This window comes from Ovis aries, chromosome 14, assembly GCF_016772045.2.
Source record: "Ovis aries strain OAR_USU_Benz2616 breed Rambouillet chromosome 14, ARS-UI_Ramb_v3.0, whole genome shotgun sequence".
In the NCBI taxonomy this organism is placed as follows: Eukaryota; Metazoa; Chordata; class Mammalia; order Artiodactyla; family Bovidae; genus Ovis; species Ovis aries.
Window position 1 is genome coordinate 61,802,984 of NC_056067.1, and position 138,628 is coordinate 61,941,611.

Genomic DNA, 138,628 nt, shown 5'->3' on the forward strand with positions numbered 1-138,628 from the left:
GCTTTCCTCCATGTCGGGTGGGACCCGGCCAGATATATCACGGCTCTTGTCTTCCTGTATGCTCTTTTATAGAGGTCAGTGTCAAAGCTTCTCCCGGTCTACTGTGAGATTCTCAGACAGTCTTTCCACTGGCACTGAGAGACAAGAGGGCAAGACACAACACCCGGCGTAGACTAGGGGGCAGAAGCCCGGGTCTGTCCTGCCTCTCCGCGTCCGCACAATGTCTCCATATTCTCTTCCAGCCTCCTGGGCGCCATGTCTCAGGTGATCTATGACATGGCAGAGGACGGACGGCTTTTCCGGGACTTACCCGGATCCACGCCCACACAAAGACCCCCGTCATTACCAGTGTGGCTTTTGGAACTCTGGCAGGTAAATAAACAAAAACTCACTCCTTCTTTGATCAAGTTCCTTAGCTTGGCTATTTCCTCCAGCCTCTCACTCCCTTCTCCATCTTGTCTGTGCCCTCATTCTAGGGGTCTTGGCATTACTCTTCGACCTCCTTGATATCGTGGAACCTATGTTAATTGGGGTCCTGCTTGCTTATATCCTCGGGACGTTTTCTGTTCTCGTTCTTAGGTGAGACTCCTTCACAACACCTTGGTTGAGAGCTCTCGGACTCGGGAGAATTGATGGGGAGGTCTTCTGCCCTCAAGCTGTGTTTTCTAAATGTCCTGTTAGGCTGAAGTCAGGACAGTTATGGATTAGGCTGTGTGATGTTAAATGAGGATGGCCTGCTGTACATATTGCCTGGACACTTCTAGAGCAGGTACCAGCCAGATCAGGATTTCAGGAAGGAGAAAACAGAGGAAGAAACTGAGATGGAGCCTGAAATCAAAGAAAATCAGTTCTTTGGAAACTGAACCTAAAGCAGGAACCTCAAACATTCTGAAGAGTCTATGGTTCCCTCCCAGCACCGCCCCCACCCGGAAATCTGGCCAGATTGTCTATGGATGTGCCTCGCTGCTTGGTGAGCAGTGGGATTTCCCTTTAGTCATATTCTGAAACTGACAGGATAGGGTAGGAGTGTGTATTTTGTCAGTTGAGGAGTCTTAGAGATACAATGTCCCTTCCTGACATGGGCAGCCTGGGGAGAGGTGTGACCCGAGGTCCTGATGTCTTTGGCTTCTGGAGTCCAGCCTGTTCTCCTCCACCTTGACCCTTGCAGTTCTCCTGCTGAGCATCCTGAGCCTGATCCTGGCCCAGTGGCCCAGATCCTGGAGACCCCTTGCTCACAACAGTGGCTGTGCTGCTGCTGCTGCTGCTCATCACTGGGGTCACGGTCATCATCTGGAGGCAGCCCCAGAGCCCCAGTCCTCTTCACTTCAAGGTAGGTGACCTTACATGCCCAGAGTGTCCACCTTGAGTAAATGAAGTCATGTGCTTTGAGGTCTAAACATCTTTCTCTCAACCAGGAAAGAGGGGGAATTGCTGAAACCCTGATCTACACTCAATGCTTTGCATACACTGTCTGAGTAGACACTGAACGCCCAGCTGGAATAGGACTGGAGTCTCTCTGCCCACATGTGTGTCAAGGGATGAACTGACTCTGCCCACACGTCCCTGCTCTGCCTGTCTTCCCACTGGTGAGCATCTTTGTGAATGTTTACCTGATGACACAGATAACCTCTCAGACATGGGCCCAATTTAGTGTCTGGAATGCCACTGGTAAGTAACTTTCTGGGATAAAGAGGCCTCTTGAGTGACTGAATCCAACCCTCTTCCTACCACCTCTCCCCATCACTGTGTCAGATGCCCTAATGGAGGCCTGTTGGGCATTTGCAAGTGAGCAGAGTGCCTGCTTTTCCTCCTCACTGTCTCATTTCCCTACTAGGACTTGCCATATACTTTGGATACGGGATCCGACCAGCTTGGAGGAGAACAATGAGCCACAGCCACCAGCCTCCGCCTCCCAGACTCTTGACAAAAACACCCCTAGTGATGAATGGTCTTAACCACAGGAAACAGCTGCTCTGTGGAGTCCCTCCCTGCACTGGAGGACCTGCAGGTTCACAGGGCACTTTGAGCTTCTGTGAGGTGTGAAGGTGAAATGCATTTAGGGACCTATATTTATTGCCAGTGGACAAACAACCTTAAAGTTGTCTCATTTTTAAGTACTCTTTTCAAAGTGTAACATTCATAGAAAATAGCGCCTGCTTCGTTAAGTGTGCAGCAAGATGACATTTCACAAAGAATGCACAGCAAAGTAGTCAGCAACTGGAGGAAGAAATAAAATATCCACCTGCATCCAAGAAGCTCTTCCTCGGGACTCCCCTGGGAGCCCAGGGGTTGGGAATTGGCCTGCCAGCGCAGAGGATACTGGGTCGATCTGTGGTTCAGGAGAATTCCACGTGCCGCGGGCAGCTGGGCCCGCGCACCGCAGCTCCTGAGCCCACGAAGCCCACGGCCCAGGTTCCGCAACAAGAGAAGCTGCCTCACTGAGCAGCCCGTGCCCGCAGCCAGAGCGGCGCCCAGGTGCAGCGGCGAAGACCTGGCATAACCGACCATAAACAAATGTTAAAGAGGCTCTTCCTTGGGGCTCTCTCCAGCAAACACACAAATATCGCCACAGGGGAAGGAAAGGCAGGTAACTACATATTGTCTCCAGTGCTGCACTTGAAATACTAGGACACAAACAAGTCGGAAGTAAAGGGAAGGGAACAGATACCCTTTGCAAACAGTGGTACAAGGAACCCCGGGCAGCTATGTTACTATCAAATGAAGCAGACTTTAGGAAGAGGAGAAAAACAGCAGATAAAGTGTCTCATTTCATCATGATGGAAAGAAATGATCAATTTTCCTTTTCCCCCCAGATTTATTGGGACATAGTGTAACTTTGGGGAAATGATTGTTTTCCTTCAATTTTCTGTTACAAACTCTTAGAGTTACATACTAGAGTTGATGAAGCAAATTTCTCAATTTAAAAAGAAAAAAACCTGATTGTCAGAGGTGTGGGAAATAAGTGGTAAGTAATGGTTGGTTGACAAATTGTTACAGTTGAGTGTAACTGAAAGATAGGAGGCAAAACTGGATAGACATGATAGTTATTGCAGAACAGGGTGCTTGAAATTGAGATTATGGACCTTCAGGATATTGACAATAATGAAGTAGAGTCTTGTTTGTGGGAATGAACAACTGCAGTAGAGTGAAGGAGGGAGGGAGGTCAAGAAACTGAGAAACAAGTTATTAGATGAATTAAAATACAGATGGAGTAGGATGAAGAGGTTTCCGTATAACTTTTGAAACATTTCCTTGCACACAAAGGTGGTTACCTTTTTAATTTTAGTCATTTTAATTACATGTATTAATCAGAATTCTTAGCCCTTAGAAACTTTCAGTTCAGTTCAATTCAGTCGCTCAGTCATGTCCGACTCTTTGCAACCCCATGAATTGCGGCACGCCAGGCCTCCCTGTTCATCACTAACTCCCAGAGTTTACTCAAACTCGTGTCCATCAAGTTGGCGATGCCATTCAGCTATCTCATCCTCTGTCATCCCCTTCTCCTCCTGCCCCCAATCCCTCCCAGCTTCAGAGTCTTTTCCAATGAGTCAACACTTCGCATGAGGTGGCTAAAGTACTGGAGCTTCAGCTTTAGCATCATTCCTTCCAAAAGAACACCCAGGGCTGATCTCCTTCAGAATGGACTGGTTGGATCTCCTTGCAGTCCAAGGGACCCTCAAGAGTCTTCTCCAACACCACAGTTCAAAAGCATCAATTCTTCGGCACTCAGCTTTCTTCACAGTCCAACTCTCACACCCATTCATGACCACTGGAAAAACCATAGCCTTGACTAGACGGACCTTTGTTGGCAAAGTAATGTCTCTGCTTTTCAATATGCTATCTAGGTTGGTCATAATTTTCCTTCCAAGGAGTAAGTGTCTTAATTTCATGGCTGCAATCACCATCTGCAGTGATTTTGGAGCCTCCCAAAATAAAGTCTGACACTGTTTCCAATGTTTCCCTATCTACTTCCCATAAAGTGATGGGACCAGATGCCATGATCTTCATTTTCTGAATGTTGACCTTTAAGCCAACCTTTTTGCTCTCCTCTTTCACTTTCATCAAGAGGCTCTTTAGCTCCTCTTCACTTTCTGCCATAAGGGTGGTGTCATCTGCATATCTGAGGTGATTGATATTTCTCCCAGCAATCTTGATTCCAGCTTGTGCTTCTTCCAGCCCAGCATTTCTCATGATGTACTCTGCATAGAAGTTAAACAAGCAGGGTGACAATATACCGCCTTGACATACTCCTTTTCCTATTTGGAACCAGTCTGTTGTTCCATGTCCAATTCCAACCGTTGCTTCCTGACCTGCATACAGATTTCTCAAGAGGCAGGTCAGGTGGTCTGTATTCCCATCTCTTTCAGAATTTTCCACAGTTTATTGTGATCCACACAGTTAAAAACAAAAAGTAAACAATTGTAAACTATGTTACACCAGTATTTTTAAAAATTGAATTATATTCAATTAAAAATAAATAAATTTGTAGAAATTGCTATCAACTTAAAAAAAATTGAAGTAGCGTTGATTTACAATATAACACTAGTTTCAAATATACAGCACAGTGATTTGCTATTTTACAGATAATACTCCAGGGAAAGTTATTACAGAAAATGGCTATAATTCCTTGTGCTCCACAACATATCCTTACTGATTATGTACTTTATATACAGTAATTTGTATCTCTTAATCCCATACCCCCACTTTGTCCCTTCCCCCTTCCCTCTCTTCACAGATTGCCACTAGTTAGTTAGGTGAAGTTAGTTAGGTGAGGCTGTTTCTATTTTGCTATATACATTCATTAGTATTATTTTCTGAGATTCCACATATAATATTACAGCATCTGTAAAAATACCAAATCACTATGGAGTGTACCTAAAAGTAATATTATAAATCAAGTCTATCTCAATAAATCAAGAAACAATGAGTTGGACATCCACTCAGGAGGAAAACCACCTCTGTGGGTGTGGGGGACATAGCTCCATCCGCCCAAGGAGCCCAAGGAGCCTCTTGTCCATCTGTGCGTCGGGTCACAGGCTGACAGACCTCGCTATGGGCTGCAGAACCTGCAGAGCCAGGGAACCTGCCCGGACCCCTCTGACGGTGATGCTGCCAGCGGTGGCGGTGGCCGTGGCGATGGTGGTGGTGGGAACCCAGATACTAACCTAGAGATTCCATGCAAGGGAGGGGATTTGGAGAAGGTCAGCCTTCACTAGAGGCTTCCCTCCGTCGCTCAGCGGTAGAGAACCCGCCTGTCAATGCAGGAGACACAGGAGTCACGGGTTCGATCCCTGGGTTGGAAAGATCCCCTGGAGGAGGACATGGCAACCCACTCCAGGATTCTTGCCTGGAGAATCCCCATTGTCAGAGGAGCCTGGTGGGCTAGGGTCCATGGGGTTGCAAAGAGTCGGACAGGACTGAAGAGACAATGCATGGGGCCTTCACTTGGGGGGAGGAGGGGAGTAGGATGCTGGCGAGAAAAAAAGGAGTCTGATGAGGCTTATGAGGCTTACGTAGACGGGGCTGATCTCCCACAGAAAAAGCTGCCCTAGTTCTGCAGACATCCCTGGGGACACCTGTTTCTCGACAGCAGCACCGGAGACCTGAGGGGGGACCCCCATGATGAAGGAGAGGAAGGGTTTTGGTAAAGAGGTACTGTAAACTTCTTACCTTTGAAAGACAAACATTTCAAAGAGTGACTGCCCTCAACACAGGAGCCTCTGGGCAAACCACACCCAGGAATCTCCCTACTGCGGGCACGGGCACGTGCTGCGGGCTAAGTCACCTCAGTCGTCCGACTCTTTGCGACCCCACGGACTGTAGCCCGCCAGGCTCCTCTGTCCGTGGGATTCTTCAGGCAGGAAAACTGAAGTGGGTTGCCATGCCCTCCTCCATGGATCTTCCCAACGCAGAGATCCAACCTGTCTCTTATCTCTCCTGCGTTGGCAGGGCGTTCCTTACCACTAGCGCCACCTGTTTGTTCCACAGGCACCCTCAGTGCCCCGAGTGCTGGACCCACACCTCCCCGGCTCTCCGGGGGCTCCTTGTGGGGCCCTCCCCCTGCAGCGTCCAAAGGAATGCAACAGACAAGAAGCCATCTCAGAAAACCGCCCCGACTCTGGGCGAGGGCGCCCACAGACTGGAGCCCTAGCGCCACCTTCTGGGAATCCAGAGACAGGTTTCCAGGAGGCACCCTGGTGAGTTGTCAGAGCAGCTGTCTGTTTTTCTAACTCGTGTTCAACCATTTGCAACCCCATGGACTGCAGCCCGCCAGGCTTCCTCGTCCTTCACTATCACCTGGAGTTTGTTCAAATTCACATCCATTGATTGAGTCCGTGATGCCATCCAATCGTCTCATTCTCGGCCGTTCCCTTCTTTTGTCCCCAGTCTTTCCCAGCATCAGGATCTTTTCCCATGAACTGGCTCTTTGCATACAGTAGCCAAAGTGTAAGACGAGAGAAGAGAGAAAAGATGAAGAATTTTCCCACCAGAGAGAGTATGAAGAGTGGGGCAGGTGTACTTTCAGAAGATTTTATGAGCCCCAATTCTTGCCTCCTCTCGTACCTAGTAAAACACGGACATCACTAATGGCGACATCTGCTGTGGCCATTAAGGAGAAAACTACCATTAAAAGTCAAAATGGAGCAGCTGTGGTTCAGACAATGTGATTTCAGGCAAGTCCTTGTGTTGCTGAAAATTTGAGTTTTCTGAGCTGGGTCAGACCTGAACAGTATCTTCTGGCAGCTGGCAACTGCAAACTTACCTTTTAAAGGTCTCCTCATGTCACTAGAACATTTTTAGACCATGAAATTGCTTTGGATCACACATCAACAAAAAGAAGAGACATGTATGGTAACCAATAGCACCTGTTGTCTGTGTTAAAAGTGAAAGTGTTAGTCGCTTAGTCTTGTCTGACTCTTTGCAGCCCCATGGACTGTAGCCCACCAGTCTCCTCTGTCCATGGAGTTCTCCAGGCAAGAATACTGGAGTGGGTCACCATTCCCTTCTCCAGGGGATCCCTAACCCATCTTCTCAACCCAGGGATCAAACCCGGGTCTCCTGCATTGCAGGCAGTTTTTTTTTTTTTTTTAACCATCTGAGCCACCAGGGAATGTGGTACCTATGTGTTAATACCACATTAAAAGTTAAAACGTACTTAGATAAAACTAGACAGTCAGCTGCCTGGCTACAAGTCTCTGCAAAGCACTAGGTCCAGACTGGGTTTCAGGCTTCTTCTCCTGAAAAGAAATGAGGTCTCCCTTGCCTATTATGAGGTTGTCACCCCTCCCACTCCTGCTATCTGGGTCGTCACACCTGCATTAACAGGAAGTGATGCTGAAAGCTCAGCCTCTCTGAACACCAGTGTGGGGTCCACCTCAGAGGCAGTTTTGTGTGGAGGAGAAAAGAACAGCGTTATTGCTTTGCCAGTCCAGGAACACAGAGCTTGCTCCTGCCATTGAAACTATGTCCCTACCTGGGTGAGTTCGGTGAGTTTTACGGCAAAGGTTCCAGGAAGGGGCTGCTGACAAGATTAGGGTGTGTGCAGGGTCTCATGCTGTCGGCCCCTAATCTTATGACTGTCTGGTCCCTTTCATCTTGCCTTAGATGGTTTCTCAGCTGCTCCTTCCATGATTCTTGTTATTCAGTCGCTCAGTCACGCTGGACGCTTTACCACCCCATGGACTGTAGCACGCCAGGCTTCCCTGTCCTTCACCAACTCCTGGAGCTTGCTCAAACTTATGTTCATCCAGTTGGTGATATCATCCAACCATCTCATCCCCTGTCGACTGCTTCTCCTCTTGCCTTCAATCTTTCCCAGCATCAGTGTCTTTTCCAATGAATCAGTTCTTCACATCAGGTGGCCGGAGTATTGGAGCTTCAGCTTCAGCATCAGTCCTTCCAATGAATCTTCAGGACTGAGGTCCTTTAGAATTGACTGGTTGGATCTCCTTGCAGTCCAAGGGACTCTCAAGAGTCTTCTCCAACGCCACTTTTCAAAGGCATCAATTCTTTGGCACTCACATCCATACATGACTACTGGACAAAAACCATAGCTTTGACTATATGGACCTTTGTTGGCAAAGTAACGTCTCTGCTTTTTGATATGCTGTCTAGGTTGGTCATAGCTTTTCTTCCAAGGAGCTTTTAATTTCACGGCTGAAGTCACCATCTGCAGTGATTTTGGGGCCCAAGAGAATAAAGTCTATCACTGTTTCCATTGTTTCCCCCGTCTATTTGCCACGAAGTGATGGGACTGAATATCATGATCTTCATTTTTTTAATGTTGAGTTTTAACCCAACTTTTTCACTCTCCTCTTTCACCTTCATCAAGAGGCTCTTTAGTTTTTCTCCGCTTTCTGCCATTAGGGTGGTGTCATCTGCAAATCTGAGATTATTGATATTTCTCCCAGCAATCTTGATTCCAGCTTGTGCTTCATCCAGCCTGGCATTTCACGTGATGTACTCTGCATAGAAGTTAAATAAGCAGGGTGACAATACACACAGCCTTGATGTACTCCTTCCCCAATTTGGAACCAGTCCGTTGTTCCATGTCCGGTTCTAACTGTTGCTTCTTGACCTGCATACAGGTTTCTCAGGAGGCAAGGTGGTCTGGTATTCATTCCCATCCATGGAATGGGAACACCCATTCAAGCAGTTGCTTATCATTTCTTCTGTGATTAGCAACTGCTTGAAGCTGCACTTTGGAACTCAGGGAACGTCATGGAGGCTGGAGTCATGCCTACAAGAAACACAGGGACAGAAATATGCCTCTGTGCCCAGGAGCCCCATGCGGTCCTGAGGTAGGATCTAGGTAAGCTCTAGACTGGACATTTAGATTTAGACTCCTGTTTACATTTCCTAAGGAAAGAGGCAAGTGGGCTCTAGGCTGGATATTTACAGCCAGCCTCCTGTCGGCCCTTCAAGAGGGAACTAACAGGATCAGAGTAAGTAGCGGACTTTGTTCCTGTGGACACTTAAGATGACAATCACAGCAGGGCTTATCTCCATTTGATTAAAAGATCAAGAGGTCACATATTTCCCACCCTTAGGACTGGGGAGATGCTGCACATGCCCAGAAAGTCTCCTTGAAGGTTGAAAAGAAGAGGATGCCCTGCCAAAATAGGTGATGCCAAGGACCCGCTCACAGGGCTCTGGACTAGAATCCATCTTGGAAAAAAGTTTCATATGCTTGTTGGTGAGGATCCTTAGGGCAGGTCAGGCGTGGAAAAAGAAACCAGATAACTGGCCAAAGGTAAACAAGTCTGGAAGAACTGTCCTCCTGATTGATTTTCCTGCCTTCTATGGGGCTCCTCCTCCTGGGAGGACGCCCGCACTCCTTCTCTCCAGCGTGTATCTCTGCCTCGCTTCTGTCTTAACTGAGCAGTTTCTCTGTGTGCTCTCTCATCTGTTGTGCTGTGTCTCTAATAGTACACTTTGTACCTGTTTGCTTCGTTTACAATTTTTGCCTTCTTGAGGAATGCATTTTTCAGTGGGGGCAAGAGCCAGGAAAACCTTGTCTCTAGCGTCTAGCCCCTGGTGGATGAGCAGCTAAACTCCTGATTTTCATCCAGGCCACTCAGGGCCGATCCCTGGGTAGAAAACTAAGACCTCGCTTCAGGCCACCCCTCATGGCCTTCTGTCTGCAAGAATGGGATTTCAAGGTCAACTGCAGGTCCAGTTCCCGGGCTGAGAACTAAGCCACCGCTCACGGCTGACTCTCCCAAGATCACTGATGCTGAAACCCGGGATTTCAAGGTAAACTGCTGTTCTCCCTGAACTGCTGGTGGGAGACTCCTGGCTTTCAGTCTCTACCGTGAGAACTCACTTGCTCTCGGTCTCTGCCTTGTTCTCTTTCCTGGATCCACAGGGCTGAATCTGGGTCCACTCAATGAAGGAGCCCTCTCTCCCTCTTCTTCCCTCCTCTCCCCCTCTTCCTCCCTCCTCTCCCCCTCTTCCTCCCTCCTCTCCCCCTCTTCCTCCCTCCTCTCCCCCTCTTCCTCCCTCCTCTCCCCCTCTTCCTCCCTCCTCTCCCCCTCTTCCTCCCTCCTCTCCCCCTCTTCCTCCCTCCTCGCTCCCTCTTCCTCCCTCCTCTCTCCCTCTTCCTTCTCTCTCCTTTCTCCCTGAGCTACAACCCCCAGGAGGTCTTCCACTCAAGCAGTGCTTTCTCTTTGACTTCGCAAGCAGCACACTGGAAGCTGTAGCTCAGCACCTCCAACAAATCACTCCCTGCTACACCCACACTTTACCCCCTGGGCCCCACTGTCTTTTAATGTTTCTCCCGGAGTGCCCTGCTACCGCAAACACCACATTCCTCTTTTTTTTCCCCGTGATTTTCTTTCCTGCATTACTCATGAAGCAAGGTGGTTGGTCTGCTCCCTCCGCCCCCCACAAGCCTTAAGTCTCCTTCATGTTTACCTTAGATGCCAAACAAACAGGGCAATAGACCTAGGGTACTTCTGCTGTTTAATGTCCCACCTTATTCCGTGTCCAGGAATCCCCGAGGGGAATACTCCCAGCTCTCAGCCTCAGGTCCTGACCCCCACAGCATTCTGCTTTGCAGTCAACTCCAGTGACTCCAGCAGTCCGCCCCCCGCCCCGCCAGCCCCAGGCTCTGACAGTCCACATGCTGCCGTGGACAGCCTACTGGGCTGGCTATTTTGAACCATACCACAAAGCAGCAACAGACGTCACTTAAAGAGACCCCTGGTGATGGACCGATACTGGTTCAAATACCCACACGCCCCTGGACCCCTGGCACAAGGACGGGATTGACCAGAGGTGTCTGGTGGAGGATGCTCGAAATTCAGAGGACACTCTGGGTCTCCCTCAGGGGTCCCCGAGTAATGCTTCTGGGAGGCTGGGCTTCATTTCTAGGAGCGCTGTTCTTGGTTGCAGGTTGCTCAGCGTGGGAGGATCCTCTTTCTAAGCCAGATGGGCTGAGAAAGGGAAAACAGATTCTGCTGTAACATGACCCGAACTTTATTCAGCTTGGGGGATGGAAAGCGACCTAGAGATTGGGGTCTCTAGACTGTAATACTATCTTACAATCAGATCTCTATCACCACGGGATTGGAAAATCAGCTGAGATAAACTCTCTTGAACTTCTAAACAGTCTTCGTCAGCCTCTCCCAACTCGCAGGGTGGGGTAACAAGCTTCCCCAAATCCTGCAGTTTCCTCTACTTCTTCAGATTCTTCTGATCAAACTAAGATCCCACCTCTCCAGAGGGGAAGTCCCTGCTGGGGCAACATTTTATCACCCATTTATCTGCTCCTATTTTTAGGACCAATTTGAGCACTGGTCTAATTTTAGCTACGAAACTATGACTAGAGAAAAGAAAGATGATATTTCATTATGACATGGTGTGGCCACAATATTCTCTGCACTTCAGAGAAAATTAAGAAAAAAATCTGAAATTGGAAAAAAAAACACACTTTTTTTTTTTTGCACGTACAGTTAGAGAAAGCCAGCTTTTACACTTTTTCTTTCAGAATTCTGACCCTGAGAAAACTCCTACTAAGAGAATGTGGCTTTCTCTCCCTGTACTTTGACACCAGGGCTCCCAGGAACACTTATAGCCCTTAATAATCTCTAATTCCTGAGACTGGATGAAAAAATGAGGACAAAGCCTTTTAAAATTTTACTCATCCCAACTGTTATTTATAAACCAGTGAGGTTTGTATCGTAATGCCTGATTCATGACTAAGTATAGAAAATGAAATTATGAGATTGCTGTCTGGATATACATGTGTGTTTACACTCTGATACCTTTGTAAAAGTGCTCCCTCTTCCAGATTTGTAGAGTGGACTTTCTAAGATTCAATTGAAATGAATTAGGTAAATAAATGTTGTTAGTAACGGTGAGCCAGTGCCAGACAGAAGTCTGGTTTTCTCTCTCTGTGAAGAGAACACAGTTTTCTTGGAACACTGCCTTTGACGACACACCATGGGAACTCCCTTGCCTTTAAGTCATTTATGTTCACTTTGGAAATCTTCCCGTTACTTTGGTTGAGTGAATAAGTATTATTTCACGATGATCTCTGAAGATTACGGCACGTGTAGGCACAGTTCATTCTGCTTCTACAAAACTCAGCTCCTTGTTGTCAGACTTTTGCCCATCCTGATGCCTTTGTACCATGGCAATGGTCTACTCTTAGGTTAGGGAAGTTAAAGTGGGTGAGCAACAGCTGTCAGCTAAAGTCACACTGATGGGAAATCCAAGATGACCATTTAGCTTTTCCCAGCTCCTTGGCAAATTTCATGGGTTAAAGCCTTTCCTGACTACCTGGCTTTGTTGCCCTCACGATGGAAAGAAAATGGTTAAAACATATGTTCCATGTGGGATATACCTTCTACAGTCTCTAGTGATCAAAGTACCCCCTTCACTGTACAGATCATACAAACCTTCCCTTAAAACCTCTGAACTTCTTGAAACTATCGCTGTCACTAATCCTCAATCATTAGGCAAGATCAACAGAGCTAATGGGAAAAAATTGGACTCAAAAAGAACAAACATTAATTACAGGAGATTAAATGAATCACTAAAGACATGTGTGTGTGCGTGCTAAGTCGCTTCAGTCCTGTCTGACTCCTTGCGACACTGTGGACTGTATGCAGCCCCCCAGGATCCTCTGTTGGTGGGATTCTCCAGGCAAGAATACTGGAGTGGGTTGCCATGCCCTCCTCCAGGGGATCTTCCTGACCCAGGGATCGAACCTGTGTCTCTTACATCTACCTGCATTGGCAGGTAGCACCACTTGGGAAGCCCCCCAAAACTGCTAAGTATGATTATAATGTTTATGACTTTTTTTCTGACATATTATTAGCTTCTAATCTGGTTTTCAGGTATTAAAAAAGCTATCCTCAAGCTGCTGATGATTTACAACATTTTGGTAACTGACATCCACAGATAAAATTAAAACATTTTTCTTTTCTCTCTGCTTGGTCCCTCCAGAAAATGAGGATCTTTGGGCTCTGAACAGTCTCATTGGGTTAAAAAGACACATGCAGGAAACTCAAGTTTGGGGCAGACCTCTGTGAGACAGAAATCCACCTAGGCAAAATCTGGTGATAGACCTTTGGCACGGCCTTCTTGGCCTTCAGGGGCCTTTTGGAAATTTTAGTCAGAGATTGCTTCTGAAGGATTACACCAGGGTCACTCTTCCCTGGTGGCTCAGATGGTAATGAATCCTCCCACAATGCGGGAGACCTGGGTTTAATCTCTGGGTCAGGAGGATCCCCTGGAGAAGAGAATGTCCACCCAGTCCAGTCTTCTTGCCTGGAGAATCCCATGGACAGAGGAGCCTGGCAGGCCACAGTCCATGGGGTCACAGAATTGGACACGACTGAACGACTAACTCTTTCACTTTTACTATGGAGGAACCTATGTGGTCATAGGTCAATGGACCTAAGATCAGCTAGATGTGCTGATTCAAATCTGGGTTGACTACATATTGACTTGTCTGACTTTGCCAGAGCTGCATACCACTCTCTGTCCTCCTTTCCTGCGTGATACAGACAAACCAATTATGTCTGGGGCTTGCCTGGTGGCTCAGTGGTAAAGAAGCTGCCTGCCAATGCAGGAGATGCAGGTTCAGTCCCTGGTTATGGAAGATCCCTCAAAGTAAACGGCAACCTGCTCCCATATTCTTGCCTGGGAAGTCCCATGGACGGAGGAGCCTGGCAGGCTACAGTCCACGGGGTCACAAAACAGTCGGTTACCACTTAGCAACTACACAACAATGACAAAACCTTGTCTGGGTAAAAGATCAAGAGGTCACGTATTTCCCATCTTTAGGGCAAAGGAGACGCTCCACATACATAGGAAGGCTTCTGCAGGCCCCCAAAAGAGGGAGTGCCATCCCATAATAGGTGATGCCAAGGGCCCCTCAGGCCTCTGGGCTGAAATCCATCTTGGAAGAGAGCTGCACATATGTGTTGGGGAGGATTGTCAGGCAGGTCAGGTGTGAAAAAAGAAACCAGATAATTGGCCAAAGGTGAGCAAAGATGTGAAGAACTGCCCGGTATGAAGGGTTTTCCTGCCTCTGTCCGGGGCTCCTTCTCATGAGGGGAGACGCCCACACTCTCTCCCTCCAGGTGTGTGACTCGGCCTCGCTTCTGTCTTAACTAAACAGGCTGCTCCTCTGTGCGCTCTCCCGCTTGTGCCGTGTCTCTAATAATACACTTCGTACCTGTTTGGTTTTTTTTTTTAACAGTTTTTTCCTCCTTGAGAAATGCGGTTTTCAGTGGGGACAAGAGCCAGGGGCACCTTGTCTCTAGCCTCTAGCCCCTGGTGGATGAGAGGCTGGGATTCCTGGTTTTCATCCAGGCCTCCCAGGTCCAATTCCTGAGCAGAGAACTAAGACCTCCTTTCAACCCACTGCTTGAGGCTGTCTCTCGCTCTCTCGCTCTGAGATCAACCCCACTCGGTTTCAGAAAATGGGAAGAGCAAATGATTGGTTAACAAACGTTTGCCCCTCTGCACAGACAAGTCTTTCAAAGACCAAAAGTTCTCCCTGGTAATAGCTCTCTTCCTGGCGTAGGCACTTAATCTAAATTATTTTGAGCCATGAAAGGAGAGGCAAAAGGCTTTCCTTCAGGCTGCAACGTCTCAGCTGCCTTCAGCTGAAGAGTCCACAAGCCAAAGTGGCATGTTTTAGAGTGACGCGTTCTCTTTCCCCTCACTTCTCTTCAGCCACCCTTCCAGCAACGCTGAAACATATTCAAGTTTTCACGCCTCAGATACCAAATCTCAGAGCTGGAGAACCTGCCCAGTGCATCCTTCCCCACCTGCTCCCATCACTCCTATGCTCTGTGGAATTGGACTCCCAGGACCCAGGCCAGATGGACACTCTTGACGGCTTGCTGTGTTGTTTTCTCAGCAGATCTGAGCCTCCTCAACTGTGCCTAGGATGCTGCGTCAGTATGTTCACCAATTTGGTCAGAAGCTGGTCCGCAGGCGGCGGCTGGGGCCCAGGGAGGCGTCTGACAGGTGCACGGCTCGTCGTCTGAACACCCTCGACCTGATCGCCTTGGGTGTGGGCGGCACCCTAGGAAATGGCATGTACATCTTGGTTGGAGAAGTGTCTGCGTATGAGGCTGGACCAGCGATCGTCATCTGCTACTTGCTGGCCTGTCTGTCTACTCTTTTATCCGGGCTCTGCTATGCAGAGTTGGCAGCCCGGGTACCATGCTCCGGCTCTGCGTATCTCTACAGCTACGTCACCATGGGTCAGCTGTGCGCCTTCATCACTGGCTGGAACCTCATCCTGTCCTATGTCATGGGTGAGACGATGGGGTGGGGAAAGGTGTGGGGCTTCAGATCAGAAACTCAGAGGAGGTACTGGAGTCTTATTAATTTGGGAAAACTTTGTTGTCAATGTTGTGGGCTGAAGTGGGTTATTGTGGCAGGAAAACCCCCACAAGTTCTTTCTACTTAGATCAACCCCGCTTCCTTTAAATGATGGACCAGGAGCTGAGGGAAAGGGAACTGTTGGGGGGTGGGTAAGAAGGGGGCGTGGCCCACAGGCTCATCCCTTCACCTCTCTGAAGTCTCTGCTCAGCTGCTGCCTTTGCGGGAGTTCTCTAACACCCATTTTTTTTTAATTTCTTTATTTATCGGGTCACGCCATCTTTGGTGCTGGGCATGGGCTGCTCTTCTAGTTCTGGTGTGAGGCCTGCTCATCGCCACTGCTCCTCTTGTTATGGCACATGGGCTAAGTTGCCCTGGGACATGCAGAATCTTTCTGGACCAGGGATCAAACCCTGCATGTCCCCTGCATTAGCAGGCGAATTCTTAACCACTGCACCACCAGAGAAATCCTGCAACTCAGTTTAAAATTTTACCCTCAGGACTTCCCTGGTGGTCCAGTGGCTAAGGCTCCGAGCTCACAAAGCAGGGGGCCCAGGTTCAATCCCTGGTCAGGGAACTATATCCCGCATGCCACAGAGTTTGCATGCAGCAACTAAGACCCGGTACAGCTAAACAAATATATATTTTTTTAAACAGGGGGACTTTCCTGGTGGTCCAGTGTTTAAGAATCTGCCTGCCAATGCAGGTGACACGGGTTCAGTCCCTGATGCAAGAAGATTCCACATGCCGTGGGGTCACTAAGCTTATGTGCCACAGCCACTGAGCCCACACGGCCTAGAGCCCATGCTTCACAAGAAGAGAAGCCACAACAATGAGAAGCCCGTGCCCTGCAACTAGGGAGCAGCCCCCACTCCCCGCATCTAGAGAAAAGCCTGCGTGCAGCAGTGAAGACCCAGTGCGGCCAAGAGTAAATGAATCGATAAACAAAATCTTTAAAAAATAAAGAAAAGGAAATAAACTTTCACCCTCATCTTCCAACCTTCATTTTTTAATTAATTAATTTTAATTGGAGGCTGATTACTTTACAATATTGTAGTGATTTTTGCCCTACATTCTTCCAACCTTCTTGATCCCACCTTCCAGTTATATTTTTTCTGGCCTCACGTTAATCTCCTGCTAACGTATTAAATGGACAGACGAGCCTGGCTGGCTGCAGTCCAAGGGGTCGCAAAGAGTGGGACATGACTGAGTGACTAAACACAGCACACAGCAATATATTAAATAGTTGAGCTATTTTGTGAATCATCTGGGTCTACGCTCTTCGGTCTATGCATAGAAACTTCTTGAGCTTAAGTGATTTGTTGGCTTCTTTCCCCCATGCTTCCCATGACATGGCAGGAGTTCAGTTCACGTCTGTTGATGAACGTTTCTTCCTCTGCAGGCACCGCCTGTGTGTCCAGGGCCTGGAGCACCGCCTTTGACAGCCTGATTGGGAACCACATCTCTCAGGCGTTCCAGGGAACTCTCTCTCTGAACGTGCCCTACTTCCAGGCCACATATGCAGACTTTTTTGCACTGGGCCTGGTGTTGCTTCTTACAGGTGAGACACGGTTCAGTGATGGAACGGGCAGAGTAGAGTATGGAAGAGGAGAGCTGGGGTGCAGAAGGCTAGGGGCTCCAGAATGGTGGGCCAATTAAGCCTGGAATGAAGTGTCTGGGACAAGAGGGACAGGAAGGCAAGACAGACATAGACCATGGTTTTCCACCCTTGGCACTATTGACATTCTGCGTAAAATCATTCTTTGGTGTGTCTGTGGGGAGTACTGCCCTATTCATTGTAGGTTTTATTTTGAATCACTGTAAAATATTGAGTAGCACTCCTGGTTTTTCCAGGGGTAAAACAGTCAGTAGCTCAGTCAGTAAAGAATCTGCCTGTAGTGCAGGAGACCCAGGTTCGATCCCTGGGTCAGGAAGATCCCCTGGAGAAGGAAATGGCAACCCACTCCAGTATTCTTGCCTGGAGAATCCCATGGATAGAGGAGCCTGGTGGGCCACAGTCCATGGGGTCAAAAGAGTCAGACACGATTCGCGACTAAACCACCACCACCCTGGTTTGTACTCACTACAAAATAGTGAAGCCCACCTCCTGAATTACAGCAATCAGAATGTCTCCAGACTTTACCAAGAGTCTCTTGAGAGATAAAAATCCTCCCCACCTGATAATCATTTACTTAGACTTAGAAGTTTCTTCCGTGTACTGAGACTGAAGATGTTTGAGAGGAAATTCACAGGAAATTAAACTTTTTCTTTTTTTACTATATCGCCCCAGATTTATTGGGATATAATTGAGATTGCAATATTATATAATTTTAAGATATGCAAAGTGTGATTTGATCGATTGGTTTATTGTGAGATGGTTGCCACAGTAAGAAATTAACCATCTTCAAAGTGGACAATTCAGTGGCACTGAGTACCTTCAAGACCCTGGTTCAATTCCTGGGTCAGGAAGATGCACTGGAGAAGGGATAGGCTACCCGCTCCAGTATTCTTGGGCTTCCCTTGTGGCTCAGCTGGTAAAGAATCCACCTGCAATGTGGGAGACCTGGGTTTGATCCCTGGGTTGGGAAGATCCCCTGGAGAAGGGAAAGGCTACCCACTCCAGTATTCTGTCCTAGAGAATTAATTCCATGCACTAAGTCCATGGGGTCGCAAAGAGTCAGACACGACTGAGCGACTTTCACTTTCACCTTCACACTGTTGTACAACCATTTCCTGCTTCTAGTTCCAAATGTTTTCATCGCAAGAAAAGGGAAACCTGTACACACCGAGCGATCACTGTCTACCTTCCACTCACCCGCAAACACCAGCCTCTGACAACTGCTCGTCTGTTCTCTGTCTCTGTGGATTTAGTTATTTTGGATGTCTCTTATTCCATCTTCCTCCACAGGACTACTGTTTCTGGGAGCTCGTGAGTCTACCCTGGTTAACAAAGTGTTCACTGGCGTGAACCTTTTGGTTCTCAGCTTCACCATCCTCTCTGGCTTCATTAAGGGAGACCTGCACAACTGGAAGCTTACGGAAGAGGACTACAGATTAGCTACATCTGGATCCAGTGACGCCTATAGGTCAGGACGGTGATCTTGGTCGCAGTAATGCCTGTGTGTCTGATGCAGAGCTGGGAATAAGCTGAGGACTAACGACTTTGGGGCTGATGGATCTAGATGATACGAATCCTGGGGCCCAGGGCTTGCGAAGTTAACTGAGGAGCCCAGTGGACTCCTGTGAACACACCTCACCCACGTTCTTTCTTGCTCCTTCTCTCAACACAGCTTGGGCCCTCTGGGTTCTGGAGGGTTTCTGCCTTTTGGCTTTGAAGGGATTCTCCAGGGAGCAGCAACGTGCGTCTATGCCTTTGTTGGCTTTGACGTCATTGCTACTACAGGTAACACGGTCGCTGGGTGTCTTACTGAGGGTCTGGGCAGGGGTTGGGAGAAGGTTAGACTGTGTTTGGAGGTGCAAGGGGAAATCGGATTCTGTGCTTTCATTCCAGTGTGTGTACTGACCCTGTACTCCACTCATCTTGCAGGGAAAGAGGCCCAAGATCCTCGTCGCTCCATCCCCTTGGGCATCGTGATCACTATCTTTATCGGCTTTTTGGCGTATTTTGGTGTCTCAGCGGCACTCACCCTCATGGTGCCCTACTACCAAATTCAACCCCAGAGCCCCTTGCTTCAGGCTTTCCTCCATGTCGGGTGGAACCCTGCCCGATATGTCGTGGCTGTTGGCACCCTCTGTGCTCTTACATCCAGGTCAGTGTCACAGGGTTTTAATCCACCCTCTGTGGGATTATCACGGATCATAGTCCTTGGATTGAGAAACAACAAGAAAAGACATCTGACCCCAGGAAGACAGGGAACAGAAGCTCTGGCCTCTCCTGCTTCTCCACATCCTCACATGTTTCCATTTCCTGTCCCAGCCTCCTGGGAACCATGTTCACCATGCCTCGGTTGATCTACGCAATGGCAGAGGATGGTCTCCTTTTCCGAGGACTTGCCCAACTCCATGGCCGCAGAGGAACCCCCATCTGGGCCATCTTGGTTTCTGGAATGCTTGCAGGTATATAAACAAAATCCACTCCGTCTTTGATCAATTTTCTTGACTTGTATGTATCTACAGTCTCACTCTCTTCTCCCACCTTGTTTGTGCCCTGATTTTAGCGGTCTTGGCTCTACTCTTGGAGCTGATCGATCTTGTGTACCTTGTGTCAATTGGGACCCTGCTTGTTTACTCCCTGGTGGCCTTTTCAGTCCTTGTCCTCAGGTAAGACTTCTCTACACCTTGGCTGGGGGTCTTTGACTCACGGGGACTGATGCAAAGGTTATTCTCTTCTTCCTTCCTGCTACCTTCTAAATGTCCTGGGAAATGACGGATTAGTCTGGGTAATGTTGGATGAGTAGGGGCTACCATTAATACTGCCTTGATATTTCTAATTCAGGTATCAACCAGAACAGAATCTCAGCAAGAATGAGAAAATAGATGATGAAATTGATATTTCACAATGGGAAGCAAGTCCTTGGGAACCTGCATCAGAAGCAGGAACGTCAAGGACTCTAAAGACTCTGTGGTTCCCTACCGGTACCACCCCGACTCTGAAATCTGGCCACATTGTCTATGGATGTGCCTCCCTGCTTGGTGAGCAGTGGGACTTCTCTTTGGCTGTATTCTGGAATTGGCAGCATGGAGAAGGCAGTGTGTTTTGAGCAATTGAGGAGGAGTCTTGGAGATACAGTGGCCCTTCCTGATGTGGGCAGCGTGGGGGGGAGGCTGTGACCCGAGGTCCTGGCGTCTTTGGCTTCTGGGTCCAGCCTGTTCTCCTCCACCTTGACCCTTGCAGTTCTCCTGCTGATCATCCTGAGCCTGGTCCTGGCCCAGTGGCCCAGCCAGGTGTTCTCTGGAGACCCTGTGCTCACAACAGTGGCTGTGCTGCTGCTGCTGCTCATCACTGGGGTCACGGTCATCATCTGGAGGCAGCCCCAGGACCCCACTGCTCTTCACTTCAAGGTAGGTGACCTCATGTGCCCACAGTGTCCACCTTGAGTGAAGGAGGTCTGCATGCTTTGAGGTCTAAGTGTCCTTCACTGGACCAGGAATGACAGGGGTTGCTAAAACCGCTGGACTCTTCCCTGATCCACACTCAGTGCTTTACATACACAATGTCAGTAGGCACTGAACACACAGCCTGAGTGGAATGGGAGTCTTCTGGCACACGGGTTGCAGTCTCCCTCTCAGACATCTGGGGTGTGTCCAGGGATGAGCTGACTCTGCCCACAGGTGCCTGCTCTGCCTGTCCTCCCGCTGGTGAGCATCTTTGTGAACATCTACTTGTTGATGCAGATGAACACTGGGACCTGGGTCCTATTTGGCGTCTGGATGGCGGTTGGTAAGTGCCTTCCCTGGAAAATGAGTGACTGAACCCAAGTGTCTTCCTACTACCTCTCCCAGAAACTGTGTCAGACAGCATAATAAGAGGGCTAATGGGATTTTTAAGTGAGGAGAGCACCGACTTTTCTTTGTCATCATCTCATTTCCCTCCTAGGATTTGCCATATACTTGGGATATGGGATCCGACACAGCCTGGAGGAGAACAATGATCAACAGTTACCAGCCTCCACCTCCCAAATGCTGGACCAAAACATGCCCAATAATGAATCAGGTTAACCATAAGAAACTGATACTGTGTGGAATCCTTTCACGCACTGGAGGTATCTTCCCATTCAAGGGTGGCTTTGAGCCTCTATGGAGTCTGAAGTTGAAATGCAGTGACAGCCGTGTACTTATTGCCACCAGATAGAATGACATTACTGTTGAATAATTTTTAAGTAAACTTTCAAAACATAATATGTATACAGAAAAGCACACGACTCATAAGTGGGCAGCAAGATCAATTTTCACAAAGAAAGTACAACTATTAACTATTAACTAAAAGTGGAAGTGATGCTTAAAAGATGCCTACTCCTTGGAAGAAAAGTTATGACCAAACCAGACAGCATATTGAAAAGCAGAGACATTACTTTGCCAACAAAGGTCCGTCTAGTCAAGGCTATGGTTTTTCCTGTGGTCATGTGTGGATGTGAGAGTTGGACTGTGAAGAAAGCTGAGCACCGAAGAATTGATGCTTTTGAACTGTGGTGTTGGAGAAGACTCTTGAGAGTCCCTTGGACTGCAAGGAGATCCAATCAGTCCATTCTGAAGGAGATCAGCCCTGGGATTTCTTTGGAAGGAATGATGCTAAAGCTGAAACTCCAGTTCTTTGGCCACCTCATGGGAAGAGTTGACTCATTGGAAAAGGCTCTGATGCTGGGAGGGATTGAGGGCAGGAGGAGAAGGGGACGGCAGAGGATGAGATGGCTGCATGGCATCTCTGACTCGATGGACACAAGTTTGGGTGAACTCCAGGAGTTGGTGATGGACAGGGAGGCCTGGCGTGCTGTGATTCATGGGGTCGCCAAGAGTCGGACACGACTGAGCGACTGAACTGAACTGAACTGAAAAGTGAAAATGAAGTCTCTCAATCCTGTCCGACTCTGCGATTTTCCAGGCAAGAATACTGGAGTGGGTTGCCATTTCCTTCTCCAGGAGATCTTCCCAACCCAGGGCTTGAACCCGCATTGTAGGCAGACGCTTTACCATCTGAGCCATCAGGGAAGTCCTAACTATTAGATAAAGGGAATAATAAAATATCAACGGGCATATAAGAGGCGCCTTCTTATGCCTATTTCCAGTGAAACACAGAGAGTGTGACCTGGAGAGAAATACAGGCAACCATACTTTGTGTCTAGAGTTGTGGGAATGACCAACTAGAATAGAGTGAAATGTCTGAAATACCATGTGTTCAGTTACAGGAGGTGAGACACATAATCAAATAATCGCATGTATATGCAATGTTTTATGTGCCCCAAGAGGCATAAAATTTTCTTTAGCAGATGTTATCACACTGAATGTACAGTATTTATATCGGGAAAAAAAATTTTGCTCAACTAATTAAAATAGAAAATTGGACTTTAAAGCCATGTCTGATCTATGAGTGGCACATACTATATCATGTTGCAGGAGAAAGTAAATACAGAGAGAAATTGGGGAGAGAAGAGAGAAGGCGGGGAGGTGGTGAAGGGGCTCCCTGCATTGGATCTCACTTTCAAATGAAAATCATGAAGTGATGGATGTAGGTGGGCATCTCATGGAAAGCTGTGAAGGATTTTTTAAATGATTATTCTTGGTGTAGATCGGCTAGGAGGATAAAACAGTTGCTTGAAGCAGGGCAGGAGACAAAGCAAATCATTAACAGGTTATTCTGCTAATATTCAAGAAAATTAGAGATACCAAGGGAACATTTCATGCAAAGATGGGCTCAAAAAAGGACAGAAATGGTATCTACTGAACAGAAGCAGAAAATATTAAGAAGAGGTGGCAAGAATACACAGAAGAACTGTACAAAAAAGATCTTCACAACCCAGATAATCATGATGGTGTGATCACTTACCTAGAGTCAGACATCCTTGAATGTGAAGTCAAATGGAACTTAGAAAGCATCACTATGAACAAAGCAAGGGGAGGTGATGGAATTCCAGTTAAGCTATTTCAAATCCTGAAAGATGATGCTCTGAAACTGCTGCACTCAATATGTCAGCAAATTTGGAAAACTCAGCAGTGGCCACAGGACTGAAAAGGTCAGTTTTCATTTCAATTCCAAAGAAAGGCAATGCCAAAGAATGCTCAAACTACCGCACAATTGCACTCATCTCACAAGCTAATAAAATAATGCTCAAAATTCTCCAAGGCAGCCTTCAGCAATACGTGAACCGTGAACTTCCAGATATACAAGCTGGTTTTAGAAAAGGCAGAGGAACCAGAGATCAAATTGCCAACGTCTGCTGGATCGTCAAAAAAGCAAGAGAGTTCCAGAAAAACATCTATTTCTGCTTTATTGACTATGCCAAAGCCTTTGACTGTGTGGATCACAATCAACTGTAGAAAATTCTGAAAGAGATGGGAATACCAGACCACCTGACCTGCCAATTGAGAAACCTGTATGCAGGTCAGGAAGCAGCAGTTAGAACTGGACATGGAACAACAGACTGGTTCCAAACAGGAAAAGGAGGACGTCAAGGCGGTATATGGTCATCCTGCTTATTTAACTTCTATGCAGAGTACATCATGAGAAATGCTGGGCTGGAAGAAGCACAAGCTGGAATCAAGATTGCCGGGAAAAATATCAATAACCTCAGATATGCATATGACACCACCCTTATGGCAGAGAGTGAAGAGGAACTAAAAGCCTCTTGATGAAAGTGAAAGAGGAGAATGAAAAGGTTTGCTTAAAGCTCAACATTCAGAAAACTCAGTTCATGGCATCTGGTCCCATCACTTCATGGCGGATAGATGGGGAAACAGTAGAAACAGTGTCAGACTTTATTTTGGGGGCTCCAAAATCACTGCAGATGCTGATTGCAGCCATGAAATTAAGAGACACTTACTCCTTGGAAGGAAAGTTATGACCGACATGGATAGCATATTGAAAAGCAGAGACATTACTTTGCCGACTAAGGTCCGTCTAGTCAAGGCTATGGTTTTTCCTGTGGTCATGTATGGATGTGAGAGTTAGACTGTGAAGAAAGCTGAGCACCGAAGAATTGATGCTTTTGAACTGTGGTGTTGGAGAAGACTCTTGAGAGTCCCTTGGACTGCAAGGAGATCCAACCACTCCATTCTGAAGGAGATCAGCCCTGGGATTTCTTTGGAAGGAATGATGCTAAAGCTGAAACTCCAGTACTTTGGCCACCTCATGGAAAAGACTCTGATGCTGGGAGGGATTGAGAGCAGGAGGAGAAGGGGACGACCGAGGATGAGATGGCTGGATGGCATCACCAACTTGATGGACACAAGTTTGAGTAAACTCCGGGGGTTAGTGATGAACAGGGAGGCCTGGCGTGCTGCGATTCATGGGGTCGCAAAGACTCGGACACGACTGAGCGACTGAACTGAAGTGAACTGAACTGATTCATGAAATGGGTGGTTCCCACAGGGCAGGGAGTCAGTGAGTGGCTGTGAGCAGGGCAACAAGATGAGGAAGGGGTTTGGGAGATGACTGAGGGTCTGCTGTCTTTCCAGGGACAGGGGTACAATGTGGACACCCTCCAGGCTTCACATATGCCTCTCCCACACCACATGCCTCCCCACTTTACTGCCCATGTGAGCCTTGAAAAGTCACCTAACCTTCCCTTTAACCCTCTAAAGGCTTAGCAAAGAAGTGGAGAAATAAGACACAGGATGGCTCCTTACATAACCTATGTAAGGTTGGAATTTCAGAGCTGAGGTGTTTGTCTCTGTTGATGGAAAATTAAATAACAACCATGGTAAGGAAAAAGAAAAGAGAATTTTGGTTATTTCCATAACACAGAATTTTAAGATAATATATTTAATTTTAAGATAACTTATGACTGATAACAATTTACTAGGATATATTAAATCACTGTGGACTGTGACCGCACCCATGAAATTAAAAGATGCTTGCTCCTTGGAAGAAGGGCTATGACAAACCTAGAGAGTGCATTAAAAAACAGAGATATTACTTTGCCGACAAAGGTCTGTCTAGTCAAAGCTATGCTCGGCAAAGAAGTAGAGAGATAAAGCACAGGATGAGTCCTTACATAACCTATGTAAGATGGGAAATCCAGAGGTGAAGTGTTTGGCTCTGTAGATGGAAAATTAAATGGCAATTGAGGTAAGTAAAAGGAGAGTTTTTACTATTTCCATAACATTTAATATTTCAAGATAATAATTAGAATTATGACTGATAACAATATGCTGGGACATAGTAGGCTTTTTACAATTTCATATAGTTTTTTAGAAAAAAATATTGATAACATTTATCCTTCCAATATCACCTTAGAAGGTTCATCATCACTTACTTGACTCTGATAGCTATTAATAATATTTGCCAATTTTCCTAATTATAATGGGTTCAATATCTTTCTCTGAGATGTTGTAGGGGCTCACTGAAAAATCCCCAAATTAGCTAGAGGTCAAGAAAATATTTCACTTATAGTATTATTTGGGAGTGACTTCCCTGGTGGTCCAATGCCTAAGAGTCCATGCTCCCAAAGCATGGGGTTCAAGTTTGATCCCTGGTTAGGAAATTAGATCCCACATCATAACGTAGATAAGATTTACCATGGCCAAATAATTTGTGTGTGTGTGTGTGTGTGTGTGTGTGTGTGTGTGTGTGTGGTAAAGGAATTTGATTTGGGAAGATTTTCAAAGATAGCACAACTTCTTCTTTTTTTTTTTTTTTTTTTTGAACCTTGTCTGCAGCTTGCAGAATCTTAGTTCCCAGACCAGGGATGTATAACCCAGGCCCCCCTGCCATGAACCCCTGGACCACCAGGGAAATCCCCCACAAGTTTTCTATAACTTCCTTTATTACACTCAGATTTTCAGGGTTCTGCTTCTCCCCTCCCCCACTTTAATGTCACTTTAGGACAAAATTTCTTCCCTTCCCTTTAACAAAATACACGTTCATCCTTATAACTTTAAAAAATTTTCCTTGAACGCAAATATATTTTCCTTATTAATTTCAGTAGTTTTAATGACACATGTTAATCAGACTCCTTAACATTTGTGCTTAGTTGCTCAGTCGTGTTTGATTGTTTGCAACCCCATGGACGGTAGCCCGCCAGGCTCCTCTGTCCATGGGATTTCCCAGGCAAGAGTACTGGAGTGGGCTGCCATTTCCTTACCCAGGGGATCATTCTCAGCTCAGGGATCAAACCCCCATCTCCTGTATCTCCTGCACTGCAGGCAGATTCCTTACACAGTGAGCCATTGGTAAAACCCCATAGCAATTCTAATTACTAGAATTAGAATTGTATTTCTTTTTAATTGAAGTAGACTTGTTGTACAGTATTATATTATTAATAGTTTCAGGTGTACAGCATAGCTACTGAGTAGTTTCACCAATTACACTCCATCAAAAGTTATTACATGATAAGGGTGACAATTCCATGTACTCTACAATCTATCCTTGCTGCCTATCTATTGTATACGTGGTATAAACTCTGAATACCATATCCCTAATTTGATCCTGCCTCCTTCCCTCTCTTTGGCCACCTGATGTGAAGAGCTGACTCATTGGAAAAGACCCTGATGCTGGGAAAGATTGAGGGCAAAAGGAGAAGGGGGTGACAGAGGATAAGATGGTTAGATAGCATCACCAACTCAAAGGACATGAATTTGAGCAAACTCCAGGAAATAGTGGAGGGCAAAGGAGCCTGGTTTGTAGTCCATGGGGTTGCAAAGAGTCAGACGTGACTTAGTGACTGAGCAAAAACAACCTTCCCTTGCACCGCCGGTAACCGCTAGTTTGTTTTCTGGATCTGTGAGTCTGTTTCTCCTTTGATACATTTACTTGTATTTTTTTTTTTATATTCCACATGCAAATGATATCATACAGTAACTGGAAGAATATTGAATCACTATGCTATACACCTGAAACTAATATTATAAACCAACTATATTTCAATAAACAAAGAACAAATAGACATCCATTCAGGAGGGAAAGCACCTTTTGAAAAAGTTGGGGTAATTTTTCTGCCATACAAAGAAGTGAAGCAGCTATGTGTATGCATGTGTCCCCTCCGCCTTGAACTCCCCTCCCTCCCCGCCCCCATCCCACCCTCTAGGTCATCACAGAGCCCTGAGCCAAGCTCCCTGAGCTGGACAGCAGCTTCCCACTAGCTACCAGCCTTACACACACTAGTGTATATACGTCAATGCTACTCTCTCAGTTCGTCTCACCCTCCCCGTCCCCACCTGGTTCACATGTCTGTTCTCTCTCCTGGCGTCTCTGTTCCTGCCCTGCATACAGGCTCATCTGTACCGTTTTTCTTGATTCCATCCATATACATTAATGTATGCTATTTGTCTTTCTCTTTCTCACTTCACGCTGTATGGCAGACTCTAGGTCCATCCATATCTCTACAAATAACCCAGTCTCGTTTCTTTTCGTGGTGAGTGATAGTCCACCGTGCCTGTGTACCACGTCTTCTCTGCCCATCACGGTTAGGTTGCTTCCATGTGCTGGCGACCGCAAATAGCACTGGAATAAACACTGGGTACTCGTGTCTTTCTGAATTGTTTTCCTCGTGTTATATGCTCAGTAGTGGGATTCTGGATCATGCGGAAGTTCTGTTTTTTACGGAATCTCCGTGCTGTTCTCCGTCGTGGCTGAATCAGTTTACATTCCCACCAACAGCGCAAGAGGGTTGCCTTTTCTCCACACCCTCTCCAGCATTTACTGTTTGCAGACTTCTGATGATGGCCATTCTGATCGGTGGGAGGTGATACCTCGCTGTCGTGTTGATTCCCATGTCTCTGATAATGAGCGATGTTGAGCATCTTTTTCTTCATGCATTTGTTGGCCATCTGTGTGTATTCTTTGGAGAAATGTCTGTTTAGGTCTTCTGCCCATTTTCTGGATTGGGTTGGAAAAGCACCCCTGTGAGTGTGGCAGGACTTAGCTCCATGTGCCCAAGGAACCCTGGGGGAGTGTTGTCTGTCTGTGCATCTGGGTCACAGGCTGGCAGACCTCACTATGGGCTGCAGAACCTGCAGAGCCAGGGAACCTGCCCGGACCCCTCTGGGGGCGCAGGTGTCACCTGGAGAACAGTGACCTGGGCAGATTCACATGCACAGGAGAAAATTCGCAGGTCAGCCTTCACTAGGGAAGAGTCTGGCACTCCAAAAAAGGATCAAAGCGAAAGTAGCAGAAACTACCCCCCAACCCCCCAAACACACACACACACACACACACACACACACAGGGAAACATCTCACAGGGCTGATCTCCCATCACAGAAAAGGAAAGAGCTCAGGGAGTGTCCAGTTAGCCTAGTTCTGCAGGACACTGCTGCAGAACACAGGACACCGCTGTGTCTCTACAGCAGCCTCCACAGTGCTGAGACGGGACCTCCATGAGGAGGGAGAGAAAGGGTACTGGCAAAGAGGCCGATCAACATTTCAAAGGGCGTGAAAGGGATTGCTCTCAACAGGGAACCCAACCACATGCCTCCTTGAGCACCACAGCCAGGAATTTACCTCCTGCGTCCACGGGCACCCTCTGTGCCCCAAGTCCTTGACCCACACTTCCCCCGCTCTCCAGGGGCTCCTTGTGGGACCCTCCCCCTGCAGTGCCCAGGGGAGCCCGGGCTCAGAAAACCGGCTCCCGCTCTGGGCGAAGGCGCCCGCAAACTGGAGCCCTAGCACCACTTTCCAGAAATCCAGAGACAGCTTTCCAGGAGGCAGCCTGGTGGGTTGTCAGAGCAGAGAGACAGAAAAGCTAAGAATTCTCCCACAAGAGGGAGCAAGAAAAGTGGAGTAGGTGTAGGCATAGAAAGAGAAAGATCCAGATAATACACCGCCATCGTTAAAACAGGATACAGGATGCTTGGGGCTGGTGCATGGGGATGATCCAGAGAGATGATATGGGGTGGGAGGTGGGAGGGGATTCAGGATTGGGAGCTCGTATACACCCGTGGTGGATTCATGTCAATGTATGGCAAAACCAATACACTACTGTAAAGTAAAATAAAGTAAAAATAAATTTTTTTAAAAAAGAAAAAAAAAAAAGAATACCCCAGCTGAAGGTAACCAGCAAAGATTGAAGATGTCTGCTACTTCAAATGGGAGAGCGCCAATGGAAAACTACCAAAAAAGCATGAAACATTCAAGAAACACGCCATCACAAAAAGAATATAACCTGTTTCCAATAAGCTACAACATGGATGAACCTGCGGACATGTTACTAGGTGAAACAAGCCTGATAGAAAATGACAAATGCTGAACGGCTCCCCTAAACTACCTACAGTGGTCAGAGCGATAGAGACAGGAAGTAGAGTGGTGATTGCCAGCAACTGTGCAGGAGAAAGGGGAGCTTTTGTCCAATGTGTACAGTTTCGGTTTTGCGAGATGAAAAAAAGTTCTGGAGTTTGGTTGCCCAAAATGTGAATGTTCTTAACGCTTCTGAACTGGACACTTAAAATGGTTACAATGCTAAATGATACATTATGTGTAATTTACTATAATAAACACCATCTGGGAACCACCGCCTGGGGGTAACCTCAGAAGAGTCAAGGGCTGATAACAACACTGCAGGTGTTTCCCAGCCCACCCCCACCCCAGCAGCCCAGGGGTGAGGACTGTCTTCTGTGCTCAGGACTCCCGGCTTTGGTTCTTGGAGAAGTCCCGGCTCCAGCCCTGCATGGCTTATCCTCAGCCTCCCTGACTGACCCAGGTCTCCAGGCTCTGCTCCAAGGATCCAGTAAGTCTCGGGTCAGCCTCTTCTGTGGGAGACTGGGCGCTGAGTTCACATCCTCCCAAAGAGACCTCTGCAACCCCAGAGTGCAGGGAGTCAGCCCAGCTCCAGCCTGAAGGTGGAGAGACCTGTTTTACAGATGAAAGCAGGAGCTGGTGTCTGTGCTGTGTGTGTGTGTGTAAGGAAGGGTGGAGGGAGATTGGATCAGTGCCTTGAGGCTCTAAGACAATTTTCCTGTTGTTCATATGATATTAGAGATCACCCTTATATAAGGTTTATGATGTAGGGTTGGTGATCATGCCCTAGTATAGATTTTATGATTTTAATCTCTTTTTACTGTGGGCCCTTCGAATCTATGGGTTCTTCCTCTTCTGCAGATATTGGGGTAACTGTAAGGGACTTCAACACCCACAGATTTAGGTATATGTAAAGAATAAATGCATGATGACTTACATTCAGTTACTTTTCAGTTTGCTGTGCCCAAGTTTTATTATTTATCATGGGCAGTAATTTTTTTTAATAGTGGTAAAATACACAGAGGGCTTCCCAGGTGGCTCAGTGCTAAAGAATCTGCCTGCCAACGCAGGGGAGGCAGGTTCAAGATCCTTGGTCTGGGAACTAAGGTCCTACATGCCCGCGGCTCCTGAGCCCACAGGGCCTGGAGCCTGCAGGCCACCACTGAAGGGAAGCCCGCAGGGAGCCTGCCACAAACAGTCCGCACGCTGCAATTAGGATCAGGGCTTGCGTGCTAACTCGCAGCAGTAATGTCGGACTCTGTGACCCTGTGAACTCCAACTCTCCAGGCTCCTCTGTTCATGGGATTCTCCAGGCAAGAATACTGAGCAGATCTTCCCCACCCAGGTATCAAACCTGGGTCTCCCGCATTGCAGGCGGGTTCTTTACTGACTGTGCCACCGGGGAAGCCCCTAGGCTCAGAGACAGTCTGGCAATTGAGGCTCAGATGCTCCCCTGAGCTAAGGAGAAGGAGGTAGGGATCTGAGGCCTCAAGGGGGAGGAAGACAACTTACAAGAGGTCAGTGAACAGCTGCTTGCTCCTCTAGGCAGGCAAGTCCTTTTGAGATTAAAAGCTGTTCTCTGGTAATAGCTCTCTTCCTGGAGTAGGTCCCCTAATATAATTATTTTGAGCAGTTAAAGGAGAGACAAAGAACTCCTGAGTCCGCTGGGTCTGGATCGCCTTCAGCTCAAAACAACCCATATCCAAAGTGGGACATTTTGGGGAGATATATTCTCCTCCTCTTCACGTCTCTTCAAGTAACTCTCCCAGTAACTTTGAAATATGTTTGAAATATGTTTGAAATATGTTTAATGTGTGAAGAAACCAAAGTTCAGAGATGGACGACTTGCCCAGTGTGTCCTTATATCACCTGCTCCCCCTCATTCTGTTGCTTCATGGAATTGGACTCCCAAGGCCAAGGGCAGATGGATATATTTTTTTTCTTTTATTGAAGTAAAGTTGATGTCTAATGTTGTATTAATTTCAGCTGTACAGCAAAGTGATTCAGTTATGAATACAGTTTTCATATTTTCAAAAATGTTTATTTGTCTGAGCCAACGCTTAGCTGTGGTATATGGAATCTAGTTCTCTGACCCGGGATGGGACCTGGGCCCCTTGATTTGGAGCGTGGAGTCTTAGCTCCTGGCCCACCAGGGAAGTCCCTCTTTTTCATATTCTTTTCCTATGGTTTATCGCAGGATATTGAGTAGAGTTTCCTGGTCTCCACAGTAGGACTGTGTTGTTTAGGATAACTTTCCTGAGGACTTTGTGTCTCGCCTTCTCAGCAGATCGTACCCTCCTCAGCTGTGTCTAGGATGCTGCGTCCATACGTTCACCAGTTTGTTCAGAAGCTGGTCACGGGCGGCCGCTGGAGCCCATAGAGAAGTCTGACAGTCCCATGGCTCATCTGAACACTCCACATTTTCAATACAGGATCCCACACAGCTCGGAGAACAATGAGAGGGCTGGTGCCTTATGGATGGTGCCAGTAAATAATTTCTCTGAGAGATAAGGACTGATACAGAATGGATTGAGTCAGACGACCTGAAATCTACTGGAATTAAGTTCTCAGCTTAATTCTCACTTATGATCTTACGAATACTGCCGGCTTTGTTATTTGTGTTTCTCCTGGTTCGCAAAATTGTTGTTTCTTCCACAACTGGCCTCTGATAAAATGATGACGTGTAGTTTCATATGAGAACAGTGCCGGTAACCGTGTAACTCTAGATGTTGGGAGAAGCAACAAGAGAGTATTTTCCTGGACCATAGTGGTCATGAATTGCCACCCAACCCGTGGTTGAATTTATGACCGTACCGGAGCCCTGCAGACTGGAAACTGGCACCTGCCATCTACCTCTACAAGGATTAAGTCCGGAGCTGCTGCAGCTGCTGACGTTCAACACCCGCTGAGAGGAGTTTAGGGTGGAGATCAGGAATGAAGCAGTCTGTGCACTGGGGAAACTGGCAGAACAGGCCGTCAGAGAGTTAGAACTTTCAGAAGACTTTTTAAAATTTATTTTCAGTCGCAAGATTGCTTCTTTACAATGTTCTGTTGGTTTCTGCCGTACAACAACGTGCATCAGCCGTAGGTATACATGTGTCCCCTCCCTCTTGAACCTCCCTCTCACCCACCCCCCCCGTCCCACCCCTCTAGGTTGGTTGTCACAGAGCACTGGGTTGAGCTCCCTGTGTTACACAGCAACTTCCCGTTAGCTGTCCATTTTGCACGTGGTAATGTATACGTTTGGGGGCTTACCTGGGGGCTCAGATGGTAAAGAATGCAAGAGACCCAGGTTTGATCCCTGGGTCTGGAAGATCCCCTGGAGAAGAGAATGGCAATCCACTCCAGTCTTCTTGCCTGGAGAATCCCATGAACGAATGAGCCTGGAGGGCTACAGTCCACGGGGTCACAAAGAGTTGGACATGACTGAAGTGACTTAGCACACACAGCGTTTATGTTTCAATGCTATTCTACCAATTTGTCCCACCCGCTCCTTCCTCCACTGTGTCCACAAGTCAGGAGAAGATCTTATGAGCCCCGATTCTTTCATCTTTGCATACGTAGACAAACACTGACATCACTAATGGTGGCACCTGCTTTGGCTGTTGAGGAGAAAACTACAGGTAAAAGTCAAAATGAAGTAGCTGCGGTGCAGACATCCGAGGAAATAGCTAGGTGACGCAGGGTGTGATCTCAGACAAGTGCTTGCATTGCCAAAAACGAGTTTTCTGAGTTGCATCGGACTAGGATGCCACATCCATTCACAGAACAATATCTGCTGGCAGCTAGTAACTGCAACCTTACTTTTTAAAGGTCTCTTTTTGTAGGTAGAACATTTTTAGACAATGAAATTGCTTTGGCCCCTTTAATTTTGTCTCAGGTGGTTTCTCGGAAGCTCTGTGATTAGCAAACTGCTTGAAGCTGCCCTTTGGAACTCAGGGAAGGTCCTGGAGGCTGGAGTCTGCCTACAAGAAACAAGGGACAGAAATAACGCCTAGGAGCCCCATATGGCCCTGAGGCAGGATCTAGGTAAGGCAGAATCCAGGCTGGGCATTTAGAATTTGACTCCTGTTTACATATCCTGAGGAAGGAGGCAGGTGGGCTCTAGGCTAGACATTTACAGCCAGCCTCCTGTTGGCACCTCGAGATAGAAATGACAAGAAGATCGTAAGTAGCTGGACTTTGTCTCCTGTGGACTCTTAAGATAACAATTACAGCAGAGCTAAACTCTATTTGATTCAAAGATCAAGAGGTCACATATTTCCCACCCTTGGGACTGGGGAGACACTGCACATGCCCAGAAAGCCTCCTTGGAGGTGAAAAAGAAGGGGGCACCATCCTGTAATAGGTGATGCCAAGGACACCCTCACAGGGCTCTGGACTAAAATCCATCTTGGAAAGAAGTTGTACATGTGTTTTGGGGAGGATCCTAGGGCAGGGCAGGTGTGGAAAAAGAAACCAGACAATTGGCCAAAGGTGAACAAATCTGGAAGAAGCGCCCTGTGTGAATGACTTAACTGCCCTTTTATGGGGCTCCTCCTCCTCAAGGGAAGGCCCACATCTCTTCTCTCCGGGTGTGCAATTCTGCCTCCCTTTGGTCTGAACTGAACAAGCAATTTCTCTGTGCCTCTGGCTTGTTGGGCTGTGTCTCTAATATACTTTGTACACTTTTTCTTTCTTTGTGTGTGTGTGTGTGTGTTTTTACAGCTTTTGACTCCTTGAGAAACGAATGTATCAACGGGGACGAGAGCCAGAGGAACCTTGTCTCTAACCTGTGGCCCCTGGTGGACCAGCGGCTAGGATTCCTGGTTTTCCCCCAGAAATTGGACCCTGGATTCCTGAGCAGAGAACTAAGCCACCACACACGCCTGACTCTATCCAAGAATGTCTGATGCTGAGACCCAGGATTTCAAGGTAAACTGCAGGTCTCCACAGACTGCTGGCTGGAGACCTCTGAGTTTCTCTCTCTCCCATGAGCACTTGCTTGCTCCCACTCTCTGCTTTGTTCTCCTTCCAAGATCCGCAGGGCTACAGGTGCGCTCAGTGAAGGAGCCCAAGTCATGTTCTTCTCTCTCCTCTCTCCGTCTTTCACTGGCTCTGCAGGAACTACAACTCCCAGCATGCCCTGTGCCCATCCTCTTCAACACTGAGAGCAACGCAAGGGGGATCATAGCTTGGCACCTGCCACTGCCTCCAACAAATTGCTCCCTGCTACACACTGCACTTTTATCTCCCAGGAGTAGAAAAATTACAACCCCCAGCCCCCACAGTCAGTCTTCCCTGTCGTTCTCCCCAAGCAACCCACCAGCAGGCAAATTCTTCTTGTCCTGTGATCTTCTTTACTTGAGAAGTAAAGAATTTACTTGATTTTACTAATTTACTAATTAGAATTTACTCATTTACTTGAGAAGCAAGGTTTCTTTTTCACCTAAGCCTTATGTCCCCTTCAGTTTTACCTTAGACACCAAACAAATGGGGTGATAGACCTGGGGCTATTTCTGCTGTTTTCTCTCCCACTGTGCTCCGTGTGCACAAATCCGCTGTGAGACTGCTCTCAGCACTTGGCCCTCAGGTCCTGAGCCCTGTGGCCTTCTCCCTCGTAGCCACCTCCAGTTCTGCCAGCAGCTCTCCGCCACTCCAGGCTGCGACAGCGCATGCACAGCAAGGGGCACAGCCTACTGAGCTGACCTCACCGCTATGGCAGACGCTCCTCAAGGGGCACCCCGGTGACACTGGCACCGGTTCAAATGTTCCCTCGACACCCCCACTCCACCCCCGCACCTGGGAACCCCTCATGGGAGGGACTGGGTCAACTACAGACTTCTGGTCAGTGAGCAATGGGAGAGTAGAGGACTCTCAAAATTCCACCACGCACAGGATTCGAAGGAAATTCAGAGGGCAGTCTGGGTCTCCCTCAGGGGCCCCCGAGTCGTGTTTCTGGGAGGCTGGGCTTCATTTCTAGGAGTGCTATTCTTGGTTGCCAGTTGTTCAACCTGGGACATTGTCCTTTTTAAGCCAGATGGGCCAAGAAAGGGGAAACTTAGATTTGTTTTCATGATCACTGGTCTTTATTTAAGTTGAAGGATGGAAAATGACCTAAAAAATTAGGTCTCTGGATTATAATATTCTACTATCTTATATAGTTTCTTACAATTAAATCTTTGTTGCCATGGATGGGAAAATAAGCTGATATTAAATGTCCTATTCATTCTAAATGATCCCCTTCTAGTTTTTCCCAGCTCTCGGAGGGGAACCAAGCTTCCCCAAACCTGCAAGTTCCCCTACTGCTTCAGACTCTTTGGATTAAAATTAGACCCCCTTCTTTCCAGAGAAACAGTCTTTGCTGGTACAACATTTTATCAGCCACTTTCCCCCTGTTATCAGGGCCAATTTGAGAACTCTCTGGTCTAAAATTTACCTACGAAACTATGGCTACAGAAAAGAAAGAAGATATTTTATTCTAACAGTGTGTGGCCACAATATTCTCTGGACTCTGGAGAAATGACCCTTAAAGAACAACTCCTGCTAGGAGAACATGATTTTTTCTGCCTATGCCTTGAGACCAGGGCTTTTAGGAACACTTATCTAAGCCATGTCTAAGTTCTGAGACTGAGGATAAAACATGGAAGAATCATTTAAAATTTTTACTTATTACTTATTTTAAAACTTTATAAAAATTTTACATAAATATATTTATTTAAAGAGTAACTGTATTTTACTGTTACTAGTGAGTTTACAAACTAGTGAGTTTCATATTGCAATAGCTGACTCATGGCTAAGTTTAGAAAATGAAACCGTGAGGTCTCTGTCTGGATTGACGTACGTCTCAGCCTTTGCTTTTGGATAGTGTTGCTGATTTGTAAAGGAGCGCTATTAAGTTGGCTTAAAGAAAGCAAATAATTCTAAACACAAGAATGAAGCTAAATACAGGTTCACACACTCTGGGAAATATTCAGCGTTAAACTGATATCTGACCTTAAAGTCTGTTTAAGTTTGTTAATATAGACATATCTTCAGAGTCATCAATATTAAGCATAATAATTTTACTATAGCTGGGTTGCCTGAAAGTCACTAAATTTATGTTACAGCATTTGTTAGCAAGAAAATTGGCTTGGTATAGGATAAAAGTTTTTGAATGAACACTTTCGAAATAATTATGTTTTAGCTTTGCTAGGTTTTAAGAGTTGAGGGTTCTATCTGAAATATATAGGTAAAGCTGCTAGAAACAATAACGGAAGCATTTTAATATGCAACAGGAAAGTAGGATGTGTATTTTCAGTAAAGAAGAGACGAGGAATAAAATCACACTTCATTAAGAGAAGTGCTCCCCCTCGCTTCTCTTCAAGCAACTCTTTCCGTAACTTTGAAACATCTTAAAAGATTCACTTAGGTTTAAGGAACCATATCTCAGAGATAGAGAACTCCCTCCATCTGCCCTCTTACCACCTGTTCCCATCACTCTGTCACTCCATGGAACTGGACTCCCGGGGCCAAGGGCAGATGGACCTTCTTGATGGCTTGCTATGCTGTTTTCTCAGCAGATCTGAGCCTCCTCGATTCTCTAGGATGTTGTGTCAGGATGTTCACCAGTTTGGTCAGAAGCTGGTCCGTAGGCGGCGGCTGGAGCCCAGGGAGGAGTCTGAGAGGGGCAGGGCCCACTGTCTGAACACCATAGACCTGACAGCTCTGGGTGTGAGCGGTACCCTAGGAGCTGGCGTGTACATCGTGGTTGGAGAAGTGGCTGTGTACGAAGCGGGACCAGCAATCGTCATCTGCTTCTTGCTGGCTGGCCTGTCAACTCTTTTGTCCGGGCTCTGCTACGCAGAGTTGGTGGCCCGGGTACCACGCTCCGGTTCTGCGTATCTCTATAGCTACGTCACCATGGGAGAACTGTGTGCCTTCATCATTGGCTGGAACCTCATCCTGTCCTTTGTCATCGGTGAGACGGTGGGGTGGGGGAAGGTGTGGGGCTTAAGATCAGGAAATTCAGAGCGGGTAGTTGAGTCCTCACTGATTCATGAGAACTTCATTAATCCACCTTGGGGGGGGCTTGGGTAACGTGGCAGGAAACCCTTATAACTGTATTCTAGTTAGGTCAGCTCTGCTCTCCTTAAATGACTGAACCAAGAACTGAGCAGGAAAAGGAACTGAAAGGAGTGGGTGATAAGGAGGCATGTCCCCCAGGCCCTTCCCCTCACCATACTGAAGTCTCTGCTCCGCTGTTTCCTTTGTGGGATTTTTGTTTACAATTCGACTTAAATTGTCACCCTCACTTCCCGGTCCTCTAGGTCCCACTTCCCTGTTATAGTTTTTAGCCTCATATTAATCTCCTCCTAACATATTAAATAGTTGACCTGTTTTGTGAATCATCTGAGTCTACTCTGAGCGCCAGGTTGCTTGAGTAACATCCAACTCTTTGCGATCCCATGGACTGTAGCCCACCAGGCTCCTCTGTCCATGGGATTCTCCAGGCAAGAACACTGAAGTGGGTTGCCATTTCCTACCACTGGGGATCTCCCCAACCCAGGGATTGAACCTGCATCTCTTACGTGTCCTGCATTGGCAAGCAGCTTCTTCACCATTAGTGCCGCTTGCGAAGGGTGTATCCTCTCCACTCTATAAAAGAGAACTTTGTAAGATTAGGTATTTTGTCTGTTTTTCACCTCCACCCCCGCCCCCCAGAACATCCCATGGTACGTGATAAGGGTTCAATTTCTCTTTGTCAGTGAGTGTTCTCTTGCTGCTGCAGGCACCGCCAGTGAGGCCAAGGCCTGGAGCATCGCCTTTGACAGTCTCATTGGGAACCACATCTCTCAGGCATTCCAGGGAACTTTCTCTCCATATATGCCCTACTTCCTGGCCAGGCATCCAGACTTTTTTGCCCTGCTCCTGGTGCTGCTGCTCACAGGTGAGACAGGGCTCAGGACAGAATGGAAAGAGTGGGATGTGGAGGGGGAGTTGAGGTGAAGAAAGCTTGGAGTTCCAGAATGGTGGGATAATTCAGTTCAGTCGCTCAGTCGTGTCCAGCTCTTTGCGACCCCATGAAACGCAGCACGCCAGGCCTCCCTATTCATCACCAATTCCCAGAGTTTGCCCAAACTCATGTCCATTGAGTCGGTGATGCCATCCAGCCATCTCATCCTCTGTCATCCCCTTCTCATCCTGCCCTCCATCTTTCCCAGCATCAGGGTCTTTTCCAATGAGTCAGCTCTTCACATCAGGTAGGACTGGAGTGAACTGAGATAGGAGAGACAAGAAGCCAAGATACAAACCATTGGTTTTCACCCTTGGCACTACTGACATTCTGGGCACTACATCATTCTTCAATGTCAGGGAGCTGTCTTATTCATTGTGAATTTTCTTTTCAGTCATTGTCAACTGTTGATTAGCACCCTCAGTCTTTACTTACTAGATAACAGCAATGCCCACCAGCCAAATTATGACAATCGGAATGCCTCAAGATATTGCCAAGTCTCTTCAGAGACAAAATCATTCCCACCTGATAATCATTTACTTTAGGCCTACAAGTTTCGTCCCTGTACTGAGACTGAAGATATTTGTTTATTTGAGCGGAAATTCCCACAAAATAAAATTAATCATTTACCATATCCCCCGGATTTTTTTGCGATATAATTGAGATTGTTATAACAATAACAATCTGTCGCTAAGTCACATCTTTGCGACCCCATGAATTGAGGTACAGCAGGCTTCCCTGCCCTTCACTATCTCCCCGAGTTTGCTCAAACTCATGTCCATTGAGTTGATGATGCCATCCTACCATCTCTGTCATCCCCTTCTCCTCCTGCCTTCAGTCTTTCCCAGCATTAGCATCTTTTCCAATGAGTTGGTTCTTCATATCAGGTGGCCAAACTATTAGAGCTTCAGCTTCAACATCAGTCCTTCCGATGAATATTCAGGGCTGATTTCCTTTAGGACTGACTGGCTTGATCTCGTTGCTGTCCAGGGAGCTCTCAAGAGTCTTCTCCAGCAGCACAGTTTGAAAGCATCAACTCTTTGGTGCTTGGGCTTCTTTATGGTTCAACTCTCACTTTTATACATAACTACTGGAAAAACTGCAACTTTGTTTACAGACCTTTGTTGGCAAAGTGATGTCTCTGCTTTTTAAGGTTCTGTCTAGGCTTGTCGTAGCTTGTCTTAATTGAGATACAATATTACATAATTTTAAGATGTATAAAGTGATGTTGATCGATGCGTTTATTGTGAGACAATCGCCACAATAAGAAATTAGCCATCTTTTGGTAACGATAACCCTGTATGTGAGATGGCAAAAGAGACACAGATGTATAAAACAGACTTTTGGATTCTGTGGAAGAGGGAGAGGGTGGGATGGTTTGGGAGAATGGCATTGAAACATGTATAATATCATGTAAGAAACGAATTGCCAGTCTAGGTACGATGCAGGATACAGGATGCTTGGGGCTGGTGCACTGGGATGACCCAGAGAGATGGTACGGGGAGGGAGGTGGGGGCGGGGAGGAGGTTCAGGATTGGGAACTCATGTACACCCGTGGTGGATTCATGTTGATGTATGGCAAAACCAATACAGTATTGTAAAGTAAAATTTTAAAAAAAAGAAATTAGCCATCTTAATGTGTACCATCCAGTGGCACTTAGTAAACTCACAGTGTCGTGCAAACATCTCCTCCATGCAGCTCCAAACATCTTCATCACTACAGAAGGAACCCCTGTGCCCGCTGAGCAGTCACTGTCTACCTTTCACCCATCCATAAACCCCAGTCTATGACAACCACTAGTTTTCTTTGTATGTCTGCGGATTTAGTTATTGTGGATGCCTCATATTCCATCTTTCCACAGGACTACTGGTTCTGGGACTTCAAGAATCAGTCATGCTTAACAAAGTGTTTGCATTCTTGAACCTTGCTATTCTCATCTTCATCATCGTCTCTGGCTTCATTAAGGGAGACCTGCACAACTGGAACCTCACAGACCAGGACTACACGTTGAACACATCTGCATCCACTGACACCTCGAGGTTAGGGGAGTCCTCTTGGCTGAATAATGTCTATGTGTGTGATACGCACAGCTGGGAACGTGGTGGGGACCAAAGGTATTGGGGCTGATGAATCCCATGGTGGAGTCATGGAGTCCAGGAGTTGTGATAGTAACTGAGGGAAGAAGTAGAGATGGCTGAACTCACCTCACCCATGTTCTTCCTCATTCATTCTCTCATCACAGCTTGGGTCCTCTGGGTGCTGGAGGGTTTACACCTTTTGGCATTGAAGGGATTCTCCATGGAATAGCAACATGCATCTATGCTTTTGATGGCTTTGATGTCATTGCTACTACAGGTAACGTGGTCACTGTGTTTCTTATCAAGGGTCTGGGCAGGTTGGGCTGCCCTTGGGCATAGCGGTTGGAAGAAGTCTAGACTGCGTTTGGAGGTGAAAGGTAATTGGATTTTGTGGTTTCATTCCAGTGTGTTTACTGACCTAATACTCCACCCATCTCGCAGGAGTAGAAGCCAGAAATCCTCGGCTTTCCATCCCCATTAGCATCGTGGTCACGATCTTCATCTGCTTTTTGGTGTATGTTGGTGGCTCAGCAGCACTCACCCTCATGGTGCCCTACTACCAGATTCATCCTGAGAGCCTCCTGCCGCAGGCTTTCCTCGGTGTTGGGTGGGGCCCTCTAAGATGTGTCCTGGCTGCCCTCACCATCTGCGCTCTTTCATCCAGGTCAGTGTCAAAGCTTCTTCTCCACCCTCTGTCAGATTATCAGACATCGTAGCTTCAGACTGAGAAACAGCTTACCCCATGTAGACTAGGGAGCAGAAACCCCAGCCTCTCATGCTTCTCCCCTTCCTCCCATGTGCCCACTTTCTCTCCCAGCCTCCTGGGCACCATGTTCCCTATGTTTCGTGTGATCTACACAATGGCAGAGGATGGGCTCCTTTTCAGGAGACTTGCCCAAATCCATGCCCGCACACGAACTGCCATCTGGACCATCTTGGCTTCTGGAAGTCTTGCAGGTGAATAAACAAAACTTGTTTGATCAGTTTTCTTAACTTGCATATTTCCACTATCTCACTCTCTCCCCCTACCTTGTTTGTGCCCTGATTTTAGCGGTCATGGCACTACTCTTAGAGCTCACTGATCTTGCGGACCTCATGTCAACTGGGACCCTGCTCGCTTACTCCCTGGTGGCCTTTTCTGCGCTTGTCCTCAGGTGAGACTCCACAACACGCTGACTGAGGCTCTTTGACTGGTGGGGACTGATGTGAAGATGATCCTCTTCTGCCTTCACGCTGCCTTCAAAATGACCAACAATCATTAATTTGGGAAAGAGATGGAATCATCTGGGTGATGTTGAATGAATAGGGGATACTATTAATACTGCCTTGGTATTTCTAATTCAGGTATCAGCCAGAACAGAATTTAAGCCAGAATGAGACAGCAGAAGAGGAAATAGATTTTTCTCAGCTGGAAGCAAGACCTTTACAATCTGTACCTGAAGCAGAAAATGCAAGGATTCTGAAGACTCTGTGGTTCCCTCCCAGCACCATCCCCACTCGGAAATCTGGGCGGATTGTCTATGGATGTGCCTTCCTGCTTGGTGAGCAGTGGGGTTTCTCTTTGGCTGTATTCTAAATTTGACAGTATGGGTAGGGTAGTGTGTTTTGGGCAGTTGAGGAGGAATCTTGGAGAGATAATGGCCCTTCCTGAGGTGGGCAGTTTTGAGATGGGTGTGACCCAAGGTCCTGATGTCTTTGTCTTCTGGGTCCAGCCTGTTCTCCTCCTCCTTGACCTTGCAGTTCTCCTGCTGATGGTCCTGAGCGTGATCCTGGCCCTGTTGACCAGCCGTGTATTCTCTGGACTCTCAGTGTACACGACAGTGGCTGTGCTGCTGCTGCTCATCATTGGGGTCACGGCCATCATCCTGAGGCAGCCCCAGAACCCCTCTCCTCTTCACTGCAAGGTAAGTGACCTTATGTATCCAAGCTCTCCACCTTGAGGAATGAAGGCAGCCTGCTCTGACATCTAAATGCTGTAGGCTGGATCAGGAGTTGCTCCCAGAGGGAAGCTGCTAAAACCAACTGACCCTTTCCTGATCCACGCTCAGCGCTTTACACACACAATCTCAGTAGGCACTGAACACACAGCCTGCGTTGAACTGGACTCTTCCTGCCCACGTGGAGTAGGGTCTCCCTTTCAGACGTCTGGGGTGTGTTCAGGGATGAATTGACTTTGTCCCCAGGTCCTTTGTTGGCCCATCCTCCCACTGGTGAGCATCTTTGTCAACGTTTACTTGATGATGCAGATGAACACTAGGACCTGGGTCCAGTTTGGCCTCTGGATGGGGATTGGTGAGTGCCTTTCTTGAAAACTGAGGCCCCTTGAGTGACTGAAGCCAAGTGTCTTCCTGCTACCTCTCCCCTAAACTGTCAGACATGACAGAAAGCAGAGGACACCTGCTGGGCTTTCATTAAGTGAGGAGAGCTCCTACTGTCGCTTCTCACTGTCTCCTCTCCCTACTAGGATCTGTCATATACTTTGGATTTGGGATCCGACACAGCCTGGGGGAGAATGATGATCAACAGCCGCCGGCCTCCAGTCCCCACATGCTTGACGGAAACATCCCTGATGATGAATCTTCTTAACCACAGGACATAGACGCTGTGTGGAATCCCTCCAGACTCAGAAGTATCTTCCAGTTCAAGTGGCACTTTGAGCCTCTATGGAGCCTGAAGGTGAAATGCATTTACAACCATGTGCTTATTGCCAGCAGATATGACTTTACTATTGAATAATTTTGAAGTAGACTTTTCAAAGCAAAATATATATTCAGAAAAGCACATGCTTCATAAGTGAGCCTCAAGGTGAATTTTCACAAAGAAAGTACAACAAAATAACCATCAACCAGAGAAAGCATTAAAATATTAATGGGGGTATAAGAAGCACCTTCTTGTGTCTATTTCCACTGAAAACACAGAGACTGTGGCCTGGGAAGGAAATGCAGGTAAGTATATTTCCTGTCCAGGGTTATACTTTAAACATTAGGACATAAATAGGTTGGAATTAAAAGGAAGGGAACAAACACGTTGTACAAACAGTAACACAAGAATGCTAGAGCAGCTATCTTATTATAGAACAAAGTAGAGTTTAAGAAAAAGAGAATAACAGATAAAGTGGATCATTGAGTAACGATAAAGGGAAACGCTCATTTTAATCTCTTCCTCCAGCTTACTGAGATGTAGTGTAACATCATCCAAATGATCATTTCTCTTTACTCTTCTGTGGTAGAACATTAGAGTTGCACAACAGAGTTGATGAGAAAAAGTTCTTAATTGCAAAAACAACAAGGACACCTGCATTGCTAGAGGAAGGGGAATGGGATGGGGAGTAATAATTGGTTGATAAATGCTTACAGTTGGGTGAAGCTAAAAGATGGAAAACGAACCTGTGAAACAAGATGAAAAGTGGTTGCTGCAGAACAGAATGCTCGAAACTGAGGTCATGGACTTGCATGATGTCCGTGATAATGATATAGAGGGTTGTTTGTGGGAATGAACAACTGAAGTAGAGTAAAAGGGGGATGGAAGTCAAGAAACTAAACAGCAAAATTATCAGGTGGATTAAAGAATAAATGCAGGAAGATTAACAGAATTAGAGATATCACTATCTAGCGAGTTCTAATGAAATTATTGGCTGAGAAATTAATGGGGACTGAAGCTGTCAGGTGAAACTTTGATGGAGGAGGTTGACATCACCTGATTGTCATTCTTCCCTTACTGATGTGGGACACCCAGGTCCTGTGCCACCCGATGAGCTGTGATAAGCAGTACAGAACACTTCCTGGAACATAGCCTTGATGACAAACTGCATCAGAATACAATCAAGCCTCTAGAGCAACTCCCAGCTCAGAGCAGATATAAAGGATAGATTCACATTTCAACTGAAAATGCAATCAGCCAAAACCAGTATGTGGGTAATTCTCCAGGAAAGAAAATGGTGCATTTTTATAACTATTAAATGGTATGGGGAGTTCCCTGGTGGTCCAGTCATTAGGACTCCATTTTTCCCCTGCAGGCTGTGCGAGTTCTGTCCCAAATGGGGGAACTAAGATCCCACAAGCTGCACAGTGCAACCAATAAAATAAGTGATGTGACCCAAATTGGAGATTCATTCATTAATCAAATATGATTACCCATACAGGTATACACTGGGAATATTGCTGGTTGGGTCCAGATGACCCAATTTAAAAAAATGGCAATAAAAGGAGTCATACACAAATTTTTTAGTTTCCCCATGCATATAAAAGTCACGTTTTTAAAAAGTTACATTATGCTATGTTCTACTCCGTGTGCAATAGCATTTTGCTTTTAAAAAAAGTACACCCCTTGATTTAAAAATATTTTTTCTAAAATATGGTAAATATCAATTGATAACACAGTGGTCACAAATCAATTTAAACATGCAATATTTGTAAAAAGTGAAGCATGTGTGTACATGTGAATATGTCTATGCATAGTAAAATATGTATAATTAAATGCATAAAATATGTATCTATATAAGATATACGTATTAAAATATATTTTTAAATGTTCGCGGTTTCTATGAAATTCACTGCATCTAAGTGTCTTGTATTTTTGTGTGCTAAATCTCTCCACCTCTTGGTCTCTTTGTATGCTCTCTGTGTTCTAATCACCTCTTCTTATGAGGATATCAGTCATATTGGGTTAGGGCCAACTCTAATGACCTCATTTAGATTTAGCTACCTCTTTAAGGCCCTCTCACCAAATACAGTCACATTCTGTGGTCCTGGGGGTTAGGGTTTCAACAGAGGAATTTGAGAACGGGGAAATACATTCAACTCACAACACTTTTGACCACCATTTTCTCCCTAGCAGCTGAAACAGTGTCTGAAATGCAGAAAATGGTCAATTATATTCGATGAGCTATATAATAAAAGAATCACATGTACATATAATATTTTATGTGCCCCAAAACAGAGAAAATTTTATTTTTCAGATGATATCAAGGGGAATGAACAGTATTTGCTTGAAATACAATATTTTGTGAAACTAATTAAAATGGAAAATAAGTATTTAAAGCTATGTCTAATCTATGAGCTTTGGGTTTTTTGGTAGTCTTGTGTGAATATGAGAGCTGGACCATAAAGAAGGCTGAGCACCAAAGAATTGAACTTTGGTGATTTTGAACTGTGGTGCTGGAGAAGACTCTTAAGAGTCCCTTGAAGTGAAGTGAAGTTGCTCAGTCATGTCCGACTCTTTGCGACCCCATGGACTGCAGCCCACCAGGCTCTTCTGTCCATGCGATTTTCCAGGCAAGAGTACTGGAGTGGGTTGCCATTTCCTCCTCCAGGGTATCTTCCTGACCCAGGGATCGAACCCAGATCTCCCGCATTGTAGCCAGATGCTTTTACCATCTGAGCCACTAGGGAAGTGAGTCCCTTAGACAGCAAGAAATTCAAGCCAGTCAATCCTAAAGAAAATCATTCATTGGAATATTCATTGGAAGGGCTGGTGCTGAAGCTCAAACTGCAATACTTTGACCACCTGATGCGAAGAACAGACTCATTGGAAAAGACCCTGATGCTGGGAAAGATTGAGGGCAGGAGTAGGAGGGGGTGGCAGAGGGTGAAATGGTTAGACAGCATCACCGACTCAATGGACAGGAGTTTGAGCAAACTCCAGGAGACAGTGAAGGACAGGGATGCCTGGCATGCTGCAGTTCATGGAGTTGCAAAGAGCTGGATATGACTTTGTGGATGAATGTAACAACAAACTCCTAATTGGTGCTGAGCTGGGCTTAAGGGTTCCCCACAATTGAGTGTCTCAGGTCTCAAGCAGATTGTGCAAGTCATGTAAATAAAACTGGGAGGGAGGAGGATTGAGAGTTGGGTCCCTGGTTTTACAGCCCCTCCTTTTCAGGGTTCTTGATGATCAAATGAATCTGTGTCCACAGAAGCAATCAATAAAGAACCTACCATAGGGATAGAAAAAGAATTAATTTGAACCAAACTGAGGGCTATAGTTGGGAAGGCAGCCTCTCAGAGAGCTCTGAGGAACTGCTCTGCTGAAGCATTGTTTCCAGCATCCTCTTACACCTCATCCAAACAAAGCTCACACATCAACATGACAGGGCGAATTCCTTCCAGATTTCAAGAGAGACAGGCCTAGCACACAGACAGCGAGACAGCTCACACACAGTTCAAGACAAACCATAAGAAAAAATGACTTCATACCTCAGTATGTGAATATTTCTCCATCACAAGCAGGCAAAAATCTATATGATCCAGCCATTCTACTTCTGAAAGAGAAAGTGTTAGTCACTCACTTGTGTCTGACTCTTTGCAACCTCATGGACTATATCCCGCCTGGCTCCTCTGTCCCTGGAATTCTCCAGGCAAGAATACTAGAGCAGGTAGCCATTCCCTTCTCCAGGGAATCTTCCTGACCCAGGGATCAAATCTGGGTATTCCCACATTACAGGCAGATTCTTTACTGTCTGAGCCACCAGGGAAGCTCACTCTACTTCCAAGGCTCTACCAACAGAATTGAAAGCACACTCTGGAAGAGGTATTTGTACACTCATTTTCATAGCAGCATTATTCACAAAACGAAAACATGAAACAACCCAAGTGCCCATTGACCAACATATGAATAAGACAATGTGGTAGGTCCAAATAATAGAGTGCTATTTATCCTCAAAAAGGGAGGGCATTCCAACAGATGCTACAACATGAAAGAACTTGGTGGACATTTACTAAGCTAAATTAACCGGACAGGAAATGACAAATATTCTGATTCAACTTAAATGAAGTATCTGGAGTAGTCAGATTCATAGCCACAGAGAAGAGGAGGGTGATTGCCAGGAACTGGGAAAGGAGAAAGGGGGAATTATTGTTGAACGGGAACAGAGTTGAACTTTTGCGAGATGAAAACAGCCCTGGAGTTCGGTTACACCAAATGTGAATGTACTTAACACGACTCAAAATGCAAATATATTTAACACGACTAGACACTTAAAGATGGTTAAAATGGCCAATTTTATGTTATAGGTATTTTGCCACAATGAAAAAAGACCTCTCAGAACCTCCTTCTGAGGGTAACCATGTAAGTGTCAAGAGCTGATAGCAACACTGCTCCCCGCCCGCCCAGCCCCATCTCCACCCCAACAACCCAGGAGTGAGGACCATCTTCTGTGCTCAGGACTCCCACTTCGGTTCTTGGAGAGGTCTCAGCTCCAGCCCCACATGAGTTACCCTCAGCCTCCCTGACTGACCCAGTGCTCCAGGCTCTGCTCCAAGGATCCAGTAAGTCTGGGGTCACCCTCTTCTGTGGGAGACTAGGCTCTGAGTTCACATCCTCCCAAAGAGACCTCTGCAATCCCAGGGTGCAGGGGTCAGCCCAGCTCCAGCCTTAGGGTGGAGAGACCCGTTTTATAGATGAAAGCAGAAGGAAATGAGAACTCAGTTTGTGTGAGTGTGTGTGTGTGTGTGTGTGTGTGTGTGTGTGTGTGAAGAGGTGGTGTGGGGGAGATTGCATTAGTGTCTGGAGTCTCTAGATGTGTTTGTTGAGTGGTGTTCAAACAATAAACATTACACTTAGGTAGAGTTTATGATACGTGGACCCCTGAATTCAGTCTCCTCTATACTGTGGGATCTCCATATTTTCTGGTTCTTCATCTGGGACTTGAACATTCACAGTTTCCTTGGGAAGACTGTGGTGAGTTATGTTACATCAGACGAGCTAGTGTGTGTGTGTGTGTGTGTGTGTGTGTGTGTGTGTGTGTGTGTGTGTATGCTTAGTCGCTCAGTCGTGTCCATCTCTGTGCAACCCCATGCACTGTAGCCTGCCAGGCTACTCTGTCCATGGGCATTCTTCAGGCCAGAATATTGGAGTGGGTTGCCATTTCATCCTCCAGGGGATCTTCCCAACCCAGGAATTAAACCCAGGTCTCCCTCATTGCAGGCAAATTCTTTACTGTCTGAGCCACTAGAGAAGACCAAGAATACTGGAGTGGGTAGCTTGTCCCTCTGCCAGGGGATCTTCCTGACCCAGGAGTTGAACTGACCCAGGAGTTGAACTGGGATCTCCTGTATTGCAGGCAGATTCTTTATCAGCTGAGCTACCAGGGGAGCCCAGAAGCTAGTAAGTAGTACTATAGGTGGATTTGAACCAGGAGAGCTGGTTGAATTCAATACAGAAATCACTATCTTCATCCGCTCAGCTCATACCAAGTAAGCATCTACTGTGCCAAGTTCTGTGTTGGCAGCTTTTGCTTCTGTGGGGCAGAACCCTTCCCTTTCCAGGCTCTTTGCCCAGTCTAATAATCAAGTTGACATAAGTCAGATGAACAAGTTTAATTTGCTATGTATTGGAACCCGATAAAAACTCAAAGGCACAAAGACAGTCAGGCAGGTGAGGCTTATACACTCCACTAAGTGAAGGAAGAAGGGTAGGTAGGAACCTGGGGCTTCAAACAAGAGGAAGAGAACCCACAGGAAAGATGGCAAGAGCCAACACTTGGTGAACAAATGTTTGCTATTCCATGCAGGCAAGTCTTTCTGAGATAAAAATGTATCTTTGGTAATAGCTCTCGTCTAGGTATAGGCCCCTAAACTACATTATCTTGAGCAGTTAAGGGGGGTGGCAAGGAGTTTCAGTCTGCTGGGTCTTCATCGCCTTCAGCTCAAAACTATCCATATTCCAAATGGGCACAACTGAGGGGAGATGCAATCCACTCCACTTTTCCACTAACTCTTAAAAAGTAATTTAAAATTAATGACTGTGCGGCCTCCTTGTTGCTGCGTGTAGGCTTTCTCTAATTGCGGTGATCAGAATTACTCTCTAGTTTTGGTGCGCAGGCTTCTCATTGTGGTGACTTCTCCTGTTGCAGAGGATGGGCTCAAGGCACAGAGGCTCAGTAGTTGAGGCTCGCAGGGTCCAGAGCACAGGCTCAGTAGTCGTGGTGCACTGGTTTAGTTGCCCGTCAGCATGTGGAATCTTCCTGGGCCGTGTCCTCTGCGTTGGCAGGTAGATTCTTAAACACTGTGCCACCAAGGAAGTCCCTTCCAGTAACTTTGAAACTTGTTAAAAGGCTTCTTTATGTTTGAAGAAACCAACGCTCAGAGATGGAGAACTTGCCCGAAGTGTCCTTTCACCACCTGCCCCCCATCACTCCACTGCTCCACGGAATTGGACTCCCGGGGCCAAGGGCCAATGGACATTCTTCATGGCTTGGTGTCTTCCTTCCTCAGCAGATCACAGCTCCTCAACTCCACCCAGGATGCGGTGTCAGGACCCCCGCCAGTGTGGTCAGAAGCTGATCCGCAGGCAGCCCCTGGAGCCCAGGGAGGAATCTGAGATTCTCTTGAGCCGTCATCTGAACATCCTCCACCTGGTGGTCTTGGGTGTGGGCAGCACCCTGGGGGTTGGCGTGTACATCGTGGTTGGAGAGGTGGCTCTGTTCGTCGCTGGACCAGCGATCATCATCTCTTTCTTGGTGGCCGCCCTGTCTTCTGTGTTGTCTGGGCTCTGCTATGCTGAGTTTGGGACACGGATAAAGTGGACCAGTTCTGCGTATCATTATAGCTACATCAGCGTGGGAGAACTGTGGGCTTTCATCGCTGGCTGGAATCTCATACTGTCCTATGTCTTTGGTGAGATGATGGCTGGAGAAAGTGTGGGGTTGAAGACCGGGAAACTAGGAGTGGGATTTGGTCTTCAGTCATTCATGAGCACTTTATCATCCACTTTGTGAGACGAGGAGAGTAATAGTGTTAGGAAAACTCCACAGCTTCATTCTACTCAGCTTTCCCCTGCTTTCCTTAAATGATAGACCAAGAACCCAGAGAAAAGGGAACCATGGGGAGTGAGTGAGAAGGAGGCATGGCCCACAGGCTCATTCCCTCACCATACTGAAGTCTCTGCTCTGCTTTTGCCTTCATGGAGTTTCCATTAGCACTGGATTTAAAATTTTAATCCTTATCTCCCAGACCTCTTGTTCCCTCTTCCCTGTTTTCTTGCATAACATTGATCTCCCACTAAAACACTTAATAATTGACCCAGTTTGTGAATCATCTGGGTCTACCCTCCCCACTTCATGAAAATAAATTGACATTTGATATTTTGTAAGTTTCCTCCCCAGATACATCCCATGGTGCATAGAGGGATTCAATTCACATTTATCAATGAATGTTTCTTCTCCTGCTGCAGCCACTGCAAGTGTGTCCAAGGCCTGGAGCTACACCTTTGATGGCCTGATCGGGAACCACATCTCTCAGGCATTACAGAGAGGCTTCTCTCAGTACATGCCCGACTACCTGGCCCGCTACCCAGACTTCATCGCCCTGGCTGTGGTGCTGCTGCTCACAGGTGAGATAGGGGTCCAGATTAGGATGGGAAGAGAGGGGTGTGGCGGAGGAGCTGAAAGGCTTGGGGTGGCAGAATCACAGGTGATTAGGACTTGGAATAAAGGTCTGGGATATGGCTTCCCTGGTGGCTCAGTGGTAAAGAACCTACTTGCCAATGTAGAAGACGTAGTTTCAACCCCTGGGTCAGGAGGATCCCCTGGAGGAGGAGATGGCAACCCACTCCAGTGTTCTTGCTAGGAAAATCCATGGACAGAGGAGCCTGGTGGACTGCAGTCCATGGGGTCGCAAAGGGTTGGATGCAACTGAGCAACTGAACACACAGGCACAATCCATCCACCAAGAAGGGTCTGGGGTATGAGAGACAGGAAGGCAAGACATAGACTGTTGCTTCCCACTCTTGGAACTACTGACCTTCTAGACCGGAACAGCCTTCAGTATTGGGGGCTGTCCTGTCCATTGTTGCTGTCATCAGTTCCTAAGTCAGGTCCAGCTTTTTGTGACACCATGGACTACAGGCTTCCCTGTCCTTCACCATCTTCCAAAGTTCATTCAAACTCACGTCCATTGAGCCAGTGATGCCATCCAACCATCTCATCCTCTGTTGCCCTCTTCTTTTGCCTTCAATCTTTCCCAGCACCAGGGTCTTTTCCAATGAGTTGGCTCTTCGCATTGTAGGACTTTCTTAATTTATATATCTGACAATTTATCATGGCCAGATATATAGCATTCCTGAACTTTCCTCACTAGATACCATGCCTATTTAGATACTATGCCTGTCTCCCAAGCAGTGACAAATGACAATCAAAATGTCTCCAGACGTTGGCAAGCATCCCTAGGGCACAAAATCAACCCCCATTGAGAATCAATTTACTTGGACAAGTTTCTTCCTCTGTATTGAGACCAAAGGTGTGTTTTTAATTGGGAAATAATTCACATAGCATAAAATTAACCATTCTACTATCTTCAGTTTTATTGAGATATAATTGGCATGCAACATTGTGTAAGTTTAAGGTGTTAGGTGTATATACTGTGAGATGGTTACCATCTCACAATAAAATTAACCTTCTGAAAGTATACAATACCGTGGCACTAAGCACATTCACAACATTGTACAACCATCACCTCCATGTAGTTCCAAACATACACAACAAAGGAACCCCTGCACCCACTGAGCAGTCACTGTCCACCCATGTGTCCCAATCCCACAACCTCCAGCTCCTGGTAAACACCGGTCTGCTTTCTGTCTCCATGGATTTTGTTATTCTGGACATCTCATATTCCGTTTTCCCCACAGGGGCGCTTACTCTGGGAGCGCGTGAGTCGCTTCTGGTTACCAGAGTGTTCACAGGCATCAACGTCTTGGTTCTCATCTTCATCATCCTCTCTGGCTTCTTTAAGGGAGACCTGCACAACTGGAAGCTCACAGAACAGGACTACACATCCATCACACCTGGATCGGGTGGCCTTTCTAGGTTAGGGTGGTACCCTTGACCTTAGTAATGCATGGGCTGAGGGTGCAGAGCTGGGACTAAAAGACCTGGGCTGATGGATCCAAATGTTGGGAGTCTGGAGTCCAGGACTTGTGGTATTAACTGAGGATTCCTGTAGAGGTGGCTGAACACACCTCACCCATGTTCTTCCTCGTTCCTTCTCTCACCATAGCTTGGGTCCTCTGGGCTCTGGAGGATTTGTGCCATTTGGCCTTGGTGGAATTCTCCGTGGAGCAGCGATATGTTTCTATGCACTTGTTGGTTTTGATGCCATTGTCACTAAAGGTAACATGGTCATTGTGTGTCCCATCAAGGGTTTGGGGACACATTGGGCTGCCCCTTGGGCACAGGGGTGGCTAGAAGGTTAGGCTTATTTTCATGGTACAAGAAGGAGAGGAATTTTGTGCTTTCACCCCAGCGTGCTTTCCTGACCCAGAACCTTCATCAATGTTGCAGAGCAAGAAGCCCTAAACCCTCGTCGTTCCATCCCCTGGAGCATCTTGATCACCATCTTCATCTGCTTTCTGGCGTACTCTGGAGTCTCAGCCGCGCTCACCCTCATGGTGCCCTACTACCTGATTCACCCTGAGAGCCCCTTGCCGCAGGCTTTTCTCTACATCGGCTGGGACGTTGCCAGATATGTCGTGGCTGTTACCACCCTCTGTGCTCTCACATCCAGGTCAGTATCATGGTTTTCTCCTCATCTATGGTCAGATGCTCAGGTTGCCAACAATTTGGGATAGAGAGACAAGAGATAAAGACACCTTACACCTGTAGACCAGGGAGCAGAGGCCCCAGTCTGTCTTCGTGTTCCTCTTTTTGCTTCCAGGCTCCAGAGCATCTTCTTCCCCATACCCGTGGTGATCAGGGATATGGCACGTGATGGGCTCCTTTTCCGGAAACTTGCCAGTGTCTTTGTTCACACAGGAACCCCCATCATGGCCATCATGTCTTCTGGAAATATCGCAGGTGGATAATGAAACCCACTCCTTCTTTGATCAACTTCCTTAGCTTGGGTATTTCCTCCAGTTTTTCTCTCCCTCCACCATCTTGTTTTGCCTTCATTCTAGGGCTCTTGGCATTGCTCTTCAAGTTCAGTGACCTTGTGGACCTCATGTCAATTGGGAATTTGCTTGTTTACTCCCTGGTGTCTTTCTCTGTGCTTGTCCTCAGGTGAGACTCCACTGCACCTTGACTGGGTCTCAGACTTGTGGGGATTGATGGGGGAGGTAATCATCTTCTGCCTTCATAAACTGAAGTGAATGAAAGTCGCTCAGTCGTGTCTGACTTTTTGCAACCCCATGGACTTTACAGCCCATGGAATTCTCCAGATCAGAATACTGGAATGTGTAGCCTTCCCCTTCTCCAGGGATCTTCCCAAACCAGGAATCAAACCCAGACCTCAACATTGCAAACACCTTTTAAATGTCTTTTTCTAAATCTGTCTTCAAGCCACCTTCTAAATGCCCTTCTATGCTTAAGGCAAGAGAGAGGTGGAACAGGCTGCCTAATGTTGGATGAGTAAAGGCTGCTGTTAACACTGCCTTAATATCTGTAATTCAGGTACCAACCAGAACAGACTTTAAGCAAGAAGGAGGAAATTGATATTTCAAGACATGAAGCAAGTCCTTCAGAACCTGTACCTGAAGCAAGAACCTCAAGGATTCTGAAGACTCTGTGGTTCCCTAACAGCACCATCCCCACTCTGATATCTGGCCAGATTGTCTATGGATGTACCTCCCTGCTCGGTGAGCAGTGGAATTTCTCTTCGGTCATATTCTGAGACTGATGGGAGGTGGTGGGAGTGTGTATTTTGTCAGTTGAGGAGTCTTGGAAATACGATGGCCCTTCCTGAGGTGGGCAGCCTGGGGGTGAGGGGACGGTGAGCCAAGGTCCTGACATCTTTGGCTTCTTGAGTCAGCCTGTTCTCCACCTTGACCCTTGCAGTTCTCCTGCTGACCATCCTGAGTGTGATCCTGGCCCAGTGGTCCAGCCAGGTGTTCTCTGGAGACCCCGGGCTCACAACAGTGGCTGTGCTGCTGCTGCTGCTCATCACTGGGGTCACAGTCATCATCTGGAGGCAGCCCAAGGACCCAGGTCCTGAGTACTTCAAGGTAGGTGACCTTATGTGCCTAAACTGTTCACCTTGAATGAATGAAGTCTGCAGGCTTTGAAGTCTAAATATCCTTTGCTGCCCTAAAGGATATAAGTTGCTAAAATAAACAGACCCTTCCCTGATCCACACTCAGTGCTTTACATACACAATCTCAGTAGGCACTGAATGCACAGCCTGAAAAGGACTGGAGTCTCCCACCCATGTGGGGTAGGCTCTCCCTTTCAGACGTCTGGGGTGTGTTCAGAAATTAACTGACTCTGCCCACAGGTCCCTGCTCTGCCTGTCCTCCCACTGGTGAGCATCTTTGTGAACGTTTACTTGATGATGTTGATGACTCCGAGGACTTGGACCCAATTTGGCATCTGGAATGCCATTGGTAAGTAGCTTTCTGGGATAAAGAGGCCTCTTGGGTGACTGAACCCAATCCTGTTCCTACCACCGCTCCCCTAAACTGTGTCAGATGCCATAATAGGAGCCCATTTTGCATTTGTAAGTGAGGAGAAGCCCTACTTTCCCTTCTCATTGTCTCATTTCTCTACTAGGATTTCTCATATACTTTGGATATGGGATCCGACACAGCCTGGCAGGGAACAATCATCGATAGCCACCAGCCTCCACCTCCCAGACTTGACAAAAACATCTCTGATGCTGAGCCATCTTAACCACAGGAAGTAGATGCTGTGTGGAATCCCTCTGTGTCCTAAAGGATCTTCTGTTTCAAGGGGCACTGTGAGCCTCTATGGACTGTGAAGGCGGATGCACGTAGACCCTTGTATTTTATTGTTCATGGACACAGTGACTGTAACATTGCATAAATGTTAAATAAACTTTTTAAAATTTTGTCAAGTGCAGCAAGATGAATTTTTACAAAAAACTACAACGTAAGCAGCAACCAGAAGAAATAAAATACTCACCTGCACGTAAGAAACTCCTCCTCCTGCCTCTTTCCAGTAAAAACACCAGGGACTCCCACATGGGAAGGAAATTCAGGTAACAGTATATGTGTCCAGTATTGCACTTGAAATATTAGGACACAAATATATTGGAAGTAAAACGAAAAGAACAGATATATTATGCAAACAGTAACACGAGAAAGCTAGCATGGCTGCATCAACATCAGACAAAGCTGACCTTAAGGAAAAGAGAGTGATAACAGAAAAAGTGGATACTTTCATAATGACAAAGGGATATGCTCATTCGTGCCTTTCCTCTGGCATTATTGAGATATAGTGTCAATAGTGAAAATAATCATTTTTCTTGACTTTTCTGTCTCAGGCTCTTAAAGCTGCACAGTAGAATTAATTAGGAAAAATTCTTAACTGGGAAAAAATCTGCACTGACAGAGGTGGGTCAAGGGTTTGTTGATAAATGTTGGGTGGAACTGAAAAATAGGAAGTGAAACTGAAAAGACAAGTTTGGCTGTTGCAGGACAGAATGCTTGAAATGGAGATTATGAACAATGAAGACAGAGGTTATAATGAAGCAGAGGATTGGTTGTGGGGTTGAGCAACTGAAATAGAGTGAAGGAGGGATGAAAGTCAGGAAACTGAGTAGCGGGCTTCCCTGGTAGCTCAGTGGTAAAGAATCTGCCTGCCAATGCAGGAGACACAGGTTCAATCCCTGGTCCAGCAAGATCCCACACACCATGGAGCAACTAAGCCCCTGGGCCACAACTACTGAGCCTGTGCTCTACTGCCCATGAGTTTCAACTATTGAAGCCTGCATGCCCTAGAACCTGAGCTCTGAAACAAGAAAAACCACCACAATGAGAAGCCTGTGCATGGCAACTACACAAAAGCCCATTTGTCAAAAAGACCCAGAAGAGTCATAAATAAACAAATAAATGAAATTTTTTTAAAAAAAAAGAAATGGAGTAGAAAACTCATGAGATGATATAAAACTAGGTGGAAGATGGGACCTCGCCAGTGGTCCAGCAGTTAAGAATCTACCTGTCAATGCAGGAGACACAGATTCGATCCCTGGTCCGGGAAGAACCCACTTGTCATGGAGCAACTAAGCCTGTGCCACAGCTACTGAGCCTGTGCTCTAGAACCTGGGAGCCATAACTCCTGAAGCTTGAATGCCCTGGAGCCCATGTTCTGCAGCAGAAGAAACCACTGCAATGAGGAGCCTGTGCACCACAACTGGAGAGGAGCCCCTGCTCATCACAACTACAGAAAAGCCCGCGCAGCAACAAAGACCCAGACAGTCAACAATAAACAAAATAATAATTTTAAAAAGAAACTGAGTAGCAAGTTATTAGATGAATTAAAACTAGATGGAACAGGGGACTTGCCCACTGGTCCAGTGGTTAAGAATCCAGCCTCCAATGCAGAATACATGACTTTGATTCCTGGTCAGAGAACTAAGATCCCATATGCTGGTGGGGGGCGGGGGGGGGTGTGACTGAGCCTGCCCACTACAGCTAGAGAGAAGCCTGCCTGCCACAGGGAGAGTCTTCACACCACAATGAAGGACTCCAGGTGCCACAGCTGAGACCTGGAGCAGCCAAATAAGAAAAATAGTAAGTATATTTTTTAAACTAGATGGAGGAGGTTGAACAGAAGTAGGAAAATCACCAAACTGAGAGCCCTGATGAAATTGAAGGCGTAGGATCCAAGTAACGGAGACTGAAACTGTTGGGAAAACTTTGATGGAAGAGGTTGACCTCACCTGATTATCACCCTTCCCTTACTTCCGGGACAACCGGATATCCTGTGCTGTGATAGGCAAGACTCGATGAAAAGCTGTTTCACAATGTAGTCAAGCCTCCAGATCAACCACCAGCTCATAATGGACAGGAGGGATAGATTCACATTTCAAATGAAAGTGCCATTAACTGAAACCAGAATGTGGGTAATTCTCCAGGAAAGAGACTGGTGCATTTTCATAACTATTGAACCAGGGGAATTCCCTGGTGGTCTGGTCATTAGGGCTCCATGCTTCCACTGCAGGGATTTCGGGTTCTGTTCCTTATGGGTGAACTAAGATCCCACAAGCTGCACAGTGCAACCAACAAAATAGAATAAGTGATATGACCCAAACTGGATTTTCATTCATTAATCAAATACTATCACCCATACAGGCATACCTCGGAAATATCTCTAGTTGAGTCCAGGCAACCCAATAAAAAGAACTGGCAATAAACGGAGTCATATACAAATTTTTTAGTTTCCCTGTGCATGTAAAAGGCATGTCATACTACACTCTACTCAGTGTGCAAAAGCATTCTGTAAAAAAATAATGTACATACCTTGATTTTAAAATGTTTTTTAACATGTGGTAAACATTAACTTCAGTGGCCACAAATCTTCAATTAGTAAAAAAAAAAAAAAAAAGAAAGAAAGAAAGAAAAGAACTATTATCTGAAAAAAAAAAAAAGAACTATTATCTGGAAAGCACAAAAAAACAAGTATGGCTGTACTTGTGATTGTATCTGTACATAGTAAGATATGTATAATCAACATGCATAAACTATGTATCTATCTAAGATATTTGTATTAAATGTACATTTTAAAATGTTCTCTGTTTCTATGAAATTCACTACATTTACTGCAGATGGTGACTGCAGCCATGAAATTAAAAGACGCTTACTCCTTTAAAGAAAAGTTATGACCAATCTAGATCATATATTCAAAAGCAGAGACATTACTTTGCCGACTAAGGTCCGGCTAGTCAAGGCTACGGTTTTTCCTGTGGTCATGTATGGATGTGAGAGTTGGACTGTGAAGAAGGCTGAGCACCGAAGAATTGATGCTTTTGAGAGAAGACTCTTGAGAGTCCCTTGGACTGCAAGGAGATCCAACCAGTCCATTCTGAATGAGATCAACACTGGGATTTCTTTGGAAGGAATGATGCTAAAGCTGAACCTCCAGTACTTTGGCCACCTCATGCAAAGAGTTGACTCACTGAAAAAGACTCTGATGCTGGGAGGGATTGGGGGCAGGAGGAGAAGGGGACGACAGAGGATGAGATGGCTGGATGGCATCACTGGCTCAATGGACGTGAGTGTGAGTGAACTCTGGGAGTTGGTAATGGACAGGGAGGCCTGTCGTGCTGCAATTCATGGGTTCGCAAAGAGTCAGACACGACTGAGCGACTGAACTGAACTGAACTGAGGTGTCTTGTATTTGTATTTGCTAAATCTCTCACCTCTTGGTTTCTGTGTATACTCCCTGCATTCTAATTCTCTTCTTATGAAGACATCAGTCACACTGAGTTAGGACCCACTCTAGTGATCTCATTTAAGTTTAATTACCTCTTTAAGGCCCAATGACCAATACATTCACATTCTGTGGTTCCTGGGGATTAGGACTTCAACATATGAATTTGAGAGTAGGGATATGGATTCAGCCCATTACACTTTAGACACTATTTTCTTCCCAGCAGCCAAAATAGTGTCTGGAATTCAGAAAGTGTTCAACTATATTTGATGAGATATGTGACAAAAGAATCACACGTACATAAAATATTTTATGTGCTCCCAAACAGAGAAAAATTTACTTAGCAGTTGTTATCGAGGGGAATGCACAGTATTCATTTTGGAAAAAAAAAATTGTGAAACTAATTGAAAAGGAAAATGAGAGTTTAAAGCTAGGTCTAATCTATGAGCTATGGTTTTTCCAGTAGTCATGTACGAATGTGAGAGCTGGACTATAAAGAAGGCTGAGCACCGAAGAATAGATGCTTTGATGTTGTGGTGCTGGAGAAGACTCTTGAGAGTCACTTGGACTGCAATGAGATCAAACCAGTCCATCCTCAAGGAAACTGAATATTCATTGGAAGGACTTATACTGAAGCTGAAGCTCCAATATTTTGGCCACCTGATGAGAAGAACTGACTCACTAAAAAAGACCCTGCTGCTGGAACAGATTGAAGGCAAAAGGAGAAGGGGGCGACAGAGGATGAGATAGTTAGATAACATCACCGACTCAATGAACATGAATTTGAGCAAACTCAGGGAGATAATGGAGGATAGAGGAGCCTGGTGTCCTGCAGTCTATTGGGTTGCAAAGAGTCTGACACACTTAGCAACTGAATGCAACAACAACAAACTCCTGATTGGTGCCAAGCTGGGCTTGAGTTCCCCACAATTGAGTATCTCAGGCCACATGCAGACTGTGAAAAGCCAAATAGTGTAAATAAAACTGGGAATGAGGAGAACTGAGAGTTCAGTCTCTGGTTTTATAGTCCCTACTTTTCAGGGTTCTTGATAATCAAATAAATTTGTGCCCACAGAAACAATCAATAAAGACAGAAAAAAGTTTAATTTGAACCAAACTGAGCTTTGGAAGGTATGATGCTAAAGCTGAAACTCCAGTACTGTGGCCACCTCATGCAAAGAGTTGACTCATTGGAAAAGACTCTGATGCTGGGAGGGATTGGGGGCAGGAGGAGACGGGGACGACAGAGGATGAGATGGCTGGATGGCATCACTGACTCGATGGATGCGAGTCTGAGTGAACTCCAGGAGTTGGTGATGGACAGGGAGGCCTGGCATGCTGCGACTCATGGGGTCACAAAGAGTCGGACACGACTGAGCGACTGAACTGAACTGAACTGAACTGAGCACTAAGCTCCAGCGCACTAAGCGCAGGCGGCTGCTGTGACTGGGGCACTAAGCGCGGCTGAGAGGAGCCACCCTGCGTCCGAGGTCAGAGGCGGCAGCCGGGAGGAGCCACCCAATGTCCAAGGAGCTGTGGCTGTGGGAGCTCAGGAGGGCCTAGAGAAGCTATCCCAAGTTGAAGGTCAGGAAGGGCGGTGGTGTGGAGATACCCCTCATCCAAGGTAAGAAGCAGCGGCTGCACTTTGCTGGAGCAGCCGTGAAGAGATGTCCTACGCCCAAGGTAAGAGAAACCCAAGTAAGATAGTAGGTGTTGCAAGAGGGCATCAGAGGGCAGACACACTGAAACCATTGAAATATTGTTGTTGAATCACGACGCTGGGATTCTTGGCCCCCAGAGGAGAATTCAATCCGGGGCCAGAGATGAGGCTTGATCGCTCAGAGCTTTTGTGTAATAAAGTTCTATTAAAGTATAAAGGAGATAGAGAAAGCTTCTGACATAGGCATCAGAAGGGGGCAGAAAGAGTACCCGCTTGTTAGTGTTAGCAATGAGTTTATATACTCTCCAATGAATCCAAAGAATGTCTGGAGGTTGTAAAGACCTCACCAGACCTACTCCCATAATTTACATTTTAAGATAACAGAATTAGCCAGAGACTGTCCTCAGGCAGAATATATTATTGTTATATAATGCTTGTAAAGAGCAGGTCCACTCCCATAATTTACAGAATTAGGCAGAAGGTTTAATCCAGAGACTGTCCTCAGGCAGAATACATCATTGTTATATAATCCTAAGGAATGTAGAGAAGGAAAAAAAGTTTGTCCTTTCTTCCTCCTTGAGAATTCCAGACCCCTCTCTCCTTGGGGACCTCTAGACTTCTTATCAACCTGCCTAGGAAACCCAACGTCCAAGGAGCTGTGGCTGCGGGGGCGCAGGAGGGCCTAGAGGAGCTATCCCACATTGAAGGTCAGGAAGGGCAGTGGTGTGGAGATACCCCTCATCCAAGGTAAGGAGCAGCGGCTGCGCTTTGCTGGAGCAGCCTTGAAGAGATGCCTCACGCCCAAGGTAAGAGAAACCCAAGGAAGATGGTAGGTGGTGCAAGAGGGCATCAGAGGGCAGACACACTGAAACCATACTCACAGAAAACTAGTCAATCTAATCACATTAGGACCACAGCCTTGCCTAGCTCAATGAAACTAAGCCATGCCATGGGGCAACCCAAGACAGGTGGGTCATGGTGGAGAAGTCTGACAGAATGTGGTCCACTGAAGAAGGGAATGGCAAACCACTTCAGTATTCTTGCCTTGAGAACCCCATGAACAGTGTGAAAAGGCAAAATGATAGGATACTGAAAGAGGAACTCCCCAGGTCAGAAGGTGCCCAGTATGCTACTGGAGATCCATGGAGAAATAACTCCAGAAAGAATGAAGGGCTGGAGCCAAAGCAAAAACAATACCCAGTTGTGGATGTGACTGGTGATAGAAGCAAGGTCTGATGCAGTAAAGAGCAACATTGCATAGCAACCTGGAATGTCAGGTCCATGAATCAAGGCAAATTGGAAGGGGTCAAACAAGAGATGGCAAGAGTGAACGTTGACATTCTAAGAATCAGAGAACTAAAATGGACTGGAATGGGTGAATTTAAATCAGATGACCATTATATCTACTACTGCGGGCAGGAATCCCTGAGAGGGAATGGAGTAGCCATCATGGTCAACAAAGGAGTCCAAAATGCAGTACTTGGATGCAATCTCAAAAACGACAGAATGATCTCTGTTCATTTCCAAGGCAAACCAGTCAATATCACAATAATCCAAGTCTATGCCCCAACCAGTAACGCTGAAGAAGCTGATGTTGAACAGTTCTATGAAGACCTACAAGACCTTTTAGAACTAAAACCCAAAAAAGATGTCGTTTTCATTATAGGGGACTGGAATGCAAAACTAGGAAGTCAAGGAGCACCTGGAGTAACAAGCAAATTTGGCCTTGGAATGCGGAATGAAGCAGGGCAAAGATCAATAGAGTTTTGCCAAGAAACTGCACGGGTCATAGCAAACACCCTCTTCCAACAACACAAGAGAAGACTCTACACATGGACATCACCAGATGGTCAACACTGAAATCAGATTGATTATATTCTTTGCAGCCAAAGATGGAGAAGCTCTATACAGTCAACCAAAACAAGACCAGGAGCTGACTGTGGCTCAGATCATGAACTCCTTATTGCCAAATTCAGACTTAAATTGAAGAAAGTAGGGGAAACCACTAGACCATTCAGGTATGACCTAAATCAAATCCCTTATGATTATACAGTGGAAGTGAGAAATAGATTTAAGGGCCTAGATCTGATAGATAGAGTGCCTGATGAACTATGGAGTGAGGTTCGTGACATTGTACAGGAGACAGGGATCAAGACCATCCCCATGAAAAAGAAATGCAAAAAAGCAAAATGGCTGTCTGGGGAGGCCTTACAAATAGCTGTGAAAAGAAGAGAAGCAAAAAGCAAAGGAGAAAAGGAAAGATATAAGCATCTGAATGCAGAGTTCCAAAGAATAGCAAGAAGTGATAAGAAAGCCTTCTTCAGCGATCAGTGCAAAGAAATAGAGGAAAAGAACAGAATGGGAAAGACTAGAGATCTCTTCAAGAAAATTAGAGATACCAAGGGAACATTTCATGCAAAGATGGGCTTGATAAAGGACACAAATGGTATGGACCTAATAGAAGCAGAAGATATTAAGAAGAGGTGGCAAGAATACACAGAAGAACTGTACAAAAAGATCTTCATAACCTGGATAATCATGATGGTGTTATCACTCATCTAGAACCAGACATCCTGGAATGTGAAGTCTAGTGGGCCTTAGAAAACATCACTAGGAACAAAGCTAGTGGAGGTGCTGGAATTCCAGTTGAGCTATTTCAAATCCTGAAAGATGATGCTGTGAAAGCGCTACACTCAATGTGCCAGCAAATTTGGAAAACTCAGCAGTGGCCACAGGACTGGAAAAGGTCAGTTTTCATTCCAATCCCAAAGAAAGGCAATGTCAAAGAATGCTCAAACTACCACACAATTGCACTCATCTCACACGCTAGTAAAGTAATGCTCAAAATTCTCCAAGCCAGGCTTCAGCAATACGTGAACCGTGAACTCCCTGATGTCTAACCTGGTTTTGGAAAAGGCAGAGGAACCAGAGATCAAATTGCCAACATCCGCTGGATCATGGAAAAGCAAGAGAGTTCCAGAAAAACATCTATTTCTGCTTTATTGACTATGCCAAAGCCTTTGACTGTGTGGATGACAATCAACTGTGGAAAATTCTTCAAGAGATGGGAATACCAGACCACCTGACCTGCCTCTTGAGAACCCTGTATGCAGGGCAGGAAGCAACAGTTAGAACTGGACATGGAACAACAGACTGGTTCCAAATAGGAAAAGGAGTATGTCAAGGCTGTATATTGTCCCCCTGCTTATTTAACTTCTATGCAGAGCACATCATGAGAAATGCTGGACTGGAAAAAACACAAGCTGGAATCAAGATTGGTGGGGGAAATATCAATAACCTCAGATATGCAGATGACACCACCCTTATGGCAGAAAGTGAAGAGGAGCTAAAAGCCTCTTGATGAAAGTGAAAGAGGAGAGTGAAAAAGTTGGCTTAAAGATCAACATTCAGAAAACAAAGATCATGGCATCTGGTCCCATCACTTCATGGGAAATAGATGGAGAAACATTGGAAACAGTGTCAGACTTTATTTTTTGGGCTCTAAAATCACTGCAGATGGTGATTGCAGCCATGAAATAAAAGGTGCTTACTCCTTGAAAGAAAAGTTATGACCAACCTTGATAGCATATTCAAAAGCAGAGACATTACTGTGCCGACTAAGGTCCTTCTAGTCAAGGCTATGGTTTTCCAGTGGTCATGTAAGGATGTGAGAGTTGGACTGTGAAGAAAGCTGAGCACCGAAGAATTGATGCTTTTGAACTGTGGTGTTGGAGAAGACTCTTGAGAGTCCCTTGGACTGCAAGGAGATCCAACCAGTCCATTCTGAAGGAGATCAGCCCTGGGACTTCTTTGGAAGGAATGATGCTAAAGCTGAAACTCAAGCACTTTGGCCACCTCATGCGAAGAGTTGACTCATTGGAAAAGACTCTGATGCTGGGAGGGATTGGGGGCAGCAGGAGAAGGGGACGACCGAGGATGAGATGGCTGGATGGCATCACTGACTCGATGGGCATGGGTCTGAGTGAACTCCAGGTGTTGGTGATGGACAGGGAGGCCTGGCGTGCTGCGGTTCATGGGGTTGCAAAGAGTCGGACATGACTGAGCGACTGAACTGAACTGAGCTGAGAACTATAGTTGGAAAGGCAGCCTCTCAGAGAGCTCTGAGAAAATGCTCTGCTGAAGCATCATTTCCAGCATCATCTTACACCTCATCCAAACAAAGAACACACATCGACACAACACGGTGTACTCCTTCAGGGTCTCAAGAGAGACAGACTTAGTACATAAACAGTTAGACAGCAGCTCTCTGCTCTCTGGTGCCAGGGAAGGGAATTTTATCTTGGAGGGAATGTTAATATAGGTGCCATGAGAAGGGAGTTATCCATCCTTATCTTCAAAACAGACACTCTTTATCTCAATGATTAAAGCAGATAAGCTGTGAGGGTTTAGTTCACACAAAGTTTAGGCTGAACCATGTTAAACCAAAATGACTTCCCCATTCCTCAGTATGTGAACGTTTTCTCCATCAGGAGCAGATAAAAATCTTAGAACTGTATGATCCAGCTATTCTACTTCTGAGGCTATACCCAAAAGAATTGAAAGCATATTCTGGAAGAAATATTTGTACACTCATTTTCATAGCAGCATTATTCACAAATCTAGAACATGAAAGCAACCCAGGTGCCCACTGACCAACAAATGGATAAGCCAATGTAGTAGACACATAGAGTAGAGTATTCTTCAGCATTGAAAAGGAAGAAAATTCCAACACATGCTACAACATGGAGGAAACTTGTGGACATTTTACTACGTGAAATAAGCCTGACAGGAAAAGGCACGTATTCTATGATCCCACTTAGATAAAGGACCTAGTGTTGTCAGATTAATAGATAGAAACAGAAAGTAGAATGGTGATTGACATGAACTGGTGGAGGAGAAAGGGGAATTGTTGAATGGGTACAGAGTTGAAGTCTTGCAAGATGAAAACAGTCTTGGAGTTCAGTTGCACAAAATGTGAATGCACTTAACACAAGTGAACTGAACACTTAAAAACAGTTAAAATGGTAATGTGTATGTTATAGGTATTTTACCATAATAATAATATTTTTAAGAACCTCTCAGAACTCCCCCCGATGGTAACCACAGAAGAGTCAAGAGCTGATAAAAACACACAGATGCTCCCCGCCCACCCAGCCCCGTCTCCACCCCAACAACCCAGGGGTGAGGACTGTCTTCGTGCTCAGGACTCCCTGCTGCGGTTCTTGGAGATGTTTCAGCTCCATCCCCGCACAGCTTAACCTCAGCCTCCCTGACTGACCCAGTGCACCAGGCTCTGCTCCAAGGTTCCAGTAAGTCTGGGGTCACCCTCTTCTGTGGGAGACTGGGTGCTAAGTTCACATCCTCCCAAAGAGACCTCTGCAACCCCAGAGTGAGGAGGGTCAGCCCGGCTCCAGCCTGAGGGTGGAGAGACCCATTTTACAGATGAAAGCAGAAGGAAATGAGAACTCAACTTGTGTGTGTGTGTGTGTGTGTGTGTGTGTGTGAAGAGGTGGTGTGGGGGAGACTGCATTAGTGTCTGGAGTCTCTAGATGTGTTTGTTGAGTGGTGTTCAAACAATAAACATTACACTTACATAGAGTTTATGTTATGTGGACCCCTGGATTGAGTCTCCTCTATACTGTGGGATCTCTGTTTTCTGATTCTCCATCTGGGACTTGAACATTTGCAGATTCCTTGGGAAGACTATGGTGATTTATATTAAATCACTTGGTGTTTATTACACCCAGCAAGCCTGTGAAGCCAGCTCTATTATTTATTATTGGGCAGCAATTTTTTTTTAAATCGTGGTAAAATGCACATAACATAAAATTTGCTATTCCAACCTTCTTTAAGTGTACAGTTCCACACTATTCAGTCTATTGTCTGTCAAAACTGCTTGCCACTCAAAAGTTAATAGTTAATAGTCAAGAGAATAAGTTGGTAGAAAGGGAAGTTTGCTTTATTCTGGCAGCTGACAACTGGAGTAGTGGGACAGGGTGGGGAGAGAGTCCAAAGGCTGACTCCTCAACTGACCATCAATGGGCAAGGGCTTTAGAGGAAAGTAAGGGTATATGGCTGGAGAAGGCAACGGGACCCCACTCCAGTACTCTCGCCTGGAAAAATCCCATGGACGAAGGAGCCTGGTAGGCTGCAGTCCATGGGGTCGCTAAGAGTCGGACATGACTGAGCAACTTCACTTTCACTTTTCACTTTCATGCATTGGAGAAGGAAATGGCAACCCGCTCCACTGTTCTTGCCTGGAGAATCACAGGGACAGTGGAGCCTGATGGGCTGCTGTCTATGGGGTCACACAGAGTCGGACATGACTGAAGCGACTTAGCAGCAGCAGCAGTAGCAAGGGTATATGGCAGAAAGTGAAGAGGAACTAAAAACCTTCTGATGAAAGTGAAGGAGGAGAGTGAAAAAGTTGACTTAAAGCTCAAAATTCAGGAAAGTAAGATCATGGTATCCGGTCCCATCACTTCATGGGAAATAGATGGAGAAACAGTGGAAACAGTGTCAGACTTTATTTGGGTGGGGGGGGGGGGCTCCAAAATCACTGCAGATGGTGATTGCAGCCATGAAATTAAAAGACACTTACTCCTTGGAGGGAAAGTTATGACCAGCCTAGACAGCATATTTAAAAGCAGAGACATTACTTCGCCAACAAAGGTCCGTCTAGTCAAGGCTATGGTTTTTCCAGTAGTCATGTAAGGATGTGAGCGTTGGACTGTGAAGAAAGCTGAGCACAGAAGAATTGATGCTTTTGAACTGCAGTGTTGGAGAAGACTCTTGAGAGTCCCTTGGACTGCAAGAAGATCCAACCAGTCCATTCTAAAGGAGATCAGTCCTGGGTGTTTATTGGAAGGACCGATGTTGAAGCTGAAACTCCAATACTTTGGCCATCTGATGCGAAGAGTTGACTCACTGGAAAAGACCTTAATGCTGGGAAGGATTGAGGGCAGGAGGAGAAGGGGACAACAGAGAATGAGATGGCTGGATGGCATCACTGACTCGATGGACGTGAGTCTGAGTGAACTCCTGGAGTTGGTGATGGTCAGGGAGGCCTGGAGTGCTGCGATTCATGGGGTTGCAAAGAGTCAGACACGACTGAGCGACTGAACTGAACTGAACTGAACTGAACAGAAGGGTATATAGATGGAGGAAGAGAGTTACGTACAGAAACAACACAGTCAACTCTGACCAACATCCTGAAATTGGTTATGGGGTGGCCCGACCAGCATCATCCTGATTGTTTTGAGTACAGTTAATCTTTAGTTCCAGAGTTGATTAGTTCCTATTTTTTGAGAACAGATCTCAGAATTTTGGCAGGTTATGTCGTGGCTACAGTCTGGTCATCCTGTAGTTAACATCTCCACCCTGGGGTTTCAGTACCTATAAGACAGCTCACCGAATATGGCTCAGAATATTATCTATGGACCTTGAGAAGAAAGTAAAAGTCCTTGACTTTGCTTAGGGACTAAACTATTATTATTTTGTCCTCTTTGTTTACTTTCCTTGGTTTCTGTATTTTCTCACTTCTCTGTTATTCTGTGGCTAAAATTGTTCTACAGACAAAAGACAGATAGAGGAATAGGAGGTGGCGGGGAGAAGGACTCTAGGATTCTCATCCATTTTTTATTTACATTGTTATGCAACCAATCTCCATAGCTTTTTTCATCCTGTAAAACTGAAACTGTGCCCCCATTTAACACCCCATTTCCCCCTTCATCCCAGCCTCTGGAGAACCATGATTCAGAACTTTTTATCTCTATAATTTGACAACTCCATGTAATTCAAGGAAGTGAAATCACATAATATTTGTCTTCTTGTTACTGGCTTGTGTTACTTAGCATAGTGTCCTCAAGGTTCTCCATGTTGCAGGTTGTGTCAGAATATCTTGCTTTTTTAAGGCTGAATACTATTCCACTGGTAGTACAGACTACATTGTATATATCTATTTCTTCATTAATGGACATTGGGGCTACGTCCATCTTTCAGCTTTTGTAAATAATGTTGCTGTGAATGTGGGTGTACAAATTTCTCTTTGAGACATTATTTTCAGTTCCTTTGGGTGTATACCCATAAGTGAAATTAGCTGGATCATATGGCAATTCCACTTTTAATTTTCTGAGGAACCATCATACTTTATCTACAGCAACTGCAGCATTTTACATTCCTACTCACAGTGCACAAGGTTTCAGTAGAGAGCATTCGAACAGAAAGAAACATAGGTCTGGAGAAATATATGATTTGTTCAAAGGCATAAGTGTGATCATGGAGCCAAATTCCGATCAGTTGCCTAGCTTTTTGAATGCTTGCTCTTAACAAAAATGATAAACTTGGACTTTGGAGTGTCAGGGGTGGAAGTCTTGCAGAGCCATATAGTGAGGAGACATTTCATGCCCCAAAGGAGCAGGAAACAGAGTCCTTTCATTTATGATTCAGAACGCAGGTTAGTCCCCCACTCCTTGAAGGCACTTGGGAGACCACTCAAGTTTGATGCTTTAACTGAGCTGGGCTAGAGTCTGTGCCTCCTATAGATTCCATCTCCTTCTGCCTCAGAGCAGAGATCCTATTCCTTTTCCCTCTGCAAGTAATGGAACAGAAATTTACCAGGTTTCAGAATCCTTGGTGAAGAAATGTATGGAGTCTGAGCACTCTGATCAGCAAGTTCCTGAAAGGGTCACCTTACTCAGATCAAGGAAGGGAGTAAACAATGACAATATTATTCACTGTTTTATACAGGAAAAGAAGACAAAGATTGTACATAGTTTGTGCAAAATAAGACAAGCTAGTATGTAGTATAGCTGGATTTGAACCAACATAGCTGGTTGATTTCAATCTGAAGATGAGCCTCTTCATCCACTCGACTCATGCCAATTAAGCAGTTGCTGTGTCAGGTCCTGTGTTGGAAACTTTTGCTTCTGTGGGACAGGAAGCTTTTCTTTCCAGGTTCTTTGCCCAGTCTAATAAGTAAGTCAGCAAAAGTCAGATGAACAAGTTTAATTTGCTGTGTATTGGAGTCCAGTAAAAACTCTAAGCCACAATAACAGTCAGGCAGTTGAGGCTTATACACTTCCCTGAGCTAAAGAGTAGGGAGAAAGAATCTGGGGCTTCAAGGGGAAGAGAGCCTACAGGAAAGATAGGAAGAGCAAATGCTTGGTGAACAAAAGTTTGCTGTGCAATGCAGACAAGTCTTTCTGAGATAAAAATTTATCTCTGGTAATAACTCTCCTCCTAAACTACATTATTTTGAGCAGTTAAGGGTTGGGAGTGGGGGCAAGAAGCTTCTGAGTTTGCTGGGTCTTCATTGCCTTCAGCTCAAAACTAACCATCTTCCAAAGGCGCAAAATTGCAGGGGAGACATAATCCATTCTACCTCACTTCTCTTTAGACAACCTTTCCAGTAACTTATAAAAAACAAATTAATTAATTAGTGGCTGCACTGGGTCTTTATTTTCATGAGCAGGCTTTCTCTACTTGTGGTGAGCAGGGGCTACTCTTTAGTTCTGGTGCGGGGGCTTCTCATTGCCGTGGCTCCTCTTGTTGTGGAGCACAGGCTCTGAGCACAGGCTCAGTAGTAGTGGTGCACTGGTTTAGTTGCCCCTCGGCATGTGGAATCTTCCTGGGCCAAGGATTGAACCCGTGTCCTCTGCGCTGGCAAGTAGATTCTTAAACACTGTGCCACCAAGAAAGTCCCCTCTAGTAACTCTGAAACTTGTTAAAAGGCTTCTTTTTGTTTGAAGAAACCAACGCTCAGAGATGGAGAACTTGCCCCAAGTATCCTTTCACCATCTGCCCCCCCCCCCCCATCACTCCATTGCTCCACGGAATTGGATTCCCGGGGCCAAGAGTGAATGGACATTCATGGCTTGGCATCTTCCTTTCTCAGCAGATCACAGCTCCTCAATTCCACCCAGGATGCGGTGTCAGGACCCCCGCCAGTGTGGTCAGAAGCTGGTCCGCAGACAGCCACTGAAGCCCAGGGAGGGGTCTGGGATTCCCATGACCCATCATCTGAACATCCTCCACCTGGTGGTCTTGGGTGTGGGCAGCACCCTGGGTGTTGGCGTGTACCTTGTGGTTGGTGTAGTGGCCCTGTTTGTTGCTGGACCAGCGATCATCATCTCCTTCTTGGTGGCTGCCCTGTCTTCTGTGTTGTCTGGACTCTGCTATGCCGAGATTGGGACACGGATATTGTGGACCGGTTCTGTGTATCGCTACAGCTACATCAGCGTGGGAGAACTGTGGGCCTTCATCACTGGCTGGAACCTCATACTATCCTATATTGTTGGTGAGATGATGGCTGGACAGGATGCGGGGGTTGAGACCAGAAATTCAGAGTCGGGATTTGGCCTTCAGTCATTCATGAGCACTCTGTCATCCACTTAGAGAGGTGAGGAGAGTAACAGTGTCAGGAAAACTCCACAGCTTCATTCTACTCAGCTCTCTCTCTCTCCCTTTCCTCCTCCAGAGGAAAGGAAACTGTAGGGAGTGGGTGAGAAGGAGACATGTTCCATAGGCTCATCCCCTCACCATATTGAAGTCTCTGCTCAGCTGTTGACTTCATGGAGTTTCCGTTAACACTGGATTTAAATTTTTAGTCCTTTATCTCCCAGACCTCTTGTTCCCTCTTCCTTGTTTTCTTGCATAACATTGATGTCTCACCATAATATCAAATTGTTGACCTATTTTGGAATCACCTGGGTTTACTCTCCCCACCTCATGAAAAGAAACTCTTTGAGATTTGGTGTTTTGTATTTTTCCTCCCCAAAATACATACCATGGTACACGAAGGGATTCAATTCATGTGACCAATGACTGTTCCTTCTTCTGCTCCTGCAGCCTGTGCAAGTGTGGCCAAGGCCTGGAGCTCCACCTTTGACAGCCTGATTGGGAACCACATCTCTCAGGCATTACAGAAAATTTTTTTTCAGTACATGCCTGACTACCTAGCGACCTACCCAGACTTTGTTGCCCTGGCTGTGGTGCTGCTGTTCACAGGTGAGACAGGGGTCAGAGTTAAGATGAGAAGAGTGGGGTGTGGAGGGGGAACTGGGGTGGGAAAGGCTTGGGGTGGCAGAATAGTGGGGGATTAGGACTGAAAAGAAGGGTCTTGGGTATGGCTTCCCTGGTGACTCAGTGGTAAAGAAACTGTCTGCCTATACAGGAGTCACATGTTCAATCCCTATGTGGGGAAGATCCTCTGGAGGAGGAAATGGCAACCCACTCCAGTATTCTTGCCTGGAAAACCCCATGGACAGAGAAGCCTGGTGGTCTATGGTCCATGGGATCACAAAGAGTTGGACACAACTCAGCAGCTGAGAACACACGCACAACCCATCCTCCAAGAAAGGTCTGGGTATGAGAGAAAGGAAGGCAAGAGATAAAGTATTGTTTTCCATCCTTGGCAGTACTGACCTCCTAGGCTGGAATATCCTTTGGTGTTGGGGGCTGTGTTGTCCATTGTTATTGTTGTTCAGTCCCTAAGTCATGTTCGAGTCTTGGCGACCCCATGGACTGCAACAAGCCAGGCTCCTCTGTCCTCCACTATCTCCTGGAGTTTTGCTCAAACTCATGTCCATTGAGTCGGTGAAGCTATCTAACCATCTCATCCTCTGCCACCCTCTACTCCCTTTGCCTTCAATCTTTCCCAGCATCAGGGTCTTTTCCACAGAGTTGGCTCTTTGAACTGTAGGATTTTCTTAATTTTTATCATTGTCAGATAAGTAGCATTCCAGGCTTTCCTCACTAGACACCAGTTATGCCTGTCTTCCAAACTGTGACAATCCAATATTTGTCTCTAGACATTGGTAAATGTCCCTTGGGGCACAAAATCAACCTCAGCGTGGAGTCATTTGCTTGGACAAGTTCTTTCTGCTCTTTTAAGACTAAAGATGTAATTTTAGTTGGGAGATAGCTCACATAGCATAAAACTAACAATTGTACTATTTTTCCTCAATTTTATTGAGATGTAATTGACATACAACACTGTATAAGACTAAGGTGTTCAGTGTGTATATTGTGAGATGATGGCCACAATAAGAAATTAACCACCTTAAAATATACAATTCCGTGACGCTTAGTACGTTCACAACATTGCACAACCATCACCTCCATGTAGTTCCAAACATGTCCATCACAACAAAGGAAACACTGCACCCACTGAACAGTCACTGTCCATCCATCTGCCCCACTCACACAACCCCCAGCCCCTGTTAACCACCAGTCTGTGTTCTGTCTCTATAGATTTAGTTATTTTGGATGTCTCATATTCCATCTTTCCTGCAGGGGCACTTGTTCTGGGAGCTCGCCAGTCAGCCCTGATTACCAAAGTGTTCACAGGCATCAACGTCTTGGTTCTCCTCTTCTTCATGCTCTCTGGCTTCATTAAGGGAGACCTGCACAACTGGGAGCTCACAGAACAGGACTACAAATCCATCACACCTGGATCGGGTGGCATTTCTCGGTTAGGGTGATACCCTTGACCTTAGTAACGCATGGGCTGAGGGTGCAGAGCTGGGACTAAAAGGCCTGGGCTGATGGATCCAAATGTTGGGAGTCTGGAGCCCAGGACTTGTGGTATTAACTGAGGATTCCCGTAGAGACGGCTGAACACAATTCACCCATGTTCTTCCTCCTTCCTTCTCTCACCATAGCTTGGGTCCTCTGGGTTTTGGAGGATTTGTGCCATTTGGCCTTGATGGAATTCTCCGCGGAGCAGCTACATGATTCTATGCACTCGTTGGTTTTGATGTCATTGTCACTAAAGGTAACATGATCATTGTGTGTCCCATCAGGGGTTTGGGAACAGATTGGGCTGCCCCTTGGGCACAGGGGTGGGTAGAAGGTTAGGCTTATTTTCATGGTACAAGAAGGAGAGGGATTTTGTGCTTTCACCCCAGTGTGCTTTTCTGACATAGTACTTCCATCACTGTTGCAGGGCAAGCAGCCCTGAACCCTCGTCGTTCCATCCCCTGGAGCATCTTGATCACCATCTTCATCTGCTTTCTGGCGTACTCTGGAGTCTCAGCCGCGCTCACCCTCATGGTGCCCTACTACCTGATTCACCCTGAGAGCCCCTTGCCGCAGGCTTTGCTCTACATCGGCTGGGACGTTGCCAGATATGTCGTGGCTGTTACCACCCTCTGTGCTCTCACATCCAGGTCAGTATCATGGTCTTCTCCCCATCTACGGTCAGATCTCAGGTTGCCAACAATTTGGTATAGAGAGACAAGAGATAAAGACACCTTACACCTGTAGACCAGGGAGCAGAGGCCCCAGTCTGTCTTCGTGTTCCTCTTTTTGCTTCCAGGCTCCAGAGCATCTTCTTCCCCATACCCGAGGTGATCAGGGATATGGCACGTGATGGACTCCTTTTCCAGAGACTTGCCAATGTCTTTGCTCACACAAGAACCCCCATCATGGCCATCATGTCTTCTGGCAATCTTGCAGGTGAATAACAAACCCACTCCTTCTTTGATCAATTCCTTTAGCTTGAGTACTTCCTCCAGTTTCTCACCCCCTCCACCATCTCCCCCCTCCACCAACTTGTTTTGCCTTCATTCTAGGGCTCTTGGCATTGCTCTTCAAGTTCAATGACCTTCTGAATCTCATGTCAATTGAGAATCTGCTTGTTTACTCCCTGGTGTCTTTCTCTGTGCTTGTCCTCAGGTGAGACTCCACTACACCTTGACTGGGGTCTTGGACTTGTGGGGATTGATGGGGTGGTAACCATATTGTGCGTTCATACTGCTTTCTATATGTCCTTCTCTGCTTAAGGTAGTACAGATGTGGAATAGTCTGTGTGATGTTGGATGAGTATGGGCCACTCTTAGCATAATACCCCCAATTCAGGTACCAACCAGAAGAGAATTTAAGCAAGAAGGAAGAAATTGATATTTCAGAATGTGAAGCAAGTCCTTTAGAACCTGTACCTGAAACAGGAACCTCAAACATCCTAAAGACTCTGTGGTATCCTATCAACACCATCCCTACCCAGGAGTCTCACCAGATTATCTATGGATGCACCTTACTGATCGGTGAGCTGTGGAATTTCTCTTTGGTCATACTCCTGAAACTGGCAAGATGCAGGGGAATACTGTCTTTGGCTGTTGAGACATCTTGGAGATATGATGGCCCCTCCTGATGTGGGCAGCCTGGGAAGGGGTATGACCCAAGGTCCTGACATCTTTGTCTTCTGGAGTCCAGCCTGTTCTCCTCCACCTTGACCCTTGCAGTTCTCCTGCTGATAATCCTGAGTCTGATCCTGGCCCAGTGGCCCAGCCAGGTGTTCTCTGGAGACCCTGTGCTCACAACAGTGGCTGTGCTGCTGCTGCTGCTCATCACTGGGGTCACGGTCATCATCTGGAGGCAGCCCCAGGACCCCACTGCTCTTTACTTCAAGGTAGGTGACCTTACATGACAGAAGCATCCATACTGAATAAATGAAGTCTGCATGCTTTGAGATTTAAACATCCTCTGCTGGCCCAGAGAAGAAGAGAACTTGTTAAAACAAACAGACCCTTCCCTGATCCACACTCAGTGCTTTACATACAATCTCAGAAGGCACTGAACATACAGCCTGAAAAGGACTAGAGTCATCTCACCCATGTGGAGTAGGGTCTCCCTTTCAAATGTCTGGGGTGTGTTGGGTATGTTCAGCATGAGCTGACTTTGCCTACAGGTCCCTGCGCTGCCTGTCCTCCCACTGGTGAGCATCTTTGTGAACATTTACTTGATGATGCTGATGACCCATAGGACTTGGACCCAGTTTGGTGTCTGGAATGCAGTTGGTAAGTGACTTTCTGGGATAAAGAGACCCTTTTTTTTTTTTTAAACTTTATTTTACTTTGCAATACTGTATTGGTTTTGCCATACACTGACATGAATCCGCCATGGGTGTACATGCGTTCCCAAACATGAACCCCCCCCCCAACCTCCCTCCCCATAACATCTCTCTGGGTTATCCCCGTGCACCAGCCCCAAGCATGCTGTATCCTGCGTCAGACATAGACTGGCGATTCGATTCTTACATGATAGTATACATGTTACAATGCCATTCTCCCAAATCATCCCACCCTCTCCTTCTCCCTCTGAGTCCAAAAGGCCGTTATACACATCTGTGTCTTTTTTGCTGCCTTGCATACAGGGTCGTCATTGCCATCTTTCTAAATTCCATATATATGTGTTAGTATACTGTATTGGTGTTTTTCTTTCTGGCTTACTTCACTCTGTATAATCGGCTCCAGTTTCATCCATCTCATCAGAACTGATTCAAATGTATTCTTTTTAACGGCTGAGTAATATTCCATTGTGTATATGTACCACAGCTTTCTTATCCATTCATCTGCTGATGGACATCTAGGTTGTTTCCATGTCCTGGCTATTATAAACAGTGCTGCGATGAACATTGGGGTACATGTGTCTCTTTCAATTCTGGTTTCCTCGGTGTGTATGCCCAGCAGTGGGATTGCTGGGTCATAAGGTAGTTCTATTTGCAATTTTTTAAGGAATCTCCACACTGTTCTCCAAAGTAGCTGTACTAGTTTGCATCCCCACCAACAGTGTAGGAGGGTTCCCTTTTCTCCACACCCTCTCCAGCATTTATTGCTTGCAGACTTTTGGATCACAGCCATTCCGACTGGTGTGAAGTGGTACCTCATTGTGGTTTTGATTTGCATTTCTCTAATAATGAGTGATGTTGAGCATCTTTTCATGTGTTTGTTAGCCATCCGTATGTCTTCTTTGGAGAAATGTCTATTTAGTTCTTTGGCCCATTTTTTGATTGGGTCGTTTATTTTTCTGGAATTGAGCTGCATAAGTTGCTTGTATATTTTTGAGATTCGTTGTTTGTCAGTTGCTTCATTTGCTATAATTTTCTCCCATTCAGAAGGCTGTCTTTTCACCTTGCTTATATTTTCCTTTGTTGTGCAGAAGCTTTTAATTTTAATTAGATCCCATTTGTTTATTTTTGCTTTTATTTCCAGTATTCTGGGAGGTGGATCATAGAGGATCCTGCTGTGATTTATGTCGGAGAGTGTTTTGCCTATGTTCTCCTCTAGGAGTTTTATAGTTTCTAGTCTTACATTTAGATCTTTAATCCATTTTGAGTTTATTTTTGTGTGCGGTGTTAGAAAGTGATCTAGTTTCATTCTTTTACAGGTTTTTGACTAGTTTTCCCAGCACCACTTGTTAAAGAGATTGTCTTTACTCCATTGTATATTCTTGCCTCCTAAGAGACCTCTTGAGTGGCTGAACCCACCCATGTTCCTACCATTTCTTCCCTATATTGTGTCAGACACCATAACAGGAGCTCCTCTTGCATTTGTAAGTGAGGAGAAGGTCTAATTTTCCTTCTCATTGTCTCATTTCTCTACTAGGATTTGTCATATTCTTTGGATATGGGATCCGACACAGCCTGGCAGGGAAAAATCATCAACAGCCACCAGCCTCCACCTTCCAGACTCTTGACAAAAACATCCCTGATGCTGAGTCATCTTAACCACAGAAAGTAGATGCTGTGTGGAATCCCGCCATGCACTGGAGGATCTTCTGTTTCAAGGGGCACTGTGAGCCTCTATGGACTATGAAGGCAGATGCACTTAAAGCCCTGTATTTTAATGTTCGTGGACACAGTGACTGTAATATTGCATAAATGTTAAATAAATTTTTTAAAATTTTGTCAAGTGCAGCAAGATGAATTTTCACACACACACAAAAAAACTACAGTTTAAGCAGCAACCAGAAGAAATAAAATACTCACCTGCACATAACAAGCTCCTCCTCCTGCCTCTTTCCAGTAAAAACACCAGGGACTCCCACATGGGAAGGAAATTCAGGTAAGGGTATATGTGTCCAATATTGCACTTGAAATATTAGGACACAAATATATTGGAAGTAAAATGAAAAGAGCAGATACATTGTGCAAACAGTAACACGAGAAAGCTAGCACAGCTGCATCAACATCAGACAAAGCTGACCTTAAGGAAAAGAGAGTGATAACAGAAAAAGTGGATCTCTCATAATAACAAGGAATATGCTCATTCATGCCTTTCCTCTAGCATTATTGAGTATAGTGTCAATAGTGAAAATAATCATTTTTCTTGACTTTTCTGTCTCAGACTCTTAAAGCTGCACAGTAGAGTTAATTGGGAAAAATTCTTACCTAGGAAAAAATCTGGACTGACAGAGGTGGGTCAAGGGGGTGTGAAGTAAGGGTTTGTTGATAAATTTGGGGTGGAACTGAAAAATAGGAAGTGAAACTGAAAAGACAAGTTTAAGCTGTTGCAGGACAGAATGCTTGAAATGGAGATTATGAACGATGAAGACAGCGGTTATAATGAAGTAGAGGATTGGTTGTGGGGTTGAGCAACTGAAATAGAGTGAAGGAGGGATGAAAGTCAGGAAACTGAGTAGCGGGCTTCCCTGGTAGCTCAGTGGTAAAGAATCTGCCTGCCAATGCAAGCAGATCAAGGCACAGGTTCGATCCCTGGTCCAGCAAGATCCCACTTGCCACGGAGCACCTAAGCCTGTGCCACAGCTACTGAGCCTGCACTCTAGGACCTGGGAGCCATAACTCCTGAAGCCTGAATGCCCTGGAGCCCATGTTCTGCAGCAGAAGAAACCACTGCAATGAGGAGCCTGTGCACCACAACTGGAGAGGAGCCCCTGCTCATCACAACTACAGAAAAACCCGCGCAGCAACACAGACCCAGACAGCCAACAATAAACAAAATAATAATTTAAAAAAAGAAACTGAGTAGCAAGTTATTAGGTGAATTAAAACTAGATGGAACAGGGGACTTGCCCACTGGTCCAGTGGTTAAGAATCCAGCCTCCAATGCAGAATACATGACTTTGATTCCTGGTCAGGGAACTAAGATCCCATATGCTGGGGGAGGGGGTTGACTGAGCCTGCTGACCCCAGCTAGAGAGAAGCCTGCCTGCCGCAGGGAGAGTCTTCACACCACAATGAAGGACCCCAGGTGCCACAGCTGAGACCTGGAGCAGCCAAATAAGAAAAATAGTAAGTATATTTTTTAAACTAGATGGAGGAGGTTGAACAGAAGTAGGAAAATCACCAAACTGAGAGCCCTGATGAAATTGAAGGCGTAGGATCCAAGTAACGGAGACTGAAACTGTTGGGAAAACTTTGATGGAAGAGGTTGACCTCACCTGATTATCACCCTTCCCTTACTTCCGGGACAACCGGATATCCTGTGCTGTGATAGGCAAGACTCGATGAAAAGCTGTTTCACAATGTAGTCAAGCCTCCAGATCAACCACCAGCTCATAGTGGTCAGGAGGGATAGATTCACATTTCAAATGAAAGTGCCATTAACTGAAACCAGAATGTGGGTAATTCTCCAGGAAAGAGACTGGTGCATTTTCATAACTATTGAACCAGGGGAATTCCCTGGTGGTCTGGTCATTAGGGCTCCATGCTTCCACTGCAGGGATTTCGGGTTCTGTTCCTTATGGGTGAACTAAGATCCCACAAGCTGCACAGTGCAACCAACAAAATAAAATAAGTGATATGACCCAAACTGGAGATTCATTCGTTAATCAAATACTATCACCCACACAAGCATACTTTGGAAATATCTCTGGTTGAGTCCAGACAACCCAATAAAAAGAATTGGCAATAAACGGAGTCATATACAAATTTTTTAGTTTCCCTGTGCATGTAAAAGTTATGTCAGACTACACTCTACTCAGTGTGCAAAAGCATTCTGTAAAAAAATAATGTACATACCTTGATTTTTAAATATTTTTTAAAATGTGGTAAACATTAACTTCAGTAGCCACAAATCTTCAATTTGCAAAAAAAAAAAAAAGAAAGAAAGAAAGAAAGGAAAAAAACAGAACCATTATCTGGAAAGCACACAAAAAAACAAGTTATGGCTGTACTGTGATTGTATCTGTACATAGTAAGATATGGAAGTATATATGTAAAATCAACATGCACAAAATATGTATCTATCTAGGACATATGTATTAAATATATATTTTTGTTGTTTTCTGTTTCTATGAAATTCACTACATGTAGGTATCTTGTATTTATATTTGCTAAATCTCTCACCTCTTCGTTTCTGTGTATACTCCCTGCATTCTAATCCTCTTCTTATGAAGACATCAGTCATACTGAGTTAGGGTCCATTCTAGTGACCTCGTTTAAGTTTAATTACGTCTTTCAGGCCCAATGACGAATACAGTCACATTCTGTGGTTCCTGGGGATTAGGACTTCACCATATGAGTTTGAGAGCAGGGATATGGATTCAGCCCATCACACTTTTGACACTGTTCTCTTCCCAGCAGCCAAAATAGTATCTGGAATACAGAAAGTGTTCAACTATATTTTATGAGATATGTGACAAAAGGCACATGTACATATAATACTTTATGTGCTCCCAAACAGAGAAAATTTTATTTAGAAGTTGTTATCAAGGGGAATGCATGGTACTTGTTTGGGAAAAAAATATTTGTGAAACTAATTGAAAAGAAAATGAGAGTTTAAAGCTAGGTCTAATCTATGAGCTATGGTCTTTCCAGTAAATCATGTACGAATGTGAGAGTTGGACCATAAAGAAGGTTGAGCACCAAAGAATTAATGCTTTCAAATTGTGGTGCTGGAGAAGACTCCTGAGAGTCCTTTGAACTGCAAAGAGATCAAACCAGTTCATCCTAAAGGAAATCAGTCCTGAATATTCACTGGAAGGACTGATGCTGAAGCTGAAACTCCAATACTCTGGCCACTTGATGCGAAGAACTGAATCCTTAGAAAAGACCCTGATGCTGAGAAAGACTGAAGACAGGAGGAGAAGGGGATGACAGAGGATGAGATGGTTAGATGGCATCACTGACTCGATGGACATGAGTTTTAGCAAGCTCCAGGAGATGGTGATGGGCAGGGAAGTCTGGCATGCTGCAGCCCAAGGGGTCACAGAGTCGGCCACAACTGAGCACGCATGCAACACAGCACGATGAAAGAATCCCATGTATATAAAAAGCTCTTACAGAGCAGCTGATCAAAAAACATGTTGATCTGTAAGATCAACATTAAAAAGCTCTTCAATTCAGTTCAGTTCAGTTCAGTCGCTAAGTCGTGTCCGACTCTGCGACCCCATGAATTGCAGCACGCCAGGCCTCCCTGTCCATTACCAACTTCCAGAGTTCACTCAAACTCACGTCCATCGAGTCTGTGATGCCATCCAGCCATCTCATCCTCTGTCGTCCCCTTCTCCTCCTGCCTCCAATCCCTGCCAGCATCAGAGTCTCTTCCAATGAGTCAACTCTTCACATGAGTGGCCAAAGTACTGGAGTTTCAGCTTTAGCATGATTCCTTCCAAAGAACACCCAGGACTGATCTCCTTTAGAATGGACTGGTTGGATCTCCTTGTAGTCCAAGGGACTCTCAAGAGTCTTCTCCAACACCACAGTCCAAAAGCATCAATTCTTCGGTGCTCAGCCTTCTTCACAGTCCAACTCTCACATCCATACATGACTCCTGGAAAACCATAGCCTTGACTAGACGGACCTTTGTTGGCAAAGTAATGTCTCTGCTTTCAAATATGCTATCTAGGTTGGTCATAACTTTCCTTCCAAAGAGTAAGCATCTCTTAATTTCATGGCTGCAGTCACCATCTGCAGTGATTTTGGAGCCCCAAATAATAAAGTCTGACACTGTTTCCATGGTTTCCCTATCTATTTCCCATGAAGTGATGAGACCAGATGCCATGATCTTAGTTTTCTGAATGTTGACCTTTAAGCCAACTTTTTCACTCTCCTCTTTCACTTTCATTAGGAGGCTTTTTAGTTCCTCTTCACTTTCTGCCATAAGGGTGGTGTCATCTGCATATCTGAGGTTATTGATATTTCTCCCAGCAATCTTGATTCCAGCTTGTGTTTCTTCCAGTCCAGCATTTATCATGATGTACTCTACATATAAGTTAAATAAGCAGGGTGACAATATACAGCCTTGACGTACTCCTTTTCCTATTTAGAACCAGTCTATTATTCCATGTCCAGTTCTAACTGTTGCTTCTTGACCTGCATATAGGTTTCTCAAGAGGTAGGTCAGGTGGTCTGGTATTCCCATCTCTTGAAGAATTTTCCACAGTTGATTGTGATCAAAGGCTTTGGCATAGTCAATAAAGCAGAAATAGATGTTTTCTGGAACTCTCTTGCTTTTTCCATGATCCAGCGGATGTTGGCAATTTGATTTCTGGTTCCTCTGCCTTTTCTAAAACAAGCTTGAACATCTGGAAGTTCACAGTTCATGTATTGCTGAAGCCTGGCTTGGAGAATTTTGAGCATTACTTTACTAGCATGTGAGATGAGTGCAATTGTGCAGTAGTTTGAGCATTCTTTGGCATTGCCTTTCTTTGGGATTGGAATGAAAACTGATCTTTTCCAGATCATCAACAACAAAATATCCCGCGTACATAAAAGGCTCTTACTGATCAACATTTCTTCTGGGCAAAAGAAATGATTAGACCTTTTTTCAAGGTGGAAATGCAGATGGCCAACAGGCACGTAAAAACAGGCACATAAAAACAGGCACATGCTCTGCTGAAGCGTGGTTTCCAGCACGGTCTTACACCTCATCCAAACAAAGCTCACACATCAACATGACAGGGTGTTTCTTCAAGGTTTCAAAAGAGACAGACTTAGTGCAGAGACAGCGAGACAGCAGTTCCCTGGCGTCTGGTAAGGGAACTTTATCGCACAGGGAGTGTTAACATGGAGGCCAAGAGAAGGGAGTTAGTCATCCTTATCTTCAAAACAGACGCTCTTTACCTCAGTGGTTAAAGCAGATGAGCTGTGAGGGTTGGACAGGCTGTCTTAATTCACACGCAGTTCAGGCTGAACCATGGATAAGCCAAAATGACTTCTCCATTCCTCAATATGTGAACATCTTCTCCATCACAAGCAGAAAAAAATCTTAAAACCATATGATCCAGCAATTCCACCTCTGAACCTATACCCAGAAGAGTTGAAAGCATACTGTGGAAGAGAGATTTTTACACTCATGTTCATAACAGCATTATTCACAATAGCTAAAACATGAGAGCAACCCAAGTGTCCATTGACCATTAAATGGATGAGCCAGTGTGGTAGGTACCCATAGTGGAGTGTTATTCAGCATTTAGCTCAGATGGTAAAGAATCCACCTGCCAATGCAGGAGACCTGGGTTTGATCGCTGGGTATGGAAGACCTCCCTGGAGAAGGGAATGGCAACCCACTCCAGTATTCTTGCCCAGAGAATCCTATGGACAGACTATGGGGTTGCAAAGAGACGAACATGACTGAGTGACTAACACACACACAAACACACAAGAACTTCCCTAGTGGCACAATGGATAAGAATCCTCCTGCCAGTGCAGGGGACACGGGTCTGATCCCTGGTCCAGGAAAATTCCTCATGCTGTGGGGCAATCTCAGGCCACGAGCAGCAACCACTGAAGACCATGCACCACAACACGAGAAGCCGCTGCAATGAAAGGTCCATGACTGCAGCTAGAGAGTAGATCCTCTCACTGCAACTAGAGAAAGCCCACGTGCAGAGCAAAGACCTAACAACCCCCAAAATAAATCAGTTGTTTTTTTAATGGTAAAAATATGCATAAATCTAGTAGACATTGTACTGAATAAAATAAGCCTGACAGGAAAGAACAGATATTGAATGATTCCACTTAAATGAAGTACCTATAGTGGTCAGATTCATAGAGGCAGAAAAAGGAACAGTGATTGCCAGGAACTGGGAAAGGAGAAAAGGGGAATTGTTTAATGGGAATGGAGTTTCAGTTTTGCCAGACGAAAAAAGCTCTGGAGTTTGGTTGCACAAAATGTGAATGTACTTAACGTAACTGAACTGTACTCTTAAAATGGTAAATAATATGTTATGGGTACTTTACCACAATTTAAAAAAAAAAAAGTCTCAGAACCACCTCCTGAGGGTAACCACATAAGTGTCAAGAGCTGATAGCAACACTGTTCCCCACCCACTCAACCCCATCCGCACCCCACATCCCAGGGGTAAAGGCTGTCTTCTGTGCTCAGGACTCCCCGCTTCGGTTCTTGGAGATGGCTCAGCTCCAGCCCCACACGGCTTAACCTCAGCCTCCCTGACTGACCCAGGTCTCCAGGCTCTGCTCCAAGGATCCAGTAAGTCTCGGGTCACCCTCTCCTGTAGGAGACTGGGCGATGGGTTCACATCTTCCTAAAGAGACCTCGGCAACCCCAGAGTGCGGGGGATCAGCCCAGCTGCTGACTGAGGATAGAGACCCATTTTCTAGATGAAAGCTGGGAGCTGTTGTGTTTGTGTGAGAATCGGTTGGGATTTAACCAGTTCCTGGAGATTCTAAGACTTTTTTTTTTTAATTTATTATTAACTAGAGGATAATTTCTTTACTGTGTTGTGTCAGTTTCTGCCATCTAACAGCATGAAACAATCATGAGTATACATATATCCCCTCCCTCTTGAACCTCCCTCCCACCCACCCCCATCCCACCCCTCTAGGTCATCACAGAGCACCAGGTTGAGCCCCCTGTGTTGTACAGCAGGTTCCCACTGGCTTCCTATCTTACATATGGTGGTGTATATATGTCTACACTACTCTCTCAACCTGTTCCACTCTCCTTCCTCTGCTGTGTCCACAAGTCTGTTCTCTATGTCTGTGCCTCTATTCCTGCCCTGCAAATACGTTCATCAATACCATTTTTTCTAGATTCCATATATATGTGTGTTAATATATGGCATTTGTCTTCTCTTCCCGACTTACTTCACTCTGTGTAACAGGTTCTAGGTTCATCCACCTCAGTTTAAATGAACTAAGACTCTTCTGACTAGTGCTCAAAAAATATCAAAGATTCCCCTTGTATAGGGCTTATGGTGTGTGGGCCACTGACGTCAGTCCCCTGTGTAGTGCTGATCACTGTATCTGCAGGTTTCTCCTCTATGGATGCCCAGGTGGCTGCAAGGGACTTGACCATCCATGGATTTTGGTATCTGGGAGGAGGGCTGTATGGTGATTTATATTAAATTAAGTCACCATTGGGTTTGTTAACCCAATGTGAAGCTGGCTCTATTATTTATTATTGGCAGTAATTTTAAAATATGGTGGTAAATTATATATGTTATAAAATTTGCCATCTTAACCATTTCTAAGTGTACAGTTCAGTAATGTTAAGTATATTTACATTATCATGCAGTCAGCCATCAGGACTCTTCTCATCTTATAAAACTAAAACTGTTTTATAGTCATCATATTTGAACAAGAGGAAACGGAGGTCCATAGAAGTAAATGACTTCTCCAAAGACACAGAGATGATGGTGAAGCCAAGACTCTCATCAGAGTTTTCTGGCTGTTTGAATGCTTGTTTTTGTAGCCAAAACTCGGCCTCTCTTCACTGATGCCCAGTAGATGCTTGGAGAAAGTTCTGGGTGAAGTAGAAAAAAGAAGAGTTTATTGCTTTGCTGGGCAAAGGGGGCCACAGTGGCCTAGTGCCCTCAGTGCTGTGTGTCTTGCCCTGGACCAGGTAGTGGAGAGTCATAGTGTTCAAGGAGCTGGCTGTGATCAGCTCATGGACACTCTTCTGATTGGATGGTGGTGAGGAAATTGGCAGTCAGCATCATCAACTTTCTGGTTCCAAACAGTCTGGGGTCTCTGTGCTTGCGGGTAGCATACAGCCAACATCTTCCACCTGGTGAGGGTTTTAGTATCTGCAAAACACTCCAAAAGACATGACTCAAGAGTATTATTGTGATCCTTGAGGAAGAACTTTAACAGCTAAAGTATTATTATTTTGTCTTGCCTGACTGTTTTCATTCTGCATTTTCTCACTTCTCTGATTAAATTTATTCTTTGAGGTTTGTCTACAGATAAAAGGCAGGTGGAGGACATGGATAGGGGTCTACTTTGGGAAAACCTCACAGAGTCCTGCTCAGTTACACGCTTAATCCAAAACACTAAACTTGGACTTTGGAATATCACAGACAGAAGCCTGCAGATGTAACTCGTGGTCACTGGATCAGCCTCGCCCTGAAGGGTTGGGTAGTGAGGAGACATTCCATGCCCCAGAGGAGAGGACACAGAGTCCTGTCATTTATTTTTGCTTCTTTCCCCTCTGAATAAATACATGCTTTTATTCAATTGCTCTCAAATATTTCATGTTTTCTGGACACTTCTCTTTTTTATTATTTTTATGTCAGAATTTAGTTGATTTACAATGTTGTGTTAGTTTCGGGTGTACAGAAAGTGATTCAATGATACATATATCCATTCCTTGTCAGATTCTTTTCCCATCTAGGTTATCATAGAATATTGAGTAGAGTTCCCTATGCTATACAGCAGGTCCTTGTTGATTATATATTTTATAGATACATAAGTGTGGGTATGTTAACCCCAATCTCCTAATTTATCCCTCCCCCCTACCTTTCCCCTTTGGCAACCACAAGCTTTTCCCCTATGTTTCTGTTCTGCAAACAAGTTCGTTCATATTATTTTTCAAATCCCACGTAGAAGTGATATCATATAATATTTGTCTTTCTCTGTCTGACTTTGCTTAGTATAAGCACCTCACATATATGTATATAGATGTGTGTGCATACATACATACTTATATATGCCTATCACATTTTATTTATCCGTTCATCTGTTGATGGATACTTAGGTTGCTTCCATGCCTTGGATATTATAAATACTGTGACTATGAGCATTCAGTGCCATACAGCCAAGGTTTTATATTATTACTCAGTCAACAACTCATATCTGACTCTTTGCAGCTCCAAGGACTGCAGCACACCAGGCTCCCCTGTCCTCCACTATCTCCCAGAATTTGCTTAAATTCACGTCCATTGAGTTAGTGATGTTATCTAACCATCTCATCCTCTGCCACCCCCTTCTCCTTTTGCCTTCAATCTTTCCCAATGTTTTATAATAAATATAAATGTCATAAGACCTTTAAAATTATGAATCCCTATGTGTTGCATCTGAAATTTAAAAATATTGTACGTTAACTATACCTCAATTAAAATAAAAATTTAAGAAACCTTCCGGGGTGTTCCCTGGTGACCTTTTGGTTAGAATTCCAGGCTTTCACTGCCGTGACCCAGGTTCAATCCCTGGTCAGGGAACTAAGATCCTGCAAGCCATGAGCCTGGCAAACAGAAAGAAAGAAAGAAAAAAACTCTCATGATTCTTACCCACCCAAGTCATAACAATTAAGCAGTTACTGTGTGCCAGGCCCAGTGCTGGATGGACACTCTTGATGGCTTGGTGTCTTGTTGTCTCAGCAGATCACAGATCCACAACTCCATCTAGGATGCGGTGTCAGGATCTCCGTCAATGCGGTCAGAAGCTGGTCCGCAGGCGGCCACTCAAGCCCAGGGAGGGGTCTGAGGGCCGCATGTCCCGTTGTCTGAACACCCTTGACCTGGTGGCCTTGGGTGTGGGCATCACCCTGGGAGCTGGCGTGTATATCCTGCCTGGAGAAGTGACCAGGAACAAAGCTGGACCAGCGATCGTCATCTCCTTCTTGGTGGCCGCCTTGTCTTCTGTGCTGTCCGGGCTCTGCTATGCCGAGTTTGGGGCCCGAGCCCCTGGGTCTGGTTCTGCGTATCTCTATAGCTACGTCACCGTGGGAGAACTGTGTGCCTTCATCACTGGCTGGAACCTCTTACTGTCCTATGCCATCAGTGAGATGATGGGGAGGGGAAAGGCGTGGGAGTTGAGATGAGGAAACAAGGAGGAGGGATTAGGGTCTTCAACTCATTCATGAGAACTTCATTATCCACTTTGCAGGGGAAGTAGGTAATGGTGGCAGGAAAAGGGCACAATTTCATTGTACCCGGGTCTATTCTTTCCTTCAATGATGGGCTAGGAACCCAGAGTGAAAGGAACTGTAGGGAGTGAGTGGGTGGGAGGGACGCATGACCCACAGGCTCATCCTTTCATCATATTGAAGCCTTTGCTCAGCTGTTGGCTTCATGGAAGTTTTCTTTACACATCAGCTTAAAATTTCACTTCTTACCTTCCAGCCCTCCTGGTCCCAAGTTCCTGTTATCTTTTCTTGCAAAACACCGATCTCCTCCTAACACTCTGGGCAGATGAGCTGTTTTGTGAATCAGCTGTATCTTCTCTCCCTCTCCCGTGAAATGAAACCCTTTGAGATTAATTACTTTGTCTGCTCCCCTCCATGACATACATCCCATGGCACATGGCAGGGGTTCAATTAAAGTTTGTTCATGAATCTTTCTTCTTCCGCACCTGCAGCCATTGCAAGTGTCGCCAGAGCCTGGAGCTCCACCTTCGACAGCCTGATTGGGAACCACATGTCTCGAGCTTTAAGAGGAACTTTCCCACTGCACGTGCCCTCTTTCCTGGCCAAGTATCCTGACTTTCTTGCCCTGGGTGTGGTGCTGGTGATGATGGGTGAGATGGGGTCAAAGATAGGATGGGAAGAGAGGAGAGCGGGAGGGGATCTCGGGTGGGAAAGGTTTGGTGTGGCAGAATGGTGAGGTAATTAGTACTGGAAAGGATTTGTGATATGACAGAGAGGAAAGCAAGACATAGACCGTAGTTTCCCACCCTTGGCACTGCTGACATTCTCGGTAGGAACATTCTTTAGTCTGAGGGACTGTTTTGTGCCTTGTAGGTTTTTTGTTTTTTTTTTTTAAGTCATTGTCTGATGATTTAATGTCCTTTATTTATGAGACAGTTGTGAAGCCCATATCCAAAATCGTGACAACTGGAATGTCTCTAGACATCCCCCAAATTCCCTTGGGAGATAAAATTTCCCCAGCTCAGAATCATTGATTTCAAATGACAACTTTCTTCCTCTGCACCAAGATCAAACTTCATTTTTTTTTTTAATTGAGAGGACATTCATCTAGCCTCAAGTTAACCATTTCACAACTGCTCCCAGCTTTACTGAGACATAATTGACAGACAACATGGTATGAGTTTAAGGTGGACACTATGGTGATTTGATCGTTGTGTGTGTCATGTGACACTGTCCACAATAAGAAATTAACCATCTTAAAGTGTATAATTCAGTGGCACTTAGTACATTCATGATGTTGTACAACCATCACCTCCATCTAGTTCCAAACAGGTGCATCACCCCTAAAGGAAACCCTGTACCCACTGATCACTCTCTGACCATCTGTCCACTCCCACCCTCCACAACCCTCAACCCCCAGCAACCGCTAGTCTGCTTTCTGTGTCTATGGATTTGGTTATCTTGAATGTCTCATATTCCATCTCTCCCACAGGAATACTGGTTCTGGGAGCCCGTGAGTCAGCACTGGTTAACAAATGGTTCACGGGCATTAACGTTTTGGTTCTCGGCTTCATCATCCTCTCTGGCTTCATTAAGGGAGACCTGCACAACTGGCAGCTCACGGAACAGGACTACGCACTGGCCGCAGCTGGATCCAATGACTCCTCTAGGTTAGGAGGGGACCCTTGTCCACAGTAGTGCATGTCAGATGGTATGGAGCTGAGAATAAGGTGGGGACTAAAGAGATCTGGGGGAGCGGGTCTAAGTGATGGGGGTCCTAGGGGCCAGGACTTGTGGTGTGAAGGGAGGAGTCCAGTAGGGATGGATGAACTCACCTCACCCGTGTTCTTCCTCATTCCTTCTCTCATCATAGCTTGGGCCCTCCAGGTTCTGGAGGGTTTGCACCTTTTGGTTTTGATGGGATTTTCCAGGGAGCGGCAACATGCTTCTTCGGGTTTGTGGGGTTTGATGCCATCGCCACTACAGGTAACATGGTCATTGTGCTTCCCATCAGGGGTCTGGGCACAGGTTGGGCCGTCCTCAGACATAGGGGTTGGGAGAAGGTTACCTGCTTTTGAACTTGGAGGAGGGAATTTGATTTTGTGCTCTCACCCCGGCATGTTTGCTGACCCAGCATTTCCTCCCATCTTGCAGGGGGAGAAGCCCAGGATCCCCAGCGGTCCATCCCTTTCAGCATCGTGGTCTCACTCTTGATCTGCTTTTTGGCGTATTTTGGTGTCTCAGCGGCACTCACCCTCATGGTGCCCTACTACCAGATTCATCCTGAGAGCCCCTTGCCGCAGGCTTTTCTCCATATTGGGTGGGGCCCTGCCAGATACGTCGTGGTTGTTGGCACATTCTGTGCTCTTTCGTCCAGGTGAGTGTCAAAGTGTTCTCTCCATCTACCATCAGATGCTCAGGTAACCCATCCCATGTTACTTGAGACAAGACGAAGAGACGTCTTACTCCACCTCAGGTAGACTAGGGAGGAGAACCTTCCGTCTGTCCTGCTTCTCCATGGTCTCACCTGTGCTTCCATCATCTCTTCCAGCCTCCTGGGTACCATGTTCTCCATGTCTCGAGTGACGTACGCGATGGCAGATGACAGGCTCCTTTTCCAAGGACTCGCCCAGATCCATCCCCGCACACGCACTCCCATCATGGCGATCTTGGCTTCCGGAACTCTTGCAGGTGTGTGAACAAAACTCGTTCCGTCTTTGATCAATGTCCTTAACTTGTATGTTTCCAGTGGTTTCTCATTCTCTCCCCACACCTTGTTTGTACCCTCATCCTAGGGGTCACAGCATTATTCTTAGAGTTCAGTAACCTCGTGGACCTCATGGCAATTGGGACCCTGCTTGCTTACTCCTTCGTGGTGATTTCTGTTCTCGTCCTCAGGTGAGACTCTGCTACACCTTGACTGGGGGTCTTGACCTGGTGGGGATTGATGGGGGAGGTGATCATCTTCTATATCCATGCCACTTTCTAAGTGCTCCACTAGGGTTAAGGCAGGAAAAAAGTTGATGGGGCCGTCTATGTTGGGAGACTATGGGCTGATGTTTTTAGGTTGGTGCAGACGTAATTACAGTTTCCGACTGTGAATATTAAATGGAATTTAAAATTGTCATGGAGAAGAATTGGGCCCTTTCTATTGACCGATGCCAGCTGCAGGCATTGCAGATTTCAGTGCATCTCATTGATTTGCTGAGCACACTTCTCAGATGTAATGGTTTCACCAGGATTCAGAAAGCTGTAGTGGATCAGACCAGCAGCAGACCACCAAACAGTGACCCTAATCTTTCTTTTGATACGAGTGCTTTGGAACTTCTCAGTCCAACCACTGAGCTGGTCATCACCAGTTGTCATATAAAATCCACTTTTCATCACATGTCACAATCCAGTCAAGAAATGGTTCATTGTTGTTGTATAGAGAAGGTGAAACTTCAAAATGACAATTTAGAAAAGCTTTTCAGTCAGCTCATGAGTCACCCGCTTATCAAGATTTTTTTCACCTTTCCAATTTTCTTCAAATGCTGAATGACCATAGAAGGGTCAGTGTTGAGTTCTTCAGAAACTTCTCATGTAGCTGGAAGAGGATCAGCTTTGATGATGGCTCTCAATTCAGTTCAGTTCAGTTCAGTTCAGTCACTCAGTCGTGTGCGACTCTTACCGACCACAGGAACCACAGCACTCCAGGCCTCCCTGTCCATCACCAACTCCCAGAGTTCACCCAAACCCATGTCCATTGAGTCGGTGATGCCATCCAACCATCTCATCCTCTGCCGTCCCCTTCTCCTCCTGCCCTCAATCTTTCCCAGCATCAGGGTCTTTTCAAATGAGTCAGCTCTTCGCATCAGGTGGCCAAAGAATTGGACTTTCAGCTTCAACATCAGTCCTTCCAATGAACACCCAGGGCTGATCTCCTTTAGGATGGACTGGTTGGATCTCCTTGCAGTCCAAGGGGCTCTCAGTTGGTCGTTGTCAATTTCCAGTGGCTGGCCACTGTGCTCCTCTTCTTCAGGACTCTTATCTCCTTTGCAAAATTTCTTAAACCACCACTGCACTGTCCATTCAATAGCAGTTCCTGGGCCAAATGTATCGATGTTGCAAGTTGTCTCTGCTGCTTTATGACCTATTTTGAACTCAAATAGAAAAATCACTCAAATTTGCTTTTTGTCTAACATCATTTCTATAGTCTAAAATAAATATAAAATAAACAGCAAATAAAAAAAACATAATGTGCACTAAAATGTTGTATAATATAGCCACATTTATTTAGAATGTATTCCAATATCAAATGGTAAATTTCAACAATGTAAAAACCACAATTACTTTTGTTCCGATCTAACAATATATCTTTAATACCTCTAATTCAGGTACCAACCAGACCAAAAGTTAAGCATGAAGGAGAAAACAGAAAATGAAATTGGCACTTCTGAACGTGAAGCAAGTCCTTTGGAATCTGTACCTGAAGCAGGAATCTCAAGGATTCTAAAGAGTCTGTGTGACCCTATTAGCACCAACCCCACCCGGAAATCTGGCCAAATTGTCTATGGATGTGCCTTACTGCTTGGTGAGCAGTGGGATTTCTCTTTGATCATATTCTGAAATTGGCAAGATAGGGTGGGAACCTGTGTCTTTGGCTGTTGAGGTGTCTTGGGCATATGATGGCCATTCCTGATATGGGCAGCCTGGGGAGGGGTGTGACCCAAGGTCCTGATGCTTTGGTCTTCTGGAGTCCAGCCTGTTCTCCTCCTCCTTGACCCTTGCAGTTCTCCTGCTGATGATCCTGACCATGATATTGGCTCAAAGGTCCAGATATGTGTTCTCTGGAGACCCTGCGTACACCACAGTGGCTGTGCTGCTGCTGCTGCTTATCATTGGGGTCACGGTCATCATCTGGAGGCAGCCCCAGAACCCCTCTCCTCTTACATTCAGGGTAGGTGACCTTGTGTGCCCAAAGTGTCCACCCTGAGTGAAGGCGATCTGTGTGCTTTAGGTCTAAACAGCCTTTGCTGGACCAGGGAAGAAGGGGAGTTGCTAAAACCAGTGGACCTTTCCCTGATCCACACTTAGTCCTTTATGCACCCAACCTAAGTAGACACTGCACACACAGCTGCGATTGGACAGGAGCCTCCCACCCACGTGGGGTAGGGTTTCCCTTTCAGACGTCTGGGCTGTGTTCAGGGATGAGCTGACTCTGCCCACAGGTCCCTGCTCTGCCTGTCCTCCCACTGGTCAGCATCTTCGTGAACGTTTACTTGATGATGCAGATGACGTCTGGGATCTGGGTCCAACTTGGCATCTGGAATGTGATTGGTGAGTGGTTTTCTATGGAAAAGAGGGTTCTTTGTTAATATTTATTTATTTGGTCACATTGGGTCTTAGTTGCAGCTTGAGGGCTCTTTGTTGTGGTCTGTGGGCTTCTCTCTCGTTGTGACACACAGACTCCAGACCACGTGGGCTCCGTAGTCACAGGTAACTGCTGAGTTTTGGCATGCGGTCTCAGTGCAGGCTTAGTTGCTCCAAGGCGGGTGGGATCTTAGTTCCCAGGCCAGGAATTGAACTCAAATCTTCTGTATTGGTGGGCAGATTCTTAACCATGGAACCACCAGGGAAGTGCCCCAAAGAGCACTGTTGAGTGACTGAACCCAATCCTCTTCCTACTATCCCTCCCCCCACGTTGTGTCAGATGCCATAATAGGAAACCCATTGGGCATTTGTAAGTGAGTAGAGAGCCTACTTTCCCTCTCACTGTCTCATTTCCCTCCTAGGCTTTGCCATATACTTTGGATATGGAATCCAACACAGCCTGGAGCAGAACAATGGGCAACAGCCACCAGCCTCCACTTTCCAGGCTCTTGATGAAAACATCCCTGGTACTGAGTCATCTTAACCAGAGGAAGCAAATGTTGTGTGAAATCCTTCCAGGCACTGGAGGATCTGCTGGTTCAAGGGACACTGTGAGTCTCTATGGAATTTAAAGGTGATAGGCATTTAAAGCCTGAATTTATTGCCAGCAGACAAAATGACTTTTATGTTGTAAAATTCTTAAGTAAACTTTTCAAAGCATGATATACATACAGAAAAACACATGCTTCATAAGTGTGCACCAAGATGAATTTTCACAAAGTACAACAATATTACCAGCAACCAGAGGAAGAAATAAAATATTAACCTGGCACATGAGAAACAAGTTCTTGTGCCAGAAGTTTGCTGCTTCTGGAAGAAAACACAGGTAACTATATATTGTGTTGAGAGTTGCACTTTAAATATTAGGACATAGCTATGTTGGACATAAAAGGAAGGGAACAGATAAACTAAACAGTAACACAAGAAAGCTAGAGGAGATATGGTAACATCAAAGTAGATTTTGAGAAAAAGAGAAATAATAACAGATGAAGTGGATCATTTCATAATGGTAAAGAGAAATGATCATCTTAATTCTTTTTTCCAACTTTATTGAGATATCATGTAAGAAGGTATAAATGATTACTTTTCTGTCAAAGACTCTTAGACTTACACAATAGAGCTGATTAGAACAAGCTTTTAATTGAAACAAACAAAACAAAACACCTGCATTGCTAGCTGCTGCTGCTGCTGCTGCTAAGTCTCTTCAGTCATGTCCGACTCTGTGATCCCAGAGATGGCAGCCCACCAGGCTTCCCTGTCCCTGGGATTCTCCAGGCAAGAACAGTGGAGTTGGCTGCCATTTCTTTCTCCAATGCATGAAAGTGAAAAGTGAAAGTGAAGTGGCTCAGTCGTGTCTGACTCCTAGCGACCCCATGGGCTGCAGCCTACCAGGCTCCTCCGTCCATGGGATTTGCCAGGCAAGGGTACTGGAGTGGGTTGCCATTGCCTTCTCCTGCATTGCTAGAGGAAGGGCAGTAAGATGGGAAGTAATGGTTGATTGATAAATGGTTACAGTTGAGTGGAACTAAAACAAAGTTAAAATGCAGAGACAAGACTAAAAAGTTACTGCATGAGACAGGGTGCTCAGGGATGGTGCACTGGGATGACCCAGAGGGATGGGATGGGGAGGGAGGTGGGAGGAGGATTCAGGATGGGGAACACATATACACCCATGGCTGATTCATCTCAATGTATGGCAAAAACCACTACAACATCGTAAAGTAAGTAGCCTCCAATTAAAATAAATAAAATTTTTCAAAAGTTATTGATGAAAAACAGAATGATTGAAATGGAGATTATGGACACTGAAGATGCTGGTAATAATGAAGTATTGTTTGTGAGAATGAACAACTGCAGTTGAGCGACGGGGGTATGGTGGTCAAGAAAATGTACAGCAAAATTATTAGGTGAATTAAAAAGTAGATGGAGAAGGACTAACAGAACTGGAAAAAATCACTATCTTGCAAGTTCTACTGAAACTATCAGTTTAGGAAACAATGGAGGCTGAAACTGCCAGGTGAGACTTTGATGAAAGAGGTTGACGTCACCTGACTCTTGTTCTTCCCTTATTGTGGAACAACCACTGTGCTGTAATGGCAAAACAGAACGCCACCGATAGACTTGATGAAAAGTTGTATCAGGATATAATCAATCTCCAGATCGAATACCAGATCATATCAGTCATGAGGGATAGCTTCCAATTTCAACTGAAAACACAATCAGCCAAACCCAGAATGGGGGCCATTCTCCAGGAAAGAAAAATTGTGCACTTTCTGTAATAATTAAATGATACGACCCTACAGGCAGGCCTCAGAGACATTACTGGTTTGATTTCAGACCACCACAGTAAAGAGAATTGGCATTAAGGAGAGACATGCAATTTTTTGGTTTCCCAGTGCATGTAAAACTTATGTTCACACTACACTGCAATGTATTCAGTGTGCCATATAGCATTCTGTCTTAAATAAATGTACACACCTTAATTTAAATGAGCTTTATTGCTAAAAAATTTGAATCATCATCTGATAACCAAGGGTTGCCATGAACTGGAAAAAAGTGCAACATCTGTGAAGCACAGTAAAATAACATATGCTTGTACATGTGTATGTATGTACATATATTTAAATGTGTATGTGTATAATTATGCATAAAATATGTACATACAATATATGTATTCTAATGTGTTAAGGTTCATTGTGGATCTAAATATAGTGTATCTAATTGTCTTGTAATTTAATCTAACATCCTCTTGGTATAAGAAGTATGGGTTTCCCTGATGGCTCAGATGGTAATGTCAGGGGAGTTTGTAATTTCCTTGGACAGACCAGTGCTATAGCACCATGTAATTTCTTCCAGCGGACCAGTATTACAGCTCCGTGTTACAGCTCAGTTTTATTTAGAAAGCAAAGGAAAATACATCCTCGAGGTGTGAGGGCAGACCAACCCAAAAGACGTGAAGAGAAGAGAAGCCCCTGGCTCAACTTTGGCTCCTCTTTTCACACGTTTATCTCCTCTCCCTGGGCCTACCCTAGGTAAATTGGGCTAGCCAGGAGTGCTGTTTGTTCTAGTTGAGGTTCTCACTCCGGTCCTCAGACCTTCCTTTGTTCTACTTTTGTGGGCTTTTCCCTTCTTTGTCTTTTAGCCAGCACCATTCTTGACTCCTTTTTCTTATTCTAACTATCTAACATCGCCCCCTCAAGAGATGGGAGGCCCAATTCTTTGGGAATAGTGGAGTCAAGGTCTCTCAGGATGCTGAACTGAGACAGTGAGGGGGCATTGGGCCTCCCCCTCTTGCTAGTCTCAAGCCTCAGAGTCCTTATAGTTGTGTCCATCCATGGGTGAGAGATATTTTCCATGGTTGGCTCTAGTTTTATATATCCTTGTTGAACTGACACTGCATGTTGTAGCTTGTTGACCTGGGCAGAGACAAAATGGGTTAGACAACGGATAATACATGGAGCAATCATAAGCAGCATCAATATGGTGATAACAGGGATTGGCAGGGGCATTAGCCAACTCCAAATTTCCCATTGCCAGGAGGATCTCCCAAAGAAAGATTGTAGCCACCCTGAGAACTCTCCAGATCTTTCTTTGAGACCCTGTAAGGTTTAAATGCTTTTCCTGAGGACTGTGAGACCTTAACTTAGATGCAGCTATTTACCCAGAAACAACACGTCTCTTTCAAGATGGCTCAAGTCCCTCCTTGTTCAGGGATCAGGAAATCTATATCTTGTCTCTTTTGGAGTACAACCCCTGCCAAGCTGTGTTGGCTCTTTAGAGATATCCTGAGAAATCTTATCCCCAGCAACTTAATTTGGGGGGCATTCATTGGAATGGCACTCATTTGTAGTTCTGAATAGGTATCTGAGGTCTCCCAGGGGCTCACAGGTGTATTGAGTATCCTCTTCTGTTTTCTTCCACGGTTTGACTTGTGAGTAGTGAATCCAGGAGTCATGTCCTGGTACGTTGACTGCTGTGGGGGTAGAAAGTATTACAGGATCGGTGCTCTTCCATGTGGGCTGGAGTTGAGCCTTTGGAGACCCATCTTTCCAGACTAATTAGGACTTGAGTCCCTGGAGCAGATAGTAGTAACTCTTTAGAATCTTTTGGGTCCTGGTTGACACCCCACAAGTATATATCCTGTTGGAATTGCCCAGTAGCCATGGTATAAGACCAGAGAGTCTGAGCCTCTGGATCAAAGAAGAAGTTACTGACATAAACAAAAGGTCTCCCATATAGCATTTCATAAGGATTAAGACCAACCTGTTCCTTAGGGTCAATACGGATGCAGAGGAGAGCTCTTTGTAAAGCCTCCTTCCATCCCAGGGAGGTCTCCTGGGTTTTCTTTTTAATAGTTGATTTTAAGAATTGCTTGGCTCTTTCTACTTTTCCTGAAGACTGAGGCCTCCAGGCACAAAGGAGATAATAAGTAATGTCCAATACTTTAGAGGCCCCTTGGGTGACCTTAGAAGTAAATGATGTCCCATTGTCACTTTGTAATAACCTGGGCTACCCCATGCCCGAGGCCAGGGGCAGCGGTCGGGAGGAGCTACCACACACAAAAGTCAGGGGCAGCGGCCGAAAGGAGCAATCCCACATCCAAGGAGCCATGGCTCTGTGGGCGCAGGAGGGCCAAGAGGAGCTACTCCACATCCAAGGTAAGGAGGGACGGCCGTGAGGAGATACACCTCAACCAAGGTAAGGAGCAGCAGCTGCTCTTTGCTGGAGCAGTCGTGAAGAGATACCCCACATCCAAGGTAAGAGAAACCCAAGTAAGATGGTAGGTGTTGCAAGAGGGCATCAGAGGGCAGACACACTGCAACCATACTCACAGAAAACTAGTCAATCTAATCACACTAGGACCACAGCCTTGTCTAACTCAATGAAACTAAGACATGCCCATGGGGCCACCCAAGATGGGAAGGTCATGGTGGAGAGGTCTGACAGAATGTGGTCCACTGAGAAGGGAATGGCAAGCCACTTCAGTATTCTTGCCTTGAGAACCCCATGAACAGTAGGAAAAGGCAAAATGATAGGATACCAAAAGAGGAACTCCCCAGCTCATTAGGTGCCCAATATGCTACTGGAGATCAGTGGAGAAATAACTCCAGAAAGAATGAAGGGATGGAGCCAAAGCAAAAACAATACCCAGTTGTGGATGTGACTGGTGATAGAAGCAAGATCCGATGCGGTAAAGAGCAATATTGCATAGGAACCTGGAATGTCAGGTCCATGAATCAAGGCAAATTGGAAGTGGTCAAACAAGAGATGGCAAGAGTGAATGTCGACATTCTAGGAATCAGCGAACTAGAATGGACTGGAATGGGTGAATTTAACTCAGATGACCATTATATCTACTACTGCGGGCAGGAATCCCTCAGAAGAAATGAAGTAGCCATCATGGTCAACAAAAGAGTCTGAAATGCAGTACTTGGATGCAATCTCAAAAACGACAGAATGATCTCTGTTCATCTCCAAGGCAAACCATTCAATATCACAGTAATCCAAGTCTATGCCCCAACCAGTAATGCTGAAGAAACTGAAGCTGAACGGTTCTATGAAGACCTACAAGATCTTTTAGAATTAACACCCAAAACAGATGTCCTTTTCATTATAGGGGAATGGAATGCAAAACTAGAAAGTCAAGAAACACCTGGAGTAACAGGCAAATTTGGCCTTGGAATACGGAATTAAGCAGGGCAAAGAGAATACAATGGTCATAGCAAACACCCTCTTCCAACAACACAAGAGAAGACTCTACACATGGACATCACCAGATGGTCAACACCAAAGTCACATTGATTATATTCTTTGCAGCCAAAGATGGAGAAGCTCTATACAGTCAGCAAAAACAAGACCAGGAGCTGACTGTGGCTCAGATCATGAGCTCCTTATTACCAAATTCAGACTTAAATTGGAGAAAGTAGGGAAAACCGCTAGACCATTCAGGTATGACCTAAATCATATCCCTTATGATTATACAGTGGAAGTAGGAAATAGATTTAAGGGCCTAGATCTGATAGATAGAGTGCCTGATGAACTATGGAAGGAGATTCGTGACATTGTACAGGAGACAGGGATCAAGACCATCCCCATGGAAAAGAAATGCAAAAAAGCAAAATGGCTGTCTGGGGAGGCCTTACAAATAGCTGTGTAAAGAAGAGAGGCAAAAAGCAAAGGAGAAAAGGAAAGATATAAGCATCTGAATGCAGCGTTCCAAAGAATAGCAAGAAGAGATAAGAAAGCCTTCTTCAGCGATCAATGCAAAGAAATAGAGGAAAAGAACAGAATGGGAAAGACTAGAGATATCTTCAAGAAAATTAGAGATACTAAGGGAACATTTCATGCAAAGATGGGCTCAATACAGGACAGAAATGGCATGGACCTAACAGAAGCAGAAGATATTAAGAAGAGGTGTCAAGAATACACGGAAGAACTGTACAAAAAAAGATCTTCACGACCAAGATAATCGCGATGGTATGATCACTCACCTAGAGCCAGACATCTTGGAATGTGAAGTCAAGTGGGCCTTAGAAAGGATCACTAAAAACAAAGCTACTGTAGATGATGGAATTCCAGCTGAGCTGTTTCAAATCCTGAAAGATGATGCTGTGAAGTGCTGCACTCAATATGCCAGCAAATCTGAAAAACTCAGCAGTGGCCACAGGACTGGAAAAGGTCAGTTTTCATTCCAATCCTGAAAGGCAATGCCAAAGTATGCTCAAACTACTGCACAGTTGCACTCATCTCACATGCTAGTAAAGTAATGCTCAAAATTATGCAAGCCAGGCTTCAGCAATACGTGAACCGTGAACTCCCTGATGTTCAAGCTGGTTTTAGGAAAGGCAGAGGAACCAGAGATCAAATGGCCAACATCCGCTGGATCATGGAAAAGCAAGAGAGTTCCAGAGAAACATCTATTTCTGCTTTATTGACTATGCCAAAGCCTTTGACTGTGTGAATCACAATAAACTGTGAAAAATTCTGAAAGAGATGGGAATACCAGACCACCTGACCTGCCTCTTGAGAACCTTGTATGCAGGCCAGGAAGCAGCAGTTAAAACTGGACATGGAATAACAGACTGGTTCCAAATAGGAAAAGGAGGACGTCAAGGCTGTATATTGTCACCCTGCTTATTTAACTCATATGCAGAGTACATCATGAGAAACGCTGGGCTGGAAGAAGCACAAGTTGGAATCAAGATTGCTGGGAGAAATATCAATAACCTCAGATAAGCAGATGACACCACTCATGTCAGAAAGTGAAGAGGAACTAAAAAGCCTCTTAATGAAAGTGAAAGAGGAGAGTGAAAAAGTTGGCTTAAAGGTCAACATTCAGAAAACTAAGATCATGGCATCTAGTCCCATCACTTCATGGGAAATAGATGGAGAAACAGTGGCAGACTTTATTTTTCTGGGCTACAAAATCACTGCAGATGGTGATTGCAGCCGTGAAATTAAGAGATGCTTACTCCTTGGAAGGAAAGTTATGACCAACCTAGATAGCATGTTCAAAAGCAGAGACATTACTTTGCCAACAAAGGCCCGTCTAGTCAAGGGTATGGTTTTTCCAGTGGTCATGTATGGATGTGAGATTTGGACTGTGAAGAAAGCTGAGCGCCGAAGAATTGATGCTTTTGAAGTGTGGTGTTGGAGAAGACTCTTGAGAGTCCCTTGGACTGCACGGAGATCCAACCAGTCCATTCTGAAGAAGGTCAGCCCTGGGATTTCTTTAGAAAGAATGATGCTAAAGCTGAAACCCCAGTACTTTGGCCACCTCATGCGAAGAGTTGACTCATTGGCAAAGTCTCTGATGCTGGGAGGGATTGGAGGCAGGAGGAGAAGGGGACGACAGAGGATGAGATGGCTGGATGGCATCACCAATTCGATGGACGTGAGTTTGATTGAACTTCCGGAGTTGGTGATGGACAGGGAGGCCTGGCGTGCTGCAATTCATGGAGTCACAAAGACTCAGACACGACTGAGCGACTGAACTGAACTAACTGAACTGAGCATACCTAATCTCAGAATGATTTCATGGAGCAGTTTTTTTACCACCTCCTCAGCCTTCTCAGTCCGGGTGGGAAAGCCTTCAATCCATCCTGTGAATGCATCTGTCATGACTAATAAGTATTTATACCCTTGAGAAACTGGCATCTGGGTGAAGTCCATCTGCCAGTCCTCTCCTGGGTACATTCCACGTCGTTGGATGGGCTCAGCCAGCTGGGGTCTTTGAGCTCCTTGGGAGTTAATTGGCAAGTGGAACAAAAGGAGACCACTTGCCTTATAGTCATTGGAGGTCTGTTCCTCTGACGGACCTTTCTAGTAATCTTTGGATGACCTTTTCACCTAAATGAGTGGTAGCATGTAAGGAGTTAACCAACTTCCTTTGGAGGTTCCCAGGCAGAAAAAGGAGTCCCTCCTTGTGGAACCACCCCATATGATCTTCTTGAAAGCCCTCACTCTTAGCTTTAAGAGTCTCACCTTCAGTATATGAAGGAGTTTCTGGAAAATTTGTCTGTGGAACTAAGGTGGCAACCCCCATTAGGTCATTGTTCTGTCATGCTGCTTTCTTAGCTTCCTGGTAAGCTGCTTGATTCCCTCGTATCACTTTTGTGCTCCCTTTTTGGTGTCCTTTACAGGGGAGACTGAAACATCAGCAGGCAGATGACCGCCTCAAAAAGCCTAAGGATTTGATCACCATAGTTGATTGGGGACCCTCGGGTGGTCAAGTGGCCTCTTTCTTTCCAAATAACAGCATGTGCATGTAGCACCAGAAACACGTACTTGGAGTCAGTGTAAATGGCTACTCTTTTTCCTTTTTCCCAGCTTAGAGCCCGAATCAGGGCTATGAAGGAAAGGGCAACCCATTCCAGTATTCATGCCTGGAAAATCCCATGGACCAAGGAGCCTACTGGGCTACAGTCCATGGGGTTGCAAAGAGTCAAACACAACTAAGCGACTTCACTTCACTTCACCTGGTGGCAAAGGTTTAGCTACTAAGATCTCAAAATTGGAGACTACTGCATATCCCACTCTTCTTTTTCCATCCAACACAAAGCTGCTTCCATCAGTGTACCAGATTACCTCAAGATTGGTCAGAGGATCTTATTACAATCCCTCTCATGGTTTTATCCAGTGGTCCTAGGCAAGAGTGAAATGGGAGAGAGCCCTCGGGAGTAGACCGGAGGGTAGTTGGGTTAAGAACTTCACAAGGGGATATAGTCAGGCGTGGATTTTCCATCAGCACTATTTGATATCTGAGGATCCTTTGATCAGACATCCATAATTGTCCTCTCCCATTCAGGAGTGGTTTCACTTAGTCAGTTCAGTCGGTCAGTCGTGTCCAATTCTACGTGACCCCATGGACTGCAGCATGCCAGGCCTCCCTCTCCATCACCAACCCCTGAAGCTTATTCAAACTCATGTCCATTGAGTTGGTGATGCCATGCAACCATCTCATCTTCTGTTCTCCCCTTCTCCTCCAGCCTTCAATCTTTCCCAGCATCAAGGTCTTTTCAAATGAGTCAGCTCTTCACATCAGATGGCCAAAGGATTGGAGTTTCAGCTTCAGCATCAGTCCTTCCAGTGAATATTCAGGACTGATTTCCTTTAGGATGGACTGGTTGGATCTCCTTTCTGTCCAAGGGACTCTCAAGAGTCTTCTCCAACACCACAGTTATAAAAGCGTCAATTCTTCATCACTCAGCTTTCTTTATAGTCCAACTCTCACGTCCATACATGACTACTGGAAAAACCATAGCCTTGACTAAATTAACCTTTGTTGGCAAAGTAATGTCTCTGCTTTTCAATATGCTATCTAGGTTGGTCATAACTTTCCTTCCAAGGAGTAAGCGTCTTTTAATTTCATGGCTGCAGTCACCATCTGCAGTGATTTTGGAGCCCCCCAAAATAAAGTCTGCCACTGTTTCCCCATCTATTTCCCATGAAGTGATGGGACTGGATGCCATGAACTTCGTTTTCTGAATGTTGAGCTTTAAGCCAACTTTTTCACTCTCCTCTTTCATTTTCATCAAGAGGCCCTTTAGTTCTTCTTCATTTTCTGCCATAAGGGTGGTGTCCTCTGTGTATCTGAGGTTATTGATATTTCTCCCAGCAATCTTGATCCTAGCTTGTGCTTCATCCACCATGTTTCAAAATAGTTAGTTTTCCCGCAAGAGAGAGTTTCAAAGCATCTTCTATCAGGACTGCCATAGCTGTAAGATTTCGAAGGCAGGGAAAGATCTCTTCCCAGTAAGGGAGTAGGACACACAGAGACCACCAGGAACTGGTAAGAAAATATTTGTCCATCCCAGCAACAAAGAAGTGCTCAGGTGAATTTTTTTGTAATTGTTTTTCCTGGAGCACCCAAAATAGTACAGGTTTGGGAGGAGAAGGCTCCCGAGTAGGAAGGAGGTCAGGACAGAGTAGGCGGCCCCTGTGTCAACCACGAAATTCTCAGACCTATCTGCCACATCCAATTTTACCCTTGGCTCCATCCCCATGGTTGTTATCTGTGACAGGCAGGCTGGCTGGAGTGGACTGCTTCAGTCCTGTTGAGCCATCGTGAGCAAAGGCTTGGCGCTTGACCTTGAGGCTCTTGGGTCCCAGGGGCAGAGTGCCACCCAATGTCCCAATTGATGGGATTTGTAGCAAGCCCTTTTAGGAGACTTGTCACAGTTTGGACACTCTTTGGACCAAAGCTCCACTGTCTACAGATTAGGCATTTGCCTCATGCCTTGTCCTTCAAGACTCAGGCTTTACCATAGGGCTTCTCTGGATGGCGGCTAGCATCTGGACATGCTGTGTCTCTTTCCTTCTCTCCCTTTCCTGGGCCTTGGCCTCCCTCTCCTGTTCTCTGTTATAAAAGGTATTGATAGCTGTCTGGACATCTCATCTAAAGAGGCAACAAGATCCTGCTGCAGGAGCTGTTGTAGCTTTATTCCGATGCCTGATGCACAGTGGGACAGGAATTTGTCCTTTAAAATCACCTGTCCCTCATAAGAGTCTAAGTCCAAATCGGTAAACTTTTGGAGGGCCTCCTTTAGCCTTTCCAGAAAGGCAATGAGGTTCTCATTGGGCCTCTGAGTTATTGCTGAAACCAGGCACAGTCCCACAACTATAAGGCTTCCTTTTGTTTTTATGGGTGGACTTCCTTAGGGGTGAGTCTTTCCGAAGCTTATCCTACCCAGTATTGTTGCAATCTGAGAGCCGAGCATCCCCAGGTCAGGGTGCAGATCCAGGCAGGCTGAGGCATGACAGCCTCCCAAGAACTGGGTCCCTAGGCAGGTCGAGGAATGTCGACCTCCTGGGACCCCTGGACTGGCAGATCTCTGAGCAGGTTGAGGTGTGACAAACTTCTGGGGACCAGATCCCTAGGCAGATCTTAGGGGCCTCCCTAAGAGCAGATTAGAGTGTCTGCAGTGGTAAACATTTCATTGTCATAGACCCGCTTTAGGTAATATCAGAAGTAATGACAAGAGTGGGTTATCTGGTCCTGTTAGGGGCATTAAGAGTATTTTAGGAGGCAGAGTCCTGGTTGTAGGAATTAGTAAGTGGCTTAAGAACAAATTGATAAGAAGCAATAGACCATGTGTTCCATAAAGTGGAGTGGAGATTTGATCCAGGGGTATGTTTGTAAGGAGAAGGGTGGCAAGGGTTTGGACCCAAATGGTCTGCAGCACTAACTCCCAAAGAAGTAAACATTATCCCTGGAAGCCCAGTTGCTCTTGAAGGGATGCCACCAACAGATGGACTTCTAATAGGTGTTGTGTGCCTGTCGCCTGCCCTAGTAGGTTCCCTGAGTGATGCTCTGGTTGCATATGTTGTAGGAAACATGGAAGATGAAGGCCTGAACATCTACAGGGATTGGATATTATATGGTATTTCCCTCCCAAGGGCCAGCTATTTTCTAATTGTCCCTCCAGAAGGTTGTAGAGACAACATTGTGAACCCAGATGTGGCTCAGGAAAAGAGCAAGAAACAGGAGGGAAGGGGGCAGGACACATCTTTGAAAGAATGACATAACCCAGTTCAGCTCAGTTCACTCAGTCATGTCTGACTCTTTGCGACCCCATGGACTGCAGCATGCCAGGCCTTCCTGTCATCACCAACTCCCGGAGTTTACTCAGACTCATGTCCATTGAGTCAGTGGTGCCATCCAATCACCTCATCTTCTGTCGCCCCCTTCTCCTCCCACCCTCAATGTTTCCCAGCATCAGGGTCTTTTCAAATGAGTCAGCTCTTCCCATCACGTGGCCAAAGGGTTGGAGTTTCAGCTTCAACATCCGTCCTTCCAATGAATATTCGGACTGATTTCCTTTAGGATGGACTGGTCGGATATCCTTGCTGTCCAAAGGACTCTGAAGAGTCTTCTCCAACACCACAGTTCAAAAGCATAAATTCTTCAACACTCAGCTTTCTTTGTAGTCCAACTCTCACATCCATACATGATCACTGGAAAAACCACAGCTTAGACTAGACAGACCTTTGTTGTCAAAGTAATGTCTCTGTTTTTTTTTTAATTTAAATTTATTTATTTTAATTGGAGGCTAATTACTTTACAATATTGTATTGATTCTGCCACACATCAACATGAATCCACCACGGGCATACACATGTTCTCCATCCTGAACCCCACTCCACGTCCCTCCCTGTACCATCTCTCTGGCTCATCCCAGTGCACCAGCCCCAAGGATCCTGTATCGAACCTGGACTGGCGATTAGTTTCTTATATGATATTATATATGTTTCCATGACATTCCCCCAAACCATCCCACCCTCTCCCTCTCCCACAGAGTCCAAAAGACTGTTCTATACATCTGTGTCTCTTTTGCTGTCTTGCACACAGGGTTATCGTTACCATCTTTCTAAATTCCATATATATGCGTTAGTATACTTTATTGGTGTTTTTCTTTCTGGCTTACTTCACTCTGTATAATAGGCTCCAGTTTCATTCACCTCATTAGAACTGATTCAAATGTATTCTTTTTAATGGCTGAGTAATATTCCATTGTGTATATGTACCACAGCTTTCTTATCCATTCATCTGCTGATGTCTCTGTTTTTAATATGCTTTTCTTTCAAGGATCAAGCGTCTTTTTGTTTCATGGCTGCAGTCACCATCTTCAGTGATTTTGGAGCCCCCCAAAAATAGTCTGCCACTGTTGCCACTGTTTTCCCATCTATTTGTCATGAAATGATGGGACAAGATGCCATGATTTAGTTTTCTGAATGTAGAGTTTTAAACCAACTTTTTAACTGTCTTCTTTCACTTTCATCAAGAGGCTCTTTAGTTCTTCACTTTCTGCCATAAGGAGGATGTCATTTGCATATCTGAGGTTATTGATATTTCTCCGGGCAGTCTTGATTCCAGCTTCAGCTTCATACAGCCCAGCGTTTCTTGTGTTGTATTCTGCATATAAGTTAAATAAGCAGGGTGACAATATAAAACCTTGACATACTCCTTTTGCAATTTGGAACCAGACTGTTGTTCCATGTCCAGTTCTAACTGTTGCTTCCTGACCTGCATACAGGTTTCTCAAGAGGCAGGTTGGGTGGTCTGGTATTCCAATCTCTTTAAGAATTTTCCACAGTTTGTTGGGATCCACACAGTCAAAGGTTTTGGCATAGTCGATAAAGCAGAAATAGATGGTTTTCTGGAATTCTTCTGCTTTATCGATGATCCAATTGATGTTGGCAATTTGATCTCTGGTGCCTCTGCCTTTTCTAAATCCAGCTGGAACATCTGTAAGTTCACAGTCCACATATTTTTGAAGCCTGGCTTGGAGAATTTTGAGTACTTTAGTAGCTTGTGAGATGAGTGCAATTGTGAGACAGTTTGAACATTCTATGGCATTGCCTTTCTTTGGGATTGGAATAAAATCTGACCTTTTCCAGTCCTGTGGCCACTGCTGAGATTTCCAAATTTGCTGGCATATTGAGTGCAGCACTTTCACAGCATCATCTTTCAGGATTTGATATAGCTCAACTGGAATTCCACCACCTCCACTAGCTTTGTTTGTAGTGATGATTCCTAAGGCCCACTTGACTTCACATTCCAGCATGTCTGGTTCTAGGTGAGTGATCACACCATCGTGATTATCTCGGTCATGAAGATCTTTCTTGGTAGAGTTCTCCTGTGTATTCTTGCCACCTCTTCTTAATTTCTGCTGCTTTTGTTAAGTCTATAGCATTTCTGTCCTTTCTTGTGCCTATCTTTGCATGAAACGTTCCCTTGGGATCTCTAATTTTCTTGACGAAATCTCTATCTTTCCCATTCTATTGTTTTCCTCTATTTCTTTGCACTAATCACTGAGGAAGGTTTTCTTATCTCTCCTTGCTATCCTTTGGAACTCTGCATTCAAATGGGTATATCTTTCCTTTTCTCCTTTGTTTTCCACTTCTCTTTTTTTCATAGCTATTTGTAAGGCCTCCTCAGACAGCCATTTTTTCATTTCTTTTCTTGGGGATGGTCTTGATCGCTGTCTCCTGTACAATGTCATGAACCTCCATCCATAGTTCATTAGGCACTCTGTCTATCAGATCTAATGCCTTGAATCTATTTCTCACTGCCACTGTATAATTGTAAGGGATTGAATTTAGGTCATACCTGAATGGTCTAGTGGTTTTCCCTACTTTCTTCAATCTAAGTCTGAATTTGGCAATAAGGAGTTCATGATCTGAGCCACAGTCAGCTCCCAGTCTTACTTTTGCTGACTGTATAGAGCTTCTCCATCTTTGGCTGCAAAGAATATAATCAATATGATTTTGGTATTGACTATCTGGTGATAGCCATATGTAGAGTATTCTCTTGTATTGTTGGAAGAGGGTGTTTGCTATGACCAGCACGTTTTCTTGGCAGAACTCTATTTTAGCCTTGGCTCTGCTTTGTTCTGTACTCCAAGCCCAAATTTGCCTGTTACTCCCACTCATTAGCATATGAAATCAACCTGCTAGCAGCACCACATTCTATGGCTGCCCTCATCCTTTGTGATGGCCCACAGCCTGTGGAGTGTGTTTCTCTCTGAATCCGGACAAATCCACTTCTTACCTATCACTGTGTCCCTCACTGAATTTTTTGCAATGAGACATCAAGAGCCTGATGAAGGCTTCATTAGGTCCTGAAGCCAGGAACCATGGGTTTTGGCCAGGCTCAAGTCCCAGTCAGATACGACTGAGGAACTAACCCCAATCTTAGGTAAACGGTTTCAAGCAAAACTTTCAGAAATGGAAAGATGATGACCTGCCCAATACTTTGTAAGCAGTGGCATCATGGAGACAGGAGTTGAAGGAAGGGAGGAAAAATCAGTGGAAAAAATGTGCTGAGGAATCCATTTCATAAATTGCCTGAAAATCTGCCAAATACCTGACCTGTGCTCACAGTTTTCATTGGCCTGATCCTTGGCACAAAGAAGATTAAGGACAGAAGAATCCCCACCCTCTTTGGTAACAGCTACTGGGGCCCAGCAGAGAGTGGAGCCTTTGGGACACACTGAGGAGTAGCCCCTGCCAGAGTCCCTCAGTTGCACCCACTGCTGCTTGCCTGTTCATCGGGGGTTTGAGGAAACAAGAAACAAGTGACAGTAAAGGAATCAAGATTTTGTTAGCCATATGTCCTTCCAGCCATAGGAGCAAGAACATCTTACCTTAACCGGAGGTCTTCTGGAATCTGAGACTGAGCCTCATGAGCTTTCTGGACCATTTATTTTTGCTGTCCTGGTTTCCAGAAAGCTTGGCTTCTTGTCATTTCCCCTGTGCTGGGTTTTCTTCCTGATCAGCTTTCACGCAGGAGCTTTTGCCAAGTTGGGCTTCTGCTGTGGTTGGCCTCCGCTCCACGGGGGCCAAGCTGAGGCTGTTTCAGCCAAGTTAAGCCTGAGTCACGGCACCATATATGTCAGGGGAGTTTGTAATTTCCTCGGTTCTGTCTCGTTGTGACAAAAATTTGAAGCGACAGACAGACCAGTCTCACAGCCCTGTGTAATTTCCTCAGACAGACCAGTGTTTTAGCACCACATAATTTATTCGGCGGACCAGTGTTACAGCTCCTTGTTACAGCTCAGTTTTATTTAGAAAGCAAAGGAAAATACATCCTCGAGGCATGAGGGCAGACCGACCCAAAAGATGTGAAGAGAAGCCCCTGGCTCGATTTTGGCTCCTCTTTTTATACATTTGTCTCCTCTCCTCTGAGCTTGCCTTTCGTAAACTGGGCCAGTCAGGAGGGCTGTTTGTTTCACCTGAGTTTCTCCTTCTAGTCCTTGGACCTTCCTTACTTCTATTTTTGTGTGCTTTTCCATCCTTTGTCTTTTAGCCAGCGCCATTTTGGACTTCTTTTTCCTATTCTAGCACCTTACAGTAAAGAATCTGCAAGCAATGCAAGAGACCTGATTGGATCCCTCCATTGGGAAGATACCCTGGAGAAAGAATTGGAAACCCATTCCAGTATTCTTGCCTGGAGAACCCCATGCATTCTCATTATCTCTTTAAGGCCCTACCACTGAAAGGTTGTTGCTGATTCATGAAAGATCCTGGGATTCTTGGCCTCTGGAGGAGAGGAATTTCATTCCAGGCCAGTGACGAGATTTGATCGCTCAGAACTTTTGTGTGATAAAGTTTTATTAAAATATAAAAGGAATAGACAAAGCTTCTGACATAGACATCAGAAGGGAGAAGAAAGAGTACCCCCTGCTGCCGGGGGCCAGCGTGAGGAACTCCACCCATGGCAAAGGTCATGAGGAAGGAGGCTTGGCATACGCAAAGGTGTGATCAAGCCTCAGGAAACCCCCTGTTCCTGAGCATCTACCCCAAAGCCAGAGTCTGTTTTATGCTCTCACCTACACCTCTGACTTTACGAGGGGCTCTCCCCCATCACCATTTCTCTCAGAGAAGGAGTTAACTTCCAGCTCCAAGGCAATAAAAATTCCTGGGCATGACAAGAGTGTTTCAGCTTACGGACTCCTCTGAAGGTTATCTAGCCCACCTGTATAGATTCATCTGGCCACATGTGATTGTTTACAGCCTCCCAATCTGAGAGGCACGAGATGTCTTAGACTTACTAAAGGCAAATTCTTTTCGGGAGTTAGAAATTATTAGTATAGTGGGTTGGTTAGGAATTATATTGGTGAAGGGTTTTTCATTTGTAATTGCTGCTAATTCCCTGCTCTGGGTAGGACAAGGATGTCCCAGGTCAAACCTCTCTGCTGACAGACTAGCTTGTGTAACAGGATTATCCATACTGCTGCCACTATCCACATGATTGTTTACTACCTCTCAACCATAAACAGCACAGAGAATTTTGGAGTATTTTGAGAGTCTTAATTAGCATAGGGCTTTTTCTTCTTGTTGAGTCAATGATTGCCGCCAGGCCTCCATATCCTTAGGCACCTGGGAATATATTAATCAATGTATTTGGAATATAGAAAAGGAAATATAGTAGTTTTTAAGGTTAGCAATACTAGACTTTTTGAGTTAATGAATTTTCTCTTTTGTAATAGATCACTGTACTTTGTTATAAATCACTGTGTCCTTGCTATGTAAAAATGTAACTTTATCACTATCTTAAGACTAAATAGATCTTAAGGGGAACATTGGTGAAAAAATTTTCATTTGTTGGGCTGATGTTTGCTGCTAAATCTCCATGTTCCTGCCCTTATAATGAATATAACTAACATATAGGAGAAATAAGTATTAACCTTTAAGATTAATCATGTTAACCTTGGGTTAAATAAATTCCTTTCTTGATTGTAACTCACTACACCCTCACCCTATAGGAATGTAACTTTATTGGAGGGTGGTGCCTGGTTTAAGAAAAAACACCCTTGGAAAAAATAAGTTTTTGGTTATCACAAAGAAAGGATCATAAAATCCCTAAGATCTTTTTATGTGAAGCACCTGATTTTGATAAAGGTCAGGACTGCTGACCCCCGCGTGACTCTATATTCATCCCTATATGTAACAAAAGGTATATAAGCAAACTCAAAAGTAAAGAAATCGGATCAGTTTCCGGAAAGACTGATACCCCATGTCGTTCTTTCTTGCTCCTCGTTTTTCTGGCCGAATTCCCATCTAGAGCATGGATGCTATTCCGCGTAATCCAAGTTATTCAGCCTCTTTTTCTCCACTAATCTTCTACTACACTATCCGTTTCTAATCTCTCTATATATCTGTAATTAAATATGTATTTTTCCAAGGACGCCGAATCCGTCCCCACCTGCAAATTCCCTGGATCCACCGGGGCTGGACCCCGGCACCCTGCTAGTCTTTCAGTTCAGTTCAGTTCAGTTCAGTTCAGTCGTTCAGTCGTGTACGACTCTTTGCGACCCCATGAAAGGCAGCATGCCAGGCCTCCATGTCCATCACCAACTCCTGGAGTTCACTCAGACTCACGTCCATCGAGTCAGTGATGCCATCCAGCCATCTCATCCTCGGTCGTCCCCGTCTCCTCCTGCCCCCAATCACTCCCAGCATCAGAGTCTTTTCCAATGAGTCAGCTCTTCGCATGAGGTGGCCAAAGTACTGGAGTTTCAGCTTTAGCATCATTCCTTCCAAAGAAATCCCAGGGCTGATCTCCTTCAGAATGGAGTGGATGGATCTCCTTGCAGTCCAAGGGACTCTCAAGAGTCTTCTCCAACACCACAGTTCACAAGCATCAATTCTTCGGCGCTCAGCCTTCCTCACAGTCCAACTCTCAAATCCATACGTGACCACAGGAAAAACCATAGCCTTGACTAGATGGGCCTTAGTTGGCAAAGTAATGTCTCTGCTTTTGAATATGCTATCTAGGTTGGTCATAACTTTTCTTCCAAGGAGTAAGCGTCTTTTAATTTCATGGCTGCAGTCACCATCTGCAGTGATTTTGGAGCCCCAAAAAATAAAGTCTGACACTGTTTCCACTGTTTCCCCATCTATTTCCCATGAAGTGATGGGACCGGATGCCATGATCTTCGTTTTCTGTACGTGGAGATTTAAGCCAACTTTTTCACTCTCCTCTTTCACTTTCATCAAGAGGCTTTTTAGCACATCTTCACTTGCTGCCATAAGAGTGGTGTCATCGCATATCTGAGGTTATTGATATTTCCCCCAGCAATCTTGATTTCAGCTTATGTTTCTTCCAGTCCAGCGTTTCTCATGATGTACTCTGCATAGAAGTTAAATAAGCAGGGTGACAATATACAGCCTTGACGTCCTCCTTTTCCTATTTGGAACCAGTCTGTTGTTCCATGTCCAGTTCTAATTGTTGCTTCCTGACCTGCATACAGATTTCTCAAGAGGCAGGTCAGGAGGTCTGTATTCCCATCTCTTTCAGAATTTTCCACAGTTGATTGTGATCCACACAGTCAAAGGCTTTGGCATAGTCAATAAAGCAGAAATAGATGTTTTTTCTGGAACTCTCTTGCTTTTCCATGATCCAGCAGATGTTGGCAACTTGATCTCTGGTTCCTCTGCCTTTTCTAAAACCAACTTGAACATCAGGGAGTTCACGGTTTACGTATTGCTGAAGCCTGGCTTGCAGAATTTTGAGCATTACTTTACTAGCATGTGAAATGAGTGCAATTGTGCGGTAGTTTGAGCATTCTTTGGCATGGGCTTTCTTTGGGATTGAAATGAAAACTGACCTTTTCCAGTCCTGTGGCCTCTGCTGAGTTTTCCAAATTTGCTGGCATATTGAGTGCAGCACTTTCACAGCATCATCTTCCAGGATTTGAAACAGCTCAACTGGAATTCCATCACCTCCACTAGCTTTGTTCATAGTGATGCTTTCTAAGGCCCACTTGACTTCACATTCCAAGATGTCTGGCCCTAGATGAGTGATCACATCATCATGATTATCTGGTTGTTTGTACAGTTCTTTTGTGTATTCTTGCCACCTCTTCTTAATATCTTCTGCTTCTGTTAGGTCCATACCATTTCTGTCCTTTATCGAGCCCATTTTTTGCATGAAATGTTCCCTTGGTATCCCTAATTTTCTTGAAGAGATCTCTAGTCTTTCCCATTCTGTTCTTTTCCTCTATTTCTTTGCATTGATCACTGAAGAAGGCTTTCTTATCTCTTCTTGCTATTCTTTGGAACTCTGCATTCAAATGCTTATATCTTTCCTTTTCTCCTTTGCTTTTCACCTCTCTTCTTTTCACAGTTATTTGTAAGGCCTCCCCAGACAGCCATTTTGCTTTTTTGCATTTCTTTTCCATGGGGATGGTCTTGATCCCTGTCTCCTGTACAATGTCACGAATCTCCTTCCATAGTTCATCAGGCACTCTATCTATCAGATCTAGGCCCTTAAATCTATTTCTCACTTCCACTGTATAATCATAAGGGATTTGATTTAGGTCATACCTGAATGGTCTAGTGGTTTTCCCTACATTCTTTAATTCGAGTCTGAATTTGGTAATAAGGAGCTCATGATCTGAGCCACAGTCAGCTCCTGGTCTTGTTTTGGTTGACTGTATAGAGCTTCTCCATCTTTGGCTGCAAAGAATATAATCAATCTGATTTTGGTGTTGACCATCTGGTAATGTCCATGTGTAGAGTCTTCTCTTGTGTTGTTGGAAGAGGGTGTTTGCTATGACCAGTGCATTTTCCTGGCAAAACTCTATTAGTCTTTGCCCTGCTTCATTCTGCATTCCAAGGCCAAATTTGCTTGTTACTCGAGGTATTTCTTGACTTGCTAGTTTTGCATTCCAGTCCCCTATAATGAAAAGAACATCGTTTTGGGGTGTTAGTTCTAAAAGGTCTTGTAGGTCTTCATAAAACCATTCAACCTCAGTTTCTTCAGTGTTACTGGTTGGGGCATAGACTTGGATAACTGTGATATTGAATGGTTTGCCTTGGAGACGAACAGAGATCATTCTGTCGCTTTTGAGACTGCATCCAAGTACTGCATTTCGGACTCTTTTGTTGACCATGATGGCTACTCCATTTCTTCTGAGGGATTCCTGCCCGCAGTAGTAGATCTAATGGTCATCTGAGTTAAATTCACCCATTCCAGTCCATTTTAGTTCGCTGATTCCTAGAATGTCAATGTTCACCCTTGCCGTCTCGTGTTTGACCACTTGCAATTTGCCTTGTTTCATGGACCTGACATTCCAGTTTCCTATGCAATATTGCTCTTTACAGCATCAGAATTTGCTTCTATCACCAGTCACATCCACAACTGGGTATTGGTTTTGCTTTGGCTCCATCCCTTCATTCTTTCCGGAGTTATTTCTCCACTGATCTCCAGTAGCATATTGGGCACCTACTGACCTAGGGAGTTCCTCTTTCAGTATCCTATCATTTTGCCTTTTCATACTGCTCATGGGGTTCTCAAGGCAAGAATACTGAAGTGGCTTGCCATTCCCTTCTCCAGTGGACCACATTCTGTCAGACCTCTCCACCATGACCCGCCCGTCTTGGGTTGCTCTGCAGGCATGGTTTGGTTTCATTGAGTTAGACAAGGCTGTGAGGAGATACCCCATGCCCAAGGTAAGAGAAACCCAGTTAAGATGATAGCTGTTGCAAGAGAGCATCAGAGGGCAGACACACTGAAACCATACTCACAGAACAAAGACCTAGTGCAACCAAAAACAAATCAATTACTGGGAGGGAGGAGGGTTGTGAGCTGGGTCCCCTAGTTTTACACTCTTTCTACTTCAGTGTCCTTGCTGATCAATGAATTCAACTGTCCAGGAAAATATTCAAGAAACACAAGAGAAATGGGAAAGTTATTTGACCCAAACTGAGCGCTATAGCTTGGGGCCACCCTCTCAGATAGCTCTGGGGAACTGCTTCATTGAAGCACAATCTTATACCTCATCCAAACAAAGCACACACATCAACATGACAGGGTGTGTTCCTTAAAGTTTCCAAAGAAAGAGACTTAGTATATAGACAGTGAGACAGCAGGAACCTGGTGCCTGGGAAGGGAACATTGTCCTCCAGGGAGTGTTAACATGGAGGCCATGAGAAGGGAGTTATTCATTCTTATCTTCAAAACAGATGCTCTTTACCTCAGGGTTAAAGATGTGCTGTGAGAGTTGGACAGACCGTCTCAGTTCACACGCAGTGCAGCCTGAACCATGGATAAGCCAAAATGACTTCCCCATTCCTCAATATGTGAACATCTTCTCCATCACAGGACACAAAAATTTTAGAACCTTATGATCCAGCAATTCTACCTTTGAGGCTGTGCCCAGAAGAATTGAAAGCACACTCTGGAAGAGATATTTCTACATCCTTGTTCACCGCAGCATTATTCACAATAACTAAAACATGAAAGCAACCAAGTACCCGCTGATCAAAGAATCGCTAAGTCCATGTGGTGTGTGCATATACTAGAGTATTGCTACTGCTGCTGCTAAGTCGCTTCACTCGTCTCCGACTCTGTGAGACCCCATGGACGGCAGCCCACCAGGCTCCCCCGTCCCTGGGATTCTCCAGGCAAGAACACTGGAGTGGGTTGCCATTTCCTTTTCCAATGCATGAAAGTGAAAGGTGAGAGTTAAGTCGTTCAGTCGTGTCCTACTCTTAGCGACCCCATGGACTGCAGCCCACCAGGCTCCTCCATCCATGGGATTTTCCAAGCAAGAGTACTGGAGTGGGGTGCCATTGTCTTCTCTGTACTAGAGTATTATTCAGCATTTAAAAAGGAGAGGAATATAACCCATGCTACAATATAGAGGAATCTAGTACACATTCTACTAAGCAAAATAAGCCTGAGGAAGGGATAAATAATGTTTGAGTCCACTGAAATGAGGCACCTGGAGAGCTCAGATTTACAGAAAGTAGGACAAAGATTGCCAGGAACTCAGAAAGGAGGAAGGCAGGATTGTTGTTGAATGGGCATAGAGTTCATATATTGCAAGGTGAAGAAAGTTCTGGAGTTTGGTTGCAAAAAATGCATAAGTATTTATTTCTACTGACATGGACACTTGAAAGTGAAAGTGAAGTCGCTTAGTTATGTCCAAGTCTTTGTGACCCCTGGGACTGTAGCCTACCAGGCTCCTCCATCCAGGCAAGAGTACTGGAGTGGGTTGCCATTTTCTTCTCCAGAGGATTTTCCCAACCCAGAGATTGAAGATGGGTCTCCTGCATTGTAGTCAGACATTCGACCATATGACCAGCAGGGAAGTCCTCTGGGACACTTAAAAATGGTTTAAATGGTCAATTTCATGTTATGAGTAATAACATAAAATTAAAAAAAAAAAAAAACCCCTCTCAGAACCACTCCCTGCGAGTAACCACAGAAGGGTCAAGGCTGATAGCTACATGGCAAATGCTCCCCGCCCATCCAGCTTCATCTCCACCCTAACAACGCAGAGGGTAACAGCAGTCTTCTGTGCTCAGGACTCCCCACTTTGGTCCTTAGAGATGTCTCAGCTCCAGTCCTGCATGACTTAACCTCAGCCTCCCTGGCTGATCCAGTGCTCCAGGCTCTGCTGCAAGGATCCAGTAAGTCTTGGGTCACCCTCTTCTGTAGGAGCCTGGGTGCTGAGTTCTCATCCTCCCAAAGAGACCTCTGCAATCCCTGAGTGGAGGTGGTCAGTCCAGCTCCCGCCTGAGGGTGGAGAGACCCATTTTTCAGATGAAAACAGGAGCTGGAAGTTGTCAGGTTTATGTGGCAATTGGTGATGCAGGGGGTTGGATCAGACCATGGAGATTCTAAGACCTTTTTTTTTTTTTTGACTGGTGCTCAAACAACATCAAAGATTCCCCTGGAACAGGGTTTATGGTGTGAGGATCACTTATGTCAGTCTCCTGTGTAGTGCTGACCCTCTGATTCTGCAGGTTCCTCCTCTGTGGATGCCCCAGTGACTGTAAGGATCTTGAGCATCCGTGGATTTTGGTGTCTTCAGAGGAGGGCTCTGTGGTGATTTATATTAAGTCACCATTGGTTTGCTAACCCAGCAACTCTGTGAAGTTAGCTCTATTTCTTCGTATTGGCAGTAATTTTTTAATATGGTGGTAAATTACATATAGCTTAATATTTGCCATCTTAACAATTTTAAGTATACAGTTCAGTGATGTTAGGTATATTTATATGGTTGTGCTACCAATCTTAAAGAACTCTTTTCACCTCTTTTTTTCTCTTCTTTCCTAAGAAGAAAACTAAAACTGGGTCTCCGTTTAACAGTAACTCCCAGTTTCACCATTCATTCGAGTCCCTGGCAAACCACCATTCTACTTTAGGAAGCTGACTCCTCTCAGTACTTCATGGACATGGAGTCATAGCATGTTTTTTTGTGACTGGATTATGTCACTGAGTATAATATCCTCAGTGTTCCTCCACATTATAGCATCCATCAGAATTTCCTGTCTCTTTTAGAGAACAGACTTGTGGACCCAGAGGGAGATGGTGGGATGAATTGAGAGAGTGGCATTGAAACATATATACTACCACATGTAAAAGAGATCACCAGTAGGAATTTGCTATGTAATGCAGGAGCTCAACCCGGTGCTCTGTGACAACCTAGAAGGGTGGGATGGAGTAGGGGGATGGGAGGGGTCGAGAGGGAGGGGACATAGGCATGCCTGTGGCTGATTCATGCTGATGTATGGCAGAAACGAACACAACAGTGCAAAGCAATCATCCGCCAATGAAAAATAAATTTCAGAAAGTATATTTGAGAAAAAGAATTTCCTGTCTGTTTAAGGCTGAATAATATTCCACTGTATGTACTGCCGCATTGTGTTAATCCATTCCTTCATGGATGGACATCTGGGTTGCTTCCAACTTTCAGCTATTGTGAACAGTGCTGCTAAGGAACACAGGTGTACAAATATGTTTTTGAACCCTATTGTCAACTCTTTGGGGTATACACCCAATATGACATGACTGGATCATGTGGAAAATGTAATTTTCATTTTTGAGGAACCACAATACTGCATCCATAGCTGCTGCCCCATTTTACATTGCTACTCACAGTGCAGAAAGGTTCAGCAGCAGCATTTGAGCAAGAACAAAACAGTCCAGAGAAGCATATGACTTGTTCAAGAGTGCTGAAGTGTTTGCAGAACCAAGGTTCTATTCACAGTTTCCTGGCTCTGTGAATGCTTGCTCTTCATCAAAATGTTAAACTTGGACTTTGGAGTATCAGGGGTAGAAGCCCCCCTCACAATAACTGGTGGTCATTGGATCAGCCTAGCCCTGCAGAGCTGTGTAGGCAGAAGACATTTCATGTCCCAAAGCAGCAGGAAACACAGTCTTTTCATTTCTGATTCACAATGAACATTAGTCCCACCCTCCCTCCAGGCACTTGGGAGGCCACTGCAGTTTGATGCTTTGACTGAGCTGGGCTAGAGTCTGTTCAGCGCAGTTCAGTCACTCATTCATGTCTGACTCTTTGAGACCCCATGAATCACAGCACACCAGGCCTCCCTGTCCTTCACCAACTCCCAGAGTTCACTCAAACTCAGGTCCATCGCATCAGTGATGCTCTCCAGTCATCTCATCCTCTGTCGTCCCCTTCTCCTCCTCCCAATCCCTCCCAGCATCAGGGTCTTTTCCAATGAGTCAACTCTTGGCATGAGGTGGCCACAGTATTGGAGTTTCAGCCTCAGCATCAGTCCTTCTGTGCCTCCCCTCAAATGTCATCTCATTCTGCCCCAGGACACTTACTATTCCGTGTCACTCTGCAAACAATGAAACAGTGTCCAGGTTTCAGGATCCTTGGTGAAGAAAAGTGCAGAGTCTGAGCACTCTGCTCGGCAAGCCCCTAAAAGACTCACTTCAACCCTATCAAAGAGGGGAGAGAATAATGATGATAATTTGCCCTATTTTGCAGGGGAAAGGGGAAAAAAGATGGAATGTAGTTTCAGCAAAATCAGACAAGCAGGGCTGGTTGATTTCAATTCAAAAGTCAGCATTCTTATTTATCCAACTTATACCAATTAAGCGTCTATGATGTGCCAGGCTTTGTGTTGGAAGCTCTCGCTTCTGTAGGGGCAGAAGACTTGGCTTTCTGGATTCTTCAGCTGGGCTAACAATTCAGTTGACATACGATAGATGAACACAGTTAGTTTAATAAGTACAGGAGCCCCATAAAATCTTTTGAGGCTCAAAGACTGTCAGACAATTGAGGCTTTTATGAGCCCCTGAGTTAAGGAGAAAGGGGTGGGGATCTTGGGCTTCAAATGGGAGGAAGACCATGCACAGAAGGATGAGAAGAGCAAGTGCCTGGTGAACAAATGTTTGTCCTCTCCAAGCAGGTAAATCTTTCTGAGATTAAAAAGTTCTCTGTGGTAATAGCTGTCTTCCTGGCATAGGTCTCCTAATCTGCATTATTCTGAACAATTACGGGAGAGGTAAAGAGCTTCTCCTGAATCTAATGGGTCTTAATTGACTTTAGCTCAAAACAATTTACCCGTCAAAAGGACACATTTGGGGGACATAATCCACTCCATCTCACTTCTTTTCAAGCAAACTTTCCAGTAACTTTGAGACAAATTCGAAGTCTTCTCTATGATTGTAGAAACCAAATCTCAGAGATGGAGAGCTTGCCCATTGTGTCCATTGACCACCTGCTCCCCATCACTTCCATACTCCATAGAACTGGACTCCCACTGTCAAGGGTGGATGGACATTGTCAACGGCTCTATGTCTTCTTTTCTCAGCAGACTGCAGCCTCCTCAACTACATCTAGGATGTTGCGTCAGTTTGTTCGCCAGTTTGGTCAGAAGCTCATGTGCAAGCGGCTGCTGGAGCCCATAGATGAGTCTGAGAGACCTGTGGCTCATCTGAACCTCCTAAACCTGGTGATCGTGGGTGTGGGCAGGATGTTGATAGCTGGCGTGTACATTCTGGCTGGTGCAGTGGCAAAGTACATAGCTGGACCAGCAACCATCATCTCGTTCTTGGTGGCTGCCATGTTTTCTATGTTATCTGGACTCTGCTATGCCGAATTTGGGGCCTGGGTACCACGCTTTGGTTCTGCGTATCTCTACAGCTATGTCACGATGGGTCAACTCTATGCCTTTGTCATTGGCTGGAACTCCATACTTCCCTTAGTTACGGGTGAGAATGGGCCAACAAATGGTGTGGGGCTTAAGACTGGGAAACTATGTTGGAGGATTGGGTTCTCACTCATTCATGAGCACTTTATTCTTGGCCTCGTGGAGGAAAGTTGATAATAGAGTCAGGAAGACCCCACAATTGCAGTCAACTCAATTCTGTCCTGTGTCCTTAAATGATGGACCATGAACCCAGAAGGTAAGGGAACTGTAGGGAGTGGGTGAGAGGGAGGCATGTCCCACAGGCTCATCCCCTCACCGTAGTGAAATCTTTCCTCAGTTGTTGCCTTCCTGGGATTTTCCTTTACCACTTGATTTCAAATTTCATGCCTATCCCAGCCCTCCCGTTCCCTTACGTGTTTTCTTTTCTTGTATAACATTGATCGGCTTCTAACATATTAAAACACCTGACATTTTGGTGAATCATTTGGGTCTACTCTCCCTAACCCATGAAAAGAAACCCTTTGATATTTTGTATTTTTTAGCAGGTATTTTTAAATACAGGTATTTTATCTATGTTTTTAGATCCTATGGCACATCAATTTTTATTTGTCAATGAACGCTCCTTCTTCTGCCTCTACAGGTACTGCTGTCTTGGCCAGGGTCTCGAGTTACGTCTTTGACAGCCTGATTGGGAATCACATCTCTCAGGCATTACAGGAAACTTTCCCTCTGCACCTGCCTTACTCCCTGGCCACATATGCAGACTTTTTTGCCCTGGGCCTGGTACTGCTGATGACAGGTGACACAGGGCTCAACAACAGGATGGGAAGAGTGGGGTGTGGTGTGGGAGCTGGTGTAGGAAAGTCTTTTTTTTTTTTAATTTATTTATTTATTTTCATGCATTGTAGGAAAGTCTTGATGTGGCAGAATGGTCGGGGATTAAAAATAGAAAGAAGGGTCTTGAGACAGAAGCTAAGACATAGACCATTGTTTTCCACCCTTGGCACTATTGACAATTTGGGCTTATCATTCTTTGGTGTGAAGGGACTGTCCTGTGAATTTTAATTTCTTTTTTTAATCATTATTGAGTGTTGAGTATCATCCTTGGCCTTTGCTCACTAGATACCAGTGACATCCACCCACCCCCAACTGTGGCAATCAGGGTGTCTCCAGACAGTGCCAATGTCCCTTGGGGGATAAAATTACCCCAAGCTGAGAATCATTTACTTAGACCAACAAGTCTTCCTTTGTACTGAGGCCAAAGATTTTTTTTTTTAATTGAGAGGAAGTTCACATAGCATAAAATTAACCACTGTGTAATTTTTCCCAGCTTCAGTCAAATATAACTGACATACAACATTGTGCAAGATTAAGGTGTACATCTTGGTTTGTTAGACATGTATTCTGAGAAGATTGCCACAATAATTAACCATCTTAAAGTGTACAGTTCAGTAGCATTAAGCATATCTGTAATGTTGGGCAACCATCATCTCCATCTAGTTCCAAACATGTTCAACACCTCTGTATCCACTGAGCAATCACTGTCTGTTTGTCCACCACCACCTACTGCTAGCCCTGAGCAACTATTTCCCTGCTTCCTGTTTTTGTTCAGTCACTAAGTCATATCCAAGTCTTTGCAACCCCATGGATTATAGTATGCCAAGCTCCTCTGTCCTCTACCATATTCTGGAGTTTGCTCAAATTTACGTCCATTGAGTCAGTGATGCTGTCCAACCATTTCATTCTCTGTCACCCTCTTCTCCTCCTGCCCTAAATCTTACCCAGCATCAGAATCTTTTTCAATGAGTCAGTTCTGTCCATCAGGTGGCCAAAGTTTTGGAGCTTCAGTATCAGTCCAATGAATATTCAGGGTTGATTTCCTTTAGGATTGATTGGTTTGTTCCCCTTGCTGTCCAAGGGACTCTCAAGAGTCTTCTCCAACACCACAGTTCAAAAGCATCAGTTCTTTGGTGCTCAGCCTTCTTATGGTCCAACTCTCACATCTGTACATGACTACTGGTAAAACCATAGCTCTGACTATACGGACCTTTGTAGGCAAAGTGATGGCCTTGTTTTTTAGTATGTTGTCTATGTTTGCCGTAGCTTTCCTTCCAAGAAGCAATTGTCTTTTGATTTCATGGCTGCAGTCACTGTCTGCAGTGATTTTGGAGCCCAAGTAAAGAAAATCTGTCACTGATGCCACTTTTTCTTCTTCTATTTGCCAGGAAGTGATGGCGCCAGATGCTATGTTCTTAGCTTTATGAATGTTGAGTTTTAAGCCAGCTTTTTCACTCTCCTCTTTCACTTTCATCACGAAGCTCTTCAGTTCCTGTTCACTTTCTGCATTAGGGTGGTATCATCTGCATATCTGTGATTGTTGATATTTCTCCTGGAAATCTTGACTCCAGCTTGTGCTTCATCCAGCTTGGCATTTTGCATGATGTACTCTGCATGTAAGTTAAATAAGCAGGGTGACAATATACAGCCTTGATGCACTCCTCTTCCAATTTGGAACCAGTCCATTATTCTATGTCTGCATCTGACTGTTGCTTTTTGACCTGCATAGATTTCTCAGGAGACAGGTAAAGTGGTCTGGTATTCCTATCTCTTTAACAATTTTCACAGCTTGTTGTGATCCACATAGCCAAAATCTTTAGTGTAGTCAAATGAAGCAGAAGTATATGATTCATTTGTGTTGCCCCCCCCCACTTTCTCTGCTATCCAAAGAATGTTGGCAATTTGATCTCTGGCCCTCTGCATTTTCTTAACTCTGTTGTACATCTGAAAGTTCTTGGTTCCCATAATGCTGAAGCATAGCTTGAAGGATTTTGAGCATAACCTTGCTAGCATGGGGAATGAGTGCAGTTGTACAGTAGTTTGAACATTCTTTGGCACTGCCCTTCTTTGGGATTGGAAAGAAAACTGATCTAGAAGTCCTGAAGCTACTGTTGAGTTTCCCAAGTTTGCTCACATATCAAATACAGCACTTTCACAGCACTTTCACTTTCACTTTTAAGATTTGAAATAGCTCAGCTGGAATTCCATCACCTTCACTAGCTTTGTTTGTACTATTGCTTCCTAAGACGCACTTGACTTCACACTCCAGGATGTCTGGTTCTAGGTGAATGACCACACCATCTTGGTTATCCAGACCACTGAAACATTTTTTTTTGTATAGTTCTGGGTATTCTTGCCACCTCTTCTTAATCTCTTCTGCTTCTGTTAGTTCCTTATCATTTGTGTCCTTTATCGTGCCCATCCTTTCTTTTTTTTTTTTTTTCCATCCTTTCTTGAAATGTTCCCTTAATATCTTCAATTTTCTTGAAGAGATCTCTAGTCTTTCCCACTCTACTATTTTCCTCTATTTCTTTGATTGTTCCCTTAAGATGGCTTTCTTGTCTCTCCTTGCTATTCCCTGGAATTCTGCATTCAGTTGGTAATATCTTTCCCTTTCTCCATTGCCTTTCACTTCTCATCTTCTCTCAGCTATTTGTAAAGCCTCCTCAGACCCCCATTTTGCCTTTTTGCATTTCTTTTCCTTGGCGATGGTTTTGGTCACTACCTCATGTACAGTGTTAGGAATCTCTGTCCCTAGTTCTTCAGGCAGTCTGCTTAATGGATCTAATTCCTTGAATCTATTTGTCAACTCCACTGTATAATTATAATGGATTTTATTTAGGTCATACCAGAATGATCTAGTAGTTTTCCCTACTTTCTTCAATTCAAGCCTGAATTTTGCATTAAGGAACTGATGGTCTGAGCTACAGTCAGCTCCAGGTCTTGCTTTTGTATAGAGCCTCTCCACCTTAAGCTACAAAGAATATAATAAATCTGATTTCAGTATTGAACTTCTGGTGATGTCCAAGTGAGGAGTCATCTCTTGTTGTTGAAAAAAGGTGTTTCTATGACCAGTATATCTATAAATGTATCAATAATTTGAGTGTTTCATATTACATCATTGCAGGACTACTGCTTCTGGGAGTTCGTGAATCAATCCTGGTTACCAAAATATCCATAGGAATAAACATTTTGGTTCTCATTTTCATTATCATCACTGGCTTCATTAAGGGAGATCTGCATAACTGGAGGCTCACAGAACAGGACTACAACCTAAACATATCCAGAACCAGAGACATCTATGGCTTAGGAGGGTAATATTGGCCATAATATATGGGTGAAGGGCATGCAGAGCTAGTGTAGTGTGGACTAAAGATATCTGGGCTGATGGATCCAGATGAAGCGAGTTCTGGAGCCCAGGACTTGAGGTATGAAGGGAGAAACTCAGTAGAGATGGAAGAACACACCTCACCTGCATTCTTTCTCTCTTTCTCTCACCGTAGCTTGGGCCGTCTGGGTTCTGGAGGGTTTACACCTTTCGGCTTTGAAGGGATTCTCCAGGGAACAGCTACATGTTTCTACTATTTTTTTGGTGTTGATGTTCTTGCCACTAAAGGTAACATGGTCACTGTGTATCCCATCTGAGGTTTGGGAACAGACTGGCTGCCCCTGGCTTTGGGGAAACCTGATTGAGGAGTACAAGGAAGGGGATTTTTCCCAGTGTGTTTTCCTGACTCAACACTTCTTCTCTTTCTGCAGGGGGAGAAGCTATAAATCCTCATCGTTCCATCCCCTGGAGCATCTTGATCACGATCTTCATCTGCTTTTTGGCTTATTCTGGTGTCTCAGTGGCACTCACCCTCATGGTGCCCTACTACCAGATTCAGCCTCACAACCCTTTGCCACAAGCCATTCTCCATAGTTTGTGGCTCCCCGCCAGATACTTCGTGATTATTGGCACCCTCTGTGCTCTTATATCCAGGTCAGTGCCATGGTTTTCTCCCTGTCTACTGTCAGATACTCAGATATCCCAACCCTTAGGATTGGTAGAGAAGACAGAGAGACACCTTACCCCAAGCCAACAAGAGAGCAGACGTTCCAGTCTGTCCTGCTTCTCCGCATCCTTACATGTTTCCATTTTCTCTTCTAGACTCCATAGCGCCGTGTCCAGAATGCCTCCTTTGATCTACACGATGGCAGAGGACGGGCTCCTTTTCCGGGTACTTACTCGGACCCATGTCCGCACAGGCATTCGTGTCGTGGCCATGATGTCTGCTGCAAATCTTACAGGTTAAAAAAACAAATGAAATGCACGCTGTAACTTACATATTTCCAGCTGTTTCTCACTCCCTTCCTCACCTTGTTTGTGCGCTCATTCTAGGGCTCATGGCGTTACTCTTCAAGTACACAGATCTTGTGGATCTTGTGTCGGTCGGGACTCTGTTCGTTTACTCCCTGGTGGCATTTTCTGTTCTTGTCCTCAGGTGAGACCCCACTGCACCTTGGTAAGGAGTCTTGGATATTAGTTGGGAAGTAACTGTCTTCTGCCTTCATGCTGTCTTCTAAAAGTCCTGCTCTGCTTAAGATAGGACAGATGTGGAATAGGCTGTGTGATGTTGGCTAAGTAGGGACTGCTGTTAATATTGCCTTAAAACCTCTAATTCAGATACCAGCCCGATCAGAATTTAAACAAGAATGAGAACACACAGGGGGAAATTGAGATGCCTGGCCTTGATGGACATCTGCTGGACTCTGAACCTGAAGCAAGAAACTCAAACATTCTAAAGAGTCTGTGGTTCCCTATCAGCACCATCCCCACTAGGAAATCTGGCCAGATTGTTTATGGATGTGCCTCACTACTTGGTGAGCAGTGGGATTTCTCTTTGGTCATTTTCTGAAATTGACAGTATGGTGTTGGAGTGTGTATTTTGTCCATTGAGGAGTCTTGGCGACATGAGGGCCCTTGCTGAGGTGGGCAGCCTGGGGAGAGATGTGACCCAAGGTCTTGACATCTTCAGCTTCTGAAGTTGAACCTGTTCTCCTCCACCTTGACCCCTGTAGTTCTCCTGATGATAATCTTGAGCGTGATCCTGGTCCAGTGGTCCAGTCAGGAGTTCTCTGGAGACTCCGGGTACACACCAGTGGCTGTGCTGCTGCTGCTGCTCATCATTGGGGTCATGGTCATCATCTGGAGGCAGCCCCAGAACCCCATTCCTCTTTATTTTAAGGTAAGTGTCCTTATGTGCCCAAACTGTCCACCTGGAGTGAACATGCCTCCCAGTCTAAACATCCAGGGAGTGCTAAAACCAATGGACTCTTCCCTGATCCCCACTCAGTACTCTACATGCACAGTCTGAGTAGGCACTGGATACACAGTCTGAAGGCTGGTCTTCTTGCCCACGTAGGGTAGAGTCTCTCATTCAGGCATCTGGGGTGTGTTCAGGGATGAACTGACTCTGCCCCACAGGTCCCTGCTCTGCCTGTCCTCCCACTAGTGAGCATCTTCGTGAACCTTTACTTGATGATGCAGATAACTTCTGGGACCTGGATCATATTTGGCATCTGGAATGTGATTGGTAAGTGGCTTTCTGGCATAAAGAGACCCCTTGAGTGACAGATCCCAAACTGAGCAACCCTAAACTTCTTGGCCACCATAATAGGAGGCCTATTGGACATTTGTACCCAGGAAGAGTGCCTACTTATCCTTCTCATTTTCACATTTCCTTACTAGGATTTCTCATATACTTTGGATACGGGATCCGACACAGCTTAGAGAACGATGAGCCATAACCACCAACCTCCACCACCTAGACTCTTGACAAAAGCACCCTTAGTGCTGAGTCATCTTTACCAAAGGTAATAGATGTTGTGTAGAATCCCTACATACATAGAAGGTGTCTTCTGCTACATGAACACTCAGCCTCTATGGAGTGTGAAGGTGCATGCGTCTACAACCCTGTCTTTATTACCAGTGGACAAAGTGACTTTAATGTTGTCTAATTTTTAAGTACGTTTTTCAAAGCATGATGTACATACAGAAAATTACATGCTTCTTAAGTGTGCAGCAAGACTGATTTTCACAAAGAAAGTATAAGAACATAAAAGCGGGAGAAAGAAAATGTTAACCTGGCACCTGAGAAACAACTCCTTGTTCCCATCTCCAGCATGAGCACAGAGCTGGCCACTTGGGGAGAAAACATAGGTAATCATATATTGTGTAAGATTTAAACTTTAAATATTAGGTCATCAATAAGTTTGAAGTAAAAGGTCAGTTTTCATTCCAATCCCAAGAAAGATAATGCCAAAGAATGTTCAAACTACTAAACAACTGTGCTCATTTCACAGCCTAGCAAGATAATGCTCAAAATCATAAGCTAGACTTCGGCAGTACATGAACTGAGAACTTCCAGATACAAGCTAGGTTTAAAAATGTAGATGAACCAGACATCAAATTGCCTACATCTGTTGGATCACAAAGAAAGCAAGGGAAGTCCAGAAAAACATCAACTTCTGCTACATTAACTATGCCAAAGCCTTTGACTGTACGGATCACAACAAACTGTGGAATATCCTTAAAGAGATGGGAATATCAGACCATCTGACCTGCCTCCTGAGAAACCTGTATGCAGGTCATAGACAACAGTTAGAATCGGACATGGAACGGTGGAGTAGTTCAAAACTGGCAAGGGAGTATGTTAAGGCTCTATGTTGTTCCCTGCTTATTTACCTTATATGCAGAGTACATCATGCAAAATGCTGGGTTGGATGAATCACAAGCTGGAATCAACCTTGCCAGGAGAAGTATCAACCTCAGATGATACCATCCTAATGACAGAAAGTGAAGAGGAAATAAAAAACCTCTTGATGAAGGTGAAAGAGGAGGGTGAAAAGTTGGCATAACACTCAACGTTCAAAAAAACTAATATCATAGCTTCTGGTCCCATAACTCCCTGGCAAATAGAAGAGGAAAAAGTGGAAGCAGTGCCAAGTTTGGCTCCAGAATCACTGCAGATGGTGACTGTAGCCCTGAAATTAAAAAACGGTTATTCCTTGAAAAGAAACCTATGACAAACCTACACAGAATATTAAAAAGCAGAGAGATGGGAGACAAGCAGGGAGATGGGAACAAGGAGTTGTTTCTCAGGTGCCAGGTTAACATTTTCTTTCTCCCACTGTTATGTTCTTGTACTTTCTTTGTGAAAATCGGTCTTGCTGCACACTTAAGAAGCATCTACAACCTTTGCCAACAAAGGTCTGTCTAGTCAAAGCAATGGTTTTTCCAGTAGTCATGTATGGATGTGAGAGTTCAGCCATAAAGAAGGCTGAACACTGAAGAATTGACGCTTTTGAAAACTGTGGTGCTGGGGAAGACTTTGAGAGTCTGTTGTACTGCATGGAGATCAAACCAGTCAACACTAAAGGAAATCAACCCTCAATATTCATTGGAAGGACTGATGCTGAAGTTGAAGCTCCAATATTTTGGCCACATGATGTGCAGAGCTGACTCAATGGAAAAGACCCTGATTCTGGGAAAGGCTGAGGGCAGGAGAAGAGGGAACAGACAATGAGATGTTTAGATAGCATTGAAGAAGGAATTCATAGGGCCTGGACTCCATCTTAGGCCTGTTCATGCTGATCATGCTTGGCCACCTTTCCAATAGACTCTGAACTCTGTGTTTAGTGCCTATGAAAACAACAGAAAGATAAGACCCCCTCCAGACAGGGGAACCTTGAAGATTGTATCTAGGTTACTCATTGCCTAAGAGAAAACATGCACTAATCACCCCTCCCTCCAGACAGGCCATAAGTTTTTCTGTATCAGTTGGAGTGTAACCTCGGGTTTATTGATTGTTGGCTAATGGTTTGACTGTTTGAGCACATGAGCACATAGCACATGAATGATGGGGTTATTGGGATTGTATTTCCCTTGGTTTATGTCTCAAGGAATTTGGAGTGGTGGGTTCAGACATGTACACGTGGAGTATACAAGATTTTCACAAACGCTGGTCGGGGTCCTTGGCTAAGAGGAGACTCTGCCTTGGGCCCGCCGGTGTAATAAACTGCACTTCACTATCTGCATTGTTCTTCTGAGGGAGTTTGTTTCCCAGAACACGTGGCTACAGCAGCATCACTGACTCAATGAACATCTCCATAACATAGTGGAGGATAGAGGAGCCTGGTGTGCTGCATTCCATGGGGTCACAAAGACATGTACATGACTTAGCAACTGAACAACCACAACAGGACCTTGCAATCATGCCTCTGAGATATTCCTGGTTTGATTCCAGACTACCGTAGTAAAGAGAACTGGCAATAAAGAGAGTCACACAAAGTCTCTGGTTTCCCAGTGCATATAAACTTATGTTTACACGACACTGTTCAGTGTGTTATATATTCTGTCTAAAAAATGTACATACTTTAACTTTAAAGTATTTTATTGCTGAAAAATGCTAGCTGTCATCTGACAACCCAGAGTTGCCACAAGCCCTCAGTTTACAAAAACTGCAGCATCTGCAAAGCACAATAAAATGACATATGCTTGTACATGTGTATGTATATATTAAAAGATATATAGTTAATGTGCACAGAAGATGTATATGTAAGATATGTACTAAAGTATATGTGTTCAGGTTCATTGTTGATCTAAAATCAATGTATCTAGTTGTCTTGTAATACTATTTGCTAAATCTGTCACCTCTTGGCATCTGTGTATGCTCTCTGCATTCTAATAACCTCTTGACATATGGGTATAGTCAAATGTCATTAGGGTCCATCCTCATGTCCTCATTATTTTAATTACCTCTTTAAGGCCCCCCACAAAATACACCCACATTCTGAAGTCCTGGGGATCAGGACTTCAACATATGAATTTGAAAGAAGGGAGATGCATTTACCTCTTCACATTTTTGATCACCATTTGCTTCCCAGTGGCTAAAACAGTGTCTGGAATACAATAAGTGCTCCGTTATTTGATGAGATATTTAATGAAAGAATCATATATACATGTGTAATATTTTACATGTACCCAAGATGGGGAACTTTCTATTTACCAGTAATTATCAAAGGGAGACCACAGTATTTGTTGGGGAAAATTATATTTTGCTAAACGACTTGGACAGAAATGAGACTTTAAGGCCATGTCTAATCTATGACTGGTCTTCCCTGGTGCTCCAGGGTAAAGAATCCACCTGCCAATGCAGGAGACACTTTCAATCCCTCGATTGGGAAGATCCCCTGGAGGAGGAGATAGCAACTCTTTCCAGTGTTCTTGCCTGGAAAATCCCATGGACAGAGGAGCCTGGAGGGCTACAGTCCAGGGGAAGGAAAAAGAGTCAGACACGACTTAGAGACTAAACCACATCAATGTCTATAGCCGGTGCTGGCTTGATCATTTCACAGGAGAGAAAAAATGCAGCGAGAAATTGGGAAGAGAAGAGTGAAGAGAGGGTGAGGAGAAGGTGGTGAAGGGTTCTGTGAGATGAGAACCTCTTCCCTTGATCTGATCTCACTTTCACATGAAAATCATGAAGTGATTGATGTAGATAAGCATCTCATGGAAAGAAAGATTTTTAAAATGATTATTCTTGGTGTGGATTGATGAAGGGGGAAAGCAATTGGCAGAAGAAGGAGAAAGAGCATATCATGAATGTGTGATTCCATGAATGTGTTATTTGAATGGGTGGTCCCCACAGATTGCAGGAAGACAGTGAGTGGCTGGGAGCAGGGCAAGAAGGTGAGGAAGGGGTTTGGGAGATGACAGAGGGTCTGCTGTCTTTCCAGGGATAGGGTTACAACATGGACACCCTCCAGACCTCACACATTCTTCTCCTCCCACCCCATGCCTCCCCACTTTACTGGCCATGGGAACCTGGAAACGTCACCTAACCTTCCTTCTAACCCTCTAAAGGCTTGGCAAAGAAATGGAGAAATAAGACACAGGATGAGTCCTTACATAACCTATGTAAGATGTGAATTTCAGAGCTGAGGTGTTTGGCTCAGTTGATGGAAAATTAAATAACAATCAAAGTAAGAAAAAAGAAGAGAATTTTGGTTATTTCTGTAACATTCAAATTGTTAAGATAATATCCTGAATTGTGACTGATAATTTACCAGGACATACGAGCTTTTTAGGAATTTCATATAATTTTTAGAACACATATTAATAACATTTATCCTTCCAATATAACCTAAGAAGGTTTATCATCACTTATTTGACAACACGTGGGTGCTTAGTCACTTCCGTCATGTCCGACTCTTTGAGACCCAATAGACTATAGCCCGACAGGCTCCTCTGTCCATGGGATTCTCCTGGCAAGAACACTGGAGTGGGTTGCCCTGCGCTCTTCCACGGGATCTGCTGATGGTACCCATGTAATTATATGTGCCAGTATGCCTAATTGTAATGAGGTCAGTATCATTCCTTGAGATGTTTTAGGAGCTTTCTGAAAAAAAACACAAAATAGCTAGAGGTCAAAACATATTTCATTTGAGGCTTCTTTGGTGGCCCAGTGGTAACTCTGCCTGCCAAAGCAGGAGACACGGGTTCTGACCCGGGCGGATTCTGGTGTGAGAGAGAGCTTGCAGAAGGTCAGCTTTCCTGAAGGGAGGTTCTGGCGCTCCAAAAAAATAAAAACAAGTCTGGTCAAAGCAAAGATAGAGGTGAGAGAATCTTTCCCCTCCCCCACGCAAGGAAACATCCCCCCACAGAAAAGGGGACTGATGAGTGAGCGCTCAGCTACCCTAGTTCTGCAGGACATCGCAGGGGACACCTGAGCAGGACATCCACAGCAGCACCAGAGACCTGAGCCGGGACCTCCATGAGGACGGAGAGGAAAAATATTTGGAAAGATGCAGATAAACATGTCAAAGGGCATGAAACGGATTGCTTTTCTCAGGGAATCCAACCTCATGCCTCTGGGAGCATCTCACCAGGAAATCTCTCTGCTGCGTCCACAGGAACCCTCAGTACCCCGAGGGGCTCCTTGTGTGACCCTCCCCTGCAACATCCTGGGGAGCTCGGGTAGACCAGAAGCAGGCTCAGAAAACCTGTCCCCGCTCTAGCCGAGAGCGCCCACAGACTGGAGCTCTAGAGCCACCTTCTGGAAATCCAGAGACAGGTTTCCAGGAGGCAGCCTGGTGGATTGTCAGAGCAGAGAGACAGAAAAGCTTAAGAATTCTCCCACAAGGTTTCCTAGGTGGTTCAGTGGTTAAGAATCCGCCTGCGAAGGCAGAGGACCCAGGTTCAGTCCCCGGTCTGGGAGGACCCCGTATGCCAGGGGCCACTAAGCCCACATGCCGCAACTACTGCGGCCTGTGCTCTGCAACAGGAGGAGCCACCGCAATGAGAAGCCCGTGCACCACAACCAGGGAAGGACTCTGCAGTAGCCAAGATCCAGGGCAGACGCGCTTAATCAATCAATTTAAAATTATTAAAAAGAATTACCCCACAAGAGGGAACAGAAAGAGTGTGAGATCAGTGAAATAAGTGTACTGATACAAAGACAGAGAAAATCCCGGAAACTAACTCCACCATAAAACAACAGTACCCCAGGTGAAGTTAACCACCAAAGACTGAAGGAGGTGTCTGTTACAAATACAAAAGCATAGTATAGAATTACATTCACAGTTTTACTCACCTTCATCCTCTTGGAAGCAGCTTCTTCTCTAAGGAATTTATTACCACCTTAATTCCCAGAGTTTTCTGCTGCGAGTCAGATGGGAGAAACTCAGAGAGGGCTTCTTTCTGCATCCATTGCATCTCAGATGTTTTTCCTGTAGAGTAATCTTCCTAACAACTCTGGGTTCAAGAGCAGCCCCAGACAACCAACTGAAACTCGCCACAACACCTTAAGGTGCTTTATTCCTTTTCTGGAGTTGGCTTTTCAAGAATAGACACTTAGATCAATGGGATAGAATCGACAGTCCTGAGACAAAGACTTACCTTATCGTTCATTTTACCCATGGGAACCAAGACAATACAATGGGTAAAAGATAGTCTCATCAACAATAGTGATCAGAGATGTATACATCCACATGCAAGTAAATAAACCTGGACCACTACTTCACAGTAAAAAAAAGAAAAAAAAAATAATGGCAGCTTCAACTATGACATGTCAACCCCACAGTGAGTCTCTGGCTGGTGTATTAGCACGTGCGTCACTTGTTGTATGTCAGAATCTTGTCCACTCACTAACCCCTCGCTACTCGCTCATCCCTCCCCTCCGACTCCTGATTTTTTTTCCTTCTGTGAAATGCAGTGCTTTTGACCTCTTGCTGCATATTTCCCTTTCCCGCCTTGGTGCTCAGTCTTCCTAGAAAACAGACTCCTTGGGATCCTATTCCATCCCTTTGTGCAAGGCAGGCTGCAGACACACTTGTTCAATGCCTTTGTTGCTTGAATTCACATCAGAGGTTGTAAACTCCCCTTCTCCTGGTTGGGGTCCAGCTGGGCTTGGGAGTCAGTCCCCCACACTGGAGTGTCTCAGGTCAGGTGCAGGCTGTGGGGAGTTGAGTCGTATCAGAGGACTGGGCAGGAGGAGGACTGTGAGTGGGTCCCCAGTTCTACTTAGGGTCCTTGATGATCAATGAATTCAAGTGTCCCTGGAAATAATCAAGAAACACAATAGAGATGGACAGGTTTTATTTGACTCACACTGAGGACTATAGCTTAGGAGGCAGCCTCTCTGAGAGCTCTGAGAAACTGCTCTGCTGAAACATGGTTTCCAGCACAGTCTTACACCTCATGCAAACAAAGCTCACACATCAACACGACAGGGTTTCAAGGTTTCAAAAGAGACAGACTTAGTACATAGACAGTGAGACAGCAGGACTCTGGTTTCTGGGAAGGGAACCTCATCTTCCAGGGAGTGTTAACCCGCACACCGTGAGAAGGGATTTGCAGGTTTTCTTTCCCTCAGTGGTTAAAGAAGATGAGCTGTGAGGGTCTGACAGGCTGTCTTAGTTCACACACAGTTCAGGCTGAATCGTGGATGAGCCAGAATGACTTCCCCTTTCCTCAACATGTGAACATTTTCTCCATCACAGTTCAGCTCAGTTCAGTTCAGTCGCTCAGTCGTGTGTGACTCTCTCCGACCCCATGAATTGCAGCACGCCAGGCCTCCCTGTCCATCACCAACTCCCGGAGTCCACCCAAACCCATGTCCATTGAGTCGGTGATGCCATCCAACCATCACATCCTCTGCCATCCCCTTCTCTTCCTGCCACCAATCTTTCCCAGCATCAGGGTCTTTTCAAATGAGTCAGCTCTTCGCATCAGGTGGCCAAAGTATTGGAGTTCTCAGCTTCATCATCAGTCCTTCCAATGAACACCCAGGACTGATCTCCTTTAGGAACAAGCAGATAAAAATCTTAGAACCATAGGATCCAGCAGTCTACCTCTGACGATATACCCAGAAGAATTGAAATGATACCCTGGAAGAGATATTTGTACACTCATGTTCATAGCAGCTTTATTCATAATATTTAAATCATGAAAGCAACCCAAATATCCATTGCCCAAAGAATAGGTAACCAAATATGGTATATACTAATAACAAAGTATTATTCAGCATTTAAAAACAAGGGAAGGGACTTCCCTGGTGGTCCACTGGTTAAGAATCTTCCTTGCAATGCAGCCTATTGAGAGGGTAACAGGCAGGAAGGCCAGCGGTCTCCAAACGGAAGAAATAGGCTGCAAGCGTCAGACATTTTTATCTCTATTAAGCGGCAGGAGAAAACAAACTAGCGATAGTTTTTTCCTTCCCTATAGCATATTGAAAAGCAGAGACATTACTTTGCCAACAAAGGTCCTTCTAGTCAAGGCTATGGTTTTTCCCATGGTCATGTATGGATGTGAGAGTTGGACTGTGAAGAAGGCTGAGCGCCGAAGAATTGATGCTTGTGAACTGTGGTGTTGGAGAAGACTCTTGAGAGTCCCTTGCACTGCAAGGAGATCGAACCCGTCCATTCTGAAGGAGATCGGCGCTGGGATTTCTTTGGAAGGAATGATGCTAAAGCTGAAACTCCAGTACTTTGGCCACCTCATGTGAAGAGCTGACTCATTGGAAAAGACTCTGATGCTGGGAGGGATTGGGGGCAGGAGGAGAAGGGGACGACAGAGGATGAGATGGCTGGATGGCATCACTGACTCGATGGACGTGAGTCTGGGTGAACTCGGGGAGTTGGTGATGGACAGGGAGGCCTGGCGTGCTGCGATTCATGGGGTCACAAAGAGTTGGACACGACTGAGCGACTGAACTGAACTGAAGAATAATTATTCTTTAGAAATATCTGTCTAAAATAGTCTCTCCAGATTGGCATAACTTAAATTTCTAAGGGTTGTGCCAAGTTTGCTAAGTGTTGGAAGTCTATTGAATAGTTAGGTCATTTCCAAATAAAATAGGGTTTTGAAACATTTATTCCTAAACACTAATTTCCTTTTACAGAGAAACAAAGAGATTTGGGACTATAAGTGAATGCTCACCAATCTATAAAATGCTAATATAAAAGTTAGTTCTTGGTTGCTAAAGGAAAGTAGAAAGTGTGTTTTCAATTTTAAAATTAAAGGGGGTGTATGAAAAATACTAAGAAGAATTATGCATGATCAGGATTTTCTAAAATTGGATTACAATTAGTTAGATAAATGGATTTTGTTAGGGATGACACAGCCATAAGAAAACTGGTTAGAGCCAATTAGGTCCAAGATGGCGGAGCTGACTTTCATTAGACCTTGAGCCTCGGTATTTACACCCATTGTGACATATCAACAAGCTAAATGATACACCCATCAACGTTGACTAAATCTGACCAAATGTTCTAAACCCTTTTAATCGATCTTTTCGATAAAACTTCCTAAATCGAATTCTTTTGAAGTTCTTTTGACCTCTAGCTAACTTTGGCGTGCTTCAGAGGGCCCCTGAAACATCCCAAAGAGAGATATTAAACTGTGTTTATTTGGTTGGGTAAATTACATGAAAAAGATTGTCAAAGGAGTAATAAATCTGCTCATGTTATAACGTATGGTAAAATTACTAATACAGATATCCTAGAAATTATATGGAGTTCTTAACATTCTGATATATCCTGGTATTCTAATGGGAACCTGATGACTCCACAAAAGTTAGCAAAAGGACTGAATGAATGAGCAAATATGCTTATAACTTTTATGGCTTCTGTCTGAAAAATTATGGGTTTGAATCTCATGTTTTCCATAAGTAGGGAAAACCTTCCTCTCAAACTAACTATGACAATACTTTGGTAAAATTATATATTCTAAACAAAACAATTATATTTTCTCTTTATCTGACTGCTCCAAAAATTGGAAATTCTTAGGTTTCCAGTAAGTTTATCAAATGAGTTAGAAAGGTTATCTCACGGATACAAAAATTTCAAGAAATTTTTGAGACCTTAAAAAGGCAAGAATTCACCTAGATTTGTTAGGCAAAATCTGTGATAAGCCTTTGGTGTGAGTTTCCCAGCCCCGTTTTATTTTAAAAGTTCAGTCTGAGACTCTATAAATGTTTCAGCAAATAAAATGTCTATGATCAGTTATGGTTAAATAAATCATCAGACCAAAATTAGTGAGAACAGACCTATTTTGCAAACAAACTGGCCTTAATTTGGTTATATTTAATAAAAATGAGGGTAATTTTAGGGAAAAAAAATGTTTCTGAAGAATCTAAGCTACTCCATTTTGTAAGGTTCCGGGAAAAGAGCCTTTGGAAATCCCCTGACCTCACCCCCACCACCTGCGAGCCAATCAGAACCCTTGGCCAGCCCGGGGAAATTCGAATCAAGCCTGGGAAATGGGAACCAATCAGCACCCATGGCCAGCCCGGGAAATGAGAACCAATCAGAACTCAACATCTAACCCTTCACCAAAAGGTGACCAATCAGACCTGGAGACTCCTGTTTTTTGAATTTTTCACGCAAGAATACCCTATATAAGCAATGTAACCCAGAGCTCAGGGCTCCTCCCTATAGCTGCTGCGTCGGTATCGGTGGGAGCCCCAGCTGGAGCTTGGTAATAAAAACTCCCTTGCTTTTGCATCGGATATCGGCTCCCTGGTGGTCATTGGAAGATTTTGCAACTTGGGCACAACATTTCAATAAACGTTATATCCTGTTTGTTAATGGAGGTCTACATGTAGTAAGACTCATTTCTTAGATAGTTCTTTGCTGTTATTGATATTAATGTAAAATTTAATTAAATTCTTTAAAAAAAAAAAAAAACCCTGTTTGTTTCTAAAGCTTATCTCAGTAATCTATCTTTGGATGAAGATCAGATGCCTCATGACCTGCAACCAGGACTGGAAAAGACATAATTTAAGGGAGTGTCTCCAACCTATATGGAAGGACTTTTTTATCAGGAGAAACTACACTATACCAGGATGAGAAGATGACGACATCAGGTCACTGTGATATTACTAGATTACTAGAGCCCCTCACCAGGCCAATTAATAATACCTGCTCTGACTCTGGCCATAAATTTGAGCTTTTTTCTATTACTCAAGCTCAATCAGAGCAACAAGAAAAGTTTCAGCAAAGGAGGAAAAATTCTCCCACAATTATGGGATGGATTTATATAGACAACACCAGGCTATGGTAATTTAGGTTTAAAGTCTCCTCTGTGTTGGAAACAATTAAATCATACTAAGGATAATCCTAACACTAGAAAACTGGGCTATGTGCCTTATAGACGGTGGTCCCAATATATAATTTCCCTGGAAGATAAAGATTCTACAGAGTAGACTAAGTCAGATGACCTAAGATATATCGGGTTACATCTAATGGTAGCTCTTAACTTAAGTCTTACTTGTGACTTTACTAATACTGCTGGCTAACAAGAGGGAATATTTTCTTGGACCAAGAGGCTAGTAAGATAGGTGGTCCAGAGAATTTTGGATACTGTTTTATGGCCTAGTCCAGTAACAGCATATTGAGTGGCCTGTCAACAGAATCTTTGCCAAACCTGAAAATGGACATTCTCAGCACCATGGGATAAAATGGTCATGAAATGCCCCCCTCAAAATCATGGTCAAGTTTATGAGCAAAAAGGGATTCTGCCAACTGAAGGCTGACACTTGCCATCTACATCTACAAAGATTAAATCATGGCCGCTGCAACTGCTGACTTTCAAAGCCCCTGAAAGGACTTCAGGGTGAAAATCAGGAATGAGGCACTCTGTGCTCTGGGAAAAACTGGCAGAACAGGCCTTCAGATAGTTAGATCTTTTCAGGAGAAGATTTTATGAGTCCCAATTCTTGCATCTTCTCATACCTAGAGAAACACTGACGTCATTAACGGTGAAATCTGCTTTGGCTATTAAGGAAAAGTTTACAATTAAAAGTCAAAATAGAGTAGCTATGGTTCAGATATCCTGGGAAATAACTAGGTGATGCTATGGGTGTACTTTCAGATTAGACCTTGTATGCCAAACACTTGAGTTTTCTGAGTCGTGTCAGGCTTGAATGTCACCATTCTCAAAACAATGTCTGCTGGAAGCTAGTAACTGCAACCTTACTTTTTATAAAACTAGGCAACTGGCTACCTGGCTACAAGTCTCCCTGAAGTGCCAGGTCCAGACTGAGTTTCAGGCCTATTCTTCTAAAAAGAAATGAGATTTATTTTGTCTACTGAACTCCAGTTATCACTCCTCCAACTACTTCTAATTTGGTTACACCAAAATGGCAGACCAAGGGATTGAGATTTTAATCATACAAGACTTAGATCTAGAACTTGGAACTCAAAAATACTTCCAATTTAGTGTCTATACTCCAAGCTGAGGCAGTCCTATGCTCCATTTTGACAGGAACTTATCACAGTCATAGTTGCTTAGTTCCCTAAATTAAAACTGAGTAGAACTCTGTGGCTTTGGAGTAGACATCTGTTCTGTGTTCTCCATTTCTTGTCTGTAGGATACAGGCTTCATTCAGCCTACTTGACATTCCCTGAGTTCCAAAGATGGATCCAAACAATTGCTAATTAGGGAAGGGAGCGGATACAGAAACAGGAGAAACGATAAAAGATTGGTACAGCCTTCAGACAGAGTTCTGGTTCCTACTCAAAGAAATATGCATAACAATGTCTTTGAGTTCTTCTACAGAACTGGAGCCCCCACCCAAGTGGAGGATGGTAACTTCAGACTGAACACAAGATTCCTGGAACACAGATCTGTTGCCCCACCACCAACCAATCAAAAAGGATCACAAACCCTGCAACCCTCACTCCAAATGTTGCCTTCTGTTTCCAGGGACCAGAGATAACCATCCTGTTAAGTCTCCTGTTTGGCCCTATTTTATCTCTGAGAGCAGCCAACAGTTTCACACTAAATCGCTGTTATAACGAGGGTGAATGCTGGTTTCAGGCAAAAAATACCTTGACTTAGATCTGGTGGAGAGAGATTTCTGCTCTGCTAGGCAGGCCTACACCCACACACAGTAAGAAGAAAATATAGAAGAAAGAAACCTCCGCCTCAATTCCCAAGAAGTATCTTGAGTATGAAGTCTCTCAGGGGGGAGTTGTTAGGGGAAGCACACTGATTGAAACCGCCCACCCTGGCCAGGCACCATAGTAACCATTTGCATGAGTTGTTTTATGACAGGAGATCCTGATAAGGAATACGGAACTAATAAGCCACCACCAACCAGAAGAGTTTG

At 45.0% G+C, this 138,628-nt stretch overlaps 6 protein-coding genes across 25 annotated transcripts; all 6 read left to right on the top strand.

Moving 5' to 3' along the window:
* Positions 1–9,075: 9,075 nt before the first annotated feature.
* Positions 9,076–24,741, top strand: LOC101121159 (cationic amino acid transporter 3-like). 3 transcript variants are annotated; one of them, XM_060399141.1, is made up of 13 exons: positions 9,076–9,253; positions 9,573–9,756; positions 14,882–15,284; positions 16,754–16,912; positions 18,260–18,437; positions 18,642–18,754; positions 18,899–19,121; positions 19,289–19,428; positions 19,530–19,632; positions 19,808–20,004; positions 20,207–20,373; positions 20,644–20,752; positions 20,909–24,741. In XM_060399141.1, exons 3-13 carry the CDS (start codon positions 14,912–14,914, stop codon positions 21,028–21,030), a joined length of 1,884 nt encoding a protein of 627 aa, XP_060255124.1. In that variant the 5' UTR covers positions 9,076–9,253; positions 9,573–9,756; positions 14,882–14,911; the 3' UTR covers positions 21,031–24,741. The 3 variants fall into 3 exon arrangements, with proteins under 3 accessions (XP_060255124.1, XP_042088324.1, XP_027834547.2); XM_042232390.2 differs by having other exon boundaries at positions 14,885–15,284; XM_027978746.3 differs by lacking the exon at positions 9,076–9,253 and having other exon boundaries at positions 9,354–9,756.
* Positions 24,742–29,562: 4,821 nt separating this feature from the next.
* On the top strand, positions 29,563–44,781 carry LOC101121923 (cationic amino acid transporter 3-like). 16 transcript variants are annotated; one of them, XR_009596451.1, is made up of 15 exons: positions 29,563–29,686; positions 31,481–33,225; positions 33,904–34,110; positions 36,738–37,135; positions 37,946–38,104; positions 40,033–40,210; positions 40,414–40,526; positions 40,691–40,913; positions 41,067–41,206; positions 41,301–41,403; positions 41,594–41,790; positions 41,990–42,153; positions 42,433–42,541; positions 42,714–43,194; positions 43,985–44,781. XR_009596451.1 is itself a non-coding variant. In XM_060399131.1 (15 exons), the coding sequence occupies exons 4-15, from the start codon at positions 34,088–34,090 to the stop codon at positions 42,833–42,835; spliced, it is 1,932 nt and encodes a 643-aa protein (XP_060255114.1). In that variant the 5' UTR covers positions 29,563–29,686; positions 31,394–32,284; positions 33,077–33,225; positions 33,904–34,087; the 3' UTR covers positions 42,836–44,781. The 16 variants fall into 16 exon arrangements, 14 of the variants coding, with proteins under 14 accessions (XP_060255114.1, XP_060255119.1, XP_060255113.1 ...); XM_060399131.1 differs by having other exon boundaries at positions 31,394–32,284; positions 33,077–33,225; positions 36,735–37,135; positions 42,714–44,781; XM_060399136.1 differs by having other exon boundaries at positions 31,394–32,284; positions 33,077–33,225; positions 42,714–44,781.
* A 2,627-nt stretch (positions 44,782–47,408) lies between these two features.
* Positions 47,409–55,024, top strand: LOC101121410 (cationic amino acid transporter 3-like). Of its 2 annotated transcripts, none has more exons than XM_027977595.3 (12): positions 47,409–47,514; positions 49,462–49,863; positions 50,420–50,578; positions 51,872–52,049; positions 52,240–52,352; positions 52,524–52,746; positions 52,897–53,036; positions 53,138–53,240; positions 53,631–53,815; positions 54,015–54,181; positions 54,451–54,559; positions 54,726–55,024. In XM_027977595.3, exons 2-12 carry the CDS (start codon positions 49,491–49,493, stop codon positions 54,785–54,787), a joined length of 1,812 nt encoding a protein of 603 aa, XP_027833396.2. In that variant the 5' UTR covers positions 47,409–47,514; positions 49,462–49,490; the 3' UTR covers positions 54,788–55,024. The 2 variants fall into 2 exon arrangements, with proteins under 2 accessions (XP_027833396.2, XP_060255125.1); XM_060399142.1 differs by having other exon boundaries at positions 49,465–49,863.
* A 10,141-nt stretch (positions 55,025–65,165) lies between these two features.
* On the top strand, positions 65,166–76,692 carry LOC105601909 (cationic amino acid transporter 3-like). Its single transcript, XM_042232398.2, is given in 12 exon segments — positions 65,166–65,315; positions 69,902–70,303; positions 70,855–71,013; positions 72,301–72,478; positions 72,669–72,781; positions 72,953–73,175; positions 73,325–73,464; positions 73,581–73,683; positions 73,867–74,051; positions 74,250–74,416; positions 74,696–74,804; positions 76,392–76,692. Coding segments are annotated over 11 exon segments (1,872 nt in total). The 5' UTR covers positions 65,166–65,315; positions 69,902–69,930; the 3' UTR covers positions 76,514–76,692.
* Positions 76,693–83,060: 6,368 nt separating this feature from the next.
* On the top strand, positions 83,061–94,942 carry LOC114117832 (cationic amino acid transporter 3-like). 2 transcript variants are annotated; one of them, XM_042232389.2, is made up of 12 exons: positions 83,061–83,180; positions 86,311–86,712; positions 87,290–87,448; positions 88,291–88,468; positions 88,672–88,784; positions 88,953–89,175; positions 89,350–89,489; positions 89,594–89,696; positions 91,175–91,371; positions 91,571–91,737; positions 92,009–92,117; positions 92,573–94,942. In XM_042232389.2, the coding sequence occupies exons 2-12, from the start codon at positions 86,340–86,342 to the stop codon at positions 92,692–92,694; spliced, it is 1,884 nt and encodes a 627-aa protein (XP_042088323.1). In that variant the 5' UTR covers positions 83,061–83,180; positions 86,311–86,339; the 3' UTR covers positions 92,695–94,942. The 2 variants fall into 2 exon arrangements, with proteins under 2 accessions (XP_042088323.1, XP_027833395.2); XM_027977594.3 differs by having other exon boundaries at positions 86,314–86,712.
* Positions 94,943–115,514: 20,572 nt separating this feature from the next.
* LOC101114134 (cationic amino acid transporter 3-like) lies at positions 115,515–125,762 on the top strand. The gene is made up of 12 exons (XM_015100359.4): positions 115,515–115,634; positions 118,797–119,196; positions 119,776–119,934; positions 123,100–123,286; positions 123,476–123,588; positions 123,732–123,954; positions 124,123–124,262; positions 124,354–124,456; positions 124,639–124,835; positions 125,034–125,200; positions 125,440–125,548; positions 125,704–125,762. The coding sequence occupies exons 2-12, from the start codon at positions 118,827–118,829 to the stop codon at positions 125,760–125,762; spliced, it is 1,827 nt and encodes a 608-aa protein (XP_014955845.2). The 5' UTR covers positions 115,515–115,634; positions 118,797–118,826.
* The last annotated feature ends 12,866 nt before the right edge of the window (positions 125,763–138,628 follow it).

What these genes read in the sequence shown, in the direction of transcription:
- LOC101121410 (XM_027977595.3), top strand. Translation starts at nt 49,491, where the DNA reads ATGCGGTGTCAGGACCCCCGCCAGTGTGGTCAGAAGCTGATCCGCAGG. An exon ending in TGTGGTGCTGCTGCTCACAG is followed by an intron (nt 50,579 to 51,871) that starts GTGAGATAGGGG and finishes TTTTCCCCACAG; the next exon opens with GGGCGCTTACTCTGGGAGCG. An exon ending in CAGGTCCTGAGTACTTCAAG is followed by an intron (nt 54,182 to 54,450) that starts GTAGGTGACCTT and finishes CTCTGCCCACAG; the next exon opens with GTCCCTGCTCTGCCTGTCCT.
- LOC101121159 (XM_060399141.1), top strand. Translation starts at nt 14,912, where the DNA reads ATGCTGCGTCAGTATGTTCACCAATTTGGTCAGAAGCTGGTCCGCAGG. An exon ending in CCTGGTGTTGCTTCTTACAG is followed by an intron (nt 16,913 to 18,259) that starts GTGAGACACGGT and finishes CTTCCTCCACAG; the next exon opens with GACTACTGTTTCTGGGAGCT. An exon ending in TGGATGTGCCTCCCTGCTTG is followed by an intron (nt 20,005 to 20,206) that starts GTGAGCAGTGGG and finishes TGACCCTTGCAG; the next exon opens with TTCTCCTGCTGATCATCCTG.
- LOC101121923 (XM_015105199.4), top strand. Translation starts at nt 36,667, where the DNA reads ATGGAACTGGACTCCCGGGGCCAAGGGCAGATGGACCTTCTTGATGGC. An exon ending in ATCTGCGCTCTTTCATCCAG is followed by an intron (nt 40,914 to 41,066) that starts GTCAGTGTCAAA and finishes TTTCTCTCCCAG; the next exon opens with CCTCCTGGGCACCATGTTCC. An exon ending in GGCTTCTGGAAGTCTTGCAG is followed by an intron (nt 41,207 to 41,300) that starts GTGAATAAACAA and finishes CCCTGATTTTAG; the next exon opens with CGGTCATGGCACTACTCTTA.
- LOC114117832 (XM_042232389.2), top strand. Translation starts at nt 86,340, where the DNA reads ATGCGGTGTCAGGATCTCCGTCAATGCGGTCAGAAGCTGGTCCGCAGG. An exon ending in TGATGCCATCGCCACTACAG is followed by an intron (nt 88,785 to 88,952) that starts GTAACATGGTCA and finishes CCCATCTTGCAG; the next exon opens with GGGGAGAAGCCCAGGATCCC. An exon ending in ATTTCTGTTCTCGTCCTCAG is followed by an intron (nt 89,697 to 91,174) that starts GTGAGACTCTGC and finishes CCTCTAATTCAG; the next exon opens with GTACCAACCAGACCAAAAGT.
- LOC101114134 (XM_015100359.4), top strand. Translation starts at nt 118,827, where the DNA reads ATGTTGCGTCAGTTTGTTCGCCAGTTTGGTCAGAAGCTCATGTGCAAG. An exon ending in TGATGTTCTTGCCACTAAAG is followed by an intron (nt 123,589 to 123,731) that starts GTAACATGGTCA and finishes CTCTTTCTGCAG; the next exon opens with GGGGAGAAGCTATAAATCCT. An exon ending in CTCTGTGCTCTTATATCCAG is followed by an intron (nt 123,955 to 124,122) that starts GTCAGTGCCATG and finishes TTTCTCTTCTAG; the next exon opens with ACTCCATAGCGCCGTGTCCA.